This window comes from Suillus fuscotomentosus, assembly GCF_016647785.1.
Source record: "Suillus fuscotomentosus strain FC203 chromosome Unknown F5891scaffold_46, whole genome shotgun sequence".
Taxonomy (NCBI): Eukaryota; Fungi; Basidiomycota; class Agaricomycetes; order Boletales; family Suillaceae; genus Suillus; species Suillus fuscotomentosus.
Window position 1 is genome coordinate 73,662 of NW_024539558.1, and position 112,633 is coordinate 186,294.

The 112,633-nt window shown below is 46.6% G+C and overlaps 21 protein-coding genes across 21 annotated transcripts; 11 read left to right on the forward strand and 10 right to left on the reverse strand.

The window, feature by feature from the left end:
* Positions 1–4,777: 4,777 nt before the first annotated feature.
* F5891DRAFT_1191866 (uncharacterized protein) lies at positions 4,778–6,683 on the reverse strand (the record flags this gene model as incomplete). The annotated part of the gene is made up of 9 exons (XM_041367520.1): positions 4,778–4,879; positions 4,937–5,083; positions 5,133–5,265; positions 5,296–5,318; positions 5,375–5,412; positions 5,462–5,816; positions 5,867–5,914; positions 5,964–6,073; positions 6,290–6,683. 9 exons carry the CDS (start codon positions 6,681–6,683, stop codon positions 4,778–4,780), a joined length of 1,350 nt encoding a protein of 449 aa, XP_041222999.1.
* Positions 6,684–9,422: 2,739 nt separating this feature from the next.
* F5891DRAFT_1191869 (uncharacterized protein) lies at positions 9,423–10,069 on the reverse strand (the record flags this gene model as incomplete). Its single annotated transcript, XM_041367521.1, has 2 exons — positions 9,423–9,783; positions 9,837–10,069. The coding sequence occupies 2 exons, from the start codon at positions 10,067–10,069 to the stop codon at positions 9,423–9,425; spliced, it is 594 nt and encodes a 197-aa protein (XP_041223000.1).
* Positions 10,070–10,454: 385 nt separating this feature from the next.
* F5891DRAFT_1191870 (uncharacterized protein) lies at positions 10,455–12,086 on the reverse strand (the record flags this gene model as incomplete). The annotated part of the gene is made up of 3 exons (XM_041367522.1): positions 10,455–11,152; positions 11,201–11,495; positions 11,523–12,086. The coding sequence occupies 3 exons, from the start codon at positions 12,084–12,086 to the stop codon at positions 10,455–10,457; spliced, it is 1,557 nt and encodes a 518-aa protein (XP_041223001.1).
* A 173-nt stretch (positions 12,087–12,259) lies between these two features.
* F5891DRAFT_1129905 (uncharacterized protein) lies at positions 12,260–15,440 on the reverse strand (the record flags this gene model as incomplete). The annotated part of the gene is made up of 6 exons (XM_041364456.1): positions 12,260–12,618; positions 12,672–14,053; positions 14,207–14,523; positions 14,578–14,868; positions 14,920–15,176; positions 15,278–15,440. The coding sequence occupies 6 exons, from the start codon at positions 15,438–15,440 to the stop codon at positions 12,260–12,262; spliced, it is 2,769 nt and encodes a 922-aa protein (XP_041223002.1).
* A 21,001-nt stretch (positions 15,441–36,441) lies between these two features.
* On the reverse strand, positions 36,442–37,236 carry F5891DRAFT_1191877 (uncharacterized protein; the record flags this gene model as incomplete). The annotated part of the gene is made up of 4 exons (XM_041367523.1): positions 36,442–36,475; positions 36,523–36,594; positions 36,650–36,771; positions 36,826–37,236. 4 exons carry the CDS (start codon positions 37,234–37,236, stop codon positions 36,442–36,444), a joined length of 639 nt encoding a protein of 212 aa, XP_041223003.1.
* A 4,878-nt stretch (positions 37,237–42,114) lies between these two features.
* On the reverse strand, positions 42,115–43,654 carry F5891DRAFT_957202 (uncharacterized protein; the record flags this gene model as incomplete). The annotated part of the gene is made up of 7 exons (XM_041375466.1): positions 42,115–42,235; positions 42,288–42,442; positions 42,562–42,684; positions 42,731–42,869; positions 42,920–43,110; positions 43,157–43,451; positions 43,503–43,654. The coding sequence occupies 7 exons, from the start codon at positions 43,652–43,654 to the stop codon at positions 42,115–42,117; spliced, it is 1,176 nt and encodes a 391-aa protein (XP_041223004.1).
* A 127-nt stretch (positions 43,655–43,781) lies between these two features.
* F5891DRAFT_982615 (uncharacterized protein) lies at positions 43,782–45,970 on the forward strand (the record flags this gene model as incomplete). Its single annotated transcript, XM_041377226.1, has 12 exons — positions 43,782–43,807; positions 43,932–43,938; positions 44,153–44,250; positions 44,307–44,515; positions 44,582–44,673; positions 44,728–44,788; positions 44,838–44,862; positions 44,917–45,005; positions 45,058–45,147; positions 45,192–45,248; positions 45,303–45,323; positions 45,882–45,970. The coding sequence occupies 12 exons, from the start codon at positions 43,782–43,784 to the stop codon at positions 45,968–45,970; spliced, it is 864 nt and encodes a 287-aa protein (XP_041223005.1).
* A 1,272-nt stretch (positions 45,971–47,242) lies between these two features.
* Positions 47,243–50,888, forward strand: F5891DRAFT_1129906 (uncharacterized protein; the record flags this gene model as incomplete). Its single annotated transcript, XM_041364457.1, has 13 exons — positions 47,243–47,551; positions 47,640–47,816; positions 47,868–48,239; positions 48,285–48,482; positions 48,506–48,572; positions 48,600–48,675; positions 48,755–48,898; positions 48,949–49,343; positions 49,398–49,574; positions 49,622–49,676; positions 49,810–50,271; positions 50,302–50,447; positions 50,527–50,888. The coding sequence occupies 13 exons, from the start codon at positions 47,243–47,245 to the stop codon at positions 50,886–50,888; spliced, it is 2,940 nt and encodes a 979-aa protein (XP_041223006.1).
* Positions 50,889–52,159: 1,271 nt separating this feature from the next.
* On the forward strand, positions 52,160–54,793 carry F5891DRAFT_957129 (cytochrome P450; the record flags this gene model as incomplete). The annotated part of the gene is made up of 11 exons (XM_041375458.1): positions 52,160–52,364; positions 52,418–52,547; positions 52,597–52,785; positions 52,835–52,986; positions 53,039–53,154; positions 53,219–53,348; positions 53,477–53,656; positions 53,695–53,760; positions 53,811–53,854; positions 54,164–54,278; positions 54,339–54,793. 11 exons carry the CDS (start codon positions 52,160–52,162, stop codon positions 54,791–54,793), a joined length of 1,782 nt encoding a protein of 593 aa, XP_041223007.1.
* An 8,233-nt stretch (positions 54,794–63,026) lies between these two features.
* Positions 63,027–65,224, forward strand: F5891DRAFT_957128 (cytochrome P450; the record flags this gene model as incomplete). Its single annotated transcript, XM_041375457.1, has 13 exons — positions 63,027–63,237; positions 63,288–63,417; positions 63,467–63,655; positions 63,704–63,855; positions 63,918–64,033; positions 64,088–64,217; positions 64,275–64,288; positions 64,337–64,526; positions 64,574–64,630; positions 64,690–64,714; positions 64,761–64,897; positions 64,951–65,083; positions 65,140–65,224. The coding sequence occupies 13 exons, from the start codon at positions 63,027–63,029 to the stop codon at positions 65,222–65,224; spliced, it is 1,569 nt and encodes a 522-aa protein (XP_041223008.1).
* A 1,614-nt stretch (positions 65,225–66,838) lies between these two features.
* Positions 66,839–69,536, forward strand: F5891DRAFT_1048452 (cytochrome P450). The gene is made up of 13 exons (XM_041362378.1): positions 66,839–67,225; positions 67,276–67,405; positions 67,455–67,643; positions 67,695–67,846; positions 67,908–68,023; positions 68,076–68,205; positions 68,265–68,278; positions 68,327–68,516; positions 68,567–68,623; positions 68,680–68,704; positions 68,751–68,887; positions 68,941–69,073; positions 69,131–69,536. Exons 1-13 carry the CDS (start codon positions 67,015–67,017, stop codon positions 69,216–69,218), a joined length of 1,572 nt encoding a protein of 523 aa, XP_041223009.1. The 5' UTR covers positions 66,839–67,014; the 3' UTR covers positions 69,219–69,536.
* A 1,739-nt stretch (positions 69,537–71,275) lies between these two features.
* On the forward strand, positions 71,276–73,190 carry F5891DRAFT_1191887 (MFS general substrate transporter; the record flags this gene model as incomplete). Its single annotated transcript, XM_041367524.1, has 10 exons — positions 71,276–71,550; positions 71,599–71,679; positions 71,728–71,947; positions 71,999–72,025; positions 72,085–72,301; positions 72,356–72,569; positions 72,625–72,812; positions 72,863–72,923; positions 72,977–73,090; positions 73,139–73,190. 10 exons carry the CDS (start codon positions 71,276–71,278, stop codon positions 73,188–73,190), a joined length of 1,449 nt encoding a protein of 482 aa, XP_041223010.1.
* A 1,442-nt stretch (positions 73,191–74,632) lies between these two features.
* On the forward strand, positions 74,633–75,353 carry F5891DRAFT_528685 (uncharacterized protein). The gene is made up of 4 exons (XM_041372138.1): positions 74,633–74,822; positions 74,976–75,060; positions 75,122–75,173; positions 75,232–75,353. The coding sequence occupies exons 1-4, from the start codon at positions 74,742–74,744 to the stop codon at positions 75,257–75,259; spliced, it is 246 nt and encodes an 81-aa protein (XP_041223011.1). The 5' UTR covers positions 74,633–74,741; the 3' UTR covers positions 75,260–75,353.
* Positions 75,354–76,508: 1,155 nt separating this feature from the next.
* Positions 76,509–78,479, forward strand: F5891DRAFT_1048501 (uncharacterized protein). Its single transcript, XM_041362379.1, has 11 exons — positions 76,509–76,594; positions 76,648–76,728; positions 76,778–76,997; positions 77,053–77,062; positions 77,120–77,136; positions 77,185–77,401; positions 77,452–77,665; positions 77,719–77,909; positions 77,968–78,028; positions 78,083–78,196; positions 78,251–78,479. The coding sequence occupies exons 2-11, from the start codon at positions 76,685–76,687 to the stop codon at positions 78,312–78,314; spliced, it is 1,152 nt and encodes a 383-aa protein (XP_041223012.1). The 5' UTR covers positions 76,509–76,594; positions 76,648–76,684; the 3' UTR covers positions 78,315–78,479.
* Positions 78,480–78,550: 71 nt separating this feature from the next.
* F5891DRAFT_1048507 (uncharacterized protein) lies at positions 78,551–81,356 on the reverse strand. Its single transcript, XM_041362380.1, has 7 exons — positions 81,203–81,356; positions 79,707–81,126; positions 79,624–79,658; positions 79,513–79,571; positions 79,275–79,462; positions 79,180–79,216; positions 78,551–79,122 (listed from the first exon to the last, which is right to left on the reverse strand). The coding sequence occupies exons 2-7, from the start codon at positions 80,999–81,001 to the stop codon at positions 78,823–78,825; spliced, it is 1,914 nt and encodes a 637-aa protein (XP_041223013.1). The 5' UTR covers positions 81,002–81,126; positions 81,203–81,356; the 3' UTR covers positions 78,551–78,822.
* F5891DRAFT_1048517 (uncharacterized protein) lies at positions 81,357–84,841 on the reverse strand. The gene is given in 16 exon segments (XM_041362381.1): positions 81,357–81,648; positions 81,704–81,845; positions 81,922–82,051; positions 82,109–82,188; positions 82,241–82,333; positions 82,397–82,673; positions 82,734–82,820; positions 82,876–83,039; positions 83,095–83,228; positions 83,286–83,480; positions 83,532–83,663; positions 83,718–83,738; positions 83,789–83,922; positions 83,942–83,972; positions 84,013–84,144; positions 84,266–84,841. The coding sequence occupies 16 exon segments, from the start codon at positions 84,758–84,760 to the stop codon at positions 81,571–81,573; spliced, it is 2,325 nt and encodes a 774-aa protein (XP_041223014.1). The 5' UTR covers positions 84,761–84,841; the 3' UTR covers positions 81,357–81,570.
* Positions 84,842–86,129: 1,288 nt separating this feature from the next.
* Positions 86,130–89,144, forward strand: F5891DRAFT_529200 (uncharacterized protein). Its single transcript, XM_041372139.1, has 25 exons — positions 86,130–86,328; positions 86,399–86,661; positions 86,755–86,808; positions 86,866–86,879; positions 86,929–86,957; positions 87,010–87,019; positions 87,068–87,127; positions 87,180–87,189; positions 87,248–87,265; positions 87,317–87,342; positions 87,395–87,420; positions 87,467–87,516; positions 87,566–87,590; positions 87,646–87,657; positions 87,704–87,719; positions 87,779–87,824; positions 87,870–87,973; positions 88,026–88,085; positions 88,139–88,166; positions 88,213–88,270; positions 88,323–88,347; positions 88,400–88,520; positions 88,573–88,668; positions 88,725–89,017; positions 89,097–89,144. Exons 2-24 carry the CDS (start codon positions 86,605–86,607, stop codon positions 88,782–88,784), a joined length of 1,005 nt encoding a protein of 334 aa, XP_041223015.1. The 5' UTR covers positions 86,130–86,328; positions 86,399–86,604; the 3' UTR covers positions 88,785–89,017; positions 89,097–89,144.
* A 2,208-nt stretch (positions 89,145–91,352) lies between these two features.
* Positions 91,353–92,116, forward strand: F5891DRAFT_1048575 (uncharacterized protein; the record flags this gene model as incomplete). The annotated part of the gene is made up of 3 exons (XM_041362382.1): positions 91,353–91,391; positions 91,485–91,660; positions 91,717–92,116. Coding segments are annotated over 2 exons (516 nt in total), but the record flags the coding sequence as incomplete, so codon positions are not given.
* A 1,234-nt stretch (positions 92,117–93,350) lies between these two features.
* Positions 93,351–95,406, reverse strand: F5891DRAFT_982623 (uncharacterized protein; the record flags this gene model as incomplete). Its single annotated transcript, XM_041377227.1, has 9 exons — positions 93,351–93,439; positions 93,569–93,610; positions 93,946–93,973; positions 94,065–94,067; positions 94,123–94,169; positions 94,336–94,552; positions 94,638–94,909; positions 94,961–95,234; positions 95,287–95,406. The coding sequence occupies 9 exons, from the start codon at positions 95,404–95,406 to the stop codon at positions 93,351–93,353; spliced, it is 1,092 nt and encodes a 363-aa protein (XP_041223017.1).
* A 3,686-nt stretch (positions 95,407–99,092) lies between these two features.
* F5891DRAFT_982625 (uncharacterized protein) lies at positions 99,093–101,564 on the reverse strand (the record flags this gene model as incomplete). The annotated part of the gene is made up of 12 exons (XM_041377228.1): positions 99,093–99,122; positions 99,241–99,280; positions 99,331–99,453; positions 99,569–99,744; positions 99,793–99,936; positions 100,025–100,077; positions 100,130–100,487; positions 100,549–100,646; positions 100,675–100,786; positions 101,109–101,155; positions 101,326–101,416; positions 101,472–101,564. The coding sequence occupies 12 exons, from the start codon at positions 101,562–101,564 to the stop codon at positions 99,093–99,095; spliced, it is 1,365 nt and encodes a 454-aa protein (XP_041223018.1).
* A 6,654-nt stretch (positions 101,565–108,218) lies between these two features.
* Positions 108,219–111,634, forward strand: F5891DRAFT_1242424 (karyopherin Kap95; the record flags this gene model as incomplete). The annotated part of the gene is made up of 15 exons (XM_041369745.1): positions 108,219–108,314; positions 108,369–108,647; positions 108,708–108,797; positions 108,900–109,049; positions 109,105–109,215; positions 109,293–109,358; positions 109,467–109,889; positions 109,964–110,064; positions 110,125–110,269; positions 110,321–110,392; positions 110,441–110,582; positions 110,634–110,968; positions 111,058–111,115; positions 111,165–111,403; positions 111,461–111,634. The coding sequence occupies 15 exons, from the start codon at positions 108,219–108,221 to the stop codon at positions 111,632–111,634; spliced, it is 2,481 nt and encodes an 826-aa protein (XP_041223019.1).
* Positions 111,635–112,633: the final 999 nt, after the last annotated feature.

Genomic DNA, 112,633 nt, shown 5'->3' on the forward strand with positions numbered 1-112,633 from the left:
AGCTGCTGGGAACTCCTTTCGTCGTCTACACAGACCACCGAACACTCGAAAGCTTCATGGGTCAACGGGAACTGTCACGATGACAGGCATGCTGGCAGGAGTTTTTTAGCCAGTACGACTTCAAAATCCAGTATATCAAAGGAGAAGACAACTCAATGGCAGATGCTCTTTCACGACTGCCGCCGGAAGTGGACAGTGTCCCGAAATACGTCCGACAGACGATAAACATGCCAAACGGTCTCGGAAAGGTTGTAGAGCCAATAGCAATGGTGCTATCGATAACTCCTGACATGTCACTAATAAACGACATCAAATCAGGATACTTAACAGATCCTTGGTGCATGAAACTAACAAAACTGATCGGTTCACTACCAGGTCTACGACTGCAGGACGGTCTGTTATACCTCAACAACTGATTGATCATCCCTCGTGTCGCACATCTGCGCGAAACCATCTTTCGTCTAGCACACGACCACCTTGGGCACTTCGGCATAGACAAGTCTTACACATCTATATGAGAATCCTACTATTGGCCGAACATGAGGTGGGACCTCGAAGATAGCTACATACCGGCATGCCCTGATTGCGCAAGAAACAAAAGTCGAACTAAGAAACCAGCAGGCCCACTACACCCACTGCCCGTACCCGACGCTCGAGGAGATTCGGTCGCTATGGACTTCATAGGACCACTACCAACGGAACATGGCTTTGACGGCATCATGACTATCACCGATCGCCTGGGTGCCGACATACGATTGATACCATGCCGGATGAGTATGAACGCGCACGAAATCGCAAACCTGTTCTTCGACAATTGGTACTGCGAGAACGGACTGCCCCTCAGCATTGTCTCAGACCGTTGAAGGTACAACAATTCAGATGGTGAGTCTGAACAATATGTTGGGTCTTGCAGAACCTAGCTGCTATTCGACCCTAAAGGGTTTCTGGACTAGGCTTAAGGCTCAGAGGAGAGGAAATATCATAGAAAACTGCTGAGCACTCAGACTCATACTGGTAACTGGTGAAAAGATTGCTTGATTATGTAAGCTACAAAAGTGCCAACATAAGGTGAGGTAAAAATAGTCTCTACAAGCCCAGCCAGAAATGAATCCCTACACCGTGATAAAATTTTCACCAGCAAGTTCTGAAAGGCCTTACATCGACTAACCGGCGTTGACCTGCACCAAACCGGTTTGGTGCATGGACAACCAATACTCTCTCATGAGTCATACCCTGAAATACCACTATGAAACCCTTTTCCCTCTTATCTGAAGTTGGACTGAGGCTAAAGGAATATTTTTTGCTTTTCTTTTTATTTTCCAAGTCTGTATACCAGCAGCCTGAATATTTTAGTACATTTAATTCTGCGATGAGTTTTGCTTAGTCAGCCATGGTGATGACTCAGACAAAATCCCACACATGTCAGGTGACTGTGAAAAATATTTCCCACATATGTTGTCCTGGAAAAACATTAGTAAACCCCTAAATACTAGGCTCGCGTCATTCTCACCCTTCAAACAAAGCAAAGCAAAGACAGCCACACACAGGATTCATATCATGTGACACTTCTTACTCTCCTTCTGGATTTGTCATCAGGGGTTGGACAGGTCACATGACTTAGCAAAATACCCAATGACTCACTATGACTCCCTCTGAATATATGACTCACTATGACTCACTCTAGATACTTACTATGACTCACTATGACTCACCTTGCACATATGACTCATTATGACTCTTGATGACTCTTGAATACACTAGTAGCACAGCCACATTTATTGTGTATATAATGACCCCAGTTTTTGAAATAATAAGAAGCGAACAGCAGCAGATAGTAGGGTGTTTTTCAGCCCATCCAACACTAAGTTGTGAGTAAGGTGTGATAAATGTCAGTACCAGTGTCAAGAACTGTCTTAAGACTAAGAGGAACATTCTCAAGAGACAGTAATACTGCAAGCTCATCATACTGAACAACCAGCTGTGAGCTCACTGTGTGCAACAACCAGCAAGCAAGGTACAGCCACAGTTATATTCTGATTTCTATTATTCTTTTTCTTTTCTTTTACTTTCACCAACCTTTGGTGGTCTTTGTCCAGAAATATATTTCCAAAATATTCGTGTTGTCTCTACGTCCACCTAAGACTCAGAAGTAGCATAGTGGGGAGACTTTAGGAATTGATAGTGAAGCTTGACCTCACTCATCTGAGTAGCGATACTGAGCCAAGATATTCTGTGCCTGCTAGGCTTTAGCCGTTGAAGAGGGGACTTGGTAGTAAACCCAAGGACATCCGTTCCTGAGTCTGTTTGAATACTCAAAGAAGAGTTCCTTGACAGCAGGTTCAATATTGAGCTAAGAGTTCTACAATAAAGCATCTGATTAGTCTTGACCTTTGATTCTACCTGTTTTGTGCTGAGGGGGTTTATCATTGTAATTCTGCACCATTTCTTTGGAGTATAGTTGATATGAAGCACTGTTGTTGAAAGGGAACTTGAGGAAGAATCCCATATATTCTTTTGGTCATTGTCATACTGTCGGGCTGACCATTGTTTGTTTGTTTTCCTGTCAAAGTCCATAGATTGGATTGACCATCATATTACTGATCTTGCAGAAGTATCCTTAGCTGAACATACTTTGGGTAGTATACAACTAGCCACCCACGAACAACCACATTATCAGTCATTGGTATTTGTCTGAATCACTGACCGTGGAGATATTTGTTTTTATAGGTGTTTATCTATAGATCATCTATCTAAGAAGACAGCGTGAAACTGAAAATGTCGACTGTGTATCACCCTCAGACCAATGGCGCGAGTGAACGCACGAACAAGACAGTAGATCAAATGTTAAGGTTTTTCGTTGAAAGATGCCAGACGTGTTGGGTGAACGCCCTGCCCCATGTGAGATTTAGACTAATGTCAACAGTGAATGCCTCGACTGGCTATACACGTTTCCACCTACACCTGGGAAGGACACCACACCTGCTGCTGCCTTTGACAGTAGATGGTGTGTGTGAGGTACGTAAAGACTTCCCTACCGACATAGCTAACACATTAGAGTCAATTATGACACTAAAAATGGATGTGGCGGACACACATGATGCCCTACTGGCCTCAAGAGTGGCCCAAGCTAATTCAGCCAACGAGCATAGAAGTAAAGAACCCAAGTTAGACGTTGGCGACTGCGTATACCTGTCGACTGCACACAGACGTCGAGAGTACCTCAATGGAAACAACAGATGCGTCGCCAAATTCATGCCTCGATTTGACAGTCCCTACACGATTGTGTCGGCTAACTCTGAGTCGTCAACTTATATGTTAGATCTGCCAAAACATACTAATATTTATCCCACTTTTCATGTGTCCAAACTGAAGCGCCACGTTCCAAACGACGCTATGCTCTACCCCTCATGAGAAGTACACCAGCCTGGACCCATCATCACCAATACAGGAACCACCGGGTGGGAAATAGACAAGATCCTCGATAGAAGAGCTCGTGGACGCGGATATCAATATCTGATTCGGTGGCGTGGGTTCGGCCAAGAACAAGATATCTGGGTCTCAGGGAAAGAAATTGAGAACACGGACGCACTACAAGACTACAACAAGTCAAGAACTGGGGAAGACCGACAAGAACAAGACAAACCGGACTATGCAGACATGCAACAAGAGCATGATGCTACAATGGACATCGCAGACGTGCAGCAAGAGCATGATGTGACGAGGACTGAAGAAGACCTAATCGGTTGGAGAAACGAAGAGATGGATAAGTCTTTGGAGTGAGGGAGGGTGTAAGCCGATTGCTTACTACGTGCTTAACAAAGCAATGTCACGTGACATTGCCCCATATATTCCACTGTTCTTACGACGTTTAGAGGTAGACTTGGGTCTCTTACCTACTACCATCTACCATCTACCCCACATACAAAGATTCAGAAATACATAATTTCGTCCTGTTATCTCGCTCGATTCGTTTAGTGTTCCACGCCGTTTCCATGGTGAGGTTCCACTATGACGAGTATATGATCGAGTGAGTATAATGAACACGTCCTTGTCTCGTTCATGTCTTTCTCTTCCCTTTGCCCTCCTACCATACCTTCTTGCATTAGTTTATGATACCCAAACATTGATACCGTCATGCCAGACAATTCTCACTTTAATTTCATGTACAATGCCCAGACCTTGATGACCAATCCATCATCAGTAAACTAATATGCACTGTACAGAACTGTACAGCGCACAAGGGTGGCAGCTTGGTCCCTTTTGGACAGTGACTCACAGACACACCAGTTATGTGTCACACTGCACAGAATCTCACAGACACTCCAGTGACTGCCTCGTGCACAGAACTTGTGCTTAAATTTGGGTGCCATCCTGCACAGAGGCTCACAGACACTCCAGTAACTGCCTCATGCACAAAACTCAGACATGAACACCACTAGATAGCTTTCCAGTTATGCAGTAGCACAATAGATGATATATTGATAACAGAATGATAAGCGAAATGACAGGATGCAGTAAACAAATGTAGGGAAGAGAAATACTCGGATGTGAGCACAGACACATGAATACGAAGCTTCAGTCAAGAATGATCTGCAGGTGGTCGTGTCGAGTCTCTGTAGCTCCATCGACCCTCAAACTTGCAGCCCTGTATGGATAAAATTAGTATCAAACAGTCTATACAAAAGAAACATTCTCGCCATCCAGCTTCAGCCCACTCCCGCAGCTGCGCCAACAACTTAGGGCCATGGTACAGATCCCGAAGGATGTTGTCAAGCATCTAGACCATTTTGGAGTAGATAGGGCCATATTCCCTCGCAGTAAACTTCGGGTAATATTTTCCATTGCCGTTCTTCGCAAGACCGTCGAGGATGCAGTTGTACTATAGAGAGAAAATTAAATCAATATACTACAATGTTGGGGACAGAAAAAACACTACCACTGCGCTAACCAAAGCCAGACATGACACAGGCAATTGGTTGTGGAATATGTCTGGTCGCCTGCGTGTGATTCCGTAAGGTCCTGTGTAAAAGAAAATGATGACACCATCACGAAGTGCAGGATGAGCAAAATTCCTTGTTTTCCCCTAGAAAGATTTACATGAGAATAGACCTAGTCAGCATGTGATCACTAACATATTCATCTAATCCAAAGCGTAAGAAGAGTGATCCTTCAAGTAAGGCTGCAGCAGCGTGTTCTACCCACTCTGCACATTCTTGAAAGGGGATCGGAGGCGGGGGAATGAGCGAATATGATTGAGGCGCAAGACTTGCAGCAAATTTCTTCAAATCGGATCACCAAGTTGCGAGATCGTCATACAACTGCAGTGCAGATCCTAAATCAGTGAGATCAGTGTGAATGTGAATATCACACTTACCAGTCGAGCCATGTTAGATTTTTGCTGTGGCCAGATCCCTGAATTACAACATAAAATGAATTATTTTATGAAGGAAGAAGTGCTTACCGGCTTCAAACTGTTTACCATCTTGGTCCCATGCAACTAAGACTGAAACAAGAACCTCGCATATGGACGACGGTAAATCAGCAACTAAAGCCAGAAATGGATTCTCCAGGGCATGTTGCGCGCGACATTCTCCTTTAGCATCCTCGAGAAAGCTTTTCCATCGTGGACCATACCATGCTAGTTGAGTTGGCTTTGGTCCGTCACTTGGTTTCTTTGATCGTTTAGTCTTAGACTGCTGATTATCATCGGACTCGACTTGATGCAACAACTTGAGAGCTTCAGGATCAGGAAGACGTGGCTGGCCATTCTTCTTGTGGTGGCGTTTCAATACATTGTCGGGCTGTGATATCGTGATCTGTAAAGAAACAGAGTGAGCCTCACTAAGAATGAATTTCATCGCCTCACCTGAACGTCCTGTAGCTGTGGCTGCATAGGCGAGGTATCTGAAGGAATCTTATGCAAGCAATTGTCAGAACGATACAGGTGAGTGAACTCATCATACCTGTGAACTGCTGGACTGCTGTATGGACAACATGGAGGGATTGGCTGCATGTAAGACACTGGTCTGAGCAACCACATCATCTTCATCGCATGAATATTGAAAGTCAAATTCTGGCGTAATAGGATGAGTGACTCATGGTTGTGAAGGGGGCAAATCTTCCCCAGAAAATCCTGTAATGTATATTAATAAGATTGTTTGAAAGGCGAGGGTAAAAGGTGCTGATCCTGGTGGGTTCCCTCGGACATGCAGGAGAGTTGCAAACACATTACCTGGATGTTCAGTGCAACGTCCACCAACCCCCCCCCCCCAGCCAAACTGTGGCTGACTCATCTCCTCCTCTTCATCCTCCTCCTCCCCATCTTCCTCCCCCTCCTCATCGTCATCTTCTTCACCATCATCGTCAGAGCTGACACTTGCCTCAAATGATTGATGTTCAACCTCATTGACGCCCCATAAGTCTGGGTTGATGTTCTGGTCCACAAAGGTAGTTGGTGGTGCAACCAAATTAGCTGCACTAGGGCCGGTTACACTTATGTGAGCTTGCTTCACATTGCCTTTCCTCCCAATAGTATATTGGTTGTTTAGATCTGGGTTGGGAGGCACAGTAGGTGCTTGCATAGCGAACCCAAATCTTCCTCCAGGTTGATGGAATAAAGGATTGAGAGACTGTGAGGGTTCCGCAGTACTGATGTCTACGCATGAGGTGTTAGGAACATTCATAGCAGTCGACGAACTATATGGTGGGGGTACGACCTAGATGTGAACAATCAAGTTAGATAAATAAATAAATATAACTATGCATCAGACCTTTGGACGACAGCCTCAGCCCTTGATACGAGGTGGTTCTGGAGCTTGAGGGTTAACAGGAACGGTGGAATCAAGGGATGTAAAGCCCTTGTGTCGATGTATCCGAGATGGAGCCTCCAACAATGCACCGATCTTCTCCAATTGAGTATTCCTACCTCCCGTTCCCACATTGGCACAGCCAGAACGTCTAGCAGGTTCGTCAGTGCTTGTGGCATTGAGACGGAGGGACACGAGTGGCATGCCAGATGCCTCAATGGGTTCTGCTGCTCAGGGCTTCTTGGGCTGAGGCCTGAACACATCCAGACCTTTGCACTTGGCCCGCTTATTCTTGGGGCTGGCAACAACATGAGGAGGCATGATGCAGCTACAAAAAGTTTGAGCAGACTGAGCAATAGCTAACGAGCAATTCCAAACTCACCAAATATTTTATACGATGATACCTCGAGGTTATCGGAAAGGAATGGCAGGTTCTCCCTGGCATGACATAAGATGATTTGTCTTAAATAATCTCTGTGAGTAAGATGGAGAGCGAGGAAAAATGTCCCAATGTGTGCCTGATAAGCGAGTGCACCAGTGAGATTGACTCAGAGCTATCAAGCCCTGAGCAAGAATAGTAGGAATGTACATGGAGCAGTAGCCACCTCCCAACAGCTAAAACCCACTGTGCTCCTGCCGTGCCAGCCTCTGAACTAGTCTTTTATATCACATCATGCTCATGCCTTCTCAAGGTCGGGCTCGGAGAGTAATCACTTCTTTCTGCCCGTTTCTCCGAAGGAATAACTCGGATTGATCCAAGGTGAACTTGAAGAGTAATGAAAAGATAGGCGAGTAACGGTGTATCAACTTGGTATGGTGGGATGGAGAGATGAAAGATGAGTGCGAAAAAATGTGTTAACCGGAACACATGTGCACATAAAGAAAGATCAGTATTGATATACAGTGGCTCAAAAAAATGTCTCAATGTTTGTTGGTTTTCATGTAATTGCTTTCTTATGAGTTAGGGTATGGAAATCTGACTATACTATAGGGAGGTGTCAGAAAGGTCCACCTCCCAGCTATATTTATGTTCCCTATAGCGTGGGAGGCCGACACTACCGTGTGAAGATATGGACATTTTGGTTTGATGACTCATTGAGACACTTTTTTGACTTTAAGTTTGACCAATACAATCTTTATAATTCTAGTACTTTGTGTTACCTCCCTTGGCTTTAATCACTGCTGCTATTCTTCTGGGCATACTTTCTATCAATCTCTGACATTCCTCTTTGGTAATTCTTTTCCACTCTACCACAACTCTCTCCCATAGTTCAAATAGCCCCTTTGAAGAATCTTGATAGGCAGCAAGTAGTATTTTGAGTAATTCCCAGAGATGTTCAATAGGATTGAGGTCTGGAGACTGTGCTGGCCATGATAGAACATTGATATCATGATCTTCAAACCATTTGGTGGCCAGTTTTGAGGTATGCTTGGGATCATTGTCCTGCTGGAAAATGATGTCTTCTTCATCAACATCTGACTCCTACATGCTTCTGAGCAGACACTCCTCTAGAATGGAGACATACTGCTCTGCATTCATCCTCCCCTCCACCTCACACAAAATCCCCATTCCATTCCATCCCATACAGCCCCATACCATCAAGTTTCCCCCTCCAAACTTTAGTGTGCCTTTCACCTCTCTTTCTCCTAGTGGTTCTCCTGCCTTTTTCCATACATATTCCTGACCATCTGACCCTAGTCTATTGATTTTGGTCTCATCTGACCAAATAACCCTCTTCCAGTCCTCAATAGTCCAGTGTTGGTGCTTTAGAGCAAAGGCTAGTCTCTTCTTCCTATGAGCTGGTGAAAGAAGTGGTTTCTTCTTCTTGGTTACAGCTTTCAGGTTAGCTGCCTTGAGAGTATTTCTTACTGTTTGGGTGGAGACAGTGGAGGGGATGATGGAATTAATGAGTTTGGTGGCTTGAACAGTATTTGAAGCTTCTCCAGATAGAATAGAATGGACAATAGCTCTTTTGTCATGAGGGGTGAGCTTAGAGGGATGTCCCATATTGATATTTTCTTTGTTTGGAATAGACTTCTTGATGACTCTAGTAATAGTAGCCCTGCTAAGACCAGTTTTGGAAGCAATCTGTCTAGTAGATAGACCAGAGGAGGTAAGAACAAGGATATTATCCTTTTGAGCAGGAGAGATAGACTTCATGAGGATTATGAAGGATTTCATGGTTTAGCTTGTACTCATATAAATGTCAGATATTAAAATCAGACCATATAATTAATATGACACCATTTTTTGAAATATTTAGTAATGATATTTTGTCTAGGTGGTCTGATTTATCTAAAAAAAATTAAAGTCAAAAAAGTGTCTCAATGAGTCATCAAACCAAAATGTCCATATCTTCACACGGTAGTGTCGGCCTCCCACGCTATAGGAAACATAAATATAGCTGGGAGGTGGACCTTTCTGACACCTCCCTATAGCATAGTCAGATTCCCACACCCTGACTCATAAGAAAGCAATTACATGAAAACCAACAAACATTGAGACACTTTTTTGAGCCACTATAGATGGAAATGCGAAGGAAACACTGGAAAAGAAAGTACAAGCGCAGCTACAACAACTATTGGTAATTTATGGTCAATCTTGATAAATTTAATCTAAGCCATCATCGCCTGAGTCACTTCGCTGGCAGAGTCACCGTCAGCTGCCTCATGCTTCTTGCGCTTGGCTAATTGTGGCACAGACTCAGGCTCCATACTGCCCCCTTCTGCTTGCCGCTTTTTCAAGTGTTTAGTGATTTCTGCAGCAGATTTCTTGAGATTCTCGTTGGTGGATGCACGCTCCTCATCGTCCTCAAGGGTGGCAATATGATGTTTTAGCAGATCGATGATGCTATCAAAAGTGACCCGTGCCTCCATGTTATCCTTCAGGATTGCCCACCACTCTTTTTCGCAAGGGGGATAAGTTTTGCAAAGTATGGGTGGAATTGTTTTTCGAGATGGGCCTCCTCTGATGACACTGCAAAGAAATAGACCTTCCTCAGTTTGCACACATCCAGGTTGAGGTTCAACCAGCTATCTGGCAATGAGTCAGGTATGGACTCCTGGCGCTCCTTGCCGTTAGGGCCACTGTACTTGATACAGATATAGGCAAAAACATAAAAAAGGGACTCAAGGTCATCCCCAAAGCTTTGAGAGACCCAAGATGGTGGGAACACCAGAGTTTTGGAGGAGGATTTCCGTGCTTCTTGTTGTGTTGCCTTGGCCTGCAATTCTGCCATTTGGGCAAGAAGCGCACGCGACATAAAAGGGATTGTGCCCTAATAAACCAGTCAACCAAATTTTGTGTGTTCGAGAAAGATATATTTACCATGCCACCAATAGAATATTTGTCATTTGAAGTAATGAAGACTCAAACTCCCAATCGATTAACAGCCCCCTACTATTATTGGGCCCCTCCATGATCATCGCATTGTAAAGACTACAATCACGATGCAAAATGCCACGGTCTACTGCCATGCGTTGGACTAGAATACAAGAAAATGAATACAGAACTCATGTAGAATCAACTAAAGCCTCACCGATAACAATGTCCCTAATCACTCTCATGAACTCCTTCAGCATTCGAAACGCATGAAGGGGGCGAGCGCAGGGCTTCATGACGAGGCAAACATGCGTACAATGGGTCCCTCAGATACTCGGGTTTTCCGCGTGACAATAATGCCGTGTCTGGTCAATGACGTCATCTGACCTTTTGACCTTCCAGTAGTCTACTAGCTCAGGAACACCAGGGATGCCACTCATCGCTTTTAACATGTTAATCTCATTCAAAACTTTCTCCTCACCACCCTGAACCCAGTGGTCTTTAATGATGTATTCTTCTTCGTCCAAACTGACCAGATAGCAGACGGTCCCGCGACCAACGAGGCCCTTGGTGGTAAAGAGGATCTTCAGGATAGTGTAGATCTTGTTATTAACGCGGATTTGGCCACAGGGTTCTGCAGGCGATTGAGGGGTGTGGGGAAAATGGGAAGGATGAGGGGTAGAGCTACAGGCGGTATCAGCCCACTGCAGAGGCCGAGATGCAAGGCCCAACAAAGGAACACTAGTGACTGCAAGGGGTTGAGGGAGGAGATACGAGGTAGGAGGAGGGACAGGAGGGGAAGGAGGGGGGACAAGAGGCTCTTCTATCAGATCTTCGAGAGACTCGAGATTGTCATTGGACATTAGCTCGAGGGTGTCATCAGCAGGGGGCATCGGCTCGAGGGCATCAGAAGAAGAGTGTATTGACCCGGCCTCATTGTCAAGGGGTAGCTCCTGGGGATCCTCAAGCAATGCAGCGAGAGACTCGCTATCAGGATCGGCAGGAAAGGTGATACTCCGAGTGGCTCAGGCAGGAAGGTTCTTGAATGGCCAGTAACCAGGCATGTCTGCACCTAGGGGTGGGGGGAGCGGGACATTTTTCCAGAAGGCAACCGTACTATCGTATCCAATACATTCTGGGCTGCCAAAGACAACAGCAGCAATAATCTGGGCGAATGCATCTGGATTTTGATGAATTTTGATGTGAGGGGTCACAACGCCACCGGCATGGTCGTACAACAAGACCCTGAGTTCGCGATATTGGTGTGTAAATGATAGGATGAGTGCAAAGCGCCTCCAAGGCTGATTGCTGAGTAGTAGATATGCCTGGGTATCTGCAGCCTTCACAATCCGCTGTGCAGGCTTGTACTGACTATGTGTCAGCTCAGCACATACGCAAATATTGCCCCACTTGGGCTTGATATCATCAGATAGCACAAGATCAGGCTTGCGCTTGATATCGCTACCGGACACTGCAACAGTGGAGTTGCTGGCACTCCATGTGCGAGTTGCAGACAGTGTGATCAGCTTGTCTTCTGATTCAGCCATCACAGTATCAAGAGCGTTAAGGAATGATGAAAATATCTCTTCATGGGTAAATTTCTCGACACCCAGCTGAGGAGGAAGAGTATCGTTTGAATTGACAGATGACTGAGGAGGTGTCATTGGAAGTGCCCAGTTCCAAAATCCAGCTTGGCTATCATACAATGGAACGATATCGTCTGGGGAGTTTTGACTGAATATAGTGTTGATCTGTGTGTCGTGATGAAGGATTTTGCTGAGTTTGATTCTAAGTGTGTGTGCTTGGGGAACATTGGCTGTGAAAGGCTTGAAGATCAGAGGGAGTAGGTGGCCTAACGAGCCATTTGCCAGAGATTGAGGTTCAGTTGTCACTAGGCGGTTGAGTTCAATGGTTGTCATTCTGTTCAAAGTAGGGACATCGTTGACCAGAATTGACATCAGGGATGCCAATTTTATTCTGTCGTCAATTGTCCTATAAAAGTGCGGCATAATTGGCGCTCAGTGAGGGAACAAAGGGATAGGGCAATGATGGTGAGACTCGGGCATTGCTTAATGCCACAGTCTAACTATAAATACACGACATTCATACAAAGTGGGCAAAAGCAGGCTGATTACAGGTCAAAATACATCAAAAGAGGGTAGAAAGTATTTTTGTCCCAGTACTTATTGAGCCAAAATTCTGATGCATGCTCCATACCGTTATATTGAGTGAGATGCGGGTCTGCACTTGCGCCAAATTGAGGGACAACATTAACAGGCGCTCTGAGCTGAGTGACTGGTATAACATCATCAATGCGAGTCCCGTTTGATCGCTTCACCCTCTTGAGCAGATGTAGGTGCGTAGCTGGCTCGCGCTCAGTGCTGTTGTTAAAGTGTTGCACGTATGTGAGGAAGTGATCCTTCCAAGCCCCCTGTGTATCCATCTTTCTAATTGGACAGAAAATAAGCCTGATTTGAGCGATGACATGGCCTAGGAACTCAAGAGTTAGAGAGCATTTTGCATAATGGAGGAACATCAATCACCGTGAAGACCATCAGCAGGCCATGAGTGCCCATCTTCATTATTGACAATAACAGTCTCATACCGACCAAAGGTCCAGATGTCAGAAGGTGGTACGCAGTTTAGGGTCTGTGCAGGTCGCACATTGGTGGTATCATGAAATTCCGTATCCTGAAGTTGAAGTTTGAACCATATCTGTAGTTCATTGAATGGAAGCGAAGCATTGGACCCAGCCCTCCTAGCCCCTCCAAGCGGATGAATATGACCATACCCATGAGTATCTTCACGACAAAGGAAGTCGGCAAAGGCTGATCGTAAGTCAGGAAGGCCAAATTTAAGGGCAGCATCGTCAATGGAGATGGCCCTAATTGACAGGCTGTAGGCAAGATGAAAGGCCGTACGTCCAACAACAAATGTGCGTAATGGCAGGGGGATTGTCCCAACCTCCCTGTGCTGGAGGACCTTTGCCATTGCAAAGTAGTTAGTGATTGGACATGCGTATCCAGGGGACTTGACTGTGGACAAGAGGTTTGCGGGGAGGTCATCGTCATCATCAACATCAAAATCAATGATGTCATCATCAACGTGGTGTTGGTCCAGGTTGGTTTGCAGCCTCAAGTCTAATAGACTTGTTGCAAGATCAAAATGACGACATTTGTCCACACAGTCAAGGTGACGGCAGATTTGTGAATCGTAGTTATTGTTGTTGCTTGAGCGTGTGGGATCCTTGATCCCAGTTATGTGTGCGTGCTCTGTAGCATCTGCACTCCACTGCATGGTGATGCCAGTGTTACGTATGCTGGGAGCTATATTCTGCATGAGCTCTATCTTCGGGATGTACCAGTTATCGATAGGCTTGTTGCCCTTCCCGCGATGAAATCCAGCAGCTGTAATGGCATGTTTGTTGGCGTGAAATTTGGCCAGCACTGTGGAAATATGTTCAATGTCGCGATCATCGATCCGTGGCGACTGTACGAGATAACGGAAATCCGTCAAAGCTCGTACAGCAGTCATCACAGCACTAGGCACCGCATCTGCACTGACCACAATAATCGAGCACTGGATATCACGTTGGGCACGCCCTGTGACCTGCTTCAGCTTTGAGATGCCACCATGAAAATGGCGAAACCCCATCACAGGCCGCAATGCTGAAAAGCGAAAATCGATTTCTGTTTCCCCGACCGCGCATATGATCCATTTGACATCGTGATCGTAAAACTCTCTGTGAAGATGGTGGAGATTTTCGGGAGTGAGGAAGTGGGATGGTTCAGCAAAGAGCCAGTCCTGCCAGAAAGGTTTGTCGACACCATTTAAATGGAACTTCTGTGCTTCGCGGAAGAAAGCTTCAATGTCATTGGAATCAACCTTGCTATGGGCAGTAGCGATCTGTGCGAGTGTAGTTGAACTAGTTCAAGGCTCGTGTTGGAAAGGGTCGCCAAATTGTTTGAACATGGCCATGGTAACTGGGGAAGTTTTACCACCAATGGTAGCGAGTATCATGGCCTCTGGAGTATCAACAATGTAACTTGCGAGAGGAGTGAAACAGTAGCGACTATGCCCAACGGGATCTGACAGCATAATTCCCTCATGGGCAGCCCGCTTAAGCGGCTCTAGAACAAGATCCAGGCATTGATGGACTAGACGATCCTCCAGTACGCCATGCATGCATTTCTTTTTATGAAGGAATTTTGGCATGGGGAGCAGGGCAGTGAGCACGAAAGAATTAAGTGATGTCTTGAGTCGGGTGGACATGGGTATATTGGCGAGGCTGATGAGGAGGGGGTGCACGACTCTGTCGCCCATCATCATAGATATGTTTGTCTTGTCAGATGATAGGATGGTCCCAAGCAATGTCGCACCTCGTGGTAGAGCCGACTGCATTGAAAATGATCAGTACTGAGAGCGCCTTGCACAAATGAAGATACGCACCTGCATTGTCCAAGTGTTGTCTCCTGTCATCCATTCAGAGTACACACAGCACAGCCGCTGTGCCGTGGTATACACCTTGCGGGGCGTAAAGTCTAACTGGTCGTGAAAGGATGGATGGTTAAGTAGACTGGAGATACAATCCAAAGGGTCACGCCAATATAATATGACAGGTGATTTGGTCGGATGCTTTGTCTCGATGACTTGAGACATCCAGCGTGGACCGCTTGGCAACATTTCTGCTCTGCCTCGCAGTTCCTTGGCTGATGAGAATGACAGAGGAAGACCCTGGATCTTATCATGCACGTTGTTAGACTCTACCAATTGAATATATTGTGTACTTACTATCTCAAGTGACAAAAAGCTATCTATCTTCCCCATGCTTAATCCCGAGTGAAGTTGCCATGATGCAAGCTCCCAGTCTTTCCGGCCACTGAATGGGTAGTAGAGACTAGTTGCACAGTGCACGCTGTTCTCGTCTGAATTGAATATGTCAAGGAAAGTATGACCTGTTCCATACGTTCGAGAAGCTCCGGGGAACCAGTCGATGAAGTCCCTGGTTGGTGATATCCCTTCTTCATTCACACTGCCGGTAAAACCACCTTCATTTAAATTAGCACCACTCCAGTATCCTCATCCCAGCCTCCAGATCCGTCGTGGTCTTCCTACGTATGTGTGAGGTGGTGAGAATCATTGGGAGTACCGAGCTCCTCGTCGTCAACGTCCATAGACTCGGTTCGCACAGAGTCCAACCATATTATATCATGTAGCCAAGTGTTACATCCTGAGCGGGGCTGATTCATATGACAGGCCACAGCGACCTCGTCTTTGAATCTGCCTTTGCCGCACGAAGGACACCGAAACATATTGTTAAGTATAGAATGTATATGTGAGAAAAATACCTCGTGTGACGTCAAATTGAGCTCTGATTTCCCCGAACCTACTGTATAGAACAAATGAAGTCTGCAAACAAGCATTATCACCTATAATTATAATATCATATTAGTATGTCTGAGTCAACCCCACTTGTCTGCCTTAACATTCACAACAACATCCTCACCTCAGTCACAGCACCTTCTCGCTGTCCTCAGTGCTATGGTTCACATGCAACTTCTTACCCGTGTCTCCGAGCGGTAAAAATCAGCAACCATGACCGAGCTCTTGCAGAATTGTACGATGTTGCTGAGGCTATTGGTCTATGGTAAGTGGCTTGCTATTTGTACCAGAAACTATCATCTATCATCTAACATACCTGTAGACTATCGAAGATACAGACCTTGAAGCCAACTTACTCATGGAACTCCTGAGAGCCAGACGAGAGGTATTCAGAGCCAAAAAATCACTGGCTGACTGTGTGGTCCATGAGCATGAAGTTATGGCGACTTTATTGAAGTTTAAATCCAGCATATCCGAGTGCAAACTTGACAAGGCAGACATCGGATTAGGATGCATGCGGATCGCCTTTAAAAAACATGGTCTTTCTCACCATGCGTCTCTGCATAGTAAGTCTTCCAATACATTAATATTCGTGTATATAGTCAACAAGCCACAGGTTCTCACATCGAGTTGCAGGCCGCCGGTCAAAACATTACTATCAAGTTGGATTGATGTGGGATGGTGTAGTATTTCATGATCGCGTGCAATGCTTTTGTATTACCTTACCATGCATTATGTACTATCACACTTGCATAAATTTAATTGCGTGTTTTAATAGAACGACTCATTACAGTGGCAGTATACTAGTAGTCTAATTTAAGTTTATTTAGTATGCTGGCATTTCAACTCAAAGTTAGTCACTCAGCGTTCAACTGGGACAGCGCTCACACTGGCAACCTTGATAGCTGTGCAGCCTGTACGTCCTGTCAGAGCTGTGCGAAATATCTATCTGTGCTTATATAACTTTTGTGAGCGCTGTCTGCTCTGTGAGAGTCTGTGGGCAACTGTGTGAAACTGTCGAAATAGGCATTATCTGGGGAGAAATTTGTGGTTTACTGATGATCAACACATGGCTTTAATGACTCGGATGATGTAAACCTTTCTCAGAAGCCTGGCGCAACACTTCATACTGCGTATCAGATCGATTTTGATGATCCAACATTAATATCCGCCTCAAGTCCACCACCTGTTTTACAGCCCAGCCTTCACCCAACCGAAAAAGAATGTCTCATCACAGAGGCTACCAGTACTTCCTTTCTGACTCTCTATCAGCATAATGAGCTGGAATTTTGAGTCAACGACGCAAAAGTCTGGGAGCTACGGTGTCCTCATGGCTGCTGGATCAAGTCTGGTATTCGCAGCTACATCAAACTCACAACGTAGTCAAACACGTTCAGGACATTCAGTTCACGTTCAGTTTGGCGTTTGGACGCTGAACGTCTCTGACTCAATGCATGTGAAAGAGACTTGGGATTACAGCAATATCAAAACAACATGTACTCTACATGTCAGTAGCACCTACACTAGCATCAGGCTCGACATGCGCTGTTGCATCAGTTGCAGCCTGTAGATGCCCATTACAGTAGGCACTCTTCAACAATTGCAGTGCCTCAAAGACCTGAGGTGTAAGCTGGTTGCATCGACTATCATCTGTCATGCCACCACTTGAGAAGGCCCGTTCTGATGGCGTTGAAGAGCCTTGAATAGCAAGGTAATCTCTTGCCATGTGTGAAAGGGTGGGGTACATGGTGGAATGATGCTAGAGCAAGCACATCAACAAAGGCCGGTCAATACAATATAGAGTACTTACCCCCCACCAGCGAACCACATTAGCCACCTCCTCCAATGGGCTAGTTAAGTATAGGGTGAGTTTGTGACGTGGATTGGCAATGCTTTTTTCAGACGATTGGTGAGCTAGAATCACCGATCACATCCACAAGTGCCCATATTGTGTGGGTGGTTGACTGGACACTGATGGAATGGGTTCGGATGGTGAGGGCTGAGGTGTAATCAGCGCGTGATAGTAGTCGAACTGTTGAACAGTTAGTAACAATGTTTGACTGCAATGGTAGCCCAACTTACTGCAGCTTCAAGCTTTTTCTTCCCTTCATCAAAGGCATCTGCGTCCCATTGTGCTCGTGCGTACTCAAGTTTGTAGTTAGGATCTAGAGCTGTTCAGTGGAGCCCCTTCAGTGACAAATTCCGTATTATACGGGCCACCCGACCTCCATAATATCCCGTATGAGATGGGCCAGCTGATCATGGGCCCATGTTGTGTATATTCTCAATGATGACGGATGGGCCGGGACACATATTATTTCTGATGTTGACGGGTGGGCCCATGTATGCCAATGATATATATATCCTTAATGTTGACGGATGGGGCGGGGGAATATGATCATTCATGGAGATGGGTGGGCCCATCTGGGTAATATGTAGAGTAGGATATTATAGACAGCTGGGCTGAAGAGAGATGTAGGGCAAATATTGTTATATAGACGGGCAGTGTTACGCACTCAAATAGATCTGTTATGCGGAGCCCTAAGAGGGGCGTCGTCCGCTAACGTTCGTGACGTAACCGGAAGGGTCCGGTGTAGCGACTGAGACTGGCGACATCGAGTCGGCAGATATCAGAGACGCGCGTGTCACGTGACTTCTAAGACGGATGTCTTCAAAGTCACTGACATTCTCAAAGTAAGGACAGTCTTGTCCGAACGATGAGGTAGTCGATCGAGGTAGACTTAGGCGCGATGAGCACCTAAGAAAAGATACTAGAGACTGAAGCTGAGGGGGCTTCAGAGGGAAGTATGTTCGAGGGAAGATTGAGTAGATTCAAGTTAGGGAATCTAGTACAGAGTGACCGACTACTTATACTAAGTGGAAAGGGTTAAGGGCAAGGCTACCGTACTGTGGGTAAGGGCAAAGGGGAAACGGAAAGGGTATAGGTACACTGGTAGCAGAGCCTGATTAGTGATGTAAGGTTGAATGCGGAATGAGACTGAGAAACGTTGGAACGAGCCAACGGTAAATGATACAATGTGCAGCATGCACAAGTCAAAGGAAAGATAAGGAAAGCCACATTGGTGGCACGAGTCAGAACGAGTCATAGCCCGAAGGCACGTGCGCACGTTGGTGCGATAAGAGGGGGGACGAGGGACGGGAATGGTCCCGAGGATCCGGTCAACGGATAGTCGGTAGAGAAGTACGAGCCGGAGGCATACGAGGGCGAGGACGAAGGGGAAAAATGATAGGGGGGCCATGTAGCCGATGTTACTTGTAACATTACCCCCGTTTCAAGGTAGAGTTCCACAAACTCTTTAATCATCGTCCAGGGGAACGTAGTCGTCCTGGTTGTTATACCACGCGGGGTCGAAGTCAAGGTCTTCGAGCCAGGAGGCGGCTTCGATTGCATTCTCTTCGTGTTCTTGCTCAAGGCGAGCAGCGTCCTGGTCATACGCAGCTTCGAGCTGCTGCATGTCCCTGTAGAACCGGTCGGAAGAGGTTCCACAGCGAAGGATCTTTCTGCCGTCGAGTCGAGGGCAGAAGGGGGTGAGATGTTTTGGGGCAAATTGCCCACAAATGCGGCAGAAGTATTGCGTGCAGTGTTTCTGTTTGTGTCCAAAGACACGGCACTGGCGGCAGACAACGTTGCTGCGGTAGACCTGGGTGGTCTCGGTGGCATCACGACGCGCGTCGTTGATGGCGTCTTCCTGGGCTTCCTCGCGAGGATAGTGCCTGGTGAAGTTCTGGGTGCGCGGGCGATGCGCATGGGAGAGGGGTAGTCCTAGAGACAGGATGGATCGTGCACGAGCACGGTGATTTCATCGTTGCGGGGTGGGAAGAGGTTCCGGAGAACCAATGGAGAGGTGTGGGACTACTTCAGTAGGTACCCAATCGTCGGGGTTGAGAACAGGTGGTTCGGGGGGGCACTCATCCAACTCTGGGATGGTGATAGAAATGGTGTCGACATCAAGGATGGGGGAGGGGTTGCGTGGAGCGTAGAGCTCGCGTTCGTATTCGTTGTAGAGACGGTCGATCTCGGGATTGGTCAACTGGGTGACATTAGGGATCTGCTCTGGTGATTCAGAGCGGGGTAGTTGGGGAAGGAAGGGGGTCGGAGCTCTGTCATAGACAGCACGCTCGACGACTGCAAGCGGGTCGGGAGGGGGATTAAATGCCCGCTCCTCCTCGATGGCCATGACAGCGGCATGGAAGTTCCTGAGCTCAAACAGATTTAGCAAGGCTCGCTTGATCTTGCCTTGGTTATATCTGGTCGAGACGGTGGATAGGGAAGTCTCCCTAGCCAGGTCGATCCTGGCGATATCGCCAGTGAGGGCGTCAGTGGCCCTGAAGGCCTGGACGAGGTTCGTGGTTATGTCGTCGTTGGTGTGGTTGAGATAGTTGTCGAGTCGAATTGCATACTGGGGGTCGCAGATGACTGCTTCCCAGTAGGCCCGTTGCCTATCTTGGACAACTGAGCGAAGGGATGGTCGTCGGAAGACGGTGTATCCCGGGGGGGAGGGCCTATCATGGCCATGCGTTGGCTGGCTCGTCGGGTCGTGGTCGGAGGCAGACGCATGAGAGGTAGCGGATTGGCGCGAGGAAACAGACGACGCTGAGGCCGACATAGTGAAGCGTCTTTCCTTGGGTAGTGGCGTAGGTGGGGTATTGGGTAACGGGTCTCTGTTTGTCGATGGGTTTGGGTTTCATGGGGCGGTGGCGATTGCGGATTCGTTGGCGATGGAAGGTTTTGGTGTCGGTGTGGATGGGTTCGTCGGTGGGGTCAGCCCTAGTGTAGTGAGGGCAGTAGGAGAAGTTGCAGTGGCGTTTGTTGATCAACATGAGATGGCGATTGAAGCGATCTTGAGTCGCTTTTTATATGCCTTTAGGAGCTCCGCTGCAGACTTCAATTCTGTTTCGGGGAGCCACGTTCGTTCGGAGGCAGGATAGCCAACCCAAGACACGAGGTACCGGCGACGCGATCCAGTACCCTTGTGTTGGAGGATAGCTTCCACTTCGTAGTGTTCCTCTCCATCGATAAGATCAGGAGGAGGTTCGGTGAAATTCGGTCCATGCACGTCTGTTTCTTGATAGGAGGAAAGTTCCAAGGCATGGAACGTGGGGTGGATACGCCAGCTGGCAGGCAGCTTTAGCTGGAACGTGATGGGGGAGAGGACCTTCTGGATTGGGAAGGGTCCATATCGTTTCGGGGCGAGTTTCCTAGAAGGGAATCTGGTGATTAGGTTCGTGGCGGATAGCCATACCTTATCACCAACGTTCCATGGCTTGTAACGCTGGCCATAGGAACGATCAGCCATGCGTTGCTGCGCGAGGCTGTGGCATGCAAGGGCTTCTTCGCGGATTTTGGCGAGTGACTTGACTCGGTCTTCGGCGGTTGGTAGGATAGAGTCGGGGAAGAGATGGGGGATGCCTCGTGGTTCATATCCCATCATGAGGTAGAAGGGAGAGGCATTTCTGGCGGAGTGTCGTCGGGAATTATGAACAAATTCGGCCATAGGCAAGTGCTTTGCCCATTCGGAGGGAGTCGTCCGGCAGTAGATCCGGAGGTAGGTTTCGAGCTCTTGGTTGAGCCGTTCGGTCTGGCCATCTGTCTGAGGGTGGTAGGCAGTGGAAAGTGCGACTTGGTAGTCGAGGAGTCGTCCTAGCTCTTTTGCTAGTTTTGAGGCGAATTGGGGGCCTCGGTCCGAGATGATCTTGTCATAGAGTCTGAAGCGCATGAACACTTTCTTGAAGAAAAGTTTGGCTACTCCTTCCGCTGTGATGGTTTTTCTGCAAGGGCAGAGAATTACCCCCTTCGTAAGCCCATGGTCTACCACGACCATAACAGAATCGTAGCCGGCGCTCTCGGGGAGGTCGGTGATTAAATCAACCGAAACCTGAGCGAAGGGCCGGAGGGCCAAGGAGGGTATCGGGGTGAGAGGAGGTGTCGTGGGGTGGGTGTTAACCTTCATCTGCTGGCACATGGCGCAGCCATCGACATATTTCCTAATGAAGGAGCCCATTCCGGGCCACCAGTAGGATTTCTTGATGTTCCATTCGGTACCGGAACGCCCGGGGTGCCCGGCGGTCGGGTGATCGTGATGCAGAGACAACACGCGATGCCGGAGGTCGGGGGGAACGTAGGCACGATCCTTGTAGAAGAGAACACCATCGGTGAACCTCCAATCGGAAAGTGCAGACTTCATGGGGGGTGCGCACACCCCAGAGAGAGCGTCCAAGGCTGTTTTCACAGTCTGGTCGGAGGGGTCGTCAGAGAGTCGTTGAAACTCGTCTGCGAGTTCAGCGTCGATTAGACGGGTGAACAGGGAGTCGGGGAGGAGGATACGATCTTCGTTATCCTGACCAGCTATAGCGTGGTCCGGACGACGGGATAAGGCATCCGGTGCAGCGAGCTTTGTTCCAGGAACATGGTGGAGTTCCAGATCAAAGTTGGTGAGCGTGAGGTGCCACCGGGCCTGTCGTCGGGTGAGTCATTGTGCGGAGCGGAAATAGATCAGGTTCTTGTGATCCATGAAGACAATGACCGGGTGAGGGTTCCCTTCGAGGAAGTGCCTCCAAGCCTGAAGGGCTCGGATGATGGCAAGGAGTTCCCGGTCGTAGATCTCGTAGTTTCGTTCGGCCGTGTTGAGGGACTGGGAGAGATAGCCGCAGGGGTGGTAATCCCCATTGCTATCTGTCTGGAGCAAGACTGCTCCGGTTGCGAAGAGCGAGGCGTCAGTTGCAAGTGCAAACTGTCGCGAGGAGTCGGGGTTCCGCAGAACCGGTTCGGTGGTGAAGAGCTTCTTCAGATGCTGGAAAGAAGCTTTGGTGGAGTTGGACCAAGAGAAGGGGACCTCCTTCTTGGTCAGGTCTAGGAGAGGGCGTTGTAGAGAATCATGCCTCTCATGGCGTGATATGGTAGTTTTCACCAAGGAGTATACAGCACGAACTCATAGCATTACTCTGTGCGCTACCCGCAGCTATCTCTATATGAGGCGCAGCTTTCCCACGCAACGCGCGCCATGCGCGCACCATTCCCGCGCTTCACGATGTATACGCGCGCGCGCGTTCCCACGCTTGCGCGCCCTATAGCGCCAGCCATCCAGATGCATCCATCCACTGTCCACCAAGCTCCCTAGTATGTATATTTCCATTTCCTTTATTAGCATAGTTCCACCTTTATTTTTATCATAGTTTCTCACTCATATATATTTTTACATACCTACTCGGTAGCGCTTCGGCTCCGCATGAGCGCGCTTAGGCGCGCTATATAAGTGCCAGCAGTACATACTACACGGGACCTACTTTTCCTACTTTTCACTTACTAGTTACTACCCACTTACTACTTAGCAGAATATAGTAGAAAGCTATTCCTTTACATTTTGCACTCTTATATCTCTTATCTTGCTTTATATCACTACTTAAGCTTAGTTTCTCATTTCCGCATACGCGCGCGCACTTTCCCGCGCTTCGCGCTAATACGCGCGCGTGTTCCCGCGCCTTTGTACCTTGCGCGCTCCTGCGCTTTCTCGCGCTTCGCTTAAGCGCACACTTCTAGATCCTTGCTGCACTCACTTCCCCTATAGGGTCGAACGCACTTGCTTCTCAAGTAACGCAGACTAGGCAGCGCGCGACCTTACAACTTTTACAGATACAGTCAGGAGCTTCTTTTGTTCCTCATTGTATTGTTGTTTCTACAGCATGCGATGTCGGAATAGTGGGGAATGAAATGACGGTAGAAGTTGCAGAATCCAAGGAAAGACCGCACGTCCTTGACCGAAGAGGGTTGTTGCCATTCACTGATGCCTTTCAGCTTGGCAGTGTCCATAGCGACCTGTCCAGGTCGAATGATCATACCGAGGTACTTGACTTCTTGAGTGTCGAAGGTACATTTCTCGGGTTTGAGGAAGAGAGACTCTTTGCGGAGTTTCTCCAACACTCGGCGGGTCCTCTGCCGGTGTTTGTCCAGGTTATCTGAAAAGATTAGGATGTCGTCCATATAGACGATTAACCATCCTTCGTTCAGTTCTTCTGAAAATGTCTGGTTCATGTAAGCTTGGAAGGTAGCGGGCGAATTGCACAATCCAAAGAACATTACCTTGGGCTCGAAGAGCCCATATGAGGTGGAGAACGCGGCTTTCCACCTGTCGTCGGGATGAATGAGGATATTGTTGTATCCTGAGCATACATCGACCTTTGTGAACCATTGCGCCTTGTTGAGTTTCGCAAGCAAGGGTGGTATCAAAGGGAGTGGATACACATTCTTGATCGTCCATTCGTTGATGTATCGATAGTCCTGGCAGGGGCGGAGAGACCCGTCCTTCTTGCCGACAAAGAAGAATCCAGCAGCTTGAGGAGACTTCGAGGGTTGGATGAAATCTTTGGCGAGGTGTTCATCCAAAAATGCTTTGACAGCGTCGGTTTCCTTCGGTGAGAGCGGGTAGGCTCGGGAAGACTTCGGAATGAAGCCTTCTTTCGTTTCGATTTTGTGGTCTACTCCCGGCCGTGAGGGAGGGAGTTTGTTCAGACCATCCTTTGCAAAGATGTCAGCAAAATCATGAAGATAGGAAGGTACCAGTTCTTCAAATGATTTCTTCTTCTTCTCCTGCGCGTCCTCCATAGCAAATTCTTGAGCTTTGTTGGAGGTCTTCGTGTAGTCCTGCTGAGAAGCGAGGATCCAGAGGTTCCGGAGGGGTTTTGCTCGTCTGTGGAGAGCCTTCCGGATTTCTTTCTTCGAGGTCCCGTCCTTGGTGAGTGGAGTGTCGAAGGAGATGTTCTCGATGATCCGGACGGATGTTCCGTCCGAAGCATATTCCACTAGAACTTCATCGTCAGTGAGGGGATAAGTGGAGATCTCCTCAACTTTATCCGCGAGATGGGTCTGTCCGACCCAGACATCGTCCATGGTGTTGAAGTCGGTGTCTTCGAAGGGCACGATGATTGGCGCCGTCTTCTTCTTGTTACGCTTCTTGCATTTCTTGATTTCTTCGAGGCAATGTTGAGTGCCTTCGGGGAGTCGTTTGAGGGGCGAAAAGTCCTTGTCGTCGAGTTCTTCTAGGACAGCCTTTTCTCCACGAAAGAGATATGGCTTGGCCTTGCTTTCTTGCCGGGAGGCGTTGAGTTCCCTCTCCACCTCCTTTGACCTATTGGTCGCAGGCAGGGAGATCGTGTTGGCCTTCCAGTCGATATTGGGTATCATGGCACTAAGCCAAGGTTTTCCAAAAAGTAGATCATCATGCTTGGAAAGTTTCGTTACGTTGAACTTTCCATACATAAGTCTCCGATCGAGACGAATGAATAGCATGCAGTATTGGGTTACCTGTCCTGCCGAGGACGGGCTTCCGTCTACTGTGGTGATCCGGAAGGGTTTCTTGAGTAGGTGGGTCCGGATCCCATTTCGCTTGACGAAGTCATAGCTAATGAAGGTCCCACCTGCCCCTGAGTCGATGATGGCGGTCGACTGAACGGTTTTGGCACTGCAAGAAGAGAAAAGTGTCACCGGGACACGAAACTCGTTGGATTTACCAACAGCTTTAGTATACAATGCGCAGATAGAGGGAATTGACCGTTCGACAAGCCCTCTCTTTAAAAATCCTTTCTTTTGACAAGGTTGACTTCAATGTCTTCCTCGTCAGAAGACTCGTCAAGCTGGCGGATGCCAGACTTGCTTGGCTTCTTGCCTTTGTCTTCTTCGTCGTTCTTGTCTCCTCGGCGCACCTTCGGGTGGAACCGGGAGTCGTTTGCTCGATGGCCCTTCTCCTTGCATTTGAAGCAAAGGCCTTTATCGAAGCACTTCTGTCGTTCCTCAGGCGTGAGGGAACGATCGACGTCCATAGCATCAGGATCGCGTTGGCGGACCTGAGGCTTGGGGACGTGCCGGTGGCCGGAAGGGCGTACCGATCTGTTGTTGGACACAACTGCTCTTGATCGCTTGTAGTTGGCTTCCAACTGTGTCGCGGCAGTGTACCATTTGTCGATGGTGGTGGGGACGACCTCCTTCCCGTAGATGGCGGTTCGAAGTCCTGGTTTCAACCCTCGTTCGAAGAAGTGGATGAGGGCGATGTCCTGCTTGAGACTAGCAGTGGACGACAGGGTTTTGAACGTTGTGATGTAGGGCATCACGTCGCCAGTTTGGGTCAAACCATGAAGCTTGGTTAGAGCCTCAGTCATCCGGTCGATCGGGTGGAAGGATTCGATGAAAGCCTTCTTGAAGTCCTTCCAGCTACCGAAGTCGACGGCAGGTTTGTCGAAGGCTGCTCGGTAGAAGGTGTCGGCCCAGACGCGGGCGTCTCCATCATTCATGTATTGGAGTGCAACAGCGACCTTGGTTTGGTCGGAGCTGTAGATCGTCGAGTTGATGAGGAAGTATGTCTCCACCGAGTACATCCAGCGCTCGGCATCATCGATGCTTCCATCATAGTTCTGTGGTACTCCAGCCTTTAGTTCAGGCCTGGATACGACCACTGTCGGTTGTTGGGTGGGGCCTCCGGACATTCTTGTTCCAGGGTTCGAGTTGAGGTTGCCGTACGGTTGTTCGTTGGGAAACTCGTCGGAGGACATGTGGTCTTCTTCTTCTTCTTCTTCTTCGGAGTCCGGAGTGTTGGGATCACGTTCCCAAGGGTACTTCAGGATCCAGGTAGTCGTGGTGTCTGTTGGTTAATGGGCCGTGCGGATGGCAGGGCGCAAAAAGGAAACTTGAATCTTTTGTTACGCACTCAAATAGATCTGTTATGCGGAGCCCTAAGAGGGGCGTCGTCCGCTAACGTTCGTGACGTAACCGGAAGGGTCCGGTGTAGCGACTGAGACTGGCGACATCGAGTCGGCAGATATCAGAGACGCGCGTGTCACGTGACTTCTAAGACGGATGTCTTCAAAGTCACTGACATTCTCAAAGTAAGGACAGTCTTGTCCGAACGATGAGGTAGTCGATCGAGGTAGACTTAGGCGCGATGAGCACCTAAGAAAAGATACTAGAGACTGAAGCTGAGGGGGCTTCAGAGGGAAGTATGTTCGAGGGAAGATTGAGTAGATTCAAGTTAGGGAATCTAGTACAGAGTGACCGACTACTTATACTAAGTGGAAAGGGTTAAGGGCAAGGCTACCGTACTGTGGGTAAGGGCAAAGGGGAAACGGAAAGGGTATAGGTACACTGGTAGCAGAGCCTGATTAGTGATGTAAGGTTGAATGCGGAATGAGACCGAGAAACGTTGGAACGAGCCAACGGTAAATGATACAATGTGCAGCATGCACGAGTCAAAGGAAAGATAAGGAAAGCCACATTGGTGGCACGAGTCAGAACGAGTCATAGCCCGAAGGCACGTGCGCACGTTGGTGCGATAAGAGAGGGACGAGGGACGGGAACGGTCCCGAGGATCCAGTCAACGGATAGTCGGTAGAGAAGTACGAGCCGGAGGCATACGAGGGCGAGGACGAAGGGGGAAAATGATAGGGGGGCCATGTAGCCGATGTTACTTGTAACAGGCAGGCCGACGTGGGTGTATTACATATATGGGTGGGCCGACGTAGGGAAATATTACATAGACGGGTGGGCCGACGTAGGGTGTATTACATATACAGGTGGGCCGATGTGGAATGTATTACATATACGGGTGGGCCGATGAAAGGGATATCAAATAGACGGGTGGGCCGAGGGTGCGATAAAATATTTATTACATAGACAGGTGGGCCGAGGTGGGGTATAATTATATAGACCGGTGGGCCGATGTAGGATGTATTATATAGACCGGTGGGCCAACATAGGATGTATTACATAGATGGGTGGGCCGACGTGGGGGATAATACATAGACGTGCGGGCTGACGGGGGTGTATTACATATATGGGTGAGCCTAGATATGTTCAATCAAGACATACAGCTGATGTAGCCACCAGCGAATCAAACACATAGGATACATGTACACTATGTGTGCATATACCTACCATCGACCACCAAATCTAAACCCCTAAGCACAAAAACATGAATCCACGATGTGTGGCATTGACCAATAATCCAGGACTGAAGTGGAAAAACCCCACACCTGAACCCTGGTGTGCAACAAATCCTATTTCTAAGCATGGACACCAGAAGCACAACACTCACAAAAATATATATGTCAAATTTTCAGTGCCAAACCCCAAACCAAGATGTACCAACCCCCGAACCCCGAGACCCGGCAGTCTCAGGTATCGGGTGTCCGGAACTCGGAACTCGGGGAAAATTTGGGGAGATCACTACAATTTAATTCACAATCGAGTTGATTGACAACACATTGACTTACCCATGTTTGCAATATATATTTGTTTAGACATACCGAGTTCCGAGTTCTGGACACCCGATACCCGAGACCTGGCAGTCTCGGGTTTCGGGTATTGGGTGTCCGGAACTCGGAACTTGGGAAAATTTGGGGAGATCAATACAATTTGATTCACAATCAAGTTTATTGACAAACACATTGACTTAACTATGTTTGCAATATATTTCTGTTTAGACATACTGAGTTCCGAGTTCCTGACACCTGAACCCCGAAACCTGAGACTGCCGGGTCTCGGGTATCAGGTGTCCGGAACTCGGAACTCGGCTGGAAGTTGAAACTCGGGATTTGACATTTGATATGAGACATCTTTCAAAAATGTTTCATTCAACCTTTCATATATTCATACACATTTTACCAACCCCCGAACCCCAGAATTGTGGACTGCCGGGTCTCGGGTTTTAGGGTTCAGAGGTTCGGAACTCGGAACTCAGAACTCAGTATGTGTAAACAAAAATATATTTCAAACATGGGTAAGTCAATGTGTTTGCCAATCAACTCAATTGTAAATCAAATTTTATTGATCTCCCCAAATCTCCCCAAGTTCCGAGTGCCAGGACCCCCGAACCCTGAACCCCGAACTCGGAACTCGGTATGTAGAACAAAAATATATTTTAAACATGGGTAAATCAATGTGTTTGTCAATCAACTCGATTGTAAATCAAATTTTATTGATCTTCCCAAATTTCCTGAGTTCCGAGTTCCGGGAACCCCGAACCCCGAAACCCGAGACCTGGCAGTTCACAATTTTGGGGTTCGGGGGTTGGTAAAATGTGTATGGATATATGAAAGGTTGATTGAAACATTTCTGAAAGATGTCTCATATCGAATGTCAAGTCCCGAGTATTGATTTCTGGGTTTCAGGACTCCGGGTTTCGGGACTCAGCACTCTTGAAACCCGGAAATCGAAACTTGGGACTTGATATTTGATAGAGACATCTTTTAAAAATGTTTAAACCAACCCTTCATATATCCATACACATTTTACCAACCCCCAAACCCCAAATTTGTGGACTGCCGGGTTTCGTGGTTCGGGGGTCCGGGGGTCCCGGAACTCGGAACTCGGAATTTGGTATGTAAGACAATAAAAATATCTTTCAGGGTTCAGGGGTTAGTGAAATGTTTATAGATATATGTAGGTTAATTCAAACATGTCTGAAAAATTTCGTTCATCTCAAATGTCAAATCCTGAGTTCTGGGCTCATCGAGTTCCGAGTGCCGAGGGCCGAACCCTGAACCCCGAGACCCGAAAATATGTACACAACATGTCCATTTTTCACTCACTGCACAAATCACCGAGTTTCGAGTGCCAAAGCGTGAAACTTGAAACCCAGTGTGCAACATGTCCATTTTTCATGTACATTACACAATTCATTAAGTTCTGAGTGCCGAGGGCCGAAACCCGAACCCCGAGACCCGAAAATATGTATGCAACATTTCCATTTTTCACTTGTTGCACAAATCACTGAGTTTCAAGTGCCGAAACCAGAAACTCAAAACCAGGCATGCAACATGTTCATTGTTCATTTACATTACACAGATCATTGAGTGCCAAGGGCAGAATCCTAAAACCCGAAGCCCAAAAACATGTATGCCACATGCCCATCTACTCATTGCACAAATCACCAAGTGTCGAGTGCCGAAACCTGAAACCCGGTACTTCAAATGGACATGGATTCTATATTTGTATGTATTATCCATTGGTGTAGGGTTGAAATAACTTGGGAATTGTATTTGTCAGTGCTCGGTACTCGGTAGTTGGTAGTTGGTGGTCGGTAGTCCATATAGGCAAATGATAATGACAAATGAAAGTTGTTATTATGCTTAACTTCCTTACAGAAGGTTGTAGTCCGAGTCTAGGGGAGTGTATTGGTAGTCTTTTCTTGTCCATCAGTTATCATTTAACCGAGATATAAGCTAAAGAAATCTGAAACATCGGTGATAATGAAAAATGAAAGTTATTATTATGTTTAAGTTCCTGAACAAAAGTTGTAGTCCGAGCCAAGGTGAGTGTATTGGTAGTTTTTTCTTGTCAATTTATTATCTCATTACTCGGTACTCAGTACAAGGGAATCAGTACTCGGTATTTGGTTCTGATACTCAATACCTGAGAATCAGTAGTCGGGTACTTGGTACTTGGTTCTGATACTTGGTACCCGAGAATCAGTAGTCAGGTACTTGGTACTTAGTTCTAATTCTCAGTACCTGGGAATCAATAGTTGGGTACTCCAGCCAATAGTCCTGAGTCCCGAGTACTGATACTTGGTATTCAGTAGTCAGGTTTGGAACTTGGGTCTTGGTTTGGTTATCATTTGACTGAGATATTGGTAGGCAATATTGGCACTTGGAGCTCAAATACTGACTATCAACTATCAAGTGTCGGGACTTGGTCCTTAAATGGATATTGCATATATACATAAAAATACAAAATATGTTCCTATGTGTTCATTTCTAGGTGAATAGACTTTGAAATTATATCTCAATCATCTATTCAATAATAGAAACAATGTATCAGGAGCTCAGGACCATAGGGTAATCCTTTATTGTATAGTGTACCTCCCCCTCTTCTGGTGGTTCACCCGCTGGGGGTTTTTCCCTGTAAAGCTGGACCTCAAGGACTGTAGGGAGTATATTCCTGAGCATATTCGGAGTAGATATATCATATAACCAGCCCAGGACACACAGGATCCTTCTCCAGGAACAAAGCATAGACAATTGCACTTGTGACATTTTTTCACAATTTTCAGTGTCTTGCCCTTGCATCCATGATCCAACCTTTTAATATATAATGAGCATAGCTTATATTCTTGCTTCTTATGACCAAGATCAGCTCACAATATGCTGGAGTTTGTGAGCTAGTGTGTATACTTGCCATTTCGCCTGATAAGGGGCCCATGCCTTCAAAACATTGAATCTTCATAATCAGAAACCTGGGGTACATTTCAAATATCTTAAGTATCATAGACATAAATTTACAGACAAATCAACCAAGAATTGAGTACTGAGGAAGTGAAATGGGTAAGAAATTGAGTGTGGGAAACTTCAAAGACCCAAAGCATCGAAAATGGTTAGTTGAGCAGTGGTAGGACTTTAATGCTGGGTCAACTCATATTTTCACTATATCCCTTCTACCCACCCCCTACCCTCAGGGCAGTAGGCAGTATGGGTTCCTTGGGTAGTTTACAATCTATCCTACATATTTGTAATGATATTTTCGGCCTGAATCATATATAAATGTGACTTTGTATAAAAGATGTCTACTGTCACTCTCCACACATATGTCATTTTGCCTATCATTACATCAATCCTTCATGAATATTTCTAAGCTTTTAAGCTATTATAATGGATGTATATGGGTGTTATTCCAGGTCTCTGATCACATCACAGGCTTGTTATGTTGGATATCTCGACATAATGTGCAAGTCTCACTATTAATATTCATTCTTTTATCTTTAGACTCACTTACTGCACACATGTATTTCATTTGTCATTATTGATGTTTTGGATTTCTTTAGCTTATATCTTGGTCACATGGTAACCAATGGACGAGAAAAGACTACAAATAAACTCACCTAGACTCGGACTACAACCTTGATCAAGCTGACTACTGATTCCCAGATACCGAGTATCAAAACCAAATACTGAGTACCGATTACCATGTACCAAGTACTGCGTAATGAGTAACAAGATAACCAATTGACAAGAAAAGACTACCACTACACTCACCTGGACTTGGACTACAACCTTTGGTAAGGAAGTTAAGCATAATAACAACTTTCATTTTTTCATTATTGCTGATGTTTTGCTGAATGACAAGGAAAGACTACCAAATCACTCACCTTGACATGGACTACAACTGTCATTTTTCATTATCATTTTCCTATATTGACTACCGAGTCTCGAGTACCAACCACTGACCACCAATCACCGAGTGCCGAGTACTGAGTACCGATAGGGAATAGCGTGGGTGAACCCCAGGGTATGAGTAGCACTACCCCCACCCATACCCCATGATATACCTACACCCACCTTGTGGGTGTGGGTTTTTTGGTGGGTATCAGGGAGAAACTACCGAGTCTTGAGTACCAACCACTGACCACCAATCACTGAGTGCCGAGGACCAAGTACCCAGTACCGAGTACCGAGTCCCGAGTCTCAAGTCTCAAGTCCCGAGTCTCGAGTCTCGAGTCCCAAGTCTCGAGTCTCGAGTCCCGAGTCCTGAGTCTCGAGTCCCAAGTCCCAAGTCTCGAGTCCCGAGTCCCGAGTCCCAAGTCCCGAGTCCCGAGTCCCGAGTCCCGAGTCCCGAGTCCCGAGTCCCGAGTCCCGAGTCCCGAGTCCCGAGTCCCGAGTCCCGAGTCCCGAGTCCCGAGTCCCGAGTCCCGAGTCCCAAGTCCCGAGTACCATGTCCCGAGTCCCGAGTCCCGAGTCCCGAGTCCCGAGTCCCGAGTCCCAAGTCCCGAGTACCATGTCCCGAGTACCATGTCCCGAGTACCGAGTCCCGAGTACCATGTCCCGAGTACCGAGTCCCGAGTCCCAAGTACCAACCACTGACCACCGATCACTGAGTGCCAAGTACCAAGTACCAAGTACCAAGTACCGAGTACTGACAAATACAATTCCCAGGTTATTTGAGCCCTACACCAATGGATAATACATACAAATACAATTGTGTCCATTTGAAGTACCGGGTTTCAGGTTTTGACACTCGACACTTGGTGATTTGCGAAATGAGTGAAAAATGGACATGTTGTGTACATGATTTTGGGTTTCAGGCTTTGGGTCTCGGCCCTCGGCACTCGGAACTCGATGATTTGAGTAATGTAAATGAAAAATTAACATGTTGCATGCCGGGTTTTGAGTTTTGGGTTTCAGCACTCAAAACTCAGTGATTTGTACAGTGAGTGAAAAATGGACATGTTGTGTACATATTTTCGGGTCTCGGGGTTCGGGTTTCGGCCCTCGGAGCTTGGAACTCGATGATCTGTGTAATATAAATGAAAAATCAACATGTTGCATGCCTGGTTTTGAGTTTTGGGTTTCAGCACTTGAAACTCAGTGATTTGTGCAACAAGTAAAAAATGGACATGTTGTGCACATATTTCAGGGTTCGGGTCTTGGACCTCGGCACTCGTAACTCAATGATTTGTGTGATGTAAATGAAAAATCAACATGTTGCACACCAGGTTTCCAGTTTCACGCTTTGGCACTCGAAACTCAGTGATTTGTGCAGTGAGTGAAAAATGGACATGTTGTGTACATATTTTCGGGTCTCGGGGTTCGGGTTTCGGCCCTCGGAGCTCGGCACTCAATGATTTGTGTAATTTAAATGAACAATGAACATGTTGCATGCCTGATTTTGAGTTTCGGGTTTTGGCACTTGAAACTCAGTGATTTGTGCAACAAGTGAAAAATGGAAATGTTGCATACATATTTTCGGGTCTCGGGCTTCGGGCTTCGGCACTTGGCACTTGGCACTTGGTTATTTGTGTGATATAAATGAAAAATCAACATGTTGCACACTGGGTTTCCAGTTTCACGCTTTGGCACTCGAAACTCGGTGATTTGTGCAGTGAGTGAAAAATGGACATGTTGTGTAGATATTTTCGGGTCTTGGGGTTCGGTGTTCGGCACTTGGAACTCGATGATTTGTGTGATATAAATGAAAAATCAACATGTTGCACACTGGGTTTCAAGTTTCACGCTTTGGCACTCGAAACTCGGTGATTTGTGCAACAAGTGAAAAATGGAAATGTTATGTACATATTTTCGGGTCTCAGGGTTCGGGTTTCGGCACTTGGCACTCGGAACTCAATGAATTGTGTAATGTACATGAAAAATGGACATGTTGCACACTGGGTCTCAAGTTTCACACTTTGGCACTCGAAACTCGGTGATTTGTGCAGTGAGTGAAAAATGGACATGTTGAACAATGGGTTTCAGGGTCTCGGGTTTGAAAAATAGCATAATAACAACTTTTATGTTTTCATTATCATTTGCCTATATTGACTACCGAGTCTGACAAGAGACCCCTTGGATAATTCATTGCTCAATGAAATACTACCTGATTGGAAGTGTGCTGGTTATCAGATATTCATTTGTCGACTCCCGGGTCCCGGAACTCGGAAGTTGGTACGGTTGACCCAAATTTGGGTGGTCGGAACTTGGTGTCTCATAGGGCAACACAAGCTTCACACCCTGGATTCCAAATTCTGCAAGACAACCTGTGCACCATCAAAGGCCATGTCAGGAGATCACCTGCTACTCCGGGAACTCGGGAACTTTGATTTATTACCTCCTCTGAGTATGGTTGACCCAAAGGTTGGTAATCGGAACTTGGCTTCTCATAGGGTAACACAAGCTTTGCACCCCGTATTCCAAATTTTGCAAGACAACCTGTGCACCATCAAAGGCCATGTCAGGAGATCACCTGCTGCTCCAGGAACTTGGTAACTTTGATTTTATTACCTCCTCTGATTTGGTTGATGTACAACTACCTCAGCTCCATCATGTCTACAATTATGATACACATGGGCCCACCCATCTATATTTTATACCACCCTTGGCCCACCCGTCTAATACAACATCCCATACAACACCCTCAGCCCACCTGTCTAATTGATATGTGTCTGGGCCCACCCATCTAATACAATATTTTATAATACCCTCGGCCCACCCGTCTAATTTAATATGTGTCTGGGCCCACCCGTGAATGTGATAACAAGTACCTACCCATCTATCTCATACACATCTACCTTAATACACCCATCTGCATAACATCCAACTACCTCGGCCCACCCGTCTACCTAATATTCATGTACATCGGCCCACTCATCTACTCTATATATCCCCTGCATGGGCCCACCCAACTCCATCGGGAATAATTTGCCTCCCGGCCCATCCGTCATAGTCGAGGATATTTTTATCATGGGCCCATGGTCCGCTGGCCCGTATCATATGGGATATTATGCACGTCCGTTCCCTCATATTATACGGAGATAGGTCACTGTAATATGTGTTCAGTGCATGTATCAGTTGATGATAGAATTATTGAATATATGGAGATGCACCCAAGCAAATAAAGTACACATCCGTCTCATCCGTTTTCTGGCTCCACTTCCCCAAATTCTCAAGGCCAGCTTGTAATGCATCAGCAATGCTGGAGAACTTCTTGTCATCTGCCATATTTTGCCAGCTTTGCTGCAAGAACTCCAACACTGGAATTGCTCGCCAGACTGTTGGATTCTTTGTGCTAGAAAAACTTTGAATAGCATTGGCAGGCTCCTGTAAGACAGTGCAACAGTTAGATATAGAAGACTCAAAGATAAGTTAACACTGCACCTGAAGGACTTCTCGGAGAAGTGAAAGCTGGACCCAATCACTTTGACTTAACTTGAAGTCAGCATACTCCTTCTTTCGCAAGTTCGGCACATCATCACTGTCATCAGCAAGACGTACAAAGTGGTTGACACCCTGCAAATGATTAGTATGATATTGGTTATTGAAAAAAAGTGCACCTTCTGCAACAGAAGAAGGCAAGTGAGACATGTGAAGAGTGAGGCCCACTGTAGAAGCTCAAGGACAGGCACTCAGCACACGATTGGCGGAAAAACACATGAGCTTGAGGTGACTTTTGGATCTAGTCAAATAATATTAGTAATTCACTTCAACAATGAGTAGCATCACACACCTGCACAATGAGCGCAAGAGCCTTCCTGAGTGCATCAGATGTGTCGGAATTGTTGTCATTGTCATTGTTGTTGTTGCCAGCACCAAGTTTTGAGCTGCTTGTAGGTCCAATTGCCTGTGAAAAATGACCTGCAGCCACATTGATTGCATGCTCCATACACCTAACTCTATGCTGATGATGGTCTTCGATCCTGGCTTCAGGAACCACTTCGGCAAATGTCTTGATGGCTGAATCGTTGTTCGTCGCATTGTCAGCTGTCAACCACCTGATCTATGTGATTTTGCATTAGTTCAATCATGATACAACCAATAAAGTATGTTACCTTCTTTTGCAACCCAAAACAGTCCACAATTCGAACAAGAATGTTGCCGATGTTCTCTCCTGAGTGATTCCCTTCAATGGAAGTGAAAGCGAGCTGATCACACTTAAGTTTCCACTCATGTGGGGTGTCCGTGGGTGCGTTGATGTAGTGACCTGTGACTGACAAGTATGGATTGCCACTGTCCGAAGTCCAAGAATCAAATGTGAAGGACACTCACCCAGGAATGTCCTTAAGATGCTTGCGGATCCGGGACTCAACCATTTGAGCATGGCAAACAATCTCTTCCCGTATCTTATGACGTCAAGGAATATCTTTGTCAGAAAGGCTGGGGCGAGTGTATGTGAGAAGTCACCGAAAAGCGCCTTTGTCGACGAGTTGAAATGCTTTGTCTTCACCAACAATCAGTTCGACTATGTAGTCCAGCAATACAGCAGTGGTGAATGCTGGTGCTCAATGCTCTCTTACAACTGCACTGTCCAATGTCTTCTGATTAGAGCTGTTAAAAAAAGTTTCATTAGAATCTTAGATTGAGTAGTGGGACATAATGAATTGCGTACAGTACATCATCTGCAGGTAATGCACGCATATGTGGCTGGATTCCACACTTGTGGCATCAATCTTTGTAGAGCTTTGTGTGGTCCTTATGCCTGAGATATGTGAGGTAGGGTACATCAGTAGCAAATTGAAAGCTTACCTCTGAATATGAGCTTGAAGGGAAGTGACACTGCCCTTCAAAAAACTAAACTTCCGAGCAAGACCATTTGCCCTGTTGAAAGTGATGTTAGATAAGTAACAACAACAACACAGCATTCAAAACTTACTTGCAGACCTCACACCAGTGCCCATCCTCTTTCTTTCCAGTATCAGGGTTGATAGTGTTCGACTCACAAGTGAATATTGTACGAATGTCAGTGGTCAAGTCACTTTTACACTGTTTGGCACCCTGCACAAAGAATAAGTTAAGTTGGATGAAAAATTGAATGGAGAGTTCACTTACCTCACGGTCTGCGTCACCCATCTCTTTAGTTTGTTGATATGTTGATGGGGTGTCGTCATCAGTACGTGTATCCATGTCAGTTGCAGTACCTGCATAAGTTAGTACTTTGTTGGCATCATCCCACTCAGGGTCTTCGGCAACTGCATCTTCAGATTCATCCTCAGTAAATACCACTCGCTGTCTAGTAGCTTTGTGTTTGCCCAAGACAGCATTGTTGGGGTCAACAAGCTTGGAGGCAGGACGTGGAACACGAGCAGAGCAACATGAGCCAGCAATCATGATGGCAGGGGGTGGCAAAGGCATATGAGAAGTAGGGAGCGGAGTATCATCATCAGCATCGTGAAACCAGGTGATATCACCGGCGTCAAGAAGAGCATCATTGGCACCTACAGCGCTTTGGTTATTTGACATATTGAGGGGGAGAAAGTCAGGGAACTCACTGTGGTCCCAGTCCGTGTTCTTGCTTTATTGAGCTTCATGGTCAGAGGTCTTTGCAACACAAGTATTAGTAGTTGATCAAACATTATTGCATGAAAGATTTGCTTACACTGTAGGTGTTAAGACCATGCACAAAGGGTAGGACTGATTCTGAGGGGCTTGGCTTCAGTTCGTGCGCTGCACCCCTTACCCAAGTATGTGCCCTTAATTTCAGATTGGTGTCCGAAGAAAGTCCGAAGACGTCCGAAGGCACGGGAAACTTCGGAAGGACTTTCCGTACGGGTGCAAGTAACTTCCAGATGAGTGCGGGAAAGTTCCGGAAATTACAATGAGGTTTCGTCCTGATACGGATATGTACAGTGGCTCAAAAAGTGTCTCAATGTTTCTGACTTTTCGTGTAATTGCTTTATTATGAGCCAGGGTGTGGGAATATGACTATGCTGTAGGGAAGTGTCATAATGCTATACTTCTCAGCCTCATTTATGCTCCCTGTAGCGTGGGAATATGATGTCATCATGTGCAGATATGGCTATTTGAATTTGGTGACTCATTGAGACACTTTTTTGACTTTCAGTTTGATCAACACAATCTCTATAATTATGATACTTTATGTGACCTCCTGTTGCTCTAATCACTTCTGCCACTCCTCTAGCCATGCTATCTATCAATTTTGAATATTTCTTCTCAGTACTCCTTCCTCACTCTGCTGCAACTCTGTCCTACAGCTGAAATAGCCCCTATGATGAATTTTGATAGGCTGCAAGCAATTTCTTAGATATTTTTCAGTAATATTCAATAGGGCTAATGTATGGGGACTGTGCTAGACATGATAGAACATTGATATTATGGTCTTTGAGCTGCTAGTGACTGACTTGGACATATACTTAGGATCATTATTTTATTGCAACATGGTATCTTCCTCATTAATATATGATTTCTGTATGCTTCTTAGCAGACTCTCATCTAAAATAGAGATGTACCACTCTGTATTAGTTCTTCACTTCACTTCACACAGAGAATATACACTCTATTACATCTCATATAGCTCTATACCTCTATGTTTGTTACTCCACACTTGAGAGTTTACACAAATTTTTTTCTTGTAGTGGTTCACCTGTCATTTTATGGATGTATTCCCAGCCATCTGACTTCATTATATTTATCTTGGTCTTATCTCATAATATAATTCTCTTCCAGTCCTCTTTCAGTCCAGTACTGGACTTTAAAGCTGAAGTTTACTTCCTATTTCTATAGGCTAGGGATAGGAGAATCCTCTTCTGATTGATTGTAACTTTAATATTTGTTGCCTTGCAAGTATTGTTGATGGTTTGAGTGGAAACAGTGCTGGAGATGATGAATTGATGAATTAGGTGGCCTGAGTAGCATTAGCAGCCTGCCCAGTTAGAATATGGTAAATGTGAGATCTTCATTCATGTGAAGTAAGATTTCAAGTCAGTCACTAGCAGCTCAAAGACCATAATATCAATGTTCTATCATGTCTAGCACAGTCCCCATACATTAGCCCTATTGAATATTACTGAAAAATATCTAAGAAATTGCTTGCAGCCTATCAAAATTCATCATAGGGGCTATTTCAGCTGTAGGACAGAGTTGCAGCAGAGTGAGGAAGGAGTACTGAGAAGAAATATTCAAAATTGATAGATAGCATGGCTAGAGGAGTGGCAGAAGTGATTAGAGCAACAGGAGGTCACATAAAGTATCATAATTATAGAGATTGTGTTGATCAAACTGAAAGTCAAAAAAGTGTCTCAATGAGTCACCAAATTCAAATAGCCATATCTGCACATGATGACATCATATTCCCACGCTACAGGGAGCATAAATGAGGCTGAGAAGTATAGCATTATGACACCTCCCTACAGCATAGTCATATTCCCACACCCTGGCTCATAATAAAGCAATTACATGAAAAGTCAGAAACATTGAGACACTTTTTTGAGCCACTGTATAATGGCTACTTGGGACTTGTCCTGAGTAGAAGTAAACAGAGGAAAGGCTGCAAGGACAAAGTCCAAAGCAGAATAGGTCCGGAGGACTGTGGGAAAGATCTGGATGAACTTCCGGAAACTACAGAGGATCAGATGAGCGGATGAGCAGAGTATCAGATAAGCAGAGCTCCGGCCTAGGGAGAAACTCCCTAGGCCTGAGATGGATAACTAAGTTGGAAGACTAGAACTGATATGAGGACTTAGAGTGAGATCTAGTGCAAGGACTAATATGATATTCGGACTGAGGAACTACAGGACATATACAAGAGTTTATATACTAAGTGACTATTGGAAAGATCAATAAGCAAAGGTCTGAGGCAGTAGTAAGTATAACCGAGATACCGGAAACAAGGAAATACCGGATAGGTTGTGTTAACGTTATATGCACACGAAATGAATTAAGTAGCTTATCGTATATCGGATTGGACCGGACCGGATCGGATATGGTCCAGACAAGATGCATGGATGTATGGGATATGACATTAGGGCGATAGGACAAAGGATGAATGAAGCAGGCTAGCTGTGGAGGTATGGAGGTCTAATGTACGGAGGTAAAGGAATCTGGATCTGGATGTGTGGATGTGGATGTGCAGAGGTGCAGGGATCCGGATGGGTAGAGGACTGGAGACATGGATAAGGTGTCCGAAGGTCCGGATGAGGCGTGGGAATATTATCGGACATAGGTCCGGAATACGGGATATGACAGTAGGTCGTCTTGTGACTCATTGAGGTCTTCTCTATTGGTCTTCTCTGTTAAGTGTTAAATCAAATAGATGGATGCCAAGTTTATTTGCAAGGTTATTTAATGACGATGACTGATCTGTGTGAAGTGGGATGATGGCAACACTTATCGATGGTGGATATCGATGAAGTTGCTGAGTCATCATGCAAAAAATAAGTATGCGTTTGGACGAATTCGAACACGTTCAAAACAGTCCAAAGACTGCTGAACGTTGAACTGAACACCCGGTTCGGTTCTCCCCAGCCGTCGAATGTTGGACTGGACCGCGGTTCAGTCCACTAAAAATTCGGTTCGAACTGCGGTCCAGGACCAAACTTTTACATCACTACTGGCCTCAATGCACCGCTTAATATTTAAACTAGTCTATGAATGAAAGATGTAACAAAAGCCCAATGGAATGGATTTCAGACCAGGAATGTCAAGGTAAAGCGCCCATGATCACCACTCACATGGGTGTGATACCCTTGCGCAGTGGTAAATTCTAACGCGGGAGGTGTACTTGGTGGGTGGAATAACTGTGATGTTACCTGCATATCAAAATACTTCTCAACCATTAGGAGAGGTTACAGAAGGAATTGTCTAGTGTCGATGCACTGACGTCAATACTTGCTTTAGACAATAATGACAAGACTGTCCCCTTGTGAAGTCAGAGTAAATCTCGGTTGGTACCTCAAAACTCGCGACACCACAAGTTGTTGCTCAGACACGCGAACCATGAAAATATTGTGCCAACAATGCTATACTGGCTCCGCTTAGAAAGGTGCACACAAATTATGATGTTGGAAGTTAGAGCTAACGTTGCTTGTGACGTCCAATCTTCACAGCCAGGCGACTAGGTGAAAATTTGTAAGTCGTCGGTCTAGACGTCGTATCACGTTAAATGTTCTAAGACTGCTGGATTGAACGAGATATTTTGATCCTGCTCAATTTTCTTGACGCCGGAAGTTACAGCTTAATCTTGCTTGCAACGTCCAATTCTCACAATCAGGGGATTAGGTAAATATTGGTAAGCCGCAGGTCTAGACGCCGTAGCAAATTAAATGTTACAAGACTGCTGGATTCAACTAGATATTGTCGTGCCGCTCGATTTTCTGCTAGATACTAAATAAGTCAAATCTCCTCCATGAAAAATATAATCTGCAAACTCTAACAAAAGAGGTTCATTTGGTGGGCAGAGGGACTGTGATTAGTGTTGGCACATTAAAATACATATCAGCTGACAGGACAACCACCGAAGGACATATCTAATATGAATATATATATTTCGTCTGCTCTGTTTGAGCAGCAACATAGCGATTAAATGAAATGATAGATACAGGAAACACTAAAGCAAAACTACAAAACTGGCAGGTTGGTGCCAGTTCTAAATGGGATGAGAAAAATCTTTTGACAGGAAGGCTGGCAGCGATCAACACGATGGAGTGTAGGTCTGAAATTGGCTTTGGAGAGCAAGATACCTTTTTCTAATCAACCTCACGAAAGACAAAAAATAGCAAGAAAAATTATTATTCTGTTCCACTTGCACGCCGGATACAATGATTTTCGCGTAAAGGATTGATTTGCTGCTTGGAGAGTGAATGAGACAATGCTAGAGTTTTAGGTTAGCAACAAAAATTATTATTCTGTTCCACTTGCATGCTGGATACAACGAATTTCACACAAAAGATTGATTTGCCGCTTGGAGAGTGAATGAGACAATGCTAGAGTTTTAGGTTAGCAACAAAAATTATTATTCCATTCCACTTGCAAGCCGGATACAATGATTTTTGCGCAAAAGATTGATTTGCCGCTTGGAGAGTGAATGAGACGATGCTAAAGTTTTAGGTAGGTGATGAGCTATTTGTTTTGTTGCATTCCTGAATATAGTTGATTACATTGAGAGTGTCTCTATGGTTTGGCTCGATTGTAAGAGATATTAAGTTTAGTAGTGGATGGCATGCTGTACAGTATGCATCAGTACTACTATTATCAGCGAAAACTGACCATACATCAAATGATATTCAATTTTGATCACACATGGCGAGTACGACATGATGATTGCATTAAATGTAAATGTTATAAAATGCTTATACAATGACATATAGTAAAACAATGGTCAAGCTACTCCGAATTGAATGCAGCATCCTCTTGTGCCCTTCTCTGTTCTGCCAGCACTGTAACGGACATCTGAGACACAACTTCAGGTGTGAGATCCTCACGGTGATTTTTTCCAAAAATCTTCCTGAATAGTTATGTTAGATATCGGACACATACTATGCCACAATAGCTGATACCTTGTCCACCATTCAAGAAGTTTGCTTACCCTACATTGTACAACAGGGCCAGGGACTTCCTCGAAGAAGTCAACAATATTATTCCAGAATCCTTCATAGTCAAAGTCCCCATTGACGGTGTGCCAAGATGAGACGCTGGATAGCGCAAAACGAACCTGCCAGAAGTAGATGTCGAGTCAGACATCAATGGTGGGCAATCATATTTACTCACTTGACAAACAATATAAGTGATGGAGCGAGGGGTGACTTTCTTCATGTTGATAATGGAGGCCACACACATTTTGACCTTGACTTGATTTAATGCCCGACAAGCGTGCCTGTTATTCTCGAGGATGTCGGCGCCATCGCCATCAGCTTCTCTTGCAGAAGATGGCGATGTAAATATGGCTTTGAAAGCCTAGTATTTTGAGTAAAGTCTACACATTATGATCCCATGTACTAACCTGAACGAGGATTTTCGACTTGAAAAGACCTTTCTCTAGGTCGCTAACATTGAACGAGTAGTTCTCGTACACAAACCATGGCCAGGAATTTTCTGATACAATGAAGTCCAATGTTCTATCGCGAATACTGGCCTTCACACTGCTTAGGTTTCAATGACATGTAATATTTCTATGAAGGTAAGTGCTCACCAGTTATCATTCCAGTCCCACTCAGCAGGGCATAGTAAATTCCCACAAACATCATGTGCGAAGCCACACAGCTGCTTGTCATTAGACCGGAGTAGAGGCGACAGGTGAAAATCCTGATTAACCCAGGTAGCGATGAGGTCCTTAAGGGTGGAAGTATCATCACCATGGGCCGCATCAGCTCCTCTTTTAATCTGTAGCATTATGAGCACACAGCGCGAATTTATTGAGAAAATGGACCTTTTTCAACATATCTTCACAGTCATCAGCATCAAGGTCTGAAAGTTTAGAATAAAACCACGGCAGAGCTTGTGAGAGTGTGAGGTAGCCTCGCTGCAGGCGATTTTGTCTGAAAAATGGAGTTAGATATGTTACAAAAATACAAAAGACATACTCTGGGGTGCTGCCCTCCAAGTTGTCCAATATGGCTTCCTCATACCTGTGATTGTTCTTGGCAATCAAGTCTTCTAGGTTAGTATAAAGGACGCTCATGTGACGAACCCCCCTGCCTTGAGCGACATAGTAGGTAGTTTTTCTTTGATGATCAATGAGTTAGAAGTAGTGAGTAAGACAGTATGCAATGAACCTTTGCTTTGTTCCTCTTTCTTGCCTCATCATTTGTAATTCTTCTTCCAACGCAGCGATGCGGCACTTGGCCCTTGCTTCTGTGGAGGTAGGGACCACCCTTGAGGAGTCTGGGAGTGCGAGGGCATGTGCCCCATCGCCAGGTTCTGACATAGACATGGTAGAAATGACAGGTAAAGTGAAGAGTACGGTAGAGAAGATGGAGGTAAGGAAGAAACCTGCCAGACCATTTTATATATGCGATCGCTAAAAAACTAAGACATATAGGGCAATCCCAAATATGGATGACAGGGAGGGTGCAGTTAAGTAAGTTGGCTCTTCGAAATATGGTGTCATAATGTACTGTTAGTGTTCATGCTCAAATCACTGCTACTGTCTGCCATTGCGAAAGTTGGGATTGGCACGCCGACTCAGACATAGGCTGATGCAGTGGCAGAGTAAGTCCAAATAATGGCCCGAACGTGATTCATGCCCACCTTGAGTCGGGAGTGCCGGTCTTCCATCAACCTGTGTCACATGTTCAAGTTGAATAATTTGAATATCATAATTGTGACGGAGATGAATGCTAAACGTCTAACCTCGAGACAAATTTCTTCTGATGATCTGAGCCCTCCTGAGCCATTTAGGCCGTATGCAATACATATGTTCTAGGCAACTCAACACTCTCAACAGTACGTAGCGGGGCTGCTGGACCGTACTTTTGGAATCTGGCTGATGCAACTGCCGCGGTATGCTGAGCTGGTAATGCTGTGAGTACGGATTCATACATTAAGTTCTTAAGTTCAATGTCATTTTTATTATATAGTACAAATGGACGTGAAGATTACTTGGTACCTATGAGGCGAATCGATGACCCTGCATTGGTGACCTTCACTCCTAGAAATAATGTCAGTTTGACCATTATCAACAGGCCTGGATTGTATGGGAGTGGTTGGGAGGAGTTGGTACATCCCTTGGGGGGGACATATTACTATCATACTAACAAGGCGAGCACTGGCCGATTGTACAAGCAATGTATTTACTAACCTAAATTTTAGAACACATACACGTTGATAAATATACGCTATATCGATCGATGAGGGCTTGAAGATTTCATCGACGTATCAAGAGCCACAGCGAAAGAGGATGAATGGGTACTGGTTGTTCACCAAATGACCTACAGGGGAGAAGATGTATATCAATACTACTATGTGGTCCACTCTCTGTGCATCATTACCTGGCTTTAGGATCTGAACGGCTACCTTCTTTTTCGAGAGTGTATTCAGGCAAGCGAATGGAGGCATAAAAGTACATTTTTATGCAATTACTTGTTCTTTTACTCCATTGTATTATACAGGGCTCGAACTTGAAGCTCAGTATTGGTGAGTGGTCGACAAATATTGTTTCACTTATTTTTATATTTCACTGTTTGGCAGGAGACATGTAGAATTTTTTCCGCACAAGTTCCACATGACAAGCTCACAAGTGAGACACGCATGCAGAGAAATTCTTTGTTACCTTGGAGGTAAGCCCTATATTACTGCAATGACAACCGGAATCACCTGAATGCACAATAGAAGCGACAACTTTGAACCAGTCTACTGCAGCTACAATTTTCTGGACTATAGATCAAATAAGACAGGTTGACGCACAACTTGCCAGTGTTGGTATGTGCCCATGTCTTGTATGGCACAACATCATGATGACCAAGAAATAGAAGCCCTTGCAGAAAACGGAGTCATTGAGGATACTGGCATTGTGCTTTGTTGTACGTGAGTTCGGCCAAACCGACCAATTCAGATACTAATCTCCCAACTCATAGGTAGAATCCTGTACATGCTACGTATGTCTATCCTTCATAAATTGGATGTCACTAAGCCAACACAATATAGGCCACTACCAGTATCTGAACTGCCACAACCAACCCAAAGCTTGCCTCATTCGCAGTCATGCAGTGATAGAGAAATGCAGGATATGAAAAGCTCTCTATTTCATGGGTAATGCGGTGGCTACAATACTGTGTATGCCAATCACAATTGACCACATCAGGAGTACTTCTGTTGATGGTATTGTGAATGGTATGGATGTCAGGGCTTTCATCAACAATTTCAGCAGTCAAGCTAAGAGTCAGATCACTTTGTCACACATATTTCTCATACCTCATCAGCTCTGACAGGCAGGCATTTCTGTGGCCATGGACGTGGCCATCCTTGCCATTCCAGGTCTAGGCACGACAGAAACTTCATGGATGCTTTGCTCCTGCTCCTTACTTTTAGGTGTTGGCTGCATTTTCGCCGCTACAATGGTGCAACACTTTGGGGAGAGAATGAGATCCATTGACTTCACGGTTCAATTCACGCCATATTACTGCAGCCTGACCTTAACCTTGCTTATTGAACAGGTATATTACCTACAAAGGAAGATGATGATGCTGATCGTCATTACAAGTATACCGACTTGCTTTTGCATACTAAGGTCAATCAACTTTGATTATGATTGTCTGCATCACTCATAGAATTTCCACTAGTGTAATAAGTTCCATCTTTGGATTTCTCGCAGGTGTTGCCGCTGACTTCAAGCCATCCACACCCTTAATGATTGCATGTTTTACTACGCTCAGTGTAGTGATAAGTTCTTTACTTGTATTGGTGATTGCAAGTTATGGTCCAGGCTTGTCCAGGACATGGCCCCAGTGACCAGTGATAATTATTTTGGAGAATATTTTATGAAGTATTGCAGAGCCAGAATGGAACGTTCTGCAGCACACGTAGGACTGACTCATACATCTGTCATGAACTGTCCTTCTAAGTCTAGTTTTGACAGGGTAGCTAATGAACACAGTCTTTCTCGGTCCTGCTAGTAATTCAAATATGTCCATACACTCTTTCTACTTTTGATAATGAATCACCGACATTTGTTTTCTTGTGGTGAAATGGGTGCCATCATGATGACAATTGGATCCCATTGCACTAGAGATCCATTCCGGGTGCAACCAACTATCATAAAGTTCAGCTTAGACAGCAGTGTCCAGAGGTGGTCACTGGTGACCATCATGGTCGAAATCTGCTTGTATTTGACAAGATATTGCCCTGAATCCATCACCACTATGAATAATGACCATTTAGTGCCAAAATTATACACATTTTACAATTCTTGATGTGCCATTGCAAACAGCCGCAATCTGTCGTGTTTCCCACAACAAAAAGCATTTGATTTGCTAGCGTCGGGTATCAGCAACAAGTTAGCTTCAGAAGCTAGTGGACTCACCACACGATGTCTGGCAAGTGCTTTGCGTAGTTCCGTGCCCATCACAAACATAATCGGGACATCCTTTTCTATGTCAAAATCAGGCCAGAGGTACTCCCACAGCGGCCATATCTTGTCATACTCCTCGAGTATTTCATCGATGAATAGGTCCGTTTCGGCAAAACCTGGCTTAAGCTTCCTGTACTCAGGAATTTTTTCATGCAGGAGTTCGGCCTTGGCCCGGCATTCTTCCATCCATTTGGCCTTGAGCTCTTCCATCTTGGCCTTGAGCTCTCCCATCTGGCCACAGCGTATTATGTTAGCGATGACGTTGACAGTGGAACAAGCTTGTACGCAGTGTGTGGGCGAGATGAATATCAATGTAGATACAAGTATGGTTGGTGTAGGTCGTTAATCAGAATCTGGCCTTCAGATGGCTTATGTATGTATTTTCAGAGGGATCCGCATGATCCGCATTGTACTCATTCTCACGATGAGCGCTCTTGTGCACTTGACATGGTGCGACCTAGCAAAAGGCAGCGGGCGCATGTTGAGCCCTTCGTCCAAGGCCAGCAGCCCTCACATATACCTTTGCAACAACGTGTACGAGAATACGGGCTCACAAGTGGTGGGCACACCACATTACAGACAGCTTACATCTCACTATCTGAGGTTTCCCTGGGGGAGATGAATGAGTGGCCTTCTTCACCACCACCGCAGACTCAGACTCAGTGCCCAGCTCATGACTTCTTTGATGATGTCATTGCAGATATTAATGCAGACGTCTGTGACCTTCAGCCTGTGAAGCGCAGACAGACTGCAGCAGTAAGTGGTATTTTCAAAATTCAATAATTTGATTTAATCATTAATCACATAGGACAACCCTCTCCTTACTTGGATACCCGAACGCCAGACTTTTCTTGACGAAACCATTTTTTTAGAAGGCCGTGGAAATGAAGCTTCATGTTCACTCTGTCGCTGCGGTGATTCTGATAAGACATACCGATGCAAGGATTGTTTTGGGCTGGAAATGTTCTGTCAGGCTTGTATTCTCCAATGCCACCAATGCCTGCCATTGCATAGAATTGAGGTATGCTTCATTTGGTGTTGGCGAAGTGTCCCTCATCTGGTCTGAATGTAGGAGTGGACCAGTGGCTTTTTTTGCTGTACGACCCTCAAGTCCCTGGGTATGCGGATCCAGCTGGGTCATAATCCCAGTCATCGGTGCCACAATCCACGTCCTTCATCTGGCAACACCTTTGTTGTGATTGATGTCCACGGTATCCATGAGATTACATTGGATTTCTGTGGTTGTGAGACTGCACAAATTCGCTTCAAGCAGCTGCTACGAGCACGCTGGTACCCTGTAACCACAACTGAACCATGGACAGCAGCTACATTTAGTGTCCTCAAGCAGTATCACCTCCTTTCCTTTGAATCCAAGGTTTTGCCCTACAAGTTCTATCACAGCTTAGCCAGACGCACCAGCAACACTGGACTTTCTCTTATCAAAGTAAGTTTTAACTATTTGTTGGAGATCTTTACTGATAGTATGCAGGATCGCTATTCTGCTTTCATGTGCATGGTCCGTGAATGGCAGCACCTACAACAGCTCAGACGCAGCAGTAGATGTCATCATCCTACTGGCGCCAATGAAACTGACAGCAGGGAACTTGCTGTACTCTGTCCTGCATGCCCACATCCAGGGAAGAACCTACCTGACAGATGGGAGACTGCACCTCCATCGATGCGGCAAGTATCTTGTTTAGCCTTTGGTAGGGAGATGCACTGATCTTTCACTGCAGGTGGCTGTATGCACTCTTTATCGCAATTGATGCGAATTTTCGTCTCAAATGAAAAGCAGTCTCTTCAGATGAAGTGGATCCAGGTTTGAATGCTGGATGGGCTTACTTCATGGAAGAAACCACATACAAGGAATATCTATCCATGTAGGCAGGCGAGAGACAAGAGGTATGTAGACATTTTTATCTGTTCGATGGTGTCTGACTTGATGGTTTTTCAGTGCAGCACATGCGTTAGCCACAACGCAGTCAATATGGCAGACACAAAGTCATCGCGTGGCCTTGCAGCGACTGGTGTAGGTACTGTTGACTGTGCACGCCATGAATTCAAGTTACCAACTGGGGTAGGAGACCTTCAAAAGGGTGAAAAGTATGTTTATATTCATTTCAGTTGATGAATAAATTGATGATGCATTCAAGGTACCTCAATATGGACTACTTAGTGTTCTCAGCCCTGGTCGTGTTTACAATCGCAATGCTCAACATTTTGTATGATATCGCATGTCAGTGGTTGAAGAAACTATGGACTAGGATGGACTCCATGCCAACTCGCCTGCATATAGCGCACAATACGATGCTAATCCAATATTTCATTCCCAAGTTTCACATCGGAGCTCACATTGCTGCTTGCCAGACCACATTCTCATGGAATTTAACCAAGTTCGTAGGCAGGACAGATGGAGAGGCACCAGAATGGGGGTGGGCAAATATTGATCGCATGGCATCTAGCACAAAAGAAATGGGACCGGGGAGCCGACGTGATATGCTGGACGACCATTTTGGTGACTGGAATTGGAAGAAGGTGACGATGTTCAGTGAGTTTTTTTTTACTCTGACATTATTCGAAGTTCCTTACTAGCATTGTGAAGGTTGGACCTTGAAGCACAAGATGGAGGACGCAGTGAAGTGGAAGAGGGAACACTGTGGTGCCTTACGCGAGCTGGAGGGAACCATTCAGGCTGTGTTACTTGATGAGTGGAGGCTAGAAATCGAGGCATGGGAGGAGGACGACACCAAACCAAACCCTTTCAAAAGCAGGGTTGCCCGTGAGGCATCACTCGCCCCCTCCACAGCTTTGGCTGACCACTCTTAGCTATTACACAGACTGCAGTGCAGGCTCAGCTTGTGGAGTTAGAAGCACAAGAATTGTGAGCTGGGGCTGATTCATCTCTTCACGTGGACGTCTCGCCCAGCATACTCATAAGTACCGGCATTGAACTAGAAGATCAGCAGTGCGTTAATTTTTCCTTTATCATTATTTTCTTGGTTCTGATGTTACAGCAGACAGAGGTTGAAACACAACATCGCCAATGTCTCCCTTCATCCTACAGACAAGCAACGAGTGACGATTACCAATAGGACTAACATGCTACAGAGACGGATCGACTCGTGGACAAGGATCCAAGAACTCTACATGCCCATTGTTTCAGCACTACGTTTGTCAGCTGACTCTAATGCCAGCACTACCGAAGCTGTTCTAAAGCCCCAACACTGTCCTCTATATTTTCCATCTGCCATTGACGCCCCTTTACATTGTGACCAGCGGTTGCTGGAGCAAGAATGGGAACTATGGCATGCGCAGGCTCATGATGCCCTTAACGAAATTTGTTCTCACCTTCGTCTGCGCTCACATATGTACAAATTCAAGGACAAGAATCTATGTGGTCAAGCAGCATCCACTCGCGCTCAGAATCTAATTGCCCGTGTCGAAGCAAAGAAAGATGCAGGAGTCGATAAATACAGGTGTGCGCGTCGAGCATTGGAGTCACTGAGCGGTTGCTTGGATAAGGTGGGCTGGGGAGAGACTTTGCAGCCTCTTAGAAACAAGGATGTGAGACAGATGGGTGATTTCATGGGCAGACATACTCAGGGAACTGGAACAATCTCATGGATCTGGCTTGCTACAGATGTCGACACCAGTCGCTCCAAAAATGACCGGGTTCAAGATTGTATGTCTCTAGCTTGCTGGGATTGACAAATAACTGATTCCAGTTATAGGTGTTCACATTGAATGGTGTAAGGCTTGTGCATGTGCTGCACGATGGTCTGAGGAAGTGCAACTACTTGTCGAAGAAATGAGACGCATACTGGTCTTTCTGCAGTGGCAGGCTTGCTGGTGGAGCGATCACGCAAATCTATGCATACTGGAGAAGCCCTCCGACCAGGAGGGGCTTCAGGCTTATGCATATCATCAATCTGCACTACATTCTGTGATGCGCTCCTCATTCCAAGCATTGTGGAGTGCCGTGCCTCAACTTGTGGTTTCCACTCAGGCTCTTACCCCCAAGGACGCACCTTCTCTTACCCTCAAGGACACACCTTCAATCGACCACCGCATGACGAACCTCTATGCTACATAGCTGTATTATAGCATAACATGTCCAGGCACTGAATAATCCAGATCGCATTCTTCATAAATCAGTTGGCATCAGCTTAATAAGTCAGATCGGATCTGCGATACCCGATTCCAGGAACAGATCTTGAACATATAGCACGAGGGAGAACATCTAGAACATCTCCAGGACGGTATAGGGAAGGGTAGGGACTATAATCTGTAGTAAAATGATGTATCAGCCCACCCTATGACTTATAGTAATTAATGTATCAGGGTTTTACTATAACTATAGGCAGTGATACATTAATACCACAGGGACAGGTGCCAAGGCAGCACGTTGTGCCAAGTACCAGGTATGTAAGTGTGGATCTAGCATACCGAAAGCTATCATTTTGACTTGGTCTGCGGCATCGACTTCTTTGTGCATGAAGTAAGTTGAACATGCATTGTCCCAATTGCAGGCAACCTTGGGAGTGAGCTCGCCCGGTAAGAGTTTAGGTGGTTTGCTGGGAGCAGATTGCTCCACAGCGGCAATGTTGGTTATGGTACAGGCATAGGGTATATGCATGTTTTCTATGTCTGAATCAGAAGAGGAATCAATGTGATACGTAGCTGTGGCAGCAGCGGGTACAGGTGCATTGTTTGGGAGTCTCGGTGTCTGTGAGGTAGATACTTGGGGTAGCGTGTTCAGAGGTGACCATTCTTGTCTCTTTGCACATGACCATGTGGTCAGAGAGTGAGAAACAGTAGGGGTGTTCCATAAGGAAGGCAGTTTGGCAGGTTCAGTTTGATAGGCGGTAAGCCCAGCAGATGGAAGGGAACAGGGGTTCGCGGTTTATGTCGATGTTAAAAAAAAAGTGGAGACCCGCCGTGTAAGGGTGGGAAACACTAAATGAATCAGACAAAGGATAACAGGACAAAACCATAGGTTTTTATAGCATGATACAAACGAGCAGATGGTGGTAAGTAAGTGAGCCAAGTCTAACAATAAACGAGGCTCAAGATGATGATATAAGCGATCCAAACAACCACGTGACTGATGTGATAAGCAGCATGCTTACAGAAACCGCTGCAAGTATGATTCCCAAGTCCTTGGAAGTGATCTTGGCAATATGGCTCACTGCATCATAACGTCATGTGTAGGAAGAAGCACTAATCCCCGCACACAACATGAGAATATCGGTAGCTCACCGGTTTACTGATGACCCGATGCCTGCCCCTTGTGTTGAGTGGTTCTCCGTGCAGTTAAAAGGCCCCCTTTGTGCGTTGGGTGTCTGCCCACCCACCACTCTAACCATGTTTCCTTCAGTTGATGGTCGCCTTGCTATCCTCGCCGTCTTACCTGCTTCTTTTGTTGTCATCACAGTCTTCAAGAGGTTTACTAGGAACAGACAGAACAAACTTCCCCCTGGCCCAGTGCCGCTCCCACTGCTAGGAAACATCTTGTCTCTTGACGCCAAGGCACCATGGTTGACTTATACCGAATGGGCTGCTGTTTATGGTACGTAATCAGATGGTACTACTGCGCATATGTGGTGCAGATTATTGTATCAGGAGACTTGCTTTTTGTGCAACTTCTAGGCCAGGAAATCATGGTGATCAATTCTCAACACGTTGCAGAAACCTTACTAGACAAGTGTTCTCGCATTTACTGTGATAGACCGGACCTAGCTACACTTAAGCCGTGCATTCTTCTAACATTCTTCCATTCAATCATTAAAGAATACAGGCAGGTTTGGTTGGTCTATCGTTTTTGCATTCGTAGGCTATGGCAACAGATGGCGTCTTTGCCGACGACTCTTCCACCAAACTTTCTGTTCCGACTCTGCACTCAAATTTCGTCCAATGCAGATCAAGCAAGCTCAAGAGATGATCCTCAACCTCATCGACGATCCTCAGAATTACCATTCTCACTTTGCAACGTCAGTCTATGTGTTTGTAAACATCAAATTATTATTAACCTGTTCATAGATTCTTGTCATCAGTTGCAATGTCAGCGACCTACAGCTACCAAACTAGTCCTCGTCATGACCCTCTGGTTCGCAATGTAGAAAATGCAATAGCTCTCGTTTTTCAGGTGATGACCCCAGAGAGAGCAATCTTGCTCAAAACCTTCCCTTTCTGTAAGCTCATCTCATTTCCTCATGAAAATAGCTGACATTCTGTACTCTGCAGTACTGAAGTTACCTGACTGGTGCTGGGGATCCTCAATCAAACGTGATGCTCGAACGTCATCCAATTGTATGAGAGAAATGACCGACATGCTGTTCCAATATGCACAAGACCATATGGTGAGCATCTTTCCTTTTTAGAAATATTAGCTCTGTCCCAACTATTGATCACATGATCATGAAGGTTGAAAACTCGGTACTTGGTCGGGTTTCAATGGTGGCAGAAAATCTTCAACGAATCGAGAAACAAGATCAGTCATCCCAGCCATTGTTTGAGAGTGCCTTAAAGAAAGCAGCTACTACTGCTATTATTGGTTCGTCATCTTTTTACAAGGGACGGTATACCTCCCTTTGATACATATCTATTCAGGTTCATATGAGACGGTTAGCGGATGTCCGAACCATACCATCAACTCCTGAATTTCTTTGCAGACTACTTCAGTCTTGATGGCTTTTGCTCTTGCCATGGTGTCTTACCCAAATGTTCAAAAATGTGCACAAGCGGAGATTGATTCGGTGGTTGGCCAGGATTGGTTACCTACCTTTGAAGACAGGGTGTCACTACCATACGTTGAATCAATTCTGTGGGAGACTTTGCGATGGCAGCCTGTCTTACCCCTTTGTAATGTTCCTCGCTGATGGATCAAGCCTGCACTGAAGACGATATCATAGTGCCACATGCCACCTCGAGTGATGATATATATGATGGTTACTTCATTCCAAAAGGTTTGCCATTTTCTTCTAATGAGCAAATCATCACTGACATCATACACTAGGAGCGATTGTCCTATACAATTTATGGTCAATTCATTCTCTTCAGGTTTCGAGATGTTGACGTTATATTTCAGGGGCATCTCACGGGATGAAAAGCGGTGAAGGCACAACAATTCAGATGGTGAGTCTGAACAATGTTGGGTCTTGCAGAACCTAGCTGCTATTCGACCCTAAAGGGTTTCTGGACTAGGCTTAAGGCTCAGAGGAGAGGAAATATCATAGAAAACTACTGAGCACTCTGACTCATACTGGTAACTGGTGAAAAGATTGATTGATTATGTAAGCTACAAAAGTGCCAACATAAGGTAAGGTAAAAACAGTCTCTACAAGCCCAGCCAGAAATGAATCCCTACAGCGGTACTCCAACGCATTTGTATTTATGCCAGAGAGGTTCATGGATGCCAATGGTGCGCTGATGGACGATAACCCAGCTGAATATATGTTTGGCTTTGGCCGACATAGATGTCCAGGTAGGTTGAGTTATCTCATCTCCGTATGGCATGTGATGAGCCAATACATTCTTTGATCAGGCCGATATGCTGGTGATGCCTCTGTATGGTCCACTATCATTACTATGTTGGCCACGGTGGAGTTTTCTTCTGCCAAAGATGATCAGGGCAAAGTGATTGAATTCACTCCCCAATTCACGACAGGACTCACTCAGTACTTGTTTTTTCTTGTGTCATTTCGTCCCATCACTGTTACAATCACTCTACTTCCTTACTCTACTTCCTTTGCTTCTCACGTATCTGCCATTATGCCCTACATTTTCCTTAGCGGCTTGACTTTCCTTTCTTGGTCTTACTTCCATATTCGACTCTTGTACTATTATCTCACCGTAGCCCTGGTCCGTGCGCATATAGTTTCCTATTTAAGCACGTGTACTTTACTTAGAAACGTCACTTCAATCTTACTAGGTTTTGTCCAGAACTTCCTTCGCTTAAGACCACCAATCTTAAGTTGTCAGAACCGATCTCTTAGTTAAAGCACTCCTTTAACTAAGTCTAAGAACCTCTTCTTATTTGAAGGGCTTTACAAATCTCAGCAACACGAACGCTCTATCGAGCCCTTGCTGTTAGAACTATCCTAGTTCGTAACAAAAGATTGAAGTCTAGAAAGACACCTATATCCATACGTGTCAAAGAAACTTCGAAACCAGAACAGCAAAATCCTGACTGAGCAAGACAGCTAGTGCAGGCGAAGAAAAGGTCGACAATCTGACTTCACTCACCCCTACCTTCCAAGCCCTGAACCTTGGTACTTCTGTACCACCATTGAACATGTCGGCCTCATCCAAAATAACAGAATTCAAGATCAACCATCCTCCTACATTCGATGGCGACAGAGACAAGTCCAAGTCATTCATGCTCTCATGCAATGCTTACATTGATATCAACTCGGAAATCTATAAAACCGACGCTCAGAAAGTGATCTTCATCTCCTCGTTCATGAACGAAGGAAATGCCAGGTCATGGAAAGAAGAATTCCTCGCAGAGGCCCAATACATCGACTCAACCGGACAGAAGAAGGGCTATGGAACCTTGAAAGAATTTAACGAAAGCTTTGACAAAGCCTTCGGACCGATTGACCCATCTGGGACTGCGTTGGCACAACTCCTAGAACTAAGACAAGGTCCAGAAGGCCTGCAGACGTACATTGCAGACTTCCAAAGGTTGCTTACCCAAGCAAAAATCAAAGAAGAACATATGAAGATCTATCATTTCGAGAACGGCCTCAACGGAGGACTTCTGACCAAAATGTTCAACGCAGGAGGAGTACCCAAGAGCCTTGATGACTACATCGCTGCAGTAGTCGATTTGGATAATTGCTACGCAAGATTGTTAGCGCGGAGAAACAGGTTCCCTTCGCGACAAATCCAGAAGAAGAACGGTCGCGGAGATCAAAGATACATCCCTGCCAGAGATAGGGATGCCATGGTTATTGATCGGATCACAGACGAAGCCAAACAAGAATACATGAGGACAGGAAAATGTTTCAACTGTCACCAGATCGGACATCGGGCACGGGAATGTCCACAGAAGAAGAAAGCCCCCTACCCAACAGTAAGGAAGGTAGAGGAAGAAGAAGCTAGAAGAATTGATGAGGATTTTTAAACCGGAGACCTATATCGACGATAGCATCTCCAGAACAACCTGTACGCCTGATACGAACAATTGGTGAAAAAAAAGAACTTCGTGTCCCCATAACCCTCGTATCCCGAACGCGTCAGAAAAACGTCGAAACCACCGCAGTAATTGACTCCGGAGCATCAGGAACCTATATCTCCGAGGACTTCGTAAAGAAGCATAACATCGGAACCAAGAAACTCGAAAACCCTTTTTACATTAAAACCGCCGATGGAAGCTACTTCAGTAGCGGACCGGTAGAACGGTATTGCACGCTGATCATCCAAATCGACCAAAGGATGATGATAGGAAAATTCAACATTACCAAACTAGGAGAAAAAGACCAGATCCTGCTAGGGATCCCCTGGCTTCGAGCCATGAACCCCGCTATAGACTGGACCAAACAGACAGTATCCCTTCCGGCAACAGAAAAATCTGCCGAAATCGAGAAATATGTCAAGCAAACCTCTCGACCAAAGAAAACCTTCTTCACTAAGAAATTCAATACGAAAGAAGACGCTTGGAGTACGTCACCATCATCTCTAACCGAACTTACGGACGAAGGAGAATATCTCCGACAAATCGAAGAGTCGTCCAAGTTTAGTAACAAAGCACAGGAGTTCGCCTCAGAAGAAAAGGAAAAAAGAAAAAAAACTTTTGAAGAATTGGTACCGGAGTATCTCCATGATTTCTCTGACGTATTTGCAAAAAACGGCTTGAACAAACTACCCCCCGAAAGACCCGGTATCGACCATCGTATTGAAACGAAGCCCGGATTTATTCCCAAAACGTCCAAAATTTACCCCCTTTCCTACAACGAACGAAACGCAGTAAAAAGATTTATCGAGGAAAATCTTGCCAAAGGGTTCATCACGAAATCTAAATCCCCTCAAGCAAGCGGATTCTTTTTCGTAGGAAAGAAAAGCGGAGAACTCAGACCATGCCAGGACTATCGCTTCTTGAATGACCAAACTATCAAAAACGCGTATCCCCTGCCACTCCCATCATCTTTGGTTGAACGGTTACATGGCGCAAAAATATTCACAAAAATTGATATTCGATCCGGATACAATAACATTCGGATTCATCCGGATGACAGGTGGAAAGCCGCGTTCATCACGGAAGAAGGACTTTTTGAACCCACGGTCATGTTCTTCGGATTATGCAATTCCCCCGCCACTTTCCAAGCGTATATGAACGACACGTTCAGAGCTGAACTCAACAAAGGATGGCTCGTCATTTACATGGACGATATGCTCATCTTCTCCGAAACAACCACCGAACACCAACAACAAACCTGCATTATTCTAGACAAACTTCGAAAAGAAAAGTTATTTGTCAAACCGGAGAAATGCACGTTCGATGCGGAGGAAGTGGAATACCTTGGAATGATTATCAAACCAGGAAGTGTAGAAATGGATAAAGAGAAGACGGCAGGCATCAAGGACTGGCCCATCCCTGAAACGGTTAAGGATGTTCGATCCTTTTTGGGTTTTTGTAACTTCTACCGAACCTTCGTTTCCCACTACTCGGATATTGCTCGACCCCTTATCGACCTAACAAAGAAGAACATCTCGTTCTCTTGGACGCCCCTGTGCCAGCAAACGTTCGAGAAGCTCAAAGAATGCTTCACTTCGCACCCTGTTCTTCAGAACCCTGACCCCCACCATCAATTCGCCATCGCTACGGATGCTTCTCTTGTCGCGTCAGGAGGAGTATTGCTGCAAACTGACACCAATGGCGTTTATCACCCGTGTGCATACCTATCACAGTCATTCAGCCCTGCTGAGAGGAATTACCCCATTCACGATCGCGAGCTGTTAGCTATTATCCGCGCTCTCACCCATTGGCGACATTACCTCGAAGGACATCCACAACCGGTCATTGTGTTTACTGATCATATGAACCTCCTCTATTTCGCGAAAGCAGAACGACTATCCAGAAGGCAGGCCAGATGGCAACTACTCCTCACTTCTTTCGACTTAAAGTTATATCACGTCCCCGGTACAAAATTAGCAGTTCCGGATGCCCTTTCTCGCCGGCCAGACCACGGCGACGGATCGGGAGATAATGCCGACACCGTCCTCCTTCCTGATTCCATGTTTATCCGCCTAATCGACGATGAATTACGCACAGCTATTGCTTCCACCGCACCCCTTGACGACCCCCTCTTCTCTGCCGCGCAAGATGCCCTTAATGGCCTATGTTTGCCTCCTATGAAATCTTCACTTAGCGACTGGCGTATCGCCGATGATATTCTGTTCTACAAAAATAGAGCTTATATTCCTCCCGCGCATCGTCCACAGTTGCTACGGAAGCATCATGATCACCCTTCTGCTGGGCATCCCGGACATTTTAAAACCGAAGAACTCGTCAAGCGGGAAGCTTGGTGGCCCAGTATGGGCACCTATATCCGCAACTACGTCGATGGCTGCGCTACTTGCCAACAGATGAAGGTGGACACTCACCCTGTGACTCCACCCCTGCTCCCTATCAGCACTATGGCTACTCGCCCCTTTTCCCAGATCTCCGTCGATCTCATTACTGATCTGCCCGTCTCCTCTGGCTTTGATAGCGTCATGGTCGTGGTAGACCACGGGCTTAGTAAGGGGGTGATCATTACTCCTTGCCATAAAACGATTACCTCGGAAGGAGTGGCGAAGCTATTTTTAAAACACGTCTTCAAAAGATTTGGTCTCCATGACAAAGTAATCTCCGATCGTGGACCACAGTTCCTATCCAGATTCTCGATCGAACTTGCGCGACTCCTAGATTATTCTTTAGCCCCTTCCACTGCCTACCACCCACAAACCGACGGACAGACCGAACGACTAAACCAGGAACTCGAAACGTATCTTCGAATGTATTGCCAGAACAATCCTTCTGAATGGGTGGAACATCTCCCTATGGCAGAATTTGTTCACAATCACAGAAGGCACTCCGCAAAGGATGCATCCCCTTTCTTTATCATGATGGGATACGAGCCGAAAGCTCTCCCACACTTACTTCCGGAATCAGACGTTCCCACTGCTGAGGAACGAGTCAGAATTCTTCAAAAGATAAGAGAAGAAGCCGTCTCCTGTCATAACATTGCTATGCAACGCATGGCGGAAAGATCCTTCGGACAGAAGTACGAACCATGGAAAGCCAGAGATAAGGTATGGTTGTCAGCTGCCAATCTAAGACTATAGCTCCCATCCCGGAAACTGGCACCCAAAAGATACGGCCCGTTCACTATCACGGCCGTGCTATCCCCTATCACATTTACGCTCCAATTACCACCGCAATGGAGGATCCACCCCACGTTCCACGCTTTGCAGCTATCCTCCTATCGCGAAAATGACGTACACGGTCCGAACTTTCTAGAACCACCACCTGATGTTCTCGAAGAAGAAGAAGAAGAATATGAAATAGAAGCAATCCTCGCACATAAAGGGAATGGAAATCGCCGTCGATATCTCGTATCGTGGAAAGGGTATTCTTCGGCTAGCAACGAGTGGATCCCCGAAAAGAATCTGGAAAATGCCGAAGAGACCCTTAGAGCCTATAAAGCCAGAAGCGCGATTTGAAATCACCCAATACCTCGACGACATCGTTTTCACCCAGATACAAGACCTGCAACCGATATGCCATTCCCCACATCTACCTATACACTCCCCTACCACTCTACCTTCGAAACTGCCACCCTCGACTCCAACGATGAACGATACGAAACCTTCATCACCCAAGCTGAAGACCTCACCCTCATCGAGGCAGCACTCCTCTGCCCCCAACATGCTATTGAGCTCACTAGAGTTCTCTTCAGAAGAAACGCCCACTCCATTAACATCCTTATCAACATCATCCGAGCCACTGAAATCATCGAGCGAGTCTGTCGCCTCGTCGAAGACAACACAGTTCGCCACAGCCTCATGCATATGCAGAGGCGCATACGCAACTTTGCTTTGCGTCTTATTCCTGAGGAAGTTAAAGATGATATTAGAACAATCATCCACATCGTCGCAGAGCAAACCGCAGGAGTTGCTCGCCCGCCTTCTCCTACGAACCCCGCAACCACAGATGGAGTCCCTCCTCCCTCTTATCAAGACGCCGTACCTACTCTTCCCGCTAACATTCCTAATGAGCTATTGGCTGCGGTCAATAATCTTGCGCAGACAACGGAAGCCATAATGGCGTCCCTAAGAGAAGAAAATCCCCAAGCAATTCCCGTCCCCGCTCCCGTCGTAGAAACCATCGAACACCCTCCCCATCTTTATACTGCATTTTCCGCCACCCGCGGAGAAATCGCTGCTGACCCGAACCACCAGTACCTTTCGCACTACGAGGTGCAAGATCTAGCCAACGCACTGGCTACACTACATATTCATCCCCCGCTCGTCATCCCGGACTCATTATCTTCGCATACCTTTACGGATGGGATCGTACCAATACAAGTGTTGGGAAGAACCCAACCTGCCACTCCCGCTGAGCTAATCGCGGAGGCAGAGCGACAAGATGTCGCCGTCCACCATCCTATACGACGAACCGCCCCACCCAGAAAGAGAGTACGAGGCCAGTGTTCCCGTACTGATAAGGGGAAGAAACGCGCTACCAGTGCAGATGAAGCACTTAGCCCGAAACCGGGTCCATCGCCCTTACGAGCGACCTCCTCTAACCCCGACGAGAATCGTGTTTGCAGATACTGCAAAATGCTCGGGCATAGGCAAGTTCATTGCCCCGAATACTACTGCCGCGTCTGTTGAGAATTATCTCCAGGCCATCTTTCGCTCTACTGCCCACACTACACTGGGGAATCCCCCACCTCCTTAACCTGGAAGGACGATGGATTTTACCGAGTACTCGCACTCTGGGAGAATGATTTGGATGACGCATACGCCGCCCAATGCAGGGAAGAAGAAGCGCTCTACGAGTTAGAACGCATGAAGGCCGGACCAGACGAAGGTCCAGATGCCCTAGATTACTCGGATGATCCCATTTACTACGCTAACCAGGATGATTGAATCCGGTGGCTTCAACCCTAGTGGGGGGGTAATGTTACAATCACTCTACTTCCTTACTCTACTTCCTTTGCTTCTCACGTATCTGCCATTATGCCCTACATTTTCCTTAGCGGCTTGACTTTCCTTTCTTGGTCTTACTTCCGTATTCGACTCTTGTACCATTATCTCACCGTAGCCCTGGTCCATGCGCATATAGTTTCCTATTTAAGCACGTGTACTTTACTTAGAAACGTCACTTCAATCTTACTAGGTTTTGTCCAGAACTTCCTTCGCTTAAGACCACCAATCTTAAGTTGTCAGAACCGATCTCTTAGTTAAAGCACTCCTTTAACTAAGTCTAAGAACCTCTTCTTATTTGAAGGGCTTTACAAATCTCAGCAACACGAACGCTCTATCAAGCCCTTGCTGTTAGAACTATCCTAGTTCGTAACAATCACTAATATTTTCATCATTTTAGGGCCATTATGGTCTTTCCCTGCAGTATTTTACCATGTTCTCATGTTCATTTAGGACTTGCAGATGCTTTACGAATGGGAAAGTAATATGTATATGGTGAAAGATTTGTCATCGTTCTTTTCTATTTTCTGACTTGGACCAACTGCCTATCAGTCCCCTACATGGTCTTTTCGCGCCGCAGTGCCTTCAGTGTACCTATATTTGACATATCCTTTTTCCAGTTCGAGTTGCGCCGGCACACCTTGTTTGAGTAGTTCTGATTTTTGCTTGATTTAATGTCAACTTTATTACAAGAAAATGGTGCTGCAGCAGGTCCAGCGTGAGCCAAAATGGAGACTTTTCTTTGCAGACAAGAGGGGAATCGTCTCAATTTTGGTGTCATAGGCAGGAACTGCATGATGATTCACCCAGCAACAGCAACTGACAAGGAGGATTGATGAGAGGTAATGAGGGAGGAGATGTCGACTGCAAGCATGATGGGGATCTGGCGCTGGATCTTGGTGTGGACGTGCTGCCCAGTCTTGACATCATGCGCTGTTCTAAACAAAAAATCAACCGGTGATGATGGCATAAATAACCTGCAGGTCCCACGGAATGGGAGTGGGATTGGCATGAAGGGCTATGGACCCTCCGCATTTTAAATAGGTGCTTGCCATCACGGTCCAAGACAGAAAGAGATTGTCCACGTTCAATCGCATTCACTAGTGAAAACAACTGTCAGAGTACCGTAAAACATGAAGTAACTTTGTTCGTGCGAGAATTGACACTGACAGATCTTGACGAGGTCTGTGAGCTTCATGAACAAACATTCAATAATTGATGAGCTTGTCTTACAAAAGGTAGCTCAAATCGTGGTTGGTTCACCTTCAGGACCATCATTACTCGAAAGCCCCGGTGATAGGTGTGACTCAAAGCTTCATCAGAATATCCCGGTTGAATAACCTTGGATCAACAAAACTCCATAAGTCTCTTCAATCTTGTACGTGTCTGAAAAGTGATCCAAAAGGTGAAAGGCGAGGTCTAGTGAATGAGTTTTGAGAAAGTTTAGCTAGGTGCTTCTAGTACTCTTGACGTGGACCGCGAAGGGTGCCGGTGAACGGAGATCTGAAGGAACAAAGTGACTGGGTTGACGTGACGATTGAAGGTGTTTCAACTTTCAAGACAATTAATTATGTAATGAGTGTGTCATGCCGTAACGACCAACGGTTTTAAAAATCTACAGGCGAACTTACTTCTTAATAAGTTAAAGTTACGCTACACAGTAGTCGAGCCGAGCTCAAGGATCGCTACCGAGTAGTACCGCCAGGAATTTTTCAATGACAACAAGAAGACTCCATTTTTTGACCAGTTCTTGTGACTGTTTCAAGAGATAGACCTGTAGTCTAAAACTCACCAGCAATTCCTGCAAGATAAACCATCTCATCCAACTACTTTTATGGCCTTCACTCGCGTACATAGTCAAGATCTGCTGTAGTCATCGAACACCTACCTTGGTATCCCCAACCGGTAAGGAAGAGTCGAGAAGCAATGTATATATATAGTGATTGGAGTTGCATAATCGACGGCGATTTTCTACTTCCCCGTGGTTATAAAGCCGATTGCATCATGTGCGGTTTGTTAACCCACTGCTCCAATCATGGCCCCTGCAGTTGATGGTCGCCTTGCTATCCTCGCTGGCATTTCTCTTTCCTTTGTCGCCGTCACGGCACTCGGGCGGCTCATCAAGAAACGACAGAATAACCTTCCTCTTCCTCCTGGCCCAGTACCGCTCCCACTGTTAGGGAACGTCTTATCTGTCAACGCTCAGGAGCCTTGGCTGACTTACACCGAATGGGGTGCTGCGTATGGTACGCGAACAGATAGTATATGGCATATGTGTGATAAATCATTATATCAGGGGACTTGGTCTTCGTGCGAAGCCTAGATGAGGGAATGGTCGTGGTCAATTCTCAGCACATTGCAGAAGCCTTATTGGACAAGCGTTCTCGGATCTACTCCGATCGACCATACCTAGCCACACTCGAGCCGTGCGTTCTTTCACTATCCTTTCATCCTCTCAGACTGAGGTTCTTGCAGATATGGCCTGTCGATCAACTTTGCATTCTTAGGTTATCGCGATGAATGGCGTCTCTGCCGGCGACTCTTCCACCAAACTTTCCGTCCCGACTCTGCCGTCAAATTTCGGCCAATGCAGATTAGGCGGGCTCGTGAGATGGTCGTCAACCTAGTCGACGACCCTCAACATTATTATGACCACTTCGCAACGTCGGTAAATGATCTTTAAAAATTGAATGATTATTTACTTGTTCGCAGATTCTCGTTATCTGTTGTGATGTCAGCTGTATATGACTATGATATCGGTGCTCGTGATGATCCTCTGGTGCAGATTGTCGTAAGGGCACTGATTCCGGGCTCGGCCGTGTTGACCCCAGAGAGAGCATTGATACTCAAGACCTTTCCCTTCTGTGAGCTCGACTCACCTGAAATGAGAAAGCGCTAACATGACATGCACTTTTGTGGGATGTAGTACTCAAGTTACCTGACTGGTGCTGGGGATCCTCGATCAAACGTAGTGCTCGAGCTTCGACCAAAAACATGAATGAAATGGCCGATGTGCCATTTCGATATGCGCAACAGCACATGGTGAGTATTCGTTTTTTCTCTTAGTTCCAGAAATTGATTTGATATTTCGCAAAGGCTGACAGCTCGTTCCTTGCTCGGTCTTCGATGGTCGCAGAAAATTTGCGACGGATGGAGACGCAAGAGGTGGCACCTAAACCTGAATTCGAGGATGCTTTGAAGAAAGCAGCTACAACTGCTATTATGGGTACGTAAGCTTTTCACAAGCAATGTTGTACTCTCGACATAAACTGATATCACACAGCTTCATATGAGACGGTAAGTGAGTAACTCCATCACGTTGTCCGCTCCTTATCCTCGTTACAGACTTCAGCATTTTTGATGATTTTTGTTTTGGCCATGGTATTATATCCAGACGTTCAGAAACGTGCACAAGCGGAAATCGACTCAGTCGTTGGAAGAGATCGACTGCCAACATTCGAGGACAGAGCATCACTACCCTATATTGAGGCGGTTGTACGGGAGACTTTCCGATGGCAGCCTGTTGCACCCCTTGGTATTCTTCTTTGCCAAATGATTTGGCCTGCACTGAAGATCTCATAGGTGTATCACATGCCACCTCAAGTGATGACGTATACAATGGTTATTTCATTCCGAAAGGTCCGCAGCACTGTTTTTGTCTGACCCATACAATGATCATTCGTAATACTGTACATCAGGCACCATCGTCACGTACAACACATGGTATGATATGTTGCTCCCAGCTTCCGTGACACTGATTTGGCTGTAGGGGCATTACGCGGGATGAAAAGCGTTATCCTGACGCATCTCGTTTTATACCAGAGAGGTTCATCGACAGTGATGGCATGTTGGTAGCTGATGACCCCACACAATACGTTTTTGGCTTTGGTCGGCGTATATGTCCAGGTCAAATCATTTTCATCCTACGAAAGATTCGCTGACAGACAGACTTTAATCAGGGCGGTATACTGCTGATGCCTCTGCGTGGTCTGCCGTTGTGACTATGTTGGCCACATTGGATATATCTTCTGCCAAAGATGACCAGGGCAAAGTGGTCAGCTTTACTCCCACGTTTATCACGGGAGTGGCTCGGTACTTGACTTCTTAGTATCATTTTTTTCTCGTCACTAACAGTTTCATTGCTTTAGCCATCCTGCAGTCTTCCCTTGCAGTATTTTGGCACGGTCTCACATTCATTCAGGACTTGTGAACAGTTGGCGAACCGAGTTTTGAAATATGGGACGATGACAGTTTGTGCCATCCGCAGTCTGATTAGGGGGCTAGAGGAGTGGTCAATCAAATATGTGTACCAAGTCAGCAGTTGCAATGAAGGGAAATGTATCATACCATCCCTCACAATGACTTCGTGACTGCCTGTTAGTCCGTGATTTTTGTCTCCAGCATTCAATTTGCTCCAATTGCTTACAAGCAAGTACTGTGGATTCTGGAAAATTGGATGTGCATGGACAACTTACAAGTATGGGAAGTACGTCACTACTTGGGAATATCATCTAACTTTCAACTGGATTCTCAGACAATTTTATTACCTCTAGAAACTTCAGTATATGGTCTGTTTTCACCGAGGGATGTGCAAGGGCGTTCCAACGACCTGCAACTCAGTCACTCAGTGGCTTAGTTCAGGATGAAGTGGGCACCCCAAATTGAATGCTAACGTCAGACAGACACCGGCCTTCCGAAAGCCTCAAAAATAGTAAGTCTGGATAGATATTTGGCCAAATATTTTAGCCTGAAATGCTAAAGTTCGGACAAACTTGTGGAGGAGCTTCAAGTTTGATCAGGGAGCCTACTTCAAGTTGAAAAGTCGTTAATTAAGGTTAGGGTTCGACAGTACTTGCACAATGCAGGGCCCAGGCACATTTTGCCTCTTGTCTGATCACATCATACTGAAGTCCTGGCAGCATATCACCTGTTTATGAAAAGTTTTTGCTCGGTTAATCGGTATCATGTGTGTAGTGTACAATTTTTTTTTTTTCGTGACTATGAGTGTACGATATTTTGAATTTTGAATTTTTATATTTCAAAGGCCGCATCTACGCTCACATAAGCTCAGCTAACTAGGTTCCTCGATGGCTGGTACTCCAAAGACTTATATGCCACTGTATTAGAAGGAACGGCATCCAGAGACAGACCTCATACGTCAATTATACGTCGTTTGTAGTTTGTACTCTCCCCAAATACGTAAGTTACACCTGGGAACACGTGATCCTCGAACTATCTGGCGGACTCAGGCTCGAGTGACGACTCTCAGACTTTCTGTATGTGACGAGCTTCTTTATCTTTTTAACCGTTATAAAATCGACATCTTAAAGTGAACCTACAATGTCGAGCCAAGCCCAAAGATCACCGCCGAGTACTACCAGGCTTTTTCGATGGCGGCAAGACGTGTCACCTGCATTTCTTTACTAGTTCTTGCGACTATCTCAAAAGATAGGCCTGTCACAGACTCACTAGCTGCCAGACCAACCCTCTCGTTTAAGGGCTTTGCTCGCATACATAATCAAGATCTGCTATAGCCATCGAATGCCAACCATGTCTTCTCTGACCAGCAAGGAGCAAGAGTCGATCTAGTGCAAAATGTTATACACCTGGCTGGGGGATGGTGCATAATACGACTCACGCCGGAATGTGGGATGTAAAGAGCGGAGACAGCGATGGAGATGTCTGTGTGGGTGGTGATCTATCTACCCAATAACACAAAATTTGCGATAGGCACAAACATGAGGATGCAGTAAAAATCTGGAATGCAAAGATGGCCAAGCGTGATGCTCCAATGCGTATGCCGCTTGCTTGATCTTACGCCCTTTCACATCTTGTGTATGTACTTTCCTCTGATCATATCCTTCCTTACCCCATCTGGCCAGATCATCAGTTGCCCCTGCTGCCCTGCGTATATATAGCACGGAGACGCATCACTGAGCTGCATAATCGACGAGGCTTTACTAATTTCCCGTGGTTACAGGACGGTTGCATTATATACAGTTTGCTAACCCACTGCTTGAATCATGGCCCCTGCAGTTGATAGTCGCCTTGCTATCCTCGCCGGCATCTCTCTTTCCTTTGTTGCCGTCACGGCACTTGAGCGGCTCATCAAGAAGCGACGGAATAACTTTCCTCTTCCTCCTGGCCCAGTGCCGCTCCCATTTCTAGGGAGCGTCTTATCTGTTGACACTCATGAGCCTTGGTTGACTTACACTGAATGGGGTACTACGTATGGTACGTGAACAGATTGTACAGGGCATATGTACTGCATATCGTTATTTCAGGGGATTTGGTCTTCGTGCGAATTCTAGACCAGAAAATTGTCGTGGTCGATTCTCAGCGCATTGCAGAAGCCTTATTGGAAAAGCGTTCTCGGATTTACTCCGATCGACCATACCTAGCCACAATCGAGCCGTGCGTTCTTCCAATATTATTCTATTCAACAAGTCTGAGATTCTTGCAGGTATGGCTGGTCGATAAGCTTTGCATTCATGGGTTATGGCGATGAATGGCGTCTCTGCCGACGACTGTTCCACCAAACGTTCCGTTCCGAGTCTGCAGTGAAATTTCGGCCAATGCAGATCAGGCGAGCTCGTGAGATGGTCGTTAACCTAATCGATGACCCTCAACGTTATCATGACCACTTCGCAACGTCAGCAGATGTTTTTTTTTACGAATTGAACGATTATTTACTTGTTCGCAGATTCTCGTTATCTGTTGTGATGTCAGCTGCATATGACTACGATATAGGAGCTCGTGATGATCCTCTGGTGAAGATTGTGATAGAGGCACTGAACCTGAGCTCGGCCCTGTTGACCCCGGAGACAGCGTTAATGCTAAAATCCTTCCCCTTTTGTGAGCTCAACTCACTCGGATGAGAAAGCGTTGACATGACAGGCACCTTCGTGGAATGTAGTACTCAAGTTACCTGACTGGTGCTGGGGATCCTCAATCAAGCGTAGTGCTCGAGCTTCGACAGAGCGCATTAATAAAATGGTCAACGTGCCATTTCAATATGCGCAACGGCACATGGTGGGTATTGGTTTCCTCTTGGTTCCAGACATTGATTTCACCCTTCACAAAGGCCGACAGTTCGTCCCTCGCTCGATCTTCAATGGTTGCAGAAAATTTGCGACGGATGGAAACCCAAGAGGAGGCATTCAAACCTGTATTTGAGAATACCTTGAAGAAATCAGCTGCTACTGGTCTTGCGGGTAAGTAAGCTTTTTTTACAAGTAACATTGTTTTCTCAACATACACCAATATCACACAGCTTCATATGAGACGGTAAGTGAGTAACTCCATCACGTTGTCCGCTCCTTATCCTCGTTACAGACTTCAGCACTTTTGATGGTTTTTACTTTGGCGATGGTATTATATCCAGACGTTCAAAGACGAGCACAAGCGGAAATCGACTCAGTGGTTGGAAGAGATCGGCTACCAACGTTCGAGGACAGTGCATCACTACCCTACATCGGTGCAGTTGTACGAGAGACTTTCCGATGGCAGCCTGTTGTACCACTTGGTATTCTTCTCCGCCAAGTGATCTTACCTGTGTTGAAGATGATCTCATAGGTATACCACATACTGCCTTGGATGATGACGTATACGATGGCTATTTCATTCCAAAAGGTGCGCTGTTTTTGTCCCTGATCAACACATTGATCATATATAATATCGTACAACAGGCACAATCATCACATACAACACATGGTCTGCTATGTTACTCCCAACTTTCGTGACACTGACTTGATTGTAGGGGTATTACACGAGATGAAAAGCGGTACCCAAACGCATCTCATTTTATACCAGAGAGGTTCATCGACGTTCATGGTGCGTTGACAGCTGATGACCCCACACAATACGTCTTCGGCTTTGGTCGGCGTATATGTCCTGGTTCGTTAAGTTATTTAAATCTTACCAAAGATTTTCTGACAAATAGACTCCAGGGCGGTATACCGCTGTTGCTTCTGTGTGGTCTGCCATTGTGACTATGTTGGCCACGTTGGATATATCTTCTGCCAAAGATGACCAGAGCAAAGTGATCAACTTTACTCCCATATTCATCCCAGGAGTGTGTCGGTACTTGACCTCCTCATGTCATTCTATCGTATCGTTACTGATAGTTTGTTGGTTCAGCTGTCCTGCAATCTTTCCTTGCAATATCTCGGCACGATCTCACATTCATTCAGACCTTGTGCAGGGTTGGCGAACTACTGAGTTTTGAAAGAAGGGACGACAGTTTTCCCCATCGGTAGTCCGATTGGAACACTAGAGGAGTAACCGATCAAGTATGTATTTCTAGTGTATAACAGGTTAGCAGTTGCGATGAACATAAATAGGCTTCAGTCACCCTGCATGTCTAGTTACTGTGTCGAGGGTCCTGCGACGTTTCGGTGATCGTGTGGCAGAATATGCTGCACTGTGTCATCTGCATTTCATATTTTATGCCCACGACGTGCCCCCAGTTCCCAATTGAATGACTGCCAGCAGCAACCATATCATCCTCAGGTACATACCTCGTGTAACGACAGCGCCTCGTTCGTAAGTACTTCTGAGAATGGGAGATGGACTAATGCACATGTCCTGCTTAGGCTAGGCTCATCACAGTCCAGGGACGATTCCTCCCTTACTGGCGCTGTTGATGTTTGATCGCCGCCACTTGATAATCATTTGATGTAGACGTAGACGTCAGGCTTATCAGCCACAGCGAAATTGAATTTTATATTTTCAGAAACTCAGGCATGGCGAATGAAGCTAAGTCCAATAAGGACCAAGTCATTGGTAACTGCTCAGAGATCTTGTCAAAGACACAGCCATTCGCCGGAAACCTGACCGAAGTGTATTTGCATCCGATCCAGGTGACCATAGGAATGAAATGCATCCAGCATGCCCCAACAGCGGAGTACCCTGACCGCAACTTTGGCGATCGCGCTTCGACCATAGTAAGCCTAGTAATCAGGCACTACGCAGTGACTTGCGCCCATGAAACTTGAATACAAAGAAACGAGCTTTGATGAAAGGCCACAGAGACTAGTATCATGCAGTCACACACCGAGCGTATTATGGATCGGTATGTCAAAGGAAGGCCATGCAGTCCTAACTTGCAAGCTTGCCCAAGGTTTACAAATTGTTGGAAGTTACCATCGGATGGAGATGAAAACTCACTATAAAAAGCTCAAGAATTCGCTGTATGGAGGCTATCTGCACACAGACAGTATTCCAACGTCGAGAAGAACATGGTCAGGGTATATATATCGAGTTCGGATTTTGTGCTTGACATGATCATTCGGATGAATTGAATATGATGCGATCTTTAGAGCGTGATGCCATAGGAACGACTAGGAAGTTTAGACGCACTGAAGAAGAGTGAAGTTGGGTGTAAGAAAAAATCAAACAGGGCACCTGGGCCATTGGAGAAGATATCGCGATTCATTGATTGCACGACGCTATGCCGCCCTTGATCTGATGCTCAGCGAGGAGACCCCTACGAGTCTGAGAACACATTGGAAATTTTAGTGGATGCGAGCAAGTCTGAGCCAGTTTCGCTTGGGTTCAGATCGGAGACAGCCTACAACCGGCCGGATCTTTCCAGGCTCTTTCCGCAAACGAACATCATCCAATCTCCGATGCCATTGATCTTCCAAATCGGTGTCCTCGAGGCTCGAGGCTATACATGGCTCTGCTTGTTCCAACAGCTCAACATCTTGTTGCTCTTCATTTCTGGGTATTTCAACTTCAAACCTGGAACGCAGTGGTGGGCGATGGCATCGGAGTCTGCAATATATTGCCTGCAGGTGCCCGGGAGATTGTATGATCGGAAACGCTTACGCGACATGGTAATTTCCCTCCTGCGGCATATTATCATTGAAGCGCTCGACGTTACTAAGTTCTAAGTTTGCAGATAACGTACTGGCAGTATCGATAACACCCATAACCTAAATTCCTCTATTCGGACTCGGGTTGATGTGGCATCTTCCCAAGGGCATATTCAAGTTCATCAGACACTTCTCTTATCGACTTCCTGAACCAAGCGGAGACCGGCGAAGACCTCCAGTCGATACTAACTGAAGTAGGTCACCTGTCGTATCTGAGCCATAATGCATCTCTAACTCAACTTCATAACGGCATAATCAAGTTAGGTCGTCAAGCCTCCGTATTCCCGCAGAACATAGTTACATAGACTCGGAGCTCCTGTGCGCCTCGATTGGCATTACGCCCATATAATTAAAAACACGGTTGCTCGTAATCACACGCCGCGCGTCTTGCCTCCTTTCTTCTGCTATGTCGGCCACTGGAGAAGAAAAGGTCCATGGGAGTGGATCTGAAACCTCATCTATCGAACAAGCCGAGATCCACGAGCGTCCGAGAGGATGGAGAGGTCTTTACTACCACCCAGCTACACAGGTCTGCTTGGTAGGCTTCGTGTGCTTTATGTGCCCAGGAATGTTTAACGCCCTCAACGGTCTTGGCGCTGCTGGCCAAGTGGATGCAACTACCAGCGCAAACGCAAATTCTGCTCTCTATGCTACCTTTGCATTCTTCGCTTTTTTTTCTGGGTCAGTCGCTCCCAGTGCTCGGTGTTTGCGATCATCTGATTTGCTCAGCTCTGTGCACAACGTGCTTGGACCTAGAATCTGCCTATTGCTCGGCACGTGGGGGTATTCCTTGTACATTGCGTCATACCTGTACGTTTTTCTTCTACCTGTCTTCAGTCCTCACACAAGATCCAATAGTGCAACGAATATACATCCTGGTGCAGGTGACTTCATTGTCGTCGCTGGAGCCATCTTGGGCGTCTGTGCGGCCTTGATATGGACGGCGGAAGGATCCTTGATGATGGCATACCCGACTGAGGCTCAGAAGGGGACGTTCATTAGTTACTTCTGGGCTATCTTTAACCTAGGAAGTGTCGTCGGCTCCTCGGTGGCCTTCGGGTCGAATTATAACTCCACGGTAAATTATCCTTGCTATATGAGCTGTACGATGTTGAACCACAGAAATCAGGCGAACAAAGTTGGAAATGGAACCTATGTGAGCTCCTCTGTTATTGTGGTGAAAATCTTATGGTTGTTTTGATCATATTACTGAAGATCGTATTTCTGGTCCTCTCCCTTACTGGCGTTGTCTTGCCCCTCTTCCTTGCAGACCCATACAAGATGATACGCACTGATGGAACCAGAGTCGCGCCTATCCGTTACCCTTCTTGGAAAACTGAGTTTATCAGTCTGTTTGTGGCACTGAAAACAGACCCTTGGATTGTCCTCTTGTTTCCTATGTTCTTCGCCAGCAACTATTTCTATACCTGGCGTGAGTCAGACATCACAGGAAAATGACATTGCAAGAGGTTGACATATTTCTCAGAATTCAATGATTATAATGGCGCCCTGTTCAACATTCGCACCCGCAGCCTGAATAACTTTGTCTATTGGACCGCTCAGATCTTTGGCTCATTCTTCATTGGTCACTTTGTTTTGGATTTGAGGCGGTTCCGTAGACGTGTTCGTGCATTCATGGGCTGGTCAATTGTAGTGGTCCTCGTTTTTGCCGTTCATCTATGGTCATACTACTACCAATTGTAAGTCGCAAGTCACGGCCCGCTTTTTGTCCAAACATGACCCTTAACTCCACAGGACTTATACTCGCACATCCGACCCTCCTACAGCCGTCAAGATGGATATCCACGATCCAGGTTACCCTGCACATGTATGGCTCATGATTTTCTATGGTCTCCTCGACTCTATGTGGCAGACAACTGCCTACTGGCTGATGGGCGCTATGTCCAATGACCCTGCAAAGCTCGCCGTGTTCACCGGCTTTTGTAAGTCACATTGAAGTCACGCAATAGCCAGCAGTTCTAATTTTCCCAAGACAAGTGCTTCCAGTCTGCTGGATCGGCTGTTGTCTGGCGCCTCGATGCTGTGCAAAAACCGTAAGCTTTATCATCTTCAGGAAGGTTGTAGACATTGGTTTTTTCCTTCATAGGTATATGGACATTTTCATTTCGACTTGGGTCTTAGCGGCTGCCGGCATGATATGTGCCTTCCCCTTGGTCTACGTTCGCGTAAAAGATTACACGGAGATGGACGATGAGGCTCTGTGAGTTAATTTGTTGCTTTGTTACCTTACGTACTTATGGTTTCCCAGATTGGCCCGCCCAAACGTCGAGAAACTTCCTGAAGCCTCTGAGAGGAGGTAAAGCGGCATGCGTTCGTGCAACAAGAGAGGGTGTATTTATGACACACGAACCTGTAATGTGAATTTTGTTGTTCTTGTATCTTCGAGTATCTGCAGCCGTCTTGCTATCAGGATGAGTCGTACGTTGTACGTATTGATGGGACAAACCAATTCTTAGGCACTGCTAGTAGTGGACAATGTCTTTGCATACTGGTCATCTGGGGTTCTCTTTGAATTGACGACCTATTGGTGATCTCGGTTCGATTCATAACACAGTCGCCCGTACTTGAAATAATTTACAGCTCGGTGGTGGGAATTGTGGGTTGCAGGCCACGGGCGCCGGGTGTCGACCTTGGACTCTCCATGGACGTGTGAGCACTTGAATGCTTTTTACTCTGCTTTACTCAGTACCTGCTTCAAATTCTTACACGGAACATACATAGCACACCTATTCACAATGCAGTGGGGGAACTCTAGGGAGGAGGTCGCAGGGACGCGGAGTCTGCCGGTGTTTGCAGTGTTTGAAACTCGGATGTAGTAGTTATCTCTCTTAGGTTTACGCAGCCATCAGGCTAGCACACCCAAATTCCCTTGATGCAGACTCAGTAGGAATCTATAAACGCTCTTGGAATTCAAGTTTGCAAGGCACGCCTCTTCCTTCCGCCATGTCAACCAGTGAAGAAGAAAATGCAAACAGGAGCGGATCTGACACTTCGGCTGCTCAACAAGCCGAAGTCTTCGAGCATCCCAAGGGATGGAGACGTATAGACTATCACCCAATCACACAGGTCTGTCTAATGGGCTCTGTTTGTTGCATGCGTTCAGGCATATTCAATGCCTTGAGCGGTCTCGGCGCTGGTGGTCGAGTTATGCAACTACCAACGCAAAACGCAAATGCCGCTTACTCTACTTTTTGCTAGGTCAGTCGTGGGCACCGCTCGGTGCATGACGTGCCTGATCCGGTTGAATAAGCCAATGAACATCCACCGTGGTGCAGGTGACTTTTCGTCGTTGCTGGAGCCATCTCAGGAGTCAGGTGCCTGTGTGTTCTTGAAATGAGCAGCGGAAGGATCCTTGACCATGGCATACCCCACCGAAGCTCGGAAGTAGACGTTCATCGGTTATTCCAGGGGAATCTTTAACCGTCGGCTGCGTGGTGGCCGGGACAAACTTTTACTCGATGCTGATCAAGTTCTCATGATTGATTTGATCGTACTTACACAGATCGGATTCCTCATCCCCACTCTCATTGGTGTCTTTGGCTCATCTTCCTTGTAGATCCATACGAGATGATCCGCACTGACAGACGTGTTTATCAATCTTGTTGCGGTCCTGAAGATGTACCCCTGGGTCATCTGTCATCCTGTTACCTATGCTATGTTTTTCGGGAGCATCTAATGCTATACTTAGCGTCAGTCAAACATTACACGGAAATAACGCTGCAGGACGTTGGTGCGCTTTTTTAAAGAATTCGATGACTGTAACAGTGCCTTGATCATCATCCGCACCCGGGGCCGTAGCTCGAAGAACCGGGTGTATTGGACTGCTCAGGTCTTTGGCTCGTTCTTCATCGATGCATTTGAAATGGTCCTGTGCGTTCCTCTGCTGGTCTATTGTAGTCGTCTTTGTTTACCTGAGCATACTTTTATCGAAAGTAAGTCGCTATCTACCTCTTGTCAGACGTGACAGTCAATTTCAAAAGACCTATACTTGCGCCTCAGAGCTCCTCAGAACCTGCTACTGTTGTCAAGATAGATATCAATGACCCCGATTACCCCGCACATGTATGGCTCATGATGTTTCACAGTTTCCTCGACTCCATATGGCAAACAGCTACTGGCTGATGGGTGCTATATCTAATGACCCCGCAAAGTTCAACTTTGCTGGCTTCTGTAAGTTTTCACATCAAAGCCACGTAATAGTTCTTATTCTAATGACCTTCTATTTTCTCAGACAATTGCTTCCAGTCTTCTAGATCTGCTATCGTTTGGCGCCTCGACGCTCTGTGAGGACCATAAGCTTTATTCTTTTCCAAAAGGATGTAAACATTGTTTCTTTAACAGACACATGAACATCTTCATTTCTACTTGAGTCTTAGTCACTGCTGGCATGATGTTCGCCTTCCCTTTGCGTACAGAATCGCACGGAGATTGACGATGAGGCATTGTCAGTTTCTATGTTACCTTGCCTCGTTGCCAATCATTTTTTCTTATTCTCCACCTTGAATCAATCCGATGTCTTTAAGCCCGCTCATGAGAAAGAAAGTGACAAAGTGATGTTAGAGCAAGAATTGTGGATTTAGTGCGCATACGAACATGTATTGGATTTTATACCTTCGAAATTGTTCATGGTTGCTATATGGACTTGTAAGATCTATGGCTTGGTGATTGCAAATTGATTATCAGAAGTATCTGATATCCAACACCACAAATGTACAGATACTAGTGAGTCTCCTGGGTCTGCTGTGGTTGGGTTACTGTTTTAGGAGTGTGCATGCTACGTAGTCACAAGACTCATTACCAATCTCCGAAATCTCCAGTTTCGACAGTGCATTGATGCACCATGTGCTGAGAAAAAGCACGAGAAGGTAAGGGATCGTATTCGGAATGACACGCATGAGAGACTTGTACATGTTCTGCATTCATGTCAAAACCGGTCTACTAGTAGGTATTGGATGCGCCGGTACCTCATCTCTGATATCGGCATCGAGCTACCATTTTTAGACCGGCCGGTGCCCCTTTGGGGTAGTAGGCGGCACTATGTAAAAGTAGGTCTCAGTGCGCCTCACCTCTTTTCGTGATCCCGCGACCTATCATTGTAATGAAATCGTCGATTCATTTCGCGTCTGCTCATGCATACAGTTTACAGTTGCTTCATTACCTGTAGACTGCGCATGGCAGTCCGCTTCGGCCAATGCGGTGTGCAGTAAGTGTGGTGCAATTCCCTTTATTGCCTCGCTTTCCCTCGCCGGCATTGCTTATTTTAGCGCGAGCCGTTCCTTCCAATTGCCTTTGCCACGGGTCTCAATACGCCGCGTGTCGCATGGGTCCTTCATACCACATGAGCGCTTGATAACGCTACGTTATAAGAATCACTGATTCACTGAACTTTGTGATCTTGTTGCCGGTTACATCCTCTAGCTACCATGTCTGACGTGCAAACAGAAATCGAAAAACTTGGTAGTGGCAGCAGCGAGGACTCTGGTTCTCAGCGCGCAGAAATTTTTGAACGTCCGACTGGATGGAGGGGATACTACGAACACCCCATCACACAGGTTTCGCTGTTGGGATTCGTGTGTTTCATGTGCCCCGGCATGTTTAACGCGCTTACTGGTCTCGGAGGTGGAGGCCAAGTCAACTCTACGGACCAAGCCAACGCTAGCGCTACCTTGTACTCGTTTTTTGCGTTTTTTGGCTTCTTTGCCGGGTAAGTCAGGGTCGCCGCTGTCAATTTTAGCTATCTGACTATCATTGTTGCAGTTCGGTTAACAATGTGATTGGTCCCCGACGGACACTAATGCTTGGCACCTGGGGCTACTCGTTGTATATTGCTGCCTTCCTGTAAGATGTCTTGTTATTTGGTCCATAATCACTAAACATCGCCCTTCAGCGCTGTCAACATTCATTCTGGTGCGGGTGCTTTTGTTGTCACAGCCGGTGCTGTCCTTGGCGCCTGTGCGGCTTTTCTTTGGACCGCCCAGGGCTCGATGATGATGTCATACCCCACTGAGGCTCAGAAGGGCATGTTCATCAGTATCTTTTGGGCTATCTTCAACCTTGGAGGGGTTGTCGGGTCTGCTATCTCGTTTGGAAGCAATTTCAACAGTACGGTGGGTGAAGTATTACATTCGCGAATGTGTGGACGCTCATATTCTCCACTGTCAGAGCAACAGCGGTAAGGGATACGATATTGTTATCTCAGCGCGGAACTGACCATTTTTGTTGTGTACAGTTGGCAATGGAACATATGCAAGTCATTAGATCCGCTATTGCCAACAGAAATTGATGGTTCATTAGGTTGGCTTCTTGATCCTGACTCTCATTGGCGTGTTTCTCCCGCTACTCATGGTGGACCCAGACAAAATGATCCGAACGGATGGAACTCGCGTGAACACGGTCCGCCACCCACACTGGAAGACGGAGTTCTTCAGCCTGTTCATAGCCCTGAAGACTGACCCTTGGGTTATACTCCTCTTTCCGATGTTTGCTGCCAGCAATTACTTCTATACCTGGCGTTCGTATATTTCTTCTTAGAACCAGTCTGGTTGCTGATAAGTTATACAGAATTCAATGATTACAATGGCGCAATATTCAACATCCGCGCTCGGGGTCTGAACAACTTTGTGTACTGGACATCACAGATCTTCGGATCCATCTTCATTGGTTACTTTGTCCTTGACCTGAAGAACGTTCGGCGCAGAGTCCGTGCCTTCTATGGCTGGATCCTTGTATTCTTCATGATATTCGTTGTCCATGTCTGGGCATACTTTTACCAAAAGTAAGTCATCTTATCGCACTGCACGTCCGAATTGGCATCAATGCGATCCTTAGGACATATACCCGGGCGGAGGAGAGTCTTAAAGGTGCTTATAAAATCGATATCTTGGATTCAAACTACCCTTCCCATGTCTGGCTCATGATCTTTTATGGCTTCCTGGATTCGATGTGGCAAACATATGCATACTGGCTAATGGGCGCAATGTCGAACGACCCTGCCAAGCTGGCCGTGTTCGCTGGCTTTTGTGCGTATTGACCTTGAATCGGAAGTACGAGTTCGATACTGATCAAGAACCCACACAGACAAGTGCCTGCAATCAGTGGGTGCAGCATCTGTCTGGGCTGCCGATGGTGCTAGTGTCCCGTAAGTTCACTATCCCTCCATTCTGCGAACGAACCGCTGGATTGGTGATTTTAGATACATGAACATTTTCCTGTCGACGTGGTGCCTCACAGTCGCTGGCATGATCTGCGCCGCACCGATGGTGTACCTTCGTGTCACTGACCATACGGATATTGAGGACGAGGTTCTGTGAGTGTCCATGATGACTGATGGACCTGTCGTTGGTGTTGACCTCTATGGCAGGATGCAAGTCGCGGGCGTGGAACCGATTGAGCCCCCAGTAGCTGCAACGACACAGAAGGCATGATATCACGACATCGATGTATTGGTCATGAACGGCTCCCTCTGCTTTGGTTATTATTTTTTTGTTTTCATAGCAGGGTACTTAGCAACAATCAACAACTTGTCTTTAGTTTGTTGCATACTTATTAATTATGGTGAATCTGTGGTAATTGTCATCCCGTCGTGTTGAGATGTTGGTTCCTTGAGACGATGTGTTGTTGTCTCCTGCCTTTAGATGCAAGCTTTGGACACACAGCTAACTTGAGTATGAACTCGCCACTACATTTACATGGCACCGTGTGATCGTGCGGACAAAATGCAGCTACTTATAATTAATTTGTAATGCTCCAATGTAACAACCTTGTAAAAATATTCGTCTATGGCTATCATACATGACCAAGCTGTGGTACCCATCTCAGGCATCAACATCACTTCAGTGGCCACTTATGGCTGGGTGCGTCTGGAGTAAAAAAAAGAAAAGGAAGAAATTTAATGTCAGACCCAAAGGAATCGACGAGCTTTAAACTCGCATTTCATGATCCCCCAACCTTGGTGCCCAAGTACCCCTCACCCTCCGCGCCGTCTCCTTCGCCCTCCTCCCCAGGCTCCTCCCCATCCTCGTCGATAACTCTCTCCCCTTCCTTACCTCGCCGATCGTCGTCACGCTGCATTTCGTCACGCATGACCGCGACGTCCTGGTCAACCTTGGGGGCGACTCTGTCGATCCCGGCCTCTGCAAGGGAGACATGCATGCGGTTCTTGGCAAGGTGAGCAGAGCGCTTCGGGGGGCGCTTGAGCCGGCGACGGGCAACCATAACCGGAACGGAGCATCGCTGATGATCAGATGGAGTGTCAGAATGATAAAATCGCAATGGAGTGATAAGACTAACCTGAATGAGATAGTGTGATGTTGAGCCCAAGAGGATACTATGGAGAGGGTCACGCATTGATTTAGTGGCTTGATGAGACCATTGTGCGCACTTACCCCTTGATCTGACCCAAGCCTCGGGACCCCACAATCAGCATCGTGGGTTCATTATAGTCAACAATATCGAGGAGCATATGGCGCGAGTTTTTCGAGTGCCATGCTTGGCAGGAGACCGTCACGTTCAAGTGCGTGCGTTGTAAGAGCGCCGTTGCTTGACGGACGAGAATATAGGCAAGGCCTTGACGCTATGTGCCGACGTGAGTTGGCAATGAAATTGATATGAGGACTATCTTACTTCCTGTTGAGAACGAAGTCTAGTGGAGCGATCCGCTGGGTTGGGGATCGGTGGGTCAACTGCAGTATGTAAATCAATACAAAATACGAGTACATGTCAAGATGACATTACCTTTAGCCTCGTTTTCGACAACCGTAACGATGAGCCTGTACCATAAATTAATAGTGTACCACGACAAGGGTGAGAACACTTACAGATGATCGCCGTCTCGAATCACTGTGCCGATACCCCATTCAACAGCATAACGACTCTCCTCGCTGAGGTCACTAGCGATAATGTACATCCGCCTCCGTCTTTCTGATGCCTCTGGATCGCCTTGAGTCATGGTGATCGTGCACCTATCGCGCTGGAATAGTGGACGAGCAGTCCTCAAAGGAAGAGTTTCATGATGCCGGGACTTCTTTCGCTTCGGGCCCCCACGCTTGCCTTTCATTGAGGTGAGGCTCGACCGATTCAGAGTAGAAGGGAAATAGGGTTCGGGTGGCACTACGACATTGACGCCTTCGCCCAATGGGTCAGGGTCCATAGTGACGTCGTCAGGATCCAGGTCTCCCATTGGCATCTCATGAGCAGCAATAAGCGCATTCTGCTCCGTGTTCCTCTCGGTGACGAAATCAAACATGCCCCCGGCATCGTCACTCCAATCGTCTTCTTCATCTTCTGTCTCTTCTCCAGCGTACTCTGAACCTGAATCCAGATCCTCCGTGAAAGCATTGCGAGGTCGGACGGCAAGTGTGCGTCGTGAAGTGACAGAGTCACAGTCTGATTCCTCAAGGGGAAGAGGAGCGGGAGATGCGTCGCGATCGCGAGGACGGAAACGGCGTAGACTGAAGGGAGATGACGAACGAGCACGAATGGACTCTTTGGAAGCTACGGATGCTGTGTCTTTATCCTTGTCTTTGTCTTTGGTATAAGACGGGAGCACAAAAGACGAGGAGCGGGGCTTCCGTTTGCTTGGGGCGCGTCCACGAGTTTCCTTATCTTTGTCGTCATTCGTCACCGTGCGAGACAAAGAGAGCGCGGAGAGACCGCCCATCATAGAGTTGAAAGATATCTTCCCAAAGGATCCAGGAGTGCGAGACGTCAGTTCAGGTGTTTTCATGGCAGGTGCCAAGGGAGGCGACGTAGCAGAAGACGACGATGCAGCGTTCTGTGGCGAAGTTTGTTCATATTGCTGTAGATGAGAAACAGAGGAGTGAGGGGATGAATGAAAGGGGAGTAAATGAGATAAAGAAGAAACAGAGTTGCGTCTGGGTGTGCTGGGCCGCGAGGTCTTTAAGCCCGTCTCGCAGCACGAGACACCCGAACCTGGGTCTCCAGGATGGAAGGTCTGCTCGCCCTGCTCGCATCCTTCTCTTGGGGACGCCAACCCTATGTCCAAATGAAGCGTTGGTCTGGGCACTTCCTTGGCAGCGTCCTTCTGCGGACCGTACCATGCCAGCCAGCTACGGCGTTTTGAACGCCCGCCAGGCTCAGCAGTAGCAGACATCGTGATGACCAAGACAGGAAAGCCGCAACAATCGAAGTGGTTCGAATCAAACAAAGGGTAGCGCCGCTTACCTGAGCTGCAAGGAGTTTTCTGAAATTGGTGGCTACGTCGTTCGAGACTGATAGCTAGAAAAGGCGAGAGGTTCGTCAGGGTGAAATGCACACAAGAGTGTTTCAGCTTGGCGGACAGCCCATTACTCACCTTTGCTTCTTTTCCCCCGTTCATCCTTGTTCCTGCTCTAGTCTCACCTAGACACCTGATATCAAGTTAGACCCACGAATATGCTTTAACCTCGGGTTTATGGAATGTCTGCTGTTAGATATTCCGCGTTGGTCGCTGGTATGGAAGTTGTCGTTATTATTCGCTATCACTCGGCGGGCAGTGCAAGGGGGATTCCTAAATCAGTAAATCCTACGCACGTGGTCTTCCCGATTCTTACACTTTCAATTTCTCTTGGGTCTTCCATACCATGACACGACTACCTATTGTGTACGTTGCGAGGACCTCTCTGGGATGACGTAACTACGTAATGTATCCGTTGTGGGGACCTCACTGCTTTGACACATTCCTCACAGGCTTGCGTTGGCAACCTTCCCAAAAATTTCCTCCAAGAATGCATCTGAGTTCGGCGATCGACCCAGGAAATCCTGATCCATCACGTGAGCGTCTATCCTTGGATTAGATTGCAAAGATGCGACACACCTCAAGGGAATCCGTTTCATCCCGACTACCTCCCACCAAGAGGATCCTGTCTCTGTAGAGCTTGCCCAAAACAGGGTTCAATGGATCCTTCTTAAAAATCGTTGCATACATGTCCGCGGCAAACACAAGAGAATACGTGTACCTGGTTATCACGTTCGCCCGCCGAGGTGTCAGTTTCGGTCGGTGGCCCATCAGAATACGACGACCGCATGACTCACCCGTAGTAACCTGCATCATAGCCTCCAACGATATGTCCAAAAGTGCCTTGGCCTGGCTGGGCTTTACCCCCTTTCACGAGCGAGATCGATTCACGTAAGTCATTCCAGAGTTTGGTATAATCTGCCGCTTCTGTACAATACTCAGTAAGCCCTGCAATCCAAAATAATAATAACACATGCGCCCAACCTTTGTCCACGTGCACTTTAAGATCGAACTTGGCAAAGAACAGCTGCCGAAGGTAAAACAACCCGACGTTTACGTAGCGACTGTGACAGTCATCCATACTTTCATTCTCGAAAACTTCAAGATGAAACACACCTCCTTATCAGCTTATCTATCAATTCCGGCGACAGCGGCTCCTGTGTCTCGTAGTGGCTAGACATTTTCTCGAGCACTTTAGGCTCCCAGCACCTGCTCCATGCCGTAAGCACTTTTCCAATAGCACATTCTTTCGGGATTGTCCAAAACACGCACCAATTTTCGAGCATTTGCGACGGCGCCTCAACAAAGTCTCTTGCCACGGATGTACCATGGAATCGCGCGTACTTCGTCCGACTCAGTAATCCATGGAAGACATGGCCCATCTCGTGGAAAAATGTTGTCACATCGTCGTGTCGCATTAGAGCGGGCCGCTCAGGAGTTGGCTTTGCAAGGTTCGCCACCATTGCCGTCAACGGGTAGTGATGTTTGCCCGATGGTAGCTCATAGCCCGGGAGAAGGCCCCATACAGCTGCGTGAGAGTACTTTGCAGCTAGAAAATAGAACAAGGTTAAATGAAAATGCAAATACAAATGAGGCTTCGCGCCCTTACCGCGGGGAAACAGATCCAGGTAGCAATATCCTACAAATGCAGATTCATCTTTGGCGTCCTTATCCCACACAGCGAACTGTTGCACTTCTAAAGCAAGGATTTAGACAAGTGAAATTTGTCCAGTACGGTAGGTGCCACGCACCTGGATGCCAGACGTTGTCGTCCTTGATCTCAATGAACTTCACTCCAAGCAGGTCCTGATATATCTTCAAGATCGTGGGAACAACCACGGCGACCGGGAAGTATTCCTTCACAAGAGATTCGTCGAGATCGAGTGTCTTCTCGATATAGAGGCGGTCATAGTACCTGTCATGGTACCGATGAGGGAGATCCTATGGCACTGATGAACGTGATGGTTCACCTGTAGTCCCAGATGTAGAACTCGCCATCAAATGGAAGTCCGCGCTTCTCGTGTTCCTCCTTCTTGAGTCGAAGAAGAATATCGCGCTCCTTTTCTCCGACAGGACGCAGCTTCGCCTCGAGGTCATCCAGGAACTAGGGTGCATATATGTTGGTTCGACAGGGGTAATCAAAAATTTGTCCATCACTCACGTTCTCAGCGTTTTTACCAGACTTGACCATCTTCACTTCTGTGACGTAGTCTGCCCATGTGTCATAGCCAAGCATCGCGGCGATGCGCCGACGGAGGTCAAGAGCTTTCTCAAGCAAAGGCACATTTTGTTTGAGTCGATCTTCATATCCTTCTTGAGCATCGCGTCGCGTGATTGGGTTATGCGCGAATTTGAACTGAAATATTACTCAGGTAAATCAACAGGAGCACTTCATGATGTCACATACGATTGGAGTGATATCTGGTGTCTTGAAAGTGACGTCATAGACTTCCTTCGAACCCTCAGTGCGCTTGTTGTAACCCGAGATGACATCGTTCGGGACTCCATCCAACTCTTCTAGTGTGAACGAGATGTTACCCTACGCATATTTGAGTGGTCATTGTCTCGAATCAAAGCAGACGAGTGGTCTCACATCCTCTTCATTGAAGTTTTTCTACAAACCCTATTAGCATAACGCCTGGACACTGAAAAAACCATCCCTACGCTAAAATCCAAGCAAGCTTGCGAGAGCTCCTTCTTCAACTTCATCAACACCTCGCGCTCCTTCTCAGGAAGTGCAAGACCAGCTCTCTTGCCATCCAACACCATCTTCTCCACGAGCCTACGTTGCTCAGTCGCTCAGCTTCTCCCATTGACCTGATTTGCGCAGATTGGTCTCTGCAGCGGCCTTGGCTTTGAATACATCAAGACGCATAGGACTCCTCGACATCGAAATCCCGCTGAAGAGCTTCCGCTTCATTCGAAGCATCTCGAAGTTCTTTGGAAAGGGAGACATTCTGGTAAAATGCGAGAGGCTCGCAGATGATGAGAGCTTCTGCCTCTGCATTAGCAAGTGGCAGCTAGAGTCGGATGAATGATCGTCTGAGAATGCAAGAGCAACTGATCGGAGACATCACTTACAAAAACCTGCGAAATAAGAGATGATCAGTCCGGCGATGCTGCACAAGACAGGTCACGTACAGTTTTGAAATTGCACTCAGCCTCCGGAAGAGCACCGACTCTGTCGCTGACTGCCTTATTCTGCGCAAGTGCCTGCTTGGTGATACTCAGCACTTCCTCCGGGGTGTGATTCCACCTAGGAGGAGCTTGTGGCGGAGTCAACGAAGCCATGGTAGGATCACTTTCTAATAGCGAAAACGCAAAGCTAGATTTTGTGTGTGGGCTGCTGGAGAACTGTCTTGATGTCTGTAATCGTGAATGTTGGGTTCGTAAGCGGCTCTGTCGGGAGCCAATGGATGTCGAGGATGAATATTGTATCCGTGTGGGGTACTTAGACGCTGGATTGGGGCTATCGATCTGAATATATGCGGTGTGCGTGACCGGCCCAGTATATCCACCGGGATTATGTGCAAGTTGCCAAAAGTGCGAGGATTCTACGTTGCGTAGTTGCGGGAGTCTGGAACGTGATAAAAGACGAGTAGACTTGGAAGACGCAGAGCTTGCACGGGCGATCATTAACCTTGTAAATGAGCCTGGGTTTGAGCAGACCTAAATCAAACTATTCTTTGGCAGTTGCAGTCCACGTAGTACTAAGTGACGGAGTTTCATGGTTGTACTATAATCTGGCGCTAATTATAACTGCAGGCGCCTAAAATAATAAACATCTCTTCAAAAGCGTACGTTCCAGCACAGTCGTAAATACTTGATCGTTCTGTTATCCTGCGCGATATAATGTCACTGAGTTCGTCTCGGATTGTGAGTTTAGCGATCTAACAGCTAACTCATCTACCGTGGAATGTCCCCGTAGCCAGTTTGGGATCAAGCTACTAGTGGAGATCTGCACGACTTGTGAGTTGTCCACAAGTAATCAGAGCTTTGCAACGGTAACCGTAGTAGCATGCGCTATATTCGTTCATCAATCCGCGAGCCTGGGTTTCTGCCTTTTGGCAGGCGGATCATTAACTCAACAATCATATTGCATCCTATTGTTGTAATAAAATTAATCTCGATGGTTCTGGACTACGAAAATCAACGGAAATTAACCCATGTGTGTTGAGCAACCCACCATTTTTTGTATGACTAACAATATCTGAATCAAGCTCGGTGGACTCGGAGGACGGTCGCAGCTCTATAATCCTGTTCGGCCCCTACTGGAGATCCAGGACAAACTGTCACATCGTGCGGGCGTCGGCTTAGACGCAACGAGTATACCTACCAGTGGTGGAAATGCTAAACTTACATCAATTGTGTGTTGTGGCAATGCCCGCCCTGTTCGTGTGCTGCTCCCCTGTGGCCCTGTCATTGAGATCGCGTTCGGTGCCCGCGCGAATTGTTACCCCTGGCCTTGTAGCTTGCAGGATTGTTGTGGGCGCGTGTTTTAAGTTTTGGAGCCGACATTCGCGTCTCAATAGCGCGAATGATGCAGCTAACTGAGTTTACCTACAATGTGCCGTGATGACATAAAATTTGGGCTAAACCTTCTTATATAAGTTATACTACTGACTTCATTCTGGGCATTCGGGTCCCTACTAGATCAGCGACCCTGCTACTTGATACTTAATACACCTTCCTCTGGTGTGATTCTGACAGGTACAGGAGGTCTAATGGACTACTTCGGGTCGGGTTTGCTGCCGGCAGAATGCGTTTCTGACTTTATCGTTTGATTGTGGTCGACACTGATGAATGGTTTTTCCGTTCAAGGGTGAATGCATGTGAATGAGTTGTCTTGACAGGACGTGGCGTTGCGAGCGCTCCGAGACTTGTAATAATTGGATATTCAGTCTGCTCAGTGAAAACTTGACAACATGCCCGATCAGGGCACAAAAAGTATCACTATTTATCCACTCGTAGTACTAGTAGCTAGTAGTAATCGAGTATGGCTATAGTATTTCGGAAATGGCTAGATGCTAACCGGGACCGTTAGACAATGTAATGCCGGTTTTTATAAACTATGAGTAGTACCGCGGTCCGCCGGTTTAAAAATTAACTAACGACAATAGTAAAAGTATGTAAGGAGTAAATCAACCTGATAAGTACGGGTCAAACTGATCTGCGGAGCGCCGAGTTCAGTCTCTCAGTGTCCGGTGAGTCGGTCACCTGAAGGACAGAGCCTCAGAGAACTGGCTAAATGTTTTATTTTTTCAATTTGACCAGAGCGGTATCAGTAGTCCGGGCTTACATAATAATACCTCCACATAGCGCTGAATGCAACCCTGTTTGGCCTTGACAGTAGCCCATCCTATCTCGGTCCTTTGCACTAATTATGCGAACGAATATTAACGCAATATAAGCACCGGCCGCGTCGAAATCATAATTCGCCCATTCATGCATATTTCTCGATCTGCGGCTCACTACCCATAATGAGTGACCCCAGTTCCCCCTCTCCCGCTGAAGTAGAGAATCTCGTGGTTCTTTTCGTGGGTTTTGCGTTTGCCACTTTCTTATACGGCTTGACGTTCTTTCGTGAGTATCTTATGGTCTCATCAGCTTTCTCTCATGTCGTTGCAGAGACGTACATATATTTTACTCGATACTCGAATGATCATACATGGACAAGGATCTTGGTATGGTCTTCTTCCCTATCTGTCGAGTACCCATCTCACATTTCCACTTTCTCGCAGGTTGGGACGCTATTGTAACGTATTACGGCTTTAAACTTGAACGGCACCTTACACATATGCCAGTGTCCTGGACACCACTTCAACTGGCCTAGGTGCGACCACTTCCAAACGTGTTTTTTTGTCTTCCCTGACTTGGATTCATAGTATCTGACTTGTAGGAGCTTTGTCTCCATTCACTCCAATCTCTAACATAACTGATTAGGCTATATCACTATCTGATAACAATGTTCGAGGTGACAATGGATGTCCTGTATGCAACACCGTAAGTGTCAGTTCGTCAAACGTGTTATCGACCTTTGTAACCATGCTTTTAGAGCTTTTTGCGTAAGTAAATTTTGACACATGGTTGCCTTGGCCGCTTCTCATTGTCTGCCGTATCAAGATACAATATCTCCTTTTGGTGAGTCTATATTCAACTGTGGCTTCCGGAGTGCTAACAGCATTACTCCAGGTCATTCTCACTCTAATCACGCAGTTGTAAGGCAACAGTCATAGATAAAACACTGCAACATCTCTTACTCCCCCTTAGATTTTTCGCTAGTCGACTTTATACTGGTGAGCCAATTTGTTTGTGAGTTTTCATTTTCTTATTGTTCAATAGTTTGCGGTGGTCCTACGAGTATCACTTCGAGATTCGTCGGCACGCTAGTGGTATGTGTTTTATGACCATACTCAGTCACTTCCACTCACCACGCCGCAGCTCTTCTGTGCCTTCATCGCCTTTGGTTAGTATTCTTTCCTGCGTGTATAAACCTTGCCTGACGCGATTTTCGATCACAGTTTTCGGCTCAAGTTAGTTCGTATGATATTCAATTGACTCTCATTGACGAAAGTGCAGCTTCAGTAGGGCAATTGTAAGTGGATATTATAAGAGCAATCTTGAATACCGTGTTGATTCTCGTTCGTTTCTTAGCTTCCAGCAAAGGCAGTTGTCCACATTCGCTTCGCCCTCCATGGCAGTGAGTGTTTTGATTAATCAAGAGGATTCTTACCCAGAATTGCAGATTATCGCTGGCATCAGCCAAGGCTTCGCAGCAATCGCGAACATCATCATTTTTATTGCGATGTGTTGGTCGTTGCGTCCAGCACGTTATCCGGACATGCTCCAGTCAGTGTTTCGTGTTATAAGAAGCAAGCAGCTGTTGACGCATTGTTTTTAGGCCCGAGGGGGTGGTTGAAAACCTCGTTGTGGTGTTTGTGGGCCGTGGCCTGGGACTCGTGTAGGTTTACTCCGCGTCTGTTTATATAGCCTAATCATGTTTCCATTGGTCAGCATCATCCAGCTGGCGTATCTTGGCACAGTACGTGGATGCTTCGTAAGCATACCTCTATGACTCATCTGTATAGTTTGTTGCATCACCAGGAAAACCATATTGGATAGCGATCCAGATGGTGACCCCCAGGAGTGAGTTTTTGTCACCCACTCACCTCGCATACAGGCTCATGGCAGATCATAGTATACGCCAATATTGTCTTGGGACTGTAAGTCATTCACCTCACGCCTCGGACACCGTGTTCCTATTTTTTTTCTCAGCTTGATCACCCGGGAAGTCAGACACGGCATCGGTTTCAACGAAGAAGACACCTTGTCTGATCGACACGATTCCCAAAACGATGCTTTCCCAGGCTCGCTTCGCTTCCGCGACAGAAAAGCAGTGAGTTCGCATGCCTCGAGACCTAACTGAAATCAAGCTAACGTACCATCAGACGCAGCAGTCATCGAGCTTCTCGCAACAAGCGGAGAACAGCGGGAGTACCGAAATCGAAGAAGCAAGCAAATCATATTCCGATGACCAGAACTCGGTGCGTTCATGCCATATGGCGTTGAAGACGTCCGCTGATCTTGCGGATTTATGCAGAGGTCCGTTCATTCTCATTGCAGCGAACAACATGGATATGACAAGGGAAGTTTGTCATGATCCGGAATTTGCGATTCGCTGGTCGCACGCCTATTAATATCATTGTACTAATCGTCGCTTGTCGTCGTCCCTCCCGCACTCGCTTTCGTTGCTTTCGCTGCTCGCACTCACTTGTATCATATTGCCGTCGGTGCATACTCTACATTAGTCCCTGGCTCTTGAAGCAGCTCGGACTTGGAAGACACGTATCATATTACGGACTCATGAATAACATAGCGTATATCGCACGTATCGTACGTATCAAGTATTCACATTTCAAGACAATTATTTTGGGGAATCAAGTCTTTTAGCTTTCAGAACCGCACTTTCTAGACGTCGCCGAGCATTCTGTCCTCAAAACAACCGAGGTGAATAGGTTTAAATGCTAGCGCTACATAATCACATCGACACTCGGCATGCGAAATGAATAACCGGAACATGTGATGAAATGTCGGGCGTTCAATGTAACAGGTGCGTTAGCGAGGTGGATAATGAATCAAAATTGTATATGTGATGCTAATAACAGCCACGGCGTACAAGCAAATTGGCGGGACGCCTAACATGGACCTACATGACGTATAAAGCAGATGCCTGATTAGCTATGCTACACGATACTCCGCTCGCTCATCACACCCTGCACCAAGCGCCCATCTCCTCACGTGCTTCTTTAGGCTGTCAGTAACTCATACCTACGAGTTCATCGAGTGCGCGCGGCAATGTTTGTAGTGGGTCGAACTCGAGGACGTGAGCCCTGGCAGATTTCAGGATGTGACTCAGACATCCAGTGGCAGGGTGCTGTAAGATGGAACGACATCGAATCTGAAATAGGGTGGAGAAAACATATGAAATGGAGAGCGAACGCAGCCTTCTGTCGAACTTTCTCGTTATCATCGAAGTGGTCCATCAGATGTACGAAGATGCACCTGGCGCTAAGTCAAACCTGTCCGCTTCGCACACAACAATCACTGAAGCTGTGAAGCGATAACGCATTTGATGCACCTTAAAACACAGGCAGGGCCCAACTTCCTCAACTCCAACCCAAACGCCCACTTATCGCTGGTGATTTGAGCACTGGGTGTGTCTAAACTTCTTGTGAGTTATTGATACTTTGGGCTCTTCTGCAACATATACACCGCTCACAAGCAATTTTGGATACCCTCCAAGATCTCTGTACATTCTCCGACACACAACTCCTGTATACGGTGTCGAAATTGGCTTCTGGGTGAGGACCGGAATTTTATAGTGCAGAAATCGTCTGGTAAGCGATGGCTTATGCGTTTATATTAGCGACAGCTGAGGTTAAAGAAGATAGACAGGTTGACTCACTGGGAATATTTGCCGCCGCAGACAACTCGTTTTGATTCAAAGATCTTGGCGAGCTTCTCTCGCATAAATCCGCTATACCCGAGACGTCCCTCGCGCCGACCATGTCTGTCCAAACGAATAAGAAGCAAAAGACGCCAGCAGTCATGCCCCGTCAGACGATGCGAGGCCATACCTCAGAGATAAGAGGTGCCGTGCACCTGCCCGGGGGACAACAGATCGTGACATGTGCGTGGGATGGGTCACTACGACTATGGGACTTGGAGAGCGGCGCACAGATAGGCGAGGACTGGCGAGATGAGGAGAATAAGAAAGCAAGGGTGCTCAGCATGGTATTGTCTTCAAACGGCAGGACTATTGTCAGCGGAAGTACAGATGGGAAAGTGAAGTTGTGGGATGTCGAGATGGGAAAGGTCGTCGAAAAATGGACAGGGCACACTGGATATGTGTGGTCAGTATGTTGGGGTGCGGATGGTAAGCGAGTGCTGAGCGGATCCAAGGACGGGACAGCAAGAGTCTGGGATGTCAACACCGGAAAACCAATCTTGACGATCGAGACCGGGATCCGGAATGCTGGAGTGTGTACGGCGATATACTCGCCCGATCACACACAAATTGTGACAGGAGGATACGACGAACAGAAAGCTGACGAAGATCAACTTACACAAATCTGGGATGCAAATACGGGCAAACTGCTCGCCACACTCAAACGCGATCCAAGCTTCGACTTGGCCTGGACGTCGGATGAAAAGAAACTTATCTGCGTGGGAGGTGAGCCGATTAGGATTTATGACACAACCAAATGGGAGGAGATCGCCATTCTGGAGGGTCACACGGACAGTGTCAGCGCCATCACCTTGTCTCAGAACGACCGCCTCCTTGTGAGTGCATCTGAGGACAGCACAGTGCGTCTATGGAATCTTGACACCAACCTTCAAGTCGGTCCACCCATCCAGCACGAAGATGATGTATACTGCGCAGCCCTTTCCGCTGATGGAAAAGTGCTGGTCACTGGTTGCCATGACAAAAATGCATATGTATGGGACATTCACGCCATCCTCAAAGAAGCTGGCCATAAGGACCTACTATCCATTGCTCATGTGAGTCCAGGTGCCTCGTGCTTTTCGAACCACACTAATCTCTCACTTGCAGGTCCCAGCTCAAAAGTCGTTAAAGGACGTACGTGACGCATTTCTTCACTCTGCCCAACCATTCTAAGATCAGAATTATAGGGTGCTCCCAGACGTCCACCTATTCAGGCCCGTCGAATACCACCAGGCTTTTTCGACGACACCCAAGTGAGTCCTCTACCTTATTTCACCAGCTCTTTTTCTAACCTTTCTCAGTTCTCTACAGCAGGTGGTACCCATACCCTCTCTCCTGCGCACAATACTAGCAGTCCTCGCCCATCATTATCTGCCATTCCACGTGCTCTTCTCGAACGACTTTCGTCATTCTTCCACCCCTCTCACTCCAATGCAGATAGAGACACTGAACTCCGGCAACGTCCAAGGCGCTCCATCTTCTCTCACGGTCCTCGTATCGTCGAAGTTGCTACAGTACCGGACAGAAAGGTATTTATTTCTCCTGATCCATTTCCTACCGCCCCGGTTCAACAATTTTTGTCCAGGCATTATATGTTGCTCCACGACCGCGTCCGCAGCAGCAAATGCAGGTGCATGGCCAGGGCTCCTCGTCGCAATCTCAGCCAACAACTACCGCCACCTCCACCACACCTACTCAAGGTAGCAACACTGCCGCACCAATTGCAGCAACCGCACAATCACCACCTATCCCATTGTGGGCTCGGTTTGTTCTATTTCTCTGCCGCGCATCTCCCCCGCACGCCAATGGTCATTAATACAAGAAAAGCATATGTACAATCTTTTTTTTTCATATCTGCCCCTAATCCATCGAACCTGTTTCCTTGTCGCGAGACTCGTGCAACGCAGCGAACTCGATCATACTAACCGTCGCGAGAGCATCGCTATACTCACAGAGAATACAAGCCTAGGATCAGCCCAGGTTCCTCCTATGCGTAGACTTCCGCAATATTATGGCCAACTCATCAGCTACTATGTAGCCTTTCAAGTCATGTTCGTAGAATTCAACCTCAGACGAGCAAGATGCCCTTTATAATGTCTATGCACCAAATTTGTGCACCAGTATTTGCGCAGTTCTCTATCTGAGCCCCGAAACATCGGTTTTGTACAGGGCTGCATAATTACCAGTGTGCAACTACGGTAACCGACCATAAACGCTAGCGTTTTTTTTGTTCATGATATTGAGCATTTGGGATTGTATCTATTGATTTACAGGTGCTGACACCGTTGCCCATCAGGAAAAAACCCAAAATGCCGTAGCCCGAGCGACAGCTATATAGCGCTTTTTAGGCACAGTAGCACTATGTAGGCGCACCTTACGCTACAGTGACCTATATAGCGCTATATAGTCTTTAGCCAAGCTACAAGCGGCTATATGGTTGGGGGGTGCTACAGGTAGCTACAAGAGCTATCACTGCGGCTACAAGCAGCTACAGGTGCAACCGTAGTACGTACGTGACACGTCGTTGCATATCATTACTTTATAACACATGCGCAAAACATTTCGCCATCAATGAACTCGTTAAAATAAAAATCGTTCGCCACCTCGTACATCAGGAAATCAACCCGGAATTGATATGGCCAGATAGAGCTGACAAATAAAACTCATTATGATATGTTATGATACATCTTTATTTAGAATTATACATTATTATCTTTGCACAACATATGTCTGAAAAAATATACAAGTATGCCAGGGACATACCATTTTGTTATGCATCTTGCAAGGATGCAACAAGAATCTGAAAGAATATATGACTATATCATGCACCTATCATTTTGATTTGCATCTTGCAAGCATGCAACAAGTATCTGACAGAATATATGACTATATCATAGACCTATCATTTTGATATGCATCTTACAAGGATGCAACAAGTATCTGACAGAATATATGACTATATCATAGACCTGTCATTATGATGCATATTTTATAAGAGCTGACAAATAATACCCATTATGATATGTCTAGATGAGAATTATACATTGTTATCATGGTGTCGAAACAAGATATGTTCATGCCAGAGGAATATCACTGTGATGTACATATTAAAAGCAGACAACATTTTGATAACTGGGCTGTCCATATCCTGCAATTGAATGACTGCAAATCATCACATTTCGAATAGACTTATAATGCATTGTGACATTTTTATATATCTTATTTAAATTGTATAGAAGCTGCAAAAACTACAATTGTGACGGTCTGCTTGCACTTATCTGTCTGGCGGCCATCAACATGGCTGGCATCTACAAAGCTTGACAGGCATGGATTACTTCAGACTGAGTTTGTCAATGGACCAATGGTGCTAAGTGATTACACCGCAGTACAATGCTGGGTATCGCATATCAGCCAAGTGCGGCATCTCAAAATCTCACTCAGCAGTACTTGATTGTAACTCGAGATCTCAGATCCACAAGCTACAGGGATAAGCAGCAGTGCACAACTACGCCGACCATCGCATACTATCCAATATAAACTCAAGGGTAAGTCTCTTACACGATTCGCAGTGGGATCTGCACAGGTCCGAAATGGAAGAATGAATATTGCGAGAGATGAGATACAGTAGTAGTCTATAACTGAAATCAGTGAGGGTACCGGATATACTTCAGTATTTCGGGTTGCATACAAGTCAAACAGAGCAAATTCCGATACTATATATCAAAACCAAGTTCGAAGCAAATGGGTAAGAAGCAAGTTGATGTGAAGGACAATAAGAGAAGAGGGGTGACTTTAGAGCAGGTGAGTCGAATACATATTTCATGGGTGGGATGTACATCTACCTGTCAAAAGCGCAGTCATAATGCAGATGAAAATCAATAAATATAGTGATGGAAAATGCAGCAAGAATAACATAAACCAAGGGCGACGTACAACCTATACATAAGTGAAATTTATGAACGAATTTTCACTTTGGGAAGGAAGCACTTACTCGTGAAGGTGGTACAACAACAAGGGTGTCACAGGTGTGCAGAGGCACTGGAAGAAGATAAAGACGAGGTCAAGTTCCAATCGTCAAACCAATCATTAACGTGGTCAGGTGGATGTGATTCAAATGTCGTGGCACTTCCATCAGACGTGCCTTCTGCGAGCGACATCCATGTTAATTTAAGGAAACTCGAAGCAAAAAAATTATCACGCTCACCAACAACAATACGTGCTATGGCTTCAGCAAACATGTCCACCTCGGCCTGTGCGCGTTGCTTCTTCAAGTACATAATACGGAAGTCAGATTTAAGTTCGTCCAGCTTTTTGGACTCTGCATTGGAGCTGTCGCTATTGCAGGTGCGTGCTAGTGACTTGTTGGTTTCTGCAACAGATGCGCTCACGTATGCACGATATGTCATATCACCAACAAGAGCCTTCAAATAAATGGGTAGGTAAGGAATTCGATCACCGGGCTGAACAAAGTCAGAACGAGTCCCTCGTATTATTAGTAGCACTCACCTTTAAGGGGGGTTTATGGAGACTAGAATCTTTTAGATATTGTGGGGAATCATGAAGTAGTATTCGGCCGGCGTTGTCACCAACTTCAGTAGCACGATCGTGAAGATGCAATGACGTAAGAGCCGACGCCTTGTGGCACGCGGAAAGCCACGCCATGCATTTGTATCGTGTAGGTGGGAAGCAGTCAAAGTGGGCCGAACGGAACTCCTGACATGATCCTGCATAATCGACAGCGTCCACGGACAACTTCTTTGGAGTAAGACATGATGTAGCTAAGAATAAAATTGATTTTTTGGTACAATCCTTTGAACAGAATAGCTCACGTGAATTAGTTGCATTAGTTGTAGTGTTCAGCTGTTCGCACAAGTTTGCCATAGCTGTACTGAACAAGGAAACTTCCATTTGTGCTCTATACATCATCTCTTCCATCAGGCATCGCCCAGTTTGCACAGGAAGTGCTGTCCCACTCTCCTCTTCTGGCTGCAGTTGTTTTCGCGTCGCGACCTCTCTGAGGCTTGTGTCAAGGAGGGATATAAGGTCATGGAGGTCTACTGATCCAAGCAGCACGGAGACTGCAACAAACAGGGAGTCTGGAAGCTGGAGGTGAACTTATGAGAGACCAACACGAAAGCCATGTGAGCATACTAACAATTTTAGTCCCCCGTGCCTGAAGCCAAGATCTCAGTGCAGACTCGGTGTATTCAATTTCAAGGTGGGTATCCAGAGATGGCTGGGACGTAGAAAGGAAAGTTGAAATGATATTTGACATTTTGAAAAGTTAGTAAGGGAGCAAAAGGCTCGAGGGATACTCGCACGATCGTTGGATACTTATTATACACTTATAATACAGAACCGACGATGCACTTCGACCTTGTCCTAGTTTGGGCGGGATGGCGTACTATGATGACATCAGGGCAATCAAATTAATTAGCGACGAGATTTTGATTCCGGCTTCGTCACGTGACACAATCAACTGCTGTAAAATGCGTCCGAGTCAGAACAATAGTGGAATGCAAAAACGCTCTAGAGAAAATCTCATAAGGCGGCGGAGAGAGCCCTCTGGGCCGATGGTCCGGTGCAGTGTTGGAAAACAAATGCAGCCGGTGCAGAGTGCACTAGGGAAACGGAAACGGCGACGGCAAAGAACTTACGGGTATTAAGCGCTGACGCGGGTGGCTTTCGAGTTGTATGACTCTGTAAATTGGGCTAGCATATAAGCTGTATGCTTGTCAATTTTAAGAACTCAAAACGTACTCAACAAAGATAGATGCTAGCCCACTCGAAGCCGACAATTGGCCAAGACGCGACGCTGATGCCTGCGAGGAATACTGGGATGTTGATATTTCTCTAGTAAGATAGGGAAACAGTGAGCGAGGTAGTAGAACGGGTTGGCGAGGAAGGTATCGACGGCAAAGAACCAGAGCAATGGGCTGTACATAGCACAACAACTAAAGAGATGGTGGAGGTCGATGCTTCCCTACAAAGCGACGTGATTTCAAAGGTGCTAGAGGACGGGTAAGTAAAGAACTGAGGCAAGGTGGTGTGCAGATGTCCACGATGTTGGCAAACATCCAGTCCTGCACGAGGGTGACAATCACGGAATTGGAAGGCAGCGAGGGATCGGTAATTGCTTGGAGCATGCCAGCGAGGAGTGGAGCGAGAGCAACGCAAACAGCCTGGACAGAGATATCCGTGGGGAGAATCTCCGCCGTGATGAAGAGGAGAAGTATTACGGGGCTTGGCATAGACTACCGCTGAGACGCTGCAATAAGACTGCCAGAATGGGGCAACACACAGATTGGCCGGTCAGCGTTCGGTCCTGATGAGTGCAGTGGCAGAGCAGGAATGGTGTATACACTTGAACTGATGGGCAGGTCGGTTGTACTTGCACTGGAAGCCAGTTCCATGTCGTTCTCGCGGGAGATTTCAAGGGAGATAAACTTCGCATTGTCTCATGGACGAGGTGTAATAAGAACTTCGTAGCCCACTGGATAGAGTTTTGAGTCTACGACAATCTCGGCAACGAGAAGATCTGTGGAATGTCTGATTTCGCCCTTCAACGTAAACACAGAGGATGATTTCAAGGGCTCAGAGGCAGAGCCTACAGAGACTGAAGAGGTCCTGCGAGGATATGGCGTGGATGAAGGAATAGGAGATGGAGGGAGTTCGACTGAATTGTTTGCCCAAGCCTCAGGAGTAGGACCAAGAGTTGGCAGGCCCACTCTGCTCAGCCTAGGAGTGAGATCATCAGGTTTACTTGATATACCGGGCATCGTGAGCAACACAACACTGCGATGGGTTTGATTGGCAGGGCTGAAAGTTGACACCAAAAGAACTCACAGAATATGTGCACAACTACTGAGGTGTAAGCAGCAAATGCAACACCATATGCAACAGCCACGGTTGCCGTCATGAAGATAGGCGAGTAAGCCTCGTGCTGCACTATATTGAAAGAGGCATTGGCGACCACCCGAGCAGCGTCATACTGCAATCCAGTGTCGTCGAAAGTCAAGTAGGATGAGATTGGCAAGTATGCGGGGAAGCAATTGTTGTTGGCTGCGAGACACTCTGAGCGCATTACACAATAAAAGCAGGAGAGAACATACATTAGGTGATCAGTGCAAAGATCAAGGAGAAGACCATGAGGGCATCGACCATGTTGACCTCAGACCACCAAGGTGTCACCAAAGGGCTTCGACATAGTGTGTTGAATAGGGCGGAGATGACAAGTGTCCCAGGTGAACGGCATCACAACATTGGCGGACTCCGGCACCGCAGGCATAGTTGGCGAGAGTGTACCGTCTGGAGCTGATTTCAGTGCGTGCAACTCCTCCGAGTCCGTGAATTATGCCTACAGATCGATTGAATTAATGCAAGAAATCTATACGTTCTGTGCAACTGACCACACAGACCGGCCAAGTTGAAGTGCTTCAGAAGCCGGAGTTGCAAACGCAACAAGATTGGGATTTGATGAAGAAGATGGAGCGGAGGGAAGAGACTGGAAGGATAAGTCTCGGACAGACGCATTACTGTAGAAGTTCGATTTGTTGAGATCATGGGAGAGTCGTTTGGTTGGAGCGCAAGAGAGAATCAGGAAGACGGGAGTTTCTGCGAAGACGATTCGAGAGGAGTATGCAATGCCATTTGGAGATGGTTGTCCACTTGACTCGTTCCCGAATTAAACCTTAGAAACTTCGAAGACATGTTAAGGGAAGAGTTGCACAAATTGGGATGACTTACAGGCTATCTGATTCGGTATAAAGGCAGCCCACCGAGACACACACCAAAGGTAAAGATATGATCTGAAGTTCGTCGATCGATATTTCTCGTAGAGCCTGTGCAAGTCCAAGGTTATTGAGAAAAGCAGCATGGTGCGAAAAGCGCATCCGAAAATTCCTTGTGATGCTTTGAGCACTAAAATTATTAAATAAGGGCGCGAATGCAAGGTTCGGGGCTTACTGTCTACCAATCATGTAATGCATGCGAAAGCATTACCTTGGTTTGTCGAAAAGACTTATGTTTCTGCCCGTCGAAGTCATCAAATGAAAAGATGAGAAAATGTCAGCTTACACCGCATAGAGACAGACTGTTAAGAGCCCAGATGAGGACGTCATAGAGGATACCCAAGAACTGTGCATGCTCACTTGTATTACATAAGCTTCACACTTAAAGTCACTACTTCATATCGAGCACATCTTCATATTGTACCCCTTCTACACACTATGGCCCAAGTCCAAGATAGCGAAAATGCAAACATGGTAAGTCGTTGGCAGCATTTGACCTGTGTGGACTGACTGAAACTGTCAGAGACAGACTCAGCAAGTTAATGATGGAAACGAAGTAAACAATGTAGATTGTAGCACGTACCTGCATAGCATAGTCCGTCCCGCATTATTGGGCTGACGACACCACGAGATAGGTGCAGCAGGAGGAAGCGTTACAACCTGGGTTCGCGATCATGACAGTCCGCCATGGTGAGTTGTTCGATTATCATCAGTGATTGTGTATCATTGACCAACTCTGCACTTACTAGACTCTCTGGGACTACGCGCAAGTTATCGTGCAGGATAACCAAGAGCACACGCGGAGATGATCCCCACGGAGCGCGTGCGCCCCACCCTGCCGTCCCGATGTCCCGTCGTGACAGGTGTATCCTGACGCTTATGGTCGAGGAAAAGCGAGACAAGTTGAGGAGGCAGTGGGAAGAATTAACGAGATTGAACTCCTCCTAGGCTTGGAATTTGTTTGAAAGGAGTATGTCATTGGGGCCTCTGTGTTGAAGTATACATGAAAGAAGAGTGTTCCGTGTCGTTGAGCGTCTCTTAGACTTAAAACATGGATGACAAGAGTGCCTGATTTGCGTTTTAAGTGTTAGGAACTTGGACATTGATATCATTGCTTACTTTGAACATTCTGGCTGCCAGGATCTCACTCGAGACATTTGGTATATCATGCTTACTCTGGCGAGTCCACTTTCATCTTAGACTATACCGAACACATTTGCGACTCAATGGATATCGATGCGCATTCCAAGACAAGACTACAGCACGACATACAGATGGGGACATGGATATAGGGCTCAACTCATCTATTCTGCGCTTACCTTTTTTGACGGTCGGCCAAGCCGATAGACATCGTCGATGCTGCAGTTTACATCAGAAATAGTGCAGGAAAGCAGATGAAACGAACTTACACAATCCTGCATAGATTAGACAAGTCGGTCATGAGTTTCGGGTGATCCTCGTCATCGGACTGCCCCACAAGTTCGACAGCCGTCTCGCAGAGTTGGTCGTACACATCATTCTGTGGCTGGATACTGTGTAAGTAGGTCGACGGGGATGTTTGTTAAGTCCGAGTATTTTTCCAGAACAGCACTGTAACACTTGGACACGAGTCAATTAAATGAAAACAGAGTGGAAATACACTCACACTAGACCCCAACAGAGACATAGTTGGAAACTGGCGGATGATCGACATTTCTGAATGTTGCCAGCTCCATATCGGCCAACACGAGTCGAACACCATGAGTCAGAGAAGAACGAAAAATAATGTGCCACATGATCTCCTTGGCTATTTGGCAGCCAAAGAACCAAGCAAACCCGTTATCCTGCGGTTGAAATAAGAATGACAATTGAAGGAGGTACAGAACACGCACTTTGATCGGAAATCTATTTGATTTTGGTCTCATGAACTGCTGAAGCACACCCTGGACTAGGTCAAGCAACAATACACCCGCAGGTACTGTCGTCAAAGCCAAAGCCTGCATGAGAGTGGCCTGATTGTGCACAACGCTAAGCGCCTGGCATCAGTATATAAACTCTGATAGCGAAGGATTGGCCTATTCTGGGTAAGATATAAGAATGATGAAAGTAAAAATCTATACAGACGAGTTTCAACACATTTTCACGAGACATAGGAGTGCTGCTGGTAAGCGACGCAACTAAAAAGGAGTCAGCATATCTAGCAGGTATCAGAGGAATCGATCTCCTGACCTTCTTCCAAATCATCAGCCCTGATATTGGCCAGAAGGAGAGCTTGAGGCCAGGTATCATGGATAGCATCTGCCTTCCGTTCAAAATTGAGTAGGTGGGGATTGCCGACTCTGCCTAAGCAGACCGCTATTCGTAGTAAGGACCGGAGGTGGGCAAAGGCCACTTTCCACCCTGGGTATTTTTTCATAACACTTTTGAGGCCCATTTCAGATGGAGCTGGTTTTTTGGGTTTAGCTGACTGTTCGGGTTTAGCTGACTTTTCGGATTTAGCTGATTTTTCCGCCTTTGTCTTGTTGGATTTGGTCCGAGTGCGTCTGCAGTCTGCACGAGATTGACGGACACTGGGGGCGCCGTTATCCTGTCATGTTAGCCGAGTATGAAATCCAGGAATAGATGGTGGGCGAGTTCGACATGACTACCTCGGATGTATTGTCGCTAGTTAGATCTTCGGATGTCATATATTGATCACCATAATGTGTATCTGTCATGACGGCGTCGTTGGAATGGTAGGCGCGGACTACGTCATGGTGTCCGAAGCAATATACTCATTAGAATGATCGCATGACCAACACTGTCTGACGTAGACGCGAAGGTAGCGTCGTTGGAATGGTAGGTGCGGCCTATGTCGTCCGACATCACAGTGTCCGAAGCAATATACTCATCAGGAATGATAGCACGATCAATACTGTCTGACATGGACGCGAAGCTAGTAAAGTCAATGTCACCCCAAGGGTGATAACCAGTGGGATGGCGCGCGAGATGAACGATAGTTGTGGAGTTTTCAGAACCAACCTATGGTGTATCGTCACGCGAGAGATACGTAGAATTGGGGGGCGGACTTACGAAGTCATATACAACATAAAAACGGTTATCAGGACCTATCCTTGTAGACTTAGGAGGGAAATCCAATCGTTCGATCTGAGGATAAAGCTACAAGGCTGCTCAGTGGGAGGGTAGACACGGTGGAGACTTGACTTACAGAACTGACATACACAGGGACTTCCTTGCTCTGTGTGACCTCTAAGGCTGAAAGATGAACAGTTGATGTCAATACATAAGCATATAGAGAGATTTGTGCTCTCAGCTAGGAAAGAGTGAGTGTGTAGTCCCCCCATAGAATCAATTAGGTACTTGGTCATGTAGTGACATGCGACACTAGGGCCAGAATAAATGATACGTAAACACTTCAGAAATACAAGAACTCGCATATAGAGGGTACAATGCCAGCCCATGTCCCAGAGCCAAATACACCATGAAGTCGACATTGTCCATGCCAACAAAATCACCCTGAAAGAAACCAGGTGAGTGTATGTACTAACTTCGAAAGGACAAAAAAACTGACATAAAGCGGCATGAGGCCGATACTTTCAAATATGAAGGAATCAAATAGTGCTGGTGTGCCGATCTGGGGATTGTGATGCAAAGATGAAGCCATTGTAGTTGCGAGCAAGGCAGAGAGATATCTGCAGCTTTTAAATGGTGCTTGGTTAGGTCGCCGTCGAACCACCCTACAAACGCACCTCTAAAGCTCTAATTATTGAACACCAGATTAAGCGAGACACATCGACGCTGTTGCAAAACGGATGCCTGAACCTTCTTTAGCTTTTTCGGTACCCAATTATCTGACGTACATACCTCCTCTAAGGTCAGGACACCCGACTAAACGAGACACTTCGACGCTTCACATGCCTGAAGTGGTCTTTGACGCAGCATTCGACACCATTGATGCCTACAGTAGTTGTAATTACGTTCTCCGTTACAATGTAATCTAATTCTCGTAATCTAATTCTAATTCGCTTGCGTACATTTCTTCATACTGCTCTATTAGTGATTCCTGGCTACTGTCATACCACCGTTCAGTGGGGTCCACCAACGGACCCTCATTTTCATCGTCTTCATCGTCCTGCGCAGCTTCCTCTTCGTCTCCAAGGCTACCGTTGTCATCATCATGTTCTTTGACATGAGAAGTAGATACAGACTGCGCTGCGCTACCATCTCGCTGAAGGTGGGAATATACATGTCCAACACCAAGCCCGAAGTGGAATCGCATAAGCATGTCACGATCCACGAACCTGACATGAAGAATTTAATATTACTGATCAATGACACAATACGACTCACTCACCGATTGATAAAATATTCGCACCAATCATCCTTATCCCCCGCGTTTGCCGACATACCTAATCCATCAACATGTTTCCTGCGGCTGGAGAAACGAGGTATAACATGACAACCCCTGAGGACATCTGCAGGATCAAGAAAGTCGAAGGAGTGCTCATGCAATAGGGGCAGAAAGGTGAGTCGGTCTAAGGTCGAGGTCTCCCAGGTGGAACGTTGATCGATGGGCTCATACCAGCGTATCCACAAAAACTCCATTCGAGAGGGAGTGTAGTTGATCATACCGTTTCCGATATAGATCACATTGATGTGGTATATACCTAGTACCTTGCCATACATATATCTGTGCCCTTGGTCCTCTATGTCGGTGTCGGAGCGAAGAACCATGACATTACAGTGTGAAGTCCTCAGATTAATCACATCTTGGGCTCTGCGAACATTGTAGGTTGTGTAGTTAAACCTGGCGATGTTATGACGATACATCTGATTGTCCTTAATAATGAGTGTATTGATATCATGTTCTTGGATAGGACACAGAGAATCTCTTGAAGTATTGATGCGATGCAGTAGGTGGCCCTTCAGTTTCGGAACAAAATTCTGTGCGACCATGTTAGATGTTTCTCAGTATGCACGATCAGACTCACTATAATAGCAGGATCACCTTGGTGACTGCGCAAATACGATCCTATGTGCACAGGGTACTTTTGGGTGAGGCTGATACGGTGGTGAGCTTCAGGGCTTGTCGCCAACTCGGAGATTTCCACATGGGGGCGATGAACAATTCTGTCCCCAATACGGCGAATGCGAGCTTGCCGACGTTCAATTTGAGTCAGCTGTTTCACAAATGATTTGCGATCAGTGCGGCAATATCTGGCTTTGGGAGAACGATGTTCGAGTTCACCCTAAAAAGTCAACAAGTTAGTTCATAGTTGAATGAGTTAGGACACACCAGTTCAGTGCTATATGAATCAGATGTGCCATACCGGCGTATTATAGATATGTAGTCTCCTAATGCATGAAACTTGTACAGTTTGAAAATTGAATACCTTCGTTCGGTGCACATTTTGAGTCGACTGCGCCTGCTTTTCCAGGTTACAGCTTTCTTTTCCTTTATGCCCTGCTGTCTGTTTCCCCGCCTTCTTCGCATGGCATCGAGCACGAGCCTCAACCTCTTTGTGCAGTTCACGGGTCTGGTAGCAGCAGCAAACTGTAGTCTTGAATTCACGAAATTGTTGCCCAAGCGGTTGATGTTACTTCGTCCATAATCTCAAGGGTCAAATCTGAGTGCATCCGGAGCTTTGCCAGCCCATGCCAATGAGCCATAGTGAAAAGCAACTTAAGCACAGTCCCATTGTGTGGTTCTGGAAGAAGACCGTCAAACACAGGGATTGAACACTGTACACATCGTCAGTGGTCTATCCAACGTCAATACGTACAGAGCTCATACCTGGAGGAGATCCTCAAAGTTTCGAGCCACCATACGCGACATGTCGGAAGAATTGGCTGAGAACTTTCTGATGGTGGCTGCACCAAACAGTCGGAGTCTGCCTGTATCTGATAGTAGAGGTCAGCTGGATGCAACAAGCAACGCAGGTATCTGACACCAGTACCTCTTGTCCAATTGGTGTATCAGGTCCTTGTCCTGGGCCGAAATAATGCGCAACAAGTGAATGAATAGCATCTTCCAAACACCTGATCTCAAACTCGTGTAGAAGATCTACCACCAGAGCACAAAAGATATTGAACCCCATTGGACCGAGACTGGTCTATGAAGGAGTTCTAAGGGATTATTAGCACTTAGCAACGTTCAGGGGATCAAGTCTCACTGAGGTGGGTACCCAGGACTCTGGCTTAAGAATGCTTTCCACCAGCGCGCTACCGACTGAGTAGTCCTTCTCGTAAATCAATTTATGTGCAGCGCTGACCAAAGTTCCCCTCTTTTGAGGATTGCGTTCCAGGGTCTTGCATTGCTGTCTATCCCGAGTCCTTCCCATATTCTGTATCCGGTCCTTTGGAATGAGGCAGCGAGGACATGGGCACCCTCCTAAATTTCGGATCGTGGCTATAAGTACTCTGGTCAAGTTAGAATGAGCACTATTCGACTAAGGAAGAGTCACGCACTTCTCAGGATAATCCGCAGAGTACGTGAATATCCGAGGATAGAATCTGCGCGTGATGCCATCACAACAGTGAATGACAATTCCGTGAGCATATGCTTCTAGAAACTCCTCGTCTAATAAGATATTCCATTGCTCCTGAAATAATTCTCGACGGCAGTGGGTTGCGCCCTCGCTGGTACCGCCGGCAAAATCTTTAAATGAGTCTGGGAGCTGGAAGCACAAAATTAAGTGCACATTGAAACCCACAACATTGGGACGCTTACCGTTTCAAAGTAAGCGACGTGATTGCTTAAGTTACACGACGGCTTGCACCGACGATACTTAGACTCATTCCCGAAGTACATATAGGTAGGCCATAGCTTGGCATTTCCAAACGACGTGAGTTGTGTAGCGTCAGACCAGAACATCAGTCCAGCGACTACTCGGGGCAGGTCGCAACCTCGCTCCCTTGGAGATTCTTGCAGCTGACTGTGGGCATCTAGGAAAGCCGGAGAGGTATACAGATCCCCATATATGGGAACTTCGCGATCCAGGTGAGGGGGCTTCCAACGGAGCTCATACGGCTCATAATGAAAGAGTTTGTCATCCCGAGCGTTAGCAAGTTTTTCCCGCATAACAGCCACCAGAGAACGATGGTACAACTCTGCGGCTTGGTAGGATCGAGGGCCTGGTGTATCAGTGGTGCGGGAAAAGGGAACCTCGATGGAAACCGGGGTTTTTTTTTTCCATCCAGCATCCTCGTCCTCCCATTTGTCCTCATCTCCTTCATCGTACTTATTTGCACCCAGCTGGCGGTTGATCCTCTTCCAATGGGTAGAAGACACGTCGGCAGTATTAAAAGTATTGTCGCTTAAAATCTCCAGCAGTTTAGCATAGTCACCTTGCGATTTTTGAATCCCCTGATTCCAGTACCAATCGCCAAGCTGAAAGGACGAGCGATTGGGATAGGGATGGTACTGGGAGTCACTGCTCGACGCAGCAAATGTAGGAGGTTCTTCAGTGACAGGAAGACTGCCTGGTATAAACGAAAGGTCTGCGAGTGTGACATATTCTTCCAGATCGTGGGATGGAGGTTCCGAAGAGAAGTATTGGCGCACTAGCCCAAATATATTTGGGGGGGTACGAAAAACCTTGCGCGTGGGTAAGGCAGGTCGTTGATCTGTAGTGACTACAGATCCAACAGATTCCGGAGGTTGGTCTCACACTTCCATAGGTACTGTAGGCGGAGATTGAGGAAGCACATCCCTGAATCTCAGAGGCAGCTGGCGGTTTTGACGTCTTGTTCTCCGCTGTGCCAAACTGACTTCCTCCCCTTCATCAATGTCTCCTCCTTCGAGATCTGGGGTCACGATCCCTCCTCCACAAGAGGTCGATTGGGTAGGCAGAGGAGCTACACCAGCATCACAACAATGAGTCGCCATTGAAGTACCGACATCACCCGGGCTGAAGTGAGCGGTGAGCACATTGGACATGCTCGGCGATCCATCATCCTCAACAAGGCCAGGTGAGGTACGCGCTCTTTTCCTGCGACCTACGAACTCCTTGAACGAGGTGATAGCTGATGACAATCGTTTTTTTGTGTGCGAGCACGAGCACTTATGTGTGCTCAAATAATTCTGTGCTGTGAAAGTTCACTTGCAGATGCAAGTGTAGCTTGATACCGACATGGAGGGCTATTCGAAGTATGCCGTCTGTCTTCGATTGGTTTTAAACGAAGTGTCGATGAGATAGTGCGCCCATAGCCAAATCCGCTGGAAATGATGAATGGAGCAGGCGGCAATTGCCATATGGTTCGTCCATAGCCAAATGCGCACAGGCGATGGCGTGGCTATCGCCATATTGATATGGGCAGACATACGGTCGCCTATATAAACCCCGAGAACCTGAGTCCTGTTCCCCATCTGTATAGCCTGAGATGTCAGTGCCGCCCTCTCCATGCTCCGAATGTTCAACACTCTCACCCATAGAATTCGAAGCTGACCCTAACGTTGTGAAGTTGCTGGTTCGGATCATTACTGCTCGCCATGGTATACTTCAATACCATGCTCAAATGGGGGAACTGTCAACTTACCCATGGTGAATTCAATATTTGCATCGACTTGGTCAGTGCTTGACTCACTGATTGAACTCGCCTTACAGGCCAACTAACCGACATGGGCGTAAAATCCACCCTTCACGATTTGCGGCATATCGTGAGGCGCACGTCTTTCGATATCCATGTTGTCTTTGTGCAACAGGCGACAGATATGTCGAGGTATCGGTGTTTCAGCGAACCCGTGGAGTATTCCGAGGGGAGTACGTTGCGGAATGCGCGACCAGTACTTGTGGTTACATGTGTAAGTTTCCCCCGCGATTAAGCATGGCGGATGGCTGATATTCAATGTAGTGAATGTTGAGAAATTCGTCGGAAAAGCCTACGTACCGACGATGTATTATCCTCGGAAGAAATAGCCCTCCTGCCCAAACTGACGGTATGTCAGAATAACTTGAATAGACAATATGTACAGGAGGGTAATCTGCATTCGTTACGTTAGCCATCTTGGTCATATGGATAGGAAGCAGACCTCACTGACGCGCGTAGTATTTGGAGTCATTTCATAGTCCATTTGACCTCTAAGGTTTCATTCACTTCTCTAATTTGTAAGCTAACATGACGCTAATGTAAGATAACATGGCGCTAATCATACTACAATAATCTCACTATAACCTCACATACTCTGTTGAGAGATGAGAGATGAGAAAAGAGAACAATTATGACGCAAAAGGAATGATATAGTGATTGACTTTCCGAATCAAACACCGCCGGCAGTACCCGAGTATCCGGGTGCAACAGTACCAGTTTCGAGCACGTCGTGCTATGTTACTGCCTTCTTTGTGGCTCTTTCCGTCCACGGCGTCATGTTACGTCCTTCGTTTGGCTAGCCATTCTTCGCAACATCACAGAAAACTCTATAGGCGACCGTGCTACGTTGCGAACGTAGTGATAACTTGTTGTTTGGAGCCAGTCTTAATTGCCTTGAACAAAGCCGCCGAATCTGCTCCATTTGTCCACGCTGAGCGCCTATCTACCCATAAATATCTACCTGAGCCTCTCATTCCCGGTGGGCCCATTTGACTCGGAGCCACTGACTCGGAGTTCGACCATGCTTTCGACAGCAAAGCGTGTTGGCAATAGAATTATAGGAAACCTTGAGCAGACAGTAACCACAATCTCCACTGAAACCTATTTGAAGGGCATCCAGGTTGTGAAAGATCCAAGGCATGAGGTACAAATCCTTACTTTTCTTCGCCCTGAGTACTCGATTTGGATTGTCTTATTCTAGGCGGTGAAATACTTGACCAGTCTTTTCCCAATCTTTGGATGGATCACCCGATACAGTAAGATACTGCATTTTCCCTTCAACTTGTGACAAGCTCAGGCTAATCATACACATTTTCAGATTTGGGATGGCTCACTGGCGACCTTATTGCTGGCCTTACCATAGGGATGGTGCTAGTCCCGCAAGGAATGTCATATGCAATAGTAATATTCTGTATAGAATCTTGTTCCCATTGATTGACAAGCCTTCGTAGCTTGCCTCGCTTCCTGCGCAGTATGGTCTGTATTTATCCTTCGTTGGCGTTCTTATATACTGTGTACGTGCACGCTACTTTGGATAATCGCGGCGCTAAATTTACTTGTAGTTCTTTGCGACTTCGAAAGATGTTTCTATCGGACCAGTGGCAGTTATGTCGCAAACCGTGGCTCAGATCATCATTGCTGTAGATGCAAAGTACCCTCATAAATGGGCTGGCCCACGGATAGCCACCACGTTGGCCTTTGTTTGTGGATTTATCGTACTCGGGTGTATATGTTGATGTTATCAGATGAGCTCCGCAACGAGAATTCTCAAATCCATACCCGCAATGCTGCTGGTCTTGCACTCAAAAATGCTCTCTCTGCCTGTGTACGTAAAACGCGTTCTTCGTGACCTGTCATGATCTTTAAACATCGCGTATAGGATTCAACAAGGCAAGACGAGTACTCTGCAAGATGGATGGCCCTCGATGTCGATGCTAGACAAAAGATCAAAGAGGCATCCCTTTTAACTCTTGCATCTCCTCAACCAAGAGCAGGTGCTGTGGCTGCCCAAGTCGTTTCTGCGATCGCAGCCGTAGAGTTACCTGTCGGCCAATGGCCAGATCTCGTTGAAATTCTTCTCGGTTTTATCAACACGTCTGATGACACGAACTTGAAGATCGCCACTTTGCAAGCTATTGGTTACATCTGTGAAACTATAGTATGTTTACCTTGTGCCACTCAACCACTTTGTCCTCATCTCGCGCCACTGAAACCGGAGGTCTTGGCATTGAGGTCGAATGAGATTTTGACGGCTGTAATTCATGGCGCTCGCAAGGAGGAGTCATCGTCGGAAGTACAGCTTGCTGCGGTCCATGCACTATTCGACTCCCTGGAGTTCATACGGGACAATTTTGACTGAGAAGTACTTTTTTTTTCAATCTCTGGCATTTGCTTTACTGATGCGCATCAGGGAGAGCGAAACTACATCATGCAGGTCGTCTGCGAAGCTACCCAGAACCCGTCAGTATCAGTCCAAGTCGGCGCTTTCGAATGTTTAGTGAAGATTATGGCACTGTACTACGACAAGATGGCATTTTATATGGAACAGGCTTTGTTTGGCGCACGACCGCTTGTTTATCCTGCCCTGAGTCCTCCTGACAGAACATACTTTCCAGCTTACTGTGATGGGCATGAAACATTCTGATGAACGGGTCGCACTGCAAGCCGTAGAGTTCTGGACCACTGTATGTGAGGAAGAGATTGAACTCGCCCATGAGGCACGAGAGGTACGCGGGATGCACAAATACTATTCAAACCAATCACGTATTCTGCAGGCTGCAGAATACGATGAGCCAAATTAGAGTCCAAGCATTTTGCCAAGGTTGCCCTGCCGGAAGTAATCCCGGTTCTTCTTAATCTCCTCCTAGGGGTTCCAAGGACAAGAGCCACTGAGCACCATCAGCTCTTTCCATAGCTTAGTCAGCAAGTAGTACGAGTTCGGTCGCATCAGTAATCATCATCTGCTTCTCTCAGCCAGACCTTGGGCGCAGACCCTTTCCCCTGCTCCAACGCCGACGAAGGTGAATGGAACCTTGCCATGAGCGCCGGTACTTGTCTCAACTACATGGCTCAAGCCGTAGCAGATGCAATTGTTCCCGCTGTCATCCCCTTCATCGAGGCACACATCAAGGCGCAAGACTGGCACCAGCGCGAAGCAGCCGTAATGACGTTTGGCTCTATTTTGGAGGGTCCTGATCCCCAGGTTCTCACCCCTCTCGTCAACCAGGCGCTTCCCCTTCTGATCGGCATTATGAACGATGAGAATCTGCATGTGAAAGATACAACAGCATGGACACTCGGACGAATCTGCGATCTTCTAATTATAACGATCAAGCCCGACGTGCATCTTCATCCTCTAATCTCGGCACTCGTCAACGGCCTTTCAGATCGCCCGCGCATCGTGACCAACTTAGGGCGTGACACGGGTCGACCCGGGTCATACCTTGTTGGGCACTCATGAACCTCGCTGATCAGATCGAAATATACCTCGACGAATATATCACTTCTGCCTCCGAGAGCCCGCTCTCACCATATTTTGAGGGGATAGTAAGCGCCCTTCTGCGGGTTACCGAGACGTCCGTACTTTTTACTTTTTTGTTGGTTCACATGACCTTCAGTCTGATCTTGTTTCATAGGACCGCGAACGAATCCAACTTCCGAACCTCTGCATATGAAGCCATCACGTCCTATGTATCCCATTCAACTACAGATTGTATTCCTGTGGTGCAAAACACCGTCATTGCTATTTTGCAGAGAATGGAACAACTTCTGAACATGCAGGTGCGTTTCATCACTGCATGATTTTACTTGTATCTTTACGTCCATTTCAAGAACCAAATCGTCGGCATTGACGACCGCAATAACTGGAATGAGCTACAGAGCAATCTCTGCAGTGTTGTCATCGTAAGCCATCATGTTCGTTATTTCGCGTTGTAGCTCATACATCCACAGAGCATTATTTGGAGGCTCAGCGGAGGCATTCAACCAATGGCAGATCGAATCATGACCCTCGTTCTCCAGCTTATCCAAGGAGCAGGAAAGACATCAACAGTGCTTGAAGATGCTTTCCTGGTTGTTGGATCGCTAGCTGCCGGTACATTTCCCTCTCGATCACGCCCACCCCGATGTTGAGCTTCTTTGCCAGCATTGGAAGCTGGATTTGCACCATACATTCAAGCTTTCTTGCCATTCCTGTATCCCGCCCTCAAAGCACATGAAAATACCCAGCTGTGCATGGTTGCTGTCGGCATCATCAGAGATATCCCACGTGCACTTGGCGATCAGAGCGCCCAGTACGCAGGCGCGTTCATGAACGTTTTACTAGAGAACCTGCAGAGCAACGTTCTTAACCGCAATGTCAAGATATCAGTACTATCTTGCTTTGGCGATATCGCGCTCGCTATTGGACCTGCTTTTGATCCTTATTTGAATACAACCATGGACGTGCTGAGACAAGCGGGCTCTGTGCAACCTAATCCTGTGAGCTGGTTTATTTCTGAACGTGTTCAGTGCTAACTGGTGCTCATTGGCTTGACTTTGATCTCATGGACTATGTCGCTCAACTACAGGAAGGAATTCTAGAGGCATACACTGGGGTTGTCACTGGATTCAAGAATACCGAGAAAAGTTTGCATTTTTCTTGTAGACTCATTTTGCCACTCACAACCGTCCCTAGCACCCGCACTACTACCTCACGTACCCAGTATCCTCGAGCTCGTCCACCAATGTCTAGCAGACGAGGAGAGATCCGATTCCATTGTGAAACTCTCCTTTGGCCTCATCGGTGACCTCGCAGACTGTTTCCCCAATGGCCAGATCAAAGAACACCTGCTAGAAGAATGGATTGCACATGAATTCCGTAGTAAGCGCGGTATGCAGCAAGAGACGAAGAAGACGCTGTGGTGGGCACGTGAAGTGAGTATTCTCCTCTCGTCTCTTCGTCTCCAAGAACATTAACCTTCCACCTCCCAGATGATCAAACGTGCGGCCGGATTGGCCTCTTGCGCATCGGCTGGATCGTGTTACAGTGACTACGTGAGCCCCCAGCTACACGACCTGCCCTCTGCCACCTTGCACGGCAACGATACGACACGATACCCGGGCCCTTGGGCCTTGATGATAGATAACGAACAGATGACAAAATAGAAGAGAAGTCCGGAAGATGCCGGATTAGGTAAGCGATCTGGATCGCTTACATGATATGACGACATAGGTCTAGAAGACCTATATATGTTATCAAGATAGAAGGCAAGCCTCGTGTTGCCTCATGTACTGATAGAAGCCTGCCTCATGCATGGTATCTCTGACTCGATAGATAAGCAGATTAGAAACCCAGCTTCAAGCTGAGCTTAGATACGATAGAGTAGCCTTATATAAGGTCGACGGATTAAAGTAGATGTTCCTTACTTTAATCCTACTGGGTTTACCATTGAAACCTTTGTCCTGCTAAAGCTACCTGCTCGACATCAGATCCGTACCTTCAGAAGGACTTGAGACCCCTTCTGCCTGTAACTCGCTATCATCGTTCACCTCCGTGAACGTACGCAACTCCTGCTCTTCTGTAGGAGCCGACCTCGGACTCTCAGCACGAGGTATCACTGTCGTGATCGTCGCTGTTAGATTATCCCAGTTCGCACGCGACACACGTCATAACAAAGGATTAAAGTCCCTTTACTGTACGCCTCCATCACAGGCTACAAGATAACTGATCGCACTTGCTGTCAACGCTACCGACACTCGTAGAACCCCGAACCTAGAAAGGATTTCATATCCCTGATCCAGGAAACCTGATCGTACCGGCCTGACCAGTCGCAAGAATATAAGAACCGTCGTCACTGTGGAAAGCTCCAAGAAAAGGATACCACGAAGATCGTAGAACCCATCTCCAATATGGCAACTACCAGAAACACCTTCGCCGCTGCGCATCTCACCGGGAAGGAGACTCGCCTCTGTTTGCGAGAGAAGAAATGTTTTGTGTGCCACATCATCGGACACAAAGCCGCGAGCTGTCCGCAATGGACCCGAACCTCACGGAGAAAGATGATCGAAGAAGAACCCCTGCGCGCTATCAAGAAAGCCGGGGCTAAGGAGGACATACGGGTGAATGCCACCCTGATCTCCAGAACGAGAAGCAACCCCATCGCG

Excerpts from the sequence above, each read along its gene's own strand:
- F5891DRAFT_1048452 (XM_041362378.1), top strand. The coding sequence starts at position 67,015 with ATGGCCCCTGCAGTTGATAGTCGCCTTGCTATCCTCGCCGGCATCTCT. Across the intron at positions 68,024-68,075 it reads AATATGCGCAACGGCACATG|GCCGACAGTTCGTCCCTCGC; the intron begins GTGGGTATTGGT and ends CCCTTCACAAAG. Across the intron at positions 68,705-68,750 it reads ATCATCACATACAACACATG|GGGTATTACACGAGATGAAA; the intron begins GTCTGCTATGTT and ends ACTTGATTGTAG.
- F5891DRAFT_528685 (XM_041372138.1), top strand. The coding sequence starts at position 74,742 with ATGCATTTGAAATGGTCCTGTGCGTTCCTCTGCTGGTCTATTGTAGTC. Across the intron at positions 75,061-75,121 it reads GTTCAACTTTGCTGGCTTCT|ACAATTGCTTCCAGTCTTCT; the intron begins GTAAGTTTTCAC and ends CTATTTTCTCAG. Across the intron at positions 75,174-75,231 it reads GTTTGGCGCCTCGACGCTCT|ACACATGAACATCTTCATTT; the intron begins GTGAGGACCATA and ends TTTCTTTAACAG.
- F5891DRAFT_1048501 (XM_041362379.1), top strand. The coding sequence starts at position 76,685 with ATGCTTGGCACCTGGGGCTACTCGTTGTATATTGCTGCCTTCCT. Across the intron at positions 78,029-78,082 it reads GCCGATGGTGCTAGTGTCCC|ATACATGAACATTTTCCTGT; the intron begins GTAAGTTCACTA and ends TGGTGATTTTAG. Across the intron at positions 78,197-78,250 it reads GATATTGAGGACGAGGTTCT|GATGCAAGTCGCGGGCGTGG; the intron begins GTGAGTGTCCAT and ends CCTCTATGGCAG.
- F5891DRAFT_1048507 (XM_041362380.1), bottom strand. The coding sequence starts at position 81,001 with ATGTCTGCTACTGCTGAGCCTGGCGGGCGTTCAAAACGCCGTAGCTGG. Across the intron at positions 79,659-79,706 it reads ATTCGAGACGGCGATCATCT|GCTCATCGTTACGGTTGTCG; the intron begins GTAAGTGTTCTC and ends TTTATGGTACAG. Across the intron at positions 79,123-79,179 it reads CATCACACTATCTCATTCAG|CGATGCTCCGTTCCGGTTAT; the intron begins GTTAGTCTTATC and ends TCTGATCATCAG.
- F5891DRAFT_1048517 (XM_041362381.1), bottom strand. The coding sequence starts at position 84,760 with ATGATCGCCCGTGCAAGCTCTGCGTCTTCCAAGTCTACTCGTCTTTTA. Across the intron at positions 84,145-84,265 it reads CTGAGTGCAATTTCAAAACT|CTGCCACTTGCTAATGCAGA; the intron begins GTACGTGACCTG and ends ATCCGACTCTAG. Across the intron at positions 82,674-82,733 it reads CCTGGATCTGTTTCCCCGCG|CTGCAAAGTACTCTCACGCA; the intron begins GTAAGGGCGCGA and ends TCTATTTTCTAG.
- F5891DRAFT_529200 (XM_041372139.1), top strand. The coding sequence starts at position 86,605 with ATGAGTGACCCCAGTTCCCCCTCTCCCGCTGAAGTAGAGAATCTCGTG. Across the intron at positions 86,662-86,754 it reads AGAATCTCGTGGTTCTTTTC|ACGTACATATATTTTACTCG; the intron begins GTGGGTTTTGCG and ends GTCGTTGCAGAG. Across the intron at positions 87,974-88,025 it reads CGTTATCCGGACATGCTCCA|GCCCGAGGGGGTGGTTGAAA; the intron begins GTCAGTGTTTCG and ends CATTGTTTTTAG.